Source organism: Suncus etruscus, chromosome 13 (genome assembly GCF_024139225.1).
Source record: "Suncus etruscus isolate mSunEtr1 chromosome 13, mSunEtr1.pri.cur, whole genome shotgun sequence".
Lineage (NCBI taxonomy): Eukaryota > Metazoa > Chordata > Mammalia > Eulipotyphla > Soricidae > Suncus > Suncus etruscus.
In genome coordinates, this window is record NC_064860.1 from 38,320,059 (window position 1) to 38,454,329 (window position 134,271).

The 134,271-nt window shown below is 39.4% G+C and overlaps 3 protein-coding genes and 1 non-coding gene across 4 annotated transcripts; 2 read left to right on the forward strand and 2 right to left on the reverse strand.

Moving 5' to 3' along the window:
• Positions 1–18,155: 18,155 nt before the first annotated feature.
• QTRT2 (queuine tRNA-ribosyltransferase accessory subunit 2) lies at positions 18,156–36,166 on the reverse strand. The gene is made up of 8 exons (XM_049785853.1): positions 35,952–36,166; positions 35,358–35,413; positions 32,721–32,797; positions 30,738–30,950; positions 25,219–25,418; positions 23,628–23,779; positions 21,013–21,130; positions 18,156–18,821 (listed from the first exon to the last, which is right to left on the reverse strand). Exons 1-8 carry the CDS (start codon positions 36,149–36,151, stop codon positions 18,590–18,592), a joined length of 1,248 nt encoding a protein of 415 aa, XP_049641810.1. The 5' UTR covers positions 36,152–36,166; the 3' UTR covers positions 18,156–18,589.
• A 2,200-nt stretch (positions 36,167–38,366) lies between these two features.
• CCDC191 (coiled-coil domain containing 191) lies at positions 38,367–117,476 on the forward strand. The gene is made up of 17 exons (XM_049785759.1): positions 38,367–38,484; positions 41,478–41,516; positions 45,563–45,704; positions 46,918–47,061; positions 50,571–50,749; positions 52,116–52,339; positions 57,308–57,461; positions 69,166–69,356; positions 83,479–83,728; positions 88,665–89,101; positions 90,430–90,542; positions 92,583–92,665; positions 95,416–95,517; positions 107,857–108,000; positions 109,895–110,047; positions 111,357–111,502; positions 116,904–117,476. Exons 1-17 carry the CDS (start codon positions 38,389–38,391, stop codon positions 117,046–117,048), a joined length of 2,742 nt encoding a protein of 913 aa, XP_049641716.1. The 5' UTR covers positions 38,367–38,388; the 3' UTR covers positions 117,049–117,476.
• On the forward strand, positions 79,655–79,758 carry LOC126026770 (U6 spliceosomal RNA). Its single transcript, XR_007501990.1, has one exon. It is a non-coding gene; the product is annotated as a U6 spliceosomal RNA (small nuclear RNA).
• Positions 117,477–123,045: 5,569 nt separating the features above from the next.
• ZDHHC23 (zinc finger DHHC-type palmitoyltransferase 23) lies at positions 123,046–132,823 on the reverse strand. The gene is made up of 5 exons (XM_049785782.1): positions 132,672–132,823; positions 131,973–132,166; positions 127,245–127,934; positions 124,428–124,595; positions 123,046–123,365 (listed from the first exon to the last, which is right to left on the reverse strand). Exons 2-5 carry the CDS (start codon positions 132,131–132,133, stop codon positions 123,098–123,100), a joined length of 1,287 nt encoding a protein of 428 aa, XP_049641739.1. The 5' UTR covers positions 132,134–132,166; positions 132,672–132,823; the 3' UTR covers positions 123,046–123,097.
• Positions 132,824–134,271: the final 1,448 nt, after the last annotated feature.

Sequence of the window (134,271 nt, forward strand, 5' to 3'; positions counted from 1 at the left end):
TTTCACCTAACAACTCCAGCTGCATTTTTAACCCCCAGTCCTGTGACTTCTGCAGAAAACGCCATCACTGCTGACCCCTGAAAACTGCCTGGAAACAGATGACGTCACACCCACAGCTGAACTTACGAACTCAAAAATTTAAGAACTGAACTTAAAAACTCTTCAACAAAATACCATCTTTTATTCTTCTAAGTATATGTTTCCTGTTTAGCCTACCTTCTTGAAAGCAGCAACAAAACTTTTATTATCATTGTAATTTGTAACAAAAAAAATTTTTGTATATGTGTTTATAATTTGCAAACCAGCAATTCCCCAACTATTTCCCAGCAAAAATTGTTTCATATATGCCATGTTATTACTATTGCTTAAATTGTCCTCTAATTTCCAACTTTTCTATGCTTCTTTATTTCTAACTTTTCTTAATAATGTAGTATTACTTAATCCTCCTTCTCCTTACTATTCTCTCACTTATAGTATCTTACTTACTTGTTTTTTATTCCTCAGTGCCAGTGCACATTCTCAATTTTTTTATTGTTATAGTAACCTGCCTATATTTTAATTTTCATAAAATAGTATATACTTTATACCCTATTTAGCTAAGTGTATCATACTCCTAATCCCACCTTTCAAAAAATACTTATAACTTTTGGCTCTTTTGGTACTGTCTCTATTCTTTCTAATTGAACTTATTACAAAAAATAGCATACGTAAGGCGTTTTGCCTCGCATGCAAAACAATAATTCGAACTCCTATTTGTGTGCAAAAGGCTATTCTGAGCTCACAGCCATAAAAGCCTAATATTGCCACCAGGTGCCCATGCAAAAAAAAAAAAAAAAAAAAGGGTGAAATGCCACATCTCACTCAGGAAGGACACACACCAATAAGTGTAGTGTTCTCCTGAAAAGGAATTATTTGCCAAAAAGGCCCGCTTAGAGCAGTCAAAATCACTTGACCCTTTGCGTGGATTGTTTGGACATAATTCCATATAGTGGCTATAACTATCTCTCTCTTTATTTTAAACCAATATTAGAAATCAGGCCTTAGTAATTTCTTCCTACAACAAAGGACAGCAATCAATCCAGCCAAAAGTCTCCCACTTAACAGCTCCCTGTAATTTTTGCTACCTTGGCGCCTAAATCAGGTTTTTCCATAACTTAGCTCAAAACAAAGTAATTTTCAGTTTTCCCCCCAAACTCTGAAACATTCCTCACATTCCAACTTCCCTGATAATTACCTTTTCCTTCTGTTTTACCCAAAACAAAGTGAACCCAAAAACAAGCTGCCTTTTCACCTTCAGTATCAGCTCTTTAAAATGCTAATTTAAGCCAAAGTCCTTCATTCTTCTCCCAGCCTCTTTGATGTCTAGAATTTGCACCCACTTTTCCCTGCCTCTACCTTTTAAAAGCTGCCAGCTTAAAAAATAAATTTGTCTTCGTTCTTTGAACGTAAGTCCCCATGCAATCTGCGTGGTTTCATTTCATTTCTACAATATATTTCCGTCATTCGCCATTCCGCGTGCCCACCTTTTCCCCGTGGAATTTTTCCCGAACTCCACGAAGGACCTGTTTGCAGGTGCTGAAGACTGCAAACAAAATTTAGCTCACAGCAATTTAATACCTCTAGCACTAGACACGTAAGTACTCTTAGAAAGATTCCCTGTTTTCTTCCTTTTTTATCTATATGGAACTTTCTCACTGCACTTTCTTTCAATGATGATGATCATATATCCAAATTGTATACCCTTCCTTGAGAGTGGATTCCATTTTCCCCAGGTTATCTAGGGATCCAATTTCTACATTTATTTATTTATTTATTTATTTATTTATTTATTTTTAGTTTTCTGGCTACAACTGGCAGCACTTAGAGCTTACTCCTGGCTCTACACTCAAAAATCACTTCTGGCAGGCTCAGGGGACCATATGGAATACCAGGATTCGAACCACTGTCCTTCTGCATGCAAGGCAAACGCTCTACCTCCATGCTATCTCTCCGGTCCCAGTTTCTATTTTATAAGAAATACATTCATGAAGCAATTAGTAGTGAACTTTTTTTTTGTTTGTTTTTGGGTTGATAAGGTCGGGAATTCCACACACACCATTCTAATGACTCCAAGAGGCAGAGACATGCAAAAGCAAGGGGTTTTATTATACAAGCATATGAAGGGACTCTCAACATGGCCTAACATAAGCCAGAGGATGAGAGCCACAAACCAGATTTAACAAGCCCTTTTATAACTTTTCAGTGGAAAATTACAGTAGGGTGGCCCATTTCAGGAAGTACCTGACACTTGATATTTGCTCAGTTACATTTTTGCAAGACCTAGATAACCACAAGTCATAAGGTTTGCAACAGTTAAAATGTCAAGGGCAAGTTCTTGGAATTTAGGAAAGGGTGGGGTCCTCGTGAAGCTCAACAGTTTTGGTCAAGGGCGAGTCCTCGGGAAGCTGCAAAGAAAATTTATTTTATTTCTTTTACCTTTCAGGGTCACACCCGGCAGCACTCAGGGGTGCTCTATGCTCAAAAATAGCTCCTGGCAGGCTTAGGGGACCCCATGGGATGCCGGGATTCGAACCAACGACCTTCTGCATACAAGTCAAATGCCTTACCCCCATGCTATCTCCCCGGCCCCAACAGTAAACTTTTTAGTGAAATTTACCACCAAGATGGTAGTAGTGTAAAGAAGAGATGTTGGGCATATCATCAGCTTCCTGACTTTAAGTCTTTTCTTTATTTTTTCTTACCTTCCTTCTTCCAAATTTGGCCTGAGAGCTCCATGTTTTATCTTTGATGCCCAAGCACTGGGAATTGTCATTTCTTGCCCAAATGGGTTAATATCAATATATTCCTTCCACAGCAGGTCATAAAGAGACATAACATTTTTGCTATCTTTTTCAACCTTTAAGAAGACTGCAGTAAAATAAACAATAGGAAAAAGTAAAAAACTTCTATGAACATTATACTACCTTATTTATTCAAAGCCTAAATTGCTCCATGTTTGTTCCTCTCTTTGCCTGAGCAAAGCATTTATAGTCATAGCTGCTTTTGGTACTTCTTTGTAAAGCTAGGTTTATTCCTGGCTTTATCTCCTTTATTCTGGCTTTGAAGGTTCCTGATAGTCTTTTGTGTTCAAGTTTATCTATAATCCCTTTTCTGTGTCTTTTGTTCAGTCCTTTTAAAACTCAGCTTTGCAGAGTGCGCCTGTACAACCTCCTCCTTCTTTAGATGTCTTCCCCTTTATCTGGATTATTTCTTATTATGCTATAATCGAGATTTTACTGTTTAAATCTCCTGCCTCTCCAAAGTCATATTCCTTTTCTAAAGTCTCACATCATAGAATCACACCTGTGGAAAACACTCTTTTGAAGTGAAGAGTTAATTTGTAATGCAAATAATTACCTCTTTATTTATCTCATTTTCAAGTAGGCTTTTTCATCTATCAGATTTTCATAAAGACAAGTCAGGGACAAATTATTTCACACCTTTTCCTTTTCCTGTCATTTTCTCACTCTCCTTCCTCTCCCTCTTTCTACTGTCCTTTCCTCCTCTGGTTATTGTCCTGATTCCTCCCAGATTCAAACTAAGCCTGGCTTCTTTTCCAAACTCGAAACTCTGCATTTGTTGAACTAAAATGATTTCTCTTCATGCTTTGGAATGAGACTTCACTGAAACAGGTAAATATACCCACTGCCTGCCTCAAGCAACTCTATGAATGGTTCCACTTATAAGGATTTTGTTTGCTGTATCTATAATTCCTGAGAACTAGGCATTTCCATTTCTTGTCTTTCCCATTGTTTACACCTTTGATTAAAGTCAGCCTTCTGAATAAGAGAGATGGTTCTACCAGTTGCTCACCTGCAAAATGAGAGAGACCCAGGTTTGATCTGTGGCATTGCATGGTTTCTGAACACCAAGGAGAGTAACCCCTCAGCACTGGCATTGTGACCCGCAAACAAGCAAACAGAAGGGGAAAAAAGGAGGACAAAAAAGGGAAAGAAAATGAGGGCAGCAGGAAGAGGATAGGGGGCAATTGAGAGGGCAGATGTTAAAGGTCTCAGGTAGACTGGTGATACAGAAGAGCTGTATATTCAAATTGCAGGTCTTCTACAGCTCTGATACTTAAGCCACAACAACCAAACTTTAGAATGTGTTTGTATGTCAGATATGAAGACATCCAGGACTCAATATTGCCCCCAAACCAAGCAAACAATAATGTCCCTGTCAAGGGACAGACTGGGAGGCAAGGTGGAGGATGGGAGGAAATATAGGGACTAGTGGTGGGAATTAACACTGGTGATGAGACTGGTGCTGGAGTATAGAAAAACTAGAACTCAACTATGAATAATTTTGTAAATTAGAGTCTTGTTAAATTTTGTAGCTGTGGAGAGAAAAAAAACCAACTGTATTATAAACAACCTTGTAACAAAAGTGTTTAAATAAAATAATTAAAAACAAACAGAAATTTTACGGTGAGTCCCATAATATGGCTCAGTGTTAGAGAAGCTGTCTTGCAAGTGTGAGGCCCTGGTTTCAATCCCTGGCTGACACTGAAAAAATAAAAGAATGAATGGACAAATGCCACCTTGTAAAACAAACTCTAAGGAGTCAACTTCTCTCTGTCCCAGCTTTCTTGATAATAAAATGAGGGCAAGGATCTCTATCCTGTTTATAGAGGGTTTATTTTTTAAAAAGCAACGTACAGGGGCCAAAGTGATAGCACAGTGGTAGGGTGTTTGCTTTGCACATGGCTGACCCAGGATGGACCTGTGTTCAATCCCCAGCATCCCATATGGTCCCCCAAGACAGGAGCAATTTCTGAGTGCATAGCTAGGATTGTAACCCCTGAACATCACTGGGTGTGGCCCAAAACAAAAACACACAAAGAGCAATGTATATAAGAAGATGAAAATTAGAATGCATATTCTATCTGATGTATATGAGGTCCCCAGGTGACTTAGTGGGGAGGAGAGAAGCAGCAGCCTCAATAACTTGTCCTTCTCTTTCTCCACATAGAACACTTGGGAATGGCTATGAGATTTAGAATTAATAACGTCTGTGATACACCTCTGCACAGCACAGACCTCAAGTCTCAGCAACCCTACTATGAGATTGTCAAGCTGCACCTAATGTCCATTTGGTCTGTCTAGCATGGGAATTGATCCATGCCATCCAACTTCCTGGGGAGCCATACACTCCAGCTAGAGCAATAAATTGCTCATTATAGGAAAGGAAAGAAAGTCCCTTTCCTATCTACCTGCTTGCTTCATATCTTGAAAAAGAAGAACTTACGCATCATTTGTAGGATATTTTAAAAACAGAAGATATCATGTTAAAAAATTATCTAGAGAAAGGGCCAGGAGGATCAGTCCAGGGCAGTTTGGATGAGAAGGAATCACTATGACAACGATAGTTAGAAATGATCACTCTGGAAAGAACAGGGTGCTGAAAGGAAATAAAGTGATGGGCATGATACCCCTTCACGAACAATATTGCAAACCACGGTATCTAAAAGGAATTAAAAATAAAAAATAAAAGAAAGAGAGAAACAGAGACACACGAGAGAAGAAAAATGCCTGTCCCAGAGGTAGGCAAATAGGGAGGACAGGAGGGAAACTGGGAACATTGGTGGCATTGATGCATTGGAAATGTGCATTGGTGAAGGGTGTTTTACATTGCATGACTGAACTCAATCATGAACTTCGTATTAACTCTGTGTTAACAAAAAACAGCTGTGGGGCCGGAGAGATAGCATGGAGGTAAAACATTTGCCTTGCATGCAGAAGGATGGTGGTTCAAATCCTGGCATCCCATATGATCCCCCGAGCCTACCAGGAGCAATTTCTGAGTGTAGAGCCAGGAGTAACCCGAGTGCTGCCGGGTATGACCCAAAAACCAAAACAAAAAAACAAAAACAAACAAATAAAAACTGTTTATGAACAACCTTGTAACCATGGTGTTTAAATAAAGTTATTTGGGAGGGGCACACCCAGTGATGCTCAGGGGTTACTCCTGGCTATGCGCTCAGAAATCTTTCCTGGTTTGGGGACCATATGGGATGCTAGGGATTGAACCAAGGTCCATCCTGAGTTAGCCACGTGCAAGGCAAATGACTTACCACTGCGCTATCGCTCTGGCCCCTAAAGTTTGGTGTTTTTTTTGTTTGTTTGTTTTAAAAAGATCTTAGTGATAGGTAGTTTTCCTGAAAGTACAGAGAATGAGTTATTTTTTTCCTGAGGGTTGAGGGCTTCCCAAGCCATGCTAAGCAACCCAGGACTCACTCCCAGACATATTTAACTAACCAGGCCAGTAATTCAGTGCTAAAGCCTGAGGACACAGTGTTGTAGGGGAAGCAGGCAGGTAAATAGGAAAAGACACCTACATGGCAATGAGTTCTTGGGATGTAATATAAGTTCTTAGAACATAATAAATCCAAGATGATGAGATTTGAAAGGGTATTCTTGTCACTAGTCCTAAGGCTACCAGCACCTACCTTCTTTGTAGTTATAGGAACTAAGGCCTGATAAGAGAAGCTCCTATTGGAACAAAGGCCTGGTCTCTTCAGCCCTTAAAATTTTAGTTTTTATGTTCTGATTGACTGGACTATATCCTACATACCATTCAGTACTCATGAAAGACAAGATTTCGGGGCTGGCGAGGTGGCGCTAGAGGCAAGGTGTCTGCCTTGCAAGCGCTAGCCAAGGAAAGGACCACGGTTCGATCCCCCGGCGTCCCATATGGTCCCCCCAAGCCAGGGGCAATTTCTGAGCGCTTAGCCAGAAATAACCCCTGAGCATCAAACGGGTGTGGCCTGAAAAACCAAAAAAAAAAAAAAAAAAAAAAAAAAAACGAAAGACAAGATTTCCTGATGAAGCTACAGTAGGTTTTAACTATTGCTCACTCCTGATACAAGCCAGGAATACTTAGAAAGCAATAGAATTCCATTATAATTATGAGAAAAATAGTAAGAAGAGAGGGAATGTCAATAATGATACCTTGGAAGGAGCTTGGTTTGTCTAGGTGCTCTTTTAGAAATGGACTTGAGATATCTTTACCAATTCCTATAATGCGCACAGCCATAATAAAGTCAGTGAAGTCACCTAAAAATGCATCTAGGAACAGAAAGAGCCTCAGATTCAAGATCCACTATGATCTTTGCTGCTGGGTGGCTATCACTATGCTAGAGTGGTTAAATAATGTCTTTTTTAAAATCTCTCAGGAAGTGAAACCAATCAGAAATGATAGACTATGATACAGATGATTGACAGAGAGATAGATAAGATATTTTGTTATAGGAAATTCCATATTCTGAACTGCCACCTACCATTTGCCATCTGGAGGCAGAGAAAAAGCAAAGGGGCTACTTTTAGGCCAACTTATATTCCTAAGACCTAACAGAATTATTTCCATAAGTTCCAAACTTAGATCTAAGCTCCCACAAGAGAGTAAATGTCTCCTTCCTTTGCCTCTTGTTTCATACATATCTTCAACCGATTGGATGATAACCCCCAAATTGAAGGCGGGGAGGGAATCTTTTCTTAGTCTACTGATTCAAATCTTAACCATATTTTCCAATAATACCCTTATACATGAATACAGAATTAATATTTTATTAGAATTTAGTTATCCAGTCATATGAACTAGATATGGATAGTCATATGAACCATTCTAGCTGACTAGCATGTGATGGGGAGCCCCTTTACAAGTATTGAGACAGTATTGATCAGAGATAGGACAAGAGCCTGGCCTCTCATTTCCTCTTGGGCTTTGGGTTAGTGACACTATGTACCTCTGTATTCAGCCTCTACAAAATGAGGTGGGTGGGAAGGTGAAATGTAACATTGCCTTGTAACTCTGAAATTATATTTCTTTTGTCACCTAAGAATGTTCTTTTTTGACAAGGAGAGAAGCTAAATTTTTTTCCTTTCTAAATTCAAATGTCCTTTTGATTTTCATTTATATGTAAATGTGTGAGCCTTGACCAAAAACAAAATTACCATCTCTAGGTCACTCCTCAGCCCTTGCATCATTAAAATGCAGCTGCAGATTGCAAGGACCAAAATATGAAGAGAAAGAATGACTAAATCATCTTGATTTATCCAGCCTAGAGTATCCTGGAATAATTGTGTGGGCCATCCATGGAGAGGGATTGGGAGGGGTTATCACACAAGGAAGTTTTGTTTTGCCAAGGTCTCCATCTACCTTGAGCCTTTGTCTTTGAAGGAAAGCAGTGCTCTGTCTTAGAAGAATAAAAGTTAGGGAGATCAGGGAGAGAAGGCGGGGGAAATCCCTAGCATCAGAGTCTTCATTGTCCAGTTCAAATTCTAGTTCTGCTTTTTAACCTTGAGCTGATCACTTTGCCTCTTGGAACTTCAGTTTTTCCTCTATTCATGGGAGAATACCAACTTCAGAGATTCACTATGCATAATAAAGAAGATGGTATAGAAAGTCAGGAAGTTTTGAGCAAATTATGTTGAAAATAGAAATGGACAAGGTATATGTTGAGAGAGGATCAGAGGATACCCTAGGCGTGTAGTAGGAAGAAACTGGTCATACTAGTCACAGTCTCCCTCTTTTATATTTCAGGGCATCTGTGGTGTGAACTTAGGCCAGAGTGGGAGGGCAGACAGGCAGGAAATTAAGGAATTCTCCTTCCCACATAGAACTAACAGTCTGGGTGGTGAGTAAGGTTTTCAGGGAATTCAATTTCTGGGAAATTGAATATCCTGAGCACTGGTTGTTGGTACCTTTATGAATAAGGGAAACTAGAGAGGAAGCCCCTTAGCTTTCAATCCTGAAAGTGGAACTTTCTAATAAAGCTAGCTTTTGTAGAAGATGTGATTTTGAAGAATGATGGTAGAACTAAGGCATAACTCCTGGAGGAAAAGTGGGAAAACCCAGGGCAATAGACTAGAATCAGATGTTCACGAACTGGGAAACACATGTATTTCATTAGTTTTCCTCTGAAAAGCACCAGGGAGCAATGAAAGATTTTAAGTCAGAGAGTATCTCAGTGAAGACAATATTTATGACAACTCAGCCTTGTAGCAATTAATGGCAAAACAGAAGGAAGATGAGATATTGGGATGAACAAGGATATGATGAAAACAGGGCCAGCAATAATCTGCCTTGAATCCTGCCTTATATGCATTTCTCTGTCATCACATTTTTATCTTCCCCGTTTCATACATAAGCCATCTAAATTGTATCACTCATCCTAGAATAATTCTTCTAGCTGGATTGACTAGAGAAAAGGTGCCATTGGCAAAAGCAAAGAAGTTGAAATAGAGAACTAGTTGAGTTGAAGAAAGTTAGATAATAAAATCTGGTTTTTGACACGTTGAATTTATAGTAAGACATAGTTGAATGTGTTAGTGGAAAAGTAAGCACTGACTTTTTCCACGATAGGAAGTGACTTTTCTATTAAAACAACATGGAATTGGAAAATCTAACCAAAATCAGATACAGAGTAAAAACACTTAAAAAGTGGGGCTATTCCACCATTCTCTTTTTGATGTGTAATTAACGATGTGGAAAACCCAGGGTATTTGCATAGTTTGTAGTTTCTTCACTGGCTTTATGGAGAACAATAAATATATTTGTTAAAACAAAGTGAAAATAAATGAACAGGAAATGGAAAATGTGGGCAAATATTTTCTTCTTTTTTTTTTTTTTTTGAGGTGGTATGATTGAAAAGCTCTTATGTCTATTATGTTCTTGAACTCTAGGAAAGGATGTGTATGCAAGAGGATACTGGCATAGTTCTAAAGAATATTTTAACTAAAGGAAAACAGATCTGCAGAGAGGAGATGGTCCCATTTACTCTTAAAAATCAGGAAACAAAAACCCAAAAACCTCAGCAGACTACTTATAACATCTAGTTATAAAGGCTGTTTACCTAACTGCTTTTTCAAAGGGCATCCTGAAGATGCTTGCTTGTTTCTCAATTACTGGAGTCTCCCCCCCATACACACACACACCCTACCTTTGGTTTCTCTCCCTTTATTTTTATCTCCTCCCTCTTGTGCCTCATTGACAGCAAGTAGACAGCGGTGGTTTCAAAGGGTTATGAAGCCCATTTGAAACAGAGATGATTATGTGGTTCAGGAGGAAAGGGAGAAAGACAAAATAAAAAAGAAGTGACTCTAAGCTGTTAAGAGGAGACCATTAATAGCAACATCTTGATTTTGTTAAGAGGCAAGCCAAAGCCATCTGAAACAGGCAGGGAACAAGGTGATAATAAGAGAAAATGTGTTTCACAGACAAAGGAGCAGACAGCAGGGGACAGCAGTTACTGAGGAAGGCACACATGCGGGAAAGTGTGCAGAGAGGACCTGCTAATCCCTGTGAATCACAGCGCCAGGAGCAGAGGCCTTTTGAACTCCTTGGCAACTTCTGCCTGCCCTCAAAGTAGATTGTAAAGCATAGGAACAAAAGAAAAGTTCACTCTGAGTTCCTCTTGTCAGAGCAGAGGAAATTGCTTTGAGACCAGCACTAGAAGATGATAATGGTAGAAAGCAGAACCAAGTAAAAGAACAAAATATTAAAAGTGTCAGGTCACAGGGAGCTTGCCTAACACAAAGTGCAGTAAAACCACCACAGACAAGACTTTCAGCCCAGATCCTACTGCTGTGCGGTTCGCTTCTACCAGCGCTCACCAATTGAAATAGGAAGATAATGCCTCAGTTACTCAGAATAATCCTTACTTGCCAAATGATGACTGAGTGCTGCAGTGCCAGGGACTATCGCTGTGACTGCTGGGAAGGGCAAAAGGAGCGTCTCTGTTCTTGTACTCAACTGGTTTTGTGAGGTCAGAAAGGCCCATTACAAAGTGAATCCTGGGAAGTGCTGTGGACCCTGGAAAAGCATAAGTAGGCCCTACACAAAATAAGTTAGATAAGAACCACTATAGGAACTGAAAGAAGTGAAGTGTCTTGTATTTTCAAGCCCTGACTTCTTATCTTTGTCCAAGCAGTGGGCATAGTGGTTCTGGGAGTTCTCTGGGAATCATGCCATGGAGTCTCATAACTGGAGACTCCAGTAATTGAGAAACAAGACAAGCATAGAAATCTCTTTTCTCCTCCTCCTCCTCCTCCTCCTCTTCTCCTCCTCCTCTTCTTCTTGTTCTTCTTCTTGTTCTTTTCTTCTTGTTCTTGTTCTTCATTATTTTAGTTTTTGGGCCACAACCAGTGATGCTTAGCAATTAATTCTGGCTCTGCACCTAGGGATCACTCCTGGTTGGCCTTCTAGGTCATGTACAAGGCAAACATCTTTCTCACTGTAATGTTGCTTTGGTCCACGGACATAGTATTCTCTTAATGCTCAGTCTAGAGCAGGAGCTAGAAACTACAGCTGCATTTGGTGTTCCTTTTGTTTAGAAATCAGGACATTTTTAAATGTTAATGATGGCACTAAAATCTCCATCCAGATTTTTTTTTTATTTGGGGCACATCCAGATGTATTCAGATATTCAGAGGTTACCTGGCTCTAGAGTTCTTGGATTACTCCTGGCAGTAGTTGTGGAGAGGTTAAACCCTGGGTGGCCAAATGAAAGGCAGGGACCTTGATCACTGTACTCTCTCCAGCCTCATGTCTTCAGATTCCAAACCAAAAGTTGCAAAAAAGGCATGGTAAGGTTTTATTTGATTGGAAATTTGTTTTATTGTTGGGCTGAAGGGGTAGTGGTAGAGAATTCTGATTCACTGGGTTGGAAGGTCAAAGCTAGGTACAATCCTGTGTTCCATGAATATCCTGGGATACCCTGGTGGTACTCTGTGGGCCTCTAGGACTGCAACTGGTGTTGCTCAATGTATGTAATACATAAACAAATGGGGGTTAACCATATGCAAGGCATGTTACTTAGCACCTCTATTATCTTTTGGCCCCTGGGTGAGTTTTTAATTGATACAGTATTTTTTTTAACTTTTTTTGTTTGTTTTGGGGCCACACCTGGTGACGCTCAGGGGTTACTCCTGGCTATGTGCTCAGAAATCGCTCCTGGTTTGGGAGACCATATGGGACACTGGGGATCAAACGGTGGTCCGTCCTAGGTTAGCATGTGCAAGGCAAATGCCCTACCACTTGTGCCACCACTCTGGCCCTCCCCCTTTTTTTTAACTTGATTGATTTATAGGTTTTTGGGCCAAGTCAGCTCAGGGGTTATTTCTGATTCTGCACTCAGAAATGCCCCTGAGAGACTGGGGGATCACATGGGATGCCAGGAATTGAACTGTGTCCCTCCCGAGTTGGCAGCATGCAGGGCAAATGCCCCATTGCTGTGCTATCTCTCCGGCCCCAGATACAGTATTTTTAAATTGCAAGATTCCCCCCTGAGAGTCCCTATTTTGGAGGTATCTAACAGCACTGCATCCACAGCAATTAGTAAGAGTAGGTTGTTGCAACTCCACTTGACTGGAGCTATCTAGTTTGACCATCCCTACCACTGACATTGGGATCTTCAATGACTTGTCCTAAGCTGGGCACCTTTGAGGGTCATTATTCCTGGACCACATATATAAAGGAGAATTGTGGGTAATGAAGGTTATCCTACTTCCTATTGCTTAGAAATTAACTAGACTTGCTTTATTCTTTTCTGTCCACAGTTTTGTGGAGGTTTTTTTTTTTTTTTTTTGGTTTTTGAGCCACATCCGGTGACACTCAGGGGTTACTCCTGGCTATGCACTCAGAAATTGCCCCTGGCTTGAGGGACCAACTGGAACACCAGGGGATGGAACCGCGGTCTGTCCTAGGTTAGCGTGTGCAAGACAAAGACCCTACCACTTGCACCACCACTCCGGCCCCCTCTGTCCACAGTTTATATGGATTATGGGATCATTTCATGAAGAAAAAGACAGAAATGTGTAAAATATGGCAAACAAAATCTGAAAAAAAAATATTTTGAAAATTAATGCCAATTACACCAAACCATCAGGTAAGGACAGAGTCTTGCTGATGGCTGGCTCAGCATGGAAGTTTGACCTTCCTGGCTCCCTGCCCTACACAGCACTGTCAGTTTTAATAGGCTGCAATCCCGTAGCTATGAGCGAGACTAATCAAACTGCAAAGAGCAGCCTGTTCTTAATCAGGAAATCACAGGATAATCATTTAACTCTGTTGTTTCTTAGTGAGCTCCAAGCTGTCTCAAAAATAAATAAAATAAAGTCTGAATAAGATAACTGCTTACAACGCCAATCTTGACTTTTTAATGGTCTTACTTTAAAAAAAATCTTTAATTACAGAATTGTTTTAAGAAAAGTTTCAGAAGTATCTCTTATTTTCAGAAAATAAAATATCTTTTCCTCAATTTTTATAGGAAACCTCAGACTACTGGGTATCAATTACCTTAGTCCCCTTGAACTGATCATAGATCCAAATTCTTCATGGTATGATTATAGTTCATAGGCTGCAGATAGAAATGGCAACTCACACTGAGCACACATAATGAGCTGCAGGTGCCAGCTCTTGGAGAGTGGAGGAATAATCAGAGCTGAGCTGCAAGAAAATTCCTGAAGCACCTATTTATTAGAGCCAGGAGTCCCTCTCTATTCAGCCCTTGCATCTAGTTTCTTTAACTCAGGAACAAGTTACAAGAAGCTGTTTAGAGCAATGGATAACTATTGAGCTTGTTGGTTTATTTTTGGGTCATATCTAGTAGTCCTGAGGCCTTACTCCTGGCACCTTGTTTAGGGATCAATCATGCAAGTAAGTGTTCAGGCACCATATGTGGTACTAAGAATCAAACCGGGATTTTGGCTATTTATAAGGCAAACACCTGAATCATTATAACTATCTCTGTCTCCAACGATTGAGTTCAATTAAATATAGTTAATATTTAATTAACTATAATTAATAGTTATATTAATTATAACTGTAGTTATATAGTAGTACAACTCCTCAACCTTCCAGAAATTGTTCCTGGTTGGCCCTTAGGCAGGCAAGTCTTCCTGGTTGGCCCTTAGGCAGGCAAGTCCATCATTCTGAAATTTAGTTCACCTCAACACATGAATAATATCAACACCTTCATCCATGCTTTCCAGAGCCATAATGGAATGTATAAGAGGCATTTACATAAGTTGTTTGGAACACTAAAAAAACTCTCCATAGATTGATATATTTAAATTTACTTAAAAGTCAGGTGTAACCATATATACCTTCTTGGATTATGCATGAGTGCTCTTAAAACAATAGTGTTGTGCTCATTTTGGCAACTTATATACTAAAATTGGAACAAAATCTTGAGTTTAGGATACTTTCCAGGTAGTCTGGTTATAGCTGATACTCCTATGGCATTTGCAGATTCCCCTTCTTCATAAAAGACAGCAGCCAAATGCCATCTCCTATGCCCTCCAACATTAAGGGCCCAACTCTGACAGAAATCAAATAATATGAGGAGCTAAATCGTCTCTGGTGAGATCCAACTACAGGGCGGAAAACACTGGATCTTTCCTTATGAAATGTGAATGGGCCAAGCCCCTTGCATCCATCTCACTACTGGAAAATCTAGCAGCCCCACCCACTGCCAACATCTTTCCAGTAAGATATAACCAGGCTCTTCCACCAAACTCCAAATGAAATTAATGGCTGCTGATACTTCCCAAGAAGTTCTATCCTGGCTTATACCTCTGTGAAATTCTCAAAAAGCAGGATGAGGGTAGATTCCCCTTTCTGCATAACTACAGCAATAAACCGCCACCCCCTACACACTCTGACAAAAACAGTCCTGTTCTAAGACTTAACCTTATCAAACTTCCAAGCCCACAAATTGTATCAGATCTGGACCACAGAGTTGTATGCAACAGCACAGCACCTCAGTATCTCATAGTAGTGTCAGCCCAGTAGTATCACAGGAAATCTAATGGGAAAGTTACATAGTAAACTACCCACCTCTGGGAGCCTAAAAATACATAAAGTTCAACTAGCACTAACCACATCCTAGGCCCTAGGATATCTGGAATGATGTAACACCATGGAGGGCCAGAGTGATAGCAGAGTGGCGAGGGTGCTTGTTTTGTAGGCAGTTGACCTGGGTTCCATCTGGCATCCCATATGATCCCGAGTCTACCAGGTGTAATTTGAGCCCAGAGCAAGGAGTAACTCCTGAGCAATGCCAGGTGTGGCCCAAACAAAAACTAAACAAAAAACACCATGGAGAGATGGAAATGATGCCAGTGGAGATCCCAGGTGACTGACTACTTTGCCTAGGTAGCTTTTCAGGTCAGTTGCCTTCCTTCACAGAAAAGAATTTCAGGGGGAGATGAGCAGTGAGGACAGGCTTTTATTGTAAATTCTGAGGAAGGGGAAGGATAAGAAGAGTAAAATTCTTAAGAGAGAGCACAGGCTTTTCCAAAGGTGGATAGAACCCCAGTACATATTCCAGCATGAATGTAGTTAAGTACACATCTCAAGAGGGGGAGTGTGGGCAACATGTACATGCTTGGATCATGTTCATCAGCCCAGGGAGCATATGTGTGTCTCCCTTGTCTCAAGTTGGCTTTTATAGGGCTTCTTCCAACCTGTCCCACGTGGGACTTTCTACCTTGTTTAGAGTCCTGTTGCGGTTGCCAGGGGAAGGGTTGGAATCAGATCTTTGACTTTCCTTTCCAGGCTTTTGTTCCTGCTGGAGCTTCTCTTAAGAGGAATTAGTTCAAGTACCTACAAAGTGTGTCCTGGTAGACTTAGGGCTAGGGATAAGAGTAACATCTTCAAATCCATCTCTTGGTTTTATTATATACCAAGAATTTGCTACATTCCAAAAATTCATTACCTTGTGGGGGGGAAGATAGGGGGGTTTCCCTGTCTATCTGCCTACTTCAGAACAATCATTTCAAAATGACTTGAGTTGATCTTTGCCTTTGTGCTGTAATCTTATTTATACTTATAACAGAAGCTAGTGGATATGATATTGGGAAGGTTATACTGGAGGTGGAATTGATGTTTGAATAGCAAATGCCTGAAATGACCGTATTATGAATAACTTGGTCAATCACAGTGTTATAATAAAAATTAGAAAAACAAACAAGAGGGGCCGGGAAGGTGGCGCTAGAGATAAGGTGTCTGCCTTGTAAGCGCTAGCCAAGGAACTGACCGCGGTTCGATCCCCCGGCGTCCCATATGGTTCCCCCAAGCCAGGGGCAATTTCTGAGCGCTTAGCCAGGAGTATCCCCTGAGCGTCAAACGGGTGTGGCCCAAAAACCAAAAAAAAAAAAAAAAAAAAAAAAAAAAAAAAAAAAAAAAAAAAGAAAAACAAACAAGAAAAATAATGAGTGCAAATAGAAATAAATGTAGAAAAGTTTTTAATGAAAAATTTTTGTACCATGAACACTTAATATTTTCTTTAACAAACTACCTACAGTTCCTTACTGGAAGCAAGACAGTATATATTTTTAATCAAAAATCTTTATTGCCTATTAATTTTAATAGGATGACATTAAAGAAAAAACTTAAATAATAGACAATGTTTGGGCAGAATCATCAGTGTTCTGAACATATTTTATAGATTCTGAAATATTTATTATATACCAAACAATGGGCTTGGCATTTAGTAAGAATATAAACATGTGAACAAGTTCAATTCAATATATTCTAAAACAGCCAGATCCTTAAGTACAGGAAATCTGTCTTTTGTAATTATTTCTTGCCATTCACTCAGGGAATTGTATAGGAATGTTCAAAAATTCCAAATTTCAAAACTGTTTCTAAATCACAAATAAAAGAAAGCTATAGAGCTGGGGCCGGAAAGATAGCATGGAGGTAAGGCGTTTGCCTTTCATGCAGAAGGTCATCAGTTCAAATCCGACTTCCCATATGGTTCCCGTGCCTGCCAGGAGCAATTTCTGAGCATGGAGCCAGGAGTTTCCCCTAAGCACTGCCGGGTGTGACCCCAAAACCACACACACACACACACACACAAAGAAAGCTATATAGCTGATCATCAAGATATTATAAACATGTAATAATTAAAAATAATGTACATTAATGCCAATTAATAAACAGCAAAACTGCACAAGAATGTAAATTAAATAACAAACAAAACAACAGTGATTTTTTTTTTTTTTTTTGTGACCACACCTGGCTGTGCTTTAGGGCTTGCTCCTGGCTCTTTTTAGGGATCACTCCCTCTGAGAGTGATCATCACTCTGGCCAAAGACAAATTTTTCTTATCTTAATTGTTTTACATAAACTATGCATGTGCACAAAGTGAGAGTTCTTGTAGAAAACCTGAAATACATAACAGAGAGAAATAATCATCAATACAAATGTCGCTTCTTTATTGAGTGTAGAAAAGAATTTATAGGACCAGAGATGATTCTTAAAGTCTTCCCATCGGCAGGATTTGCTGATGCTGATTTACCAGCTATTTCAAAATCCACACGCCAACCTAGAAGCTCAAATACCTCTACTGTTGCCTGACTCCTGGCATTGCTTTATTTTTCATAAGAATGAGAGAGCTCAATAAAAGTAAAAGAGTTTGTTCTTACAAAGAGTAAGACTACAGCCCTCCTAAAACTCTCTTCCCCAAATGCCAGACCTAAAAGCACATTTAGCCCTATTCACTCTGCTGTTCCCATTTAACCATCAGAAAATAGTCAAAGAGAGGCTAAGCAATTTGCTCAGGTTTCACAGCTAGAAACTGAAACCTGATCCTCTCATTGCTACCTAAGTGAACACTCAAAGTGAGCACTCATGGAATAAATCTCACTAAGGTTAATAGTCACAAAACCCACATAATAATGTTGTTGTCATTAGTATGCAGAATTTGTGATTATTATTAAGCCTGAAAAGCAGATCATAGTGGATCTGTAATACCTGATGAAAGCAGATAGAGAAATTTTTTGTTTCTGACTAGAAACTGAATTGGGACGAGAAAGTCAGATTAAGTAGACCAGGCTGCTGAATGAAGGAGTGTGCCCTAGACTAACTAGTCAAAGTAGCAATGTATAAACCCTATAATCCCTTAAGATCTAAATTTGGTTAAATCCCAAGAGCTATTTCTGATTTGACTATCAGGTAGGGACACATTGGAATGCATTAGTATACTAAAAAGGCCCCTAAGAGTATAAGGATAAAATTTTAAAAAACTACTGAATGATTCAGATTCCTTTTTTTGTCACCAGGTACTAATCCACAGAAGTTATGCTTTTCATGAACAAAAGTCTCCAATGCAAGTCAGAAAACTCTGAGAATCTTTTTTGCCCCTACTTCAAAGCAGTACCTTCACTTCTAAAGCTTTTGTCTTTGACTCAGTGATTCAGTAGAGATTAAATTGACCTTTGATCAATCTTCCATTCTGTACAGCCTCTCCCACGTCCAGTGGGATAGTGTCCTGAAGGCTCTGGCCTCTAAGCAATGTTGGGGTGACTTTGGTGACCCAAAGAATGCCTAAACAGAGTCATATTGACCCACTGGCCTTGGCTGGCCAGGTATTACCTGGATCATGCGGGCACTTTGGTTCGTTCAGAGACATTTTTTATTTAAACAGGCCTTACTCTCAAATAGAAATTATATAAACCAAGCTCATTTCTTGTTTCTTCTTTTGAGCCAAACTGCAACAGTGGTACAGGCTTTTTTGTGAAGAGTTGCCTTTGTTTGCCAGGTGTCAAGATGCTTGCCTACAGATGAGTTCTTTCAATTCTGCCAGTGTGTCACTTTTTAGTGCTTCCCTGATGGAGTGGAAAAACCCAAAGTAGTGTTCAAAGTTGTGCATCATAAGCAGGACTCCAGCCAATAGCTCATTGGTCACCAGCAGATGATGGATATATGCACGTGTATGATTCTTACAGCAGTAACAGGAACACCCTTTCACCACTGGGCTGAAGTCTTCCTGATACCTGAGAAATGAAGTTGTGGCACCATTTTAGTGAGAAGTCTATGGAATCTATTATCTAGGCAATCTATTCCGCTGGTGCAGAAACTAAGTTAATCACCTCATTGGCAAGCACAGTGTTGGGCCCCTGTGTTAACAAACAGAGGCCAGAACAATAGTAGGGCCTTGCATGCAAATGGCCCAAATTCAATCCCTGCAACACAGATAATCCCTTAAGCCTACTAGGATTGATCCCTGAGTTCAGAGCCAGGAGCACAGCTGGGTGTGGCCCAATATCAAACCCCAAAAAAAATTACAGGCAGCAATACCAGGATTTAAGTGACTTTCTTTAACAAGTGTAATGCATAGAGTAAGAGTTACAGAGTTGTCTCACAGTCACGCCTTCAACTTGGGCAGTTAGTCATTTCATGAAAGCATACTGTGTTACAAAAAGTGATTGACACCTCTCTCACCAACCGCCACCAGAGAATCAAATGTCACCTTGAACCTATATGGCTTCTTGCAGTTATAAACTACTTTTACATATGGGTTAGAGAGATAGCAGGTAAGCATTTCTCTTGCATTAAGCCAACCTGGTTTCAGTCCCTGGCACCACAAATGCTTCCTTAAACCCCATTATGAGTGATCCCTGACCAAAGAGCCAGGAAAAAAGACCTGAACAATGCTTGGTGTGGCCCTAATCCAAACACCAAAGTACTTTAATTTAGAGTGACTCTTTTAATCTCTGTAACAGCCCTTAGAGAGATGCTTTTATTGACTTCTTACTCATGAAGACCACTAAAGGTTAAGCAAGGGAACTTAAGTGTTCAGATGTCTGGGTTTGATTCCTGGCTGTGTGCTTCACTTGGGTATATCACTTATTCGCGTCTCTGTACCTTCATTTTCTCATCTGTAATGGTAACAGAGGTAACAACAATTTCTATCTTCTGAGTTACTGCAAAGTCACTATACAGTGAAGGATTTGAACACTGCTAAGCCATATGAAGCACCATAGATGTGTACCTGTTACCAGCAACTGAAAAGGAATTAAATGCCTTAATCAAGGTAATTGTTAGGAGCAGTGCTAGGATCTGATCTTCAAGGTCTCCAATCTTCAAATCTAGTGCAGAAAATAAGATATTCTAAAGGGAATTTAATAGTAACATTTATATTAGCCTCATATTTAAAAAACAAATAAAATGTTTCAAATAGTTATATATGGTAAACCTCACAATTCTTTATCTATAACCAGGCTCTTATAGGATATAGATAGGATGTAGGACTTTTATGTTCTTTCATATAAACTGTATTTAAAACCAAAGTAGTACCAAAGTACAGCAAACTCAAAGAAAACCCACTCCTTGGTTTACTGATTACTATTTGAATCAAATACAAATTTACAAGATACATTAGTTCATTCCTTCTAGAGGCAAATATTTTAAGAGCTGTAATCTGTATATAAAAAAAGAAAGCTTATCTTCTTAAAATTTTTGTTTGTTTTGTTTTGGGGGCACACCCGGTGATGTTCAGGGGTTACTCCTGGCTATGAGCTCAGAAATCACTCCTGCAAGCTCCGTGAACCATATGGGATGCCGGATTGAACCCAGGTCCATCCTGGGCAGCCGTGTGTGTGGAAAACAAATGTCCTACTGCTGTGCTATCACTTCAGCCCTTCTTAAGTTTCCTTAAGTTTAAAAAAATAAAGTGTTTTGGGGCCAGAGAGATAGAATGGAAGTAAGGCGTTTGCCTTGCATGCAGAAGGACAGTGGTTTGAATCCCGGCATCCCATATGGTCCCCCGAGCCTGCCAGGAGCGATTTCTGAGTGTAGAGCCGAGAGTAACCCCTGAGCAATGCCAGGTATGACCCAAAAGCAAAAAAAAAAAAAAAAAAAAAAAAGTGTTTTATCTTGAAATTCTTATTTTATACTGACATTATTTAAAATAATTAGAATAAAAGGTAACAATAAATTTGGTTATTCTTCTGAAAGCTTTTCTAAAACAACTGTTATCTAGCATTAATTGTTTGATAAAACAAAGTACATAAATTTATTGGTACTAAAAGAAGTTTTTCTGTAGCTGGATAAAAAGCCTCAAATAATACTCAACTATAAATATTTTATGAAATCCTAAACTAAAAGAGAACAGTTACATAAACATTTTTTAAGATTGAAATTTAAGAATCACAAATCAAAATCTAAATCGAAGAGAATTCTTACTTTTTTTCCTTCAGATTGATTTCAAATGATGTCATTTCTTGGTTGCAATTAGCTGTTTTAATTTTCTTTGTTTGAGCCACGTGTTCTATTTCTTTCTGTGTCCCATTTTGTTGTAATACTAAAGAATAAACCAACAAAAAAGTCTTAAAAGAAGACCAGATAAAGAGTAGCCATCAGCAAAACAAACAAAAAAACCCACTAAAATTTTGTTTTTTAACTGTTTCATGCCCTATGACCTTGTAATTCCACTCCTGAAATTTATTGTGAGGAAATGATACACGAAAAGAAAAATAACAATATGTACCAAATTGACCACCAGCCTATTGTTTATAATATCAAAACTTATAGATTCAACAGCATTGCAAATTGTGATTACATGTAAATAAATAATATGTAATCTTTAAGAAACACCTGTATATGTGTATATTCGTATACACATAAATATGTAGTGAGGAGGGAGAGGAAGACTAAGTGTGTGTAACTGTCTCATCATAAGGCTCATGCAAATTAAAAAGGCTTTTTAACTGCCTTATTCCAAATAAAGTAGAATGTGGTTTGAATTTATGTATTCCTTATGGAGACTGTTGCTTTAAGGAACACAGATTATACAGAATTAAGTGGGAATTCAAGTTGTTCCCAAGAATTTTTTGTTAGGAAAGAACAGATTTGGGGTTGCAAGAGAAATACTAGTTACTACGCAAGAGCTTTGAACTGGGACAAACAGATAAGAAATATCTCTGGAAAAGAGAAAAAGGTAGGTGGGGACAGGTGAGAGGGTAGAGAGAACAGGAAGAGGACTCAAGGGCAAGAAAATGGGCAGCAGAAAATGAACACTGGTGAAGGAATGAGTGTTGGAGCATTGTATGATTGTTGACTAACCACAACAATTTTTAAACTATACATCTCATGGTGATTTAATTAAATAAATAAGTAGATACATAACAAGCAAACATACAAAGTGTTTTTGGGGAAAGTGCCAATCTTAGGGTGGCCCACAGAAAACAAGCAATTTAATTTTGTCTAGGTAAAATGCCAAGGAAAGGGCTAAAACACGGTGAAGAGAGCATTTGCATTGAACGTGGCCGACCAGGGTTCAATCCTCGGCATCCCATGAGTCCCCTGAGCCCGTCAAGAGTGATTCCTGAACATAGAGCCAAAGCATTGCTGGGCGTGATCCAAAAACCAAAAAAAAAAAATAAAAAAGGAAAAGAAAGTGGCCAGAGTGCTTTATTATAACAGAGCTGTTATAATTTTGCTGCCATGAATTTGAATCCTGATATTGGGAACTATACAAAAGGCTCCACAAGAATTCCTTGTCACTAAAAAAAACTGCTGTCTATAATATCAGGCAACTTGTTCATTAGGAGTTTCTGCACTATAATTGACAAAGGACTTCAATTTGCCATATATGCACATATAAAATGAACTAATAGTAATTTAATAAAAATGTTCAAATGATTTCAGTTTTCCTAATCATGAAGAAATTTGGCTTTCTCTGGCCAAGGAGCACTTGTTTGCTCCAGTGAACACATGATTAGGTTCTTTGGAGTTTTGCATATTCATGCGACCAAATGCCTTACTTATGCTCTGGTGAAAAATTTATCTAGTAAATAAAGCTGTAAACATTTATAAAATGTTCGTGGCATGTCACCCCCAGAAACACTGTGTTTTATCAGTTCTATCTATAGGTCAGTAAAATTAACCTTCTATTTATAAGAATCTGATCAACCTGATTTTTTGTCTCCCAAAGAAATTCCATTGAGATTAATGGCTAAGTTGCTTTCCTAGAAGTATAATTATCTTCTGAGTAAATTTTAAATCACTTGTGGGGATAAAATGAAGTCTCTGGCCCTACTCAAATTTAAGGTTGGCACTGAGAGAGGCAGAGTGCAAAGGAAAGCTGGAAAAGAGAAAAAAAAGCACACGTAGGAAGGCCAAGAACACTGAGCATGAAGCATTCTGCAAAGCTGGAGGAGAAACTTCAAGGGAGCCCCAGTCTGTATCCCAGTTCCTTTCTGCTGCCTTTTAAATGTCAGAATCTGCAACTGATTTTCTTGACTTCTGAATAACTAAACAATAAAAGAAAATGGCAGCACTTCAAAGCAATAGTAGAAGAGGAAAACAGTTTTCACATCTCAGTGTGTTTAAAAAAAGAAAAAAAAACTCTGAAGAAAGCCAAAGTAACACTAGGATCAGAGGGGGTGAGACTCCCTGTATTTTAATAGCATAAGGTTTGCAAAAAGCAGACAAAAACTCCTTTGTGAAAAGCAAATTAACTTTTACCAAGCAGTTCAAAGGTTTTCATTTCTTAGATTTTCATCACATTCATTTGACTGTTCTTTTTTTTTCAGCTTGTTAATAGAAGAGGTTTTGTTTTTCTTGGTTCTGCTCAGTAGAAAAATCACTTCCTAATATTGATGAACTACACATATAGTACTCAGTACTGGGCTTTGTGTGCCAACATGCGGGGAGTACAGATAAGAAACAAAGATGTAGTTTCATAAAAGGTTGGCTTTATACTGTGCACATATTTCTGACTCATGACTCAAGCCAAAAATTAATAGAAAATAGAAAAAATTTAAGGATAACACAGAGATTAACTTCAAAAGACCTACATGTCTCCTCAGGATTTGGCTGGTAATGAAAGCTGAAAGTGAGGGCACATCCGCGCTCTGTCACTTGATAAGGAAAAAAACTCTCAAATAAGTCCACTCCTTTTTCAATACACTCCAGCACTTCATCTGGCTGACTGATACCACAGATGAGTCTGTGAAAAGAATAAGCAGAATAATGACATGAGAACGACGCTGGGAATGAAAAAAGGGAGCTTCTCCAGAGAACATTAAACCTAACAAGAATGACGACCACCAATCATGGTCAATGAGACAGGAAGCAGATTATGAGGTGTGGGGGAAGAACCACAGGGCCTTGGAGACAGAGGTGCAGATGCAATCCTGAGCTTGAATCCTACTTCTGCCCTTTATTTGTTGGCTTTGTTATTCTGGGAAGGGTTCCTAACCTCTCCAATTACAGTTTTCTCATTTTAAAAACAAGAGAAATAAGATATACTTCTTGTTGTGAGTATTAAAGACCTATCTGGACAGTGTTAATACTGACCCCAAAGGGAAATTCAATAAAGGTTTGTTTCCTTTCTTCTTCTTCTTCCCTTCTGGACAAACTCCTTAGTCTTATACTGAACACTGCAATACATCTATTCAAATGACAGATTGTCTAGGAAAGTAAACCTGTCTGCTTTATATCTCTTGGATACTTCCCACATCTTAAATGTATGTGTTCGGTCTATAAATCTTTATTATAATTCGTTCAAGAAAGATATCTCCATTTACTGTACTTTTCGTAGATTTATTTAGAAAGAATCACTTAATTCTCAGAATTTCAACTCAAGTGATAGGATCTAAGAATCTAGTTGGTCTTCTTCACATTTCTTTATATTTCCTCCATGAACTGAAAGTCTGCAATATGTAATTAAATGTCATTTTCTAAGGTAATGGCTAAGGTATTCTGAGAAGGTGAGCACTGAATTTTGTCACTATAACTCAACTGATAAGAAGATGTAGCAGATCCCGGATGGCTGGTATTTTATGTTTATATTTCTACCAGGACACTTCTTAAGGTAACAGAAGAGAAAAGCTTATAGATTCCCTAATTTCTAAAAGAAGTATCCAAAAAGGCTTTATTAATATAAAATAACCAGAGCCCTTAAATATATGCTGGATTTTCTGACCAGTTTTCTTCATAAAAAGTCATGTTTTGGGGCCCAGAGAGATAGCACAGCGGTGTTTGCCTTGCAAGTAGCTGATCCAGGACCAAAGGTGGTTGGTTTGAATCCCAATGTCCCATATGGTCCCCCGTGCCTGCCAGGAGCTATTTCTGAGCAGATAGCCAGGAGTAACCCCTGAGCAACACCGGATGTGGCCCAAAACTAAAAAAAAAAAAAAAAAAAAAAAAAAAAAAAAGTCATGTTTTATTATATTCATTTGATTTTGAGGCTATACCTGGTAGGGTTTAGAGCTTATTCCTAGCTCTGTTCTCAGGGATCACTCTTGGCAGTGGTATTCTGAAATTGTGGGCAGGGAAGGGCATAATCTAAACAATAAAAGATACGTTCCAGCAGAGGCTCATAATGCCCAGCATTTCTGCTCTGCAGCCCATGAGGCTTGGCCTGCATCCCAACTGCACACTAGCCTGGGCTTGTCCTCTGGCAACTCCGCAGTGACTGATGACAGCAAGTGCAGTCTGGTCTCCAGGGTCTCTGGGTTCCCTTGAAAGCCATCCAGAAGAAAGCCCCCTACAGGCCTCTTGGCTGTCTCTCGTGCCGACCTCAGCCTCTCCTCCATCACATCTCCTCCTTCAATGGCTCCAATGATGGTACTTTTCTGAAGAACCTAACACAAGAAAGGCTGAAATGTATCAAACCATTTCCAAAAACAAAGGCCTCTGCTTGAACGAATCTAACATTGAATCCTAAAGGATCAAGATGTGATCTCAGGGAAGCTGCTACAGTCAAAGAACCCCAAAACTAGGTCAGAAAGAGATAGCACAAGGCCAATTCCTATTTAACTCTGCATATCAGATTATCTTTAAGTACCACCAGGAGTGATTCCTAAACAACACTTTGAGTGGCCCTAAGTGGGAAAACTGACAACTCACTTAAATAGGGGGCCAGAGTGAAAACATGGTGGGTAGGGTATTTTGCCTTGCACACAGCTGACCTGGGTTTGATCCCAAGCACCCCACATAGTTCCTCGAGCCTGCCAGGAATGATTTTTGAGTATAGAGCCATAAATAACACCTGAGTGCTGCCAGGTGTGAGAAAAAAAAGAATGAAACAAAGAACGGGAGAAAAAAAGAAAAAGAAAGAAAGAAGAAAGAAAGACAAAGAAAAGAAAGAGAAAGAAAAAAGATGAAAGAAAAAGAAAGAAGGGGCCGGGCGGTGGCGCTAGAGGTAAGGTGCCTGCCTTGCCTGCGCTAGCCTTGGATGAACCGCGGTTCGCTCCCCCGGTGTCCCATATGGTCCCCCAAGTCAGGAGCAACTTCTGAGCGCATAGCCAGGAGTAATCCCTGAGCGTTACCGGGTGTGGCCCAAAAACCAAAAACCAAAAAAAAGAAAGAAAGAAAAAGAAAGAAGAAACCCAACAACAACAAAGATAAAATAAAACTGCTAATATACACCATCCTCAAAAGTAAGTTTCTGATAGTCCTAAAATCTGAATCAAAGGGCCAAACAGTATATCAAGTAAGATGCTTGCCTTGCAGGTGGCTGATCCAATGTAATCTGGCACCCCATATCATTCTCTCACTTTAGCACTGTCAAGAGTGATCCCTGAGTACAAAGCCAAGAGGCATTCCTGAGCATCACCAGGTAAAAGGTCCCAAAAACAAAATAAACAAAATCAAAATCTCTATCTCTCTTTCATTAGAAGATTATGAAGACGATATTGACTATTTGTATCATGTATACACTTGGGAGATTATAAGGACTTTCAAGCAACCTAAAGTTTACAAGAAAAGGTTAGCAATAATATTAACAAAGAGAATACTTCACTCTTTGGAAGAGTAGATAAATATTTGTATTAAAATATACAAATATATAAACTACATGTACAATATATACAAATATAAAAAAAGCCTATCAAAACACCTAAGAAATAAAAATCCCCTAGAAATCCAGGTAGATAAGTGAAATTGAACTACACAAAGGAATGTGGATGTTTTGTAAACATGTGAAATACTTTTTTGCCCATCACATTGATTAGAAAAAGTTAATAGATAATAACACAGTGGAGTTTAGAGTGTTAGAGAAATGGCACTTGCATACCTAATAACTTGAGAGTAAGACATAATTTAGCCTTTTGGGAGGGAATGATCAAAAAGTCAATGCTTTTATCTTTATTAGAATCTTCTGAGTATCTCTCCTGAAACATATTCATTCATATGTACCAAGGTGTACATTAACAAAAATTTTAGAATGGAAAATGAGAAACAACCTAAATACCCATCAATAAAGAATTAAATAAATTATGAAATATTCATAGCACAGCCTCCATTTTACCTGCTTTACAAAGAATTTAGATGAACAGAAAACTTAAATGGTAGAATAAAAGCCTAGCACGTGCAAAGTCCTGGGTTTAATCCCTGATATCCCAGGCCCTAGTAGAACAGAAGTACTACTATGTTCAAGTAGTGGTCAACAGAGAGTACTTACTCTTTGTCACTGGATGTGGCCCCTTTATATTTTTGAAAGAATGTAGTAGATGGAATAAGATATGCATGGACAAGGAAAGAATTTCAAGAACTTGTTTTAAAAAAGCAAATTTCTGTGAAAGCTGAAGCAATAGCACAGTGGGTATGGCGTTTGCCTTGCACATGGCTGACTCCGGATGGACCCAGGTTCTATCACCAAAATCGCACAAGGTCCCCTGAGCTTGCCAGCTGCAATTTCTGAGCACAGAGCTAGGAGTAACCCCTGAATGCTACTGAGTTGGCCAAAAATACAAAAAAAAAAAAAAAAAAAAAAAAAGTAGGAAAGGTCAGGGGAATGATGATAAGAGCAAATACAAGAAATCCAGAAACAGTGGGAAATGGGCCAGAGAGATGTAACAGGGATTAAGGAGATACCTTGCGTGGAACCACTTGCATTACCAGGAGTGAACTCTAAGCAGATCCAGAAGCATTCTGAGCACTACAGCGTGTGACCCCAAGACAATAAAATAAACAAAAAGTGGAGAGTTAGGCAAGATGATTGTTCTGTTTGCCAATCCTTAATTCAAGCGATTAGAAGGATATACAAATTGAGTCACAGAATATATGGGCCTTCAATTTATGGATGTCTTATGAATTTGATTTGACCAGGAAACACTGGTATTATTTTGGTATCCCTCTTAACTGCTTCCCTGGTAGACAAAGCTGACAGAATACACTCATCTAACTGTACCAGGACAGGGCTATGAATGCCTTGGGATGAAAAGCATTTGCCATCCCAGGCCTAGGGAATACATGAAGAACAGAAATTCAACTACGGAACTTGAGAAGCTTTGAAATATAAAATGAAAATTAAACAATGAATAGGGGGGAAAAAAACAATGAATAGGAGAAAAAGAAATCACAGAAAAAGGAAAAGAAATATAAAGCAGCTTTACTAAGACCTGCCCTTTGCAGGGTTGGCACAGTACTACCTGAGAAACTGCTTTTTCATGGGTTTAAGAAAGATGCTCATACTGTCTCCAGTGCGTGAAGAGGAAAACTATTTATAGAATCAAGACAACTCTATAAGCCTCAGGGGCTCTGGAAGGGGAGGGGCCTAGAATTAGACCAATACACAGAACTTATATAAAATAGTGTGATTGACTATAATACTGAGAGGGATTTTTGAGGCCCATCTGGCCCTCTAATCATCATGCTGCCATATTTCCTCTCTATTTTTCAATACATACAAACTTTACTTGTCCTACAAGGATAATTACGGGCTCAAAATAATTGCTAGTTGTGAAGGAACAACGAACAACATTAACAATTCAGACCCACAGCAATGTCCCCACACTACATTCCTATTGATTCTGAGTGCTCTATTTAGAATGACAGTAAAATTTCTTCTAATTATTTTATAGATATTAAACTCATTAGCCCAATTATATTTTTATTGGTAAACTCAAAATAACAGTGTTCATCAAACTCAATGTTCTTTGCTATAGTGGGACTTAATAATTGCTTAGGATTATTCCACATATCTGATCTCACAGTAAAATTTCTCCCCTTGATCACTATATTTTCTGTCTTCCTACCTCCTGTACTCTATTCTACTGTATGCTTCTTTTTCCTACTGTATTAGCTTGCTATGATGATCTCCTAATTACTTTAACAAATTTATTTCTCCCACAGCATCCTAAAGATTCACCCACCAGTAAGCTTATACTGAGGGCTGAGTATGTGCCAGACATTTAAGATACAAAAGTGACACAGAGAAAACAAAATAGTCAAAGTTAATAAAAATACATAAAGAACTCATTATTATACAAAATGATGGGGGCTGTAATATAGCTACAAGAAAATTAAAAGGGGAGGGAGGTAAAGGAAGAACAGAGCTTACTGAAAGGGCCAAAGACAGTTGCCAAGAAAGATGAAAATAATGAAATAATAAAATTAATAGGGTCTGGAGGCAAGAGAAGAAATGTGACTGGAGATAATAAAAAGTGGGGCCGGCGAGGTGGCGCAAAAAGATTAAGGGAAGAATTATTTAGGAGAAATTAGGAGAATTATTTAATTATTTAGAATTATTTTAGGGAGTGAGCAATAAGATCATATTTGTGCTTTGTGCAGCTCTCCCAAAAAACGTGTTGGGAACTGCAGAGATAGTATAGCAGGTAAGGCACTTGCCTTCCACAAAGACAGCCCAAATTCAATCTCCAGCACTACATATGGTCCCTCGAGCTCCACCAGGAGTGATCCCTGAGAACAGAGCCAGAAGTAAGCCCTGAGCACACCAAGTGTGGCCCAAAAAACAACAAAAAAATTTTTAAGAAAAAAAATTGAAATAAAGGTTTAAAAATGAATTGGATAGAAATGAGAATAAAGGGGCCAGAGAAATAGTACAACAGATAAGGTGCTTGTCTTGCATATAGCCAAGCCGGGTTCGATCCCTATGATCCCCTGAGCCTACCAGAAGTGATTCCTGAGTGCAGAGCCAGAACTAAACCCCAAGCACTGCCAGGGGTGGCATAAAAATAAACAAATAGAAAGAAATTAAAGAAGCAGAAAGAAAAATCTATAGGAGAGATTAAGTCATTTTTAAAAATTTATTCATTTATCTTGGTTTTTGGGCTACATCTGGTGGCGCTCAGGATTATTCCTGGCTCTGTGATTAGAAATTGCTCCTGGCAAGCTTGGGGGACCATATAGAATACCAGGGATTGAACTGGCGTCAGTCCCAGGTCAGCCACGTGCGTTTGCCTTATCACTGTGCAATTGCTCTGGCCCCTATTAGATCATTTTTGCCTAGATATATTTAGAAATAAACCTTTATATAATACATAAAATATATACCTATATATTAGCTATATAGAAATAAAATAAAATTTTATAGTTAGACCAGATACTAAAAGGAGTCTTGAGAGATTCAAATTTCTGGACTGATGAACATGGTGGTTGCCATAAGCTGGCAGAATGAGAGCTCTCAAAAAGGACAAAAAATTTGAGAAGATAACATTTGAGTTTGGTTACCTTAGTTTAAAGTGTCTATGAAGGATAGAATCGAGCTAAGGCTCAGTTTATATAAGTCTCAAGCTAAGCAGAGAGGTTTTCAATTTTAAATGCAAATTTTTTTTTTTTTTTTTTTTTGGTTTTTGGGCCACACCTGGCGGTGCTCAGGAGTTACTCCTGGATGTCTGCTCAGAAATAGCTCCTGGCAGGCACAGGGGACCATATGGGACGCTGGGATTCGAACCAAACACCTTAGGTCCTGGATCGGCTGCTTGCAAGGCAAACACCGCTGTGCTATCTCTCCGGGCCCTAAATGCAATTTTTTAATTAATCAGCAGTTAAACTAAGTAGAAGTTGCTTAAGGAGAAGTTATAGAAAGGAATAAAAGAGAGTAGTAATATGGAAGCTCAGAGAGTAGAACAGAAAGTGAGGAGCAGAGAAATGGGTGGGAGATGACATAACCTAGGCTGGGAGAGCTTCAGAGACAGGAGTACATGGTGAAGTCCTACCTCCGATTCTTCCTGTAGACGAAGACAATTATCCAGAAAGAGAAGTGATCGGTCTACAGACTTTCTGGCTCTTTTTAAGGATGGTGTCTCAGCGCATGATGCTTCTCCATCAGAGAGACACTGGAACCAGTCAGGCTGAAGGGATTCCTGAATTGCCATGAATTTTGAAGCAGTCATTTCCACTCGTCCTCCAACACCCCACACTGACACAGACTGCCATAGAAAAAGTTGATGAGGAATTGGTTAGAGTATGACACAAATGAAAAAAACGTAAGATGTTAATGGAATACTGAACTTAGGTCATGTTTAAATCTGGGAAGATGTTGGCAATTCATGTCCTAAACATGGTGAGGAAAATTTTCTTAGAAGTTTCTCTAGAGAACTTAGAGCTAATTAAGAACCTTCAATGTATAACTAAAACCCATCTATAGACATGTTTGTAATCATGGTGCTTAAATAAAGATATTAAAATAAAGAAATGAAATAAAATTAGGGGCTGGAGAGATAGGACAGTGGTAGGGCATCTGCCTTGTATGAGGCCAACCCAGGAAGGACAGTGGTTCAATTCCCAGCATCCTATATGGTTCCTGGAGCCTGAGAGGGCAATTTTTGAGCACAAAGCCAGGAGTAACCTGAGCACCACCAGTGTGGGACCCCCCCCCAAAAAAAAAAGAGCCTTCAATGTCTTCTATCCCAATTTCTGAGAGGGTTTCTAAGAATTCTTTATTGTACTTTTCTAATTCACTCTTTGAAATTTCCTCTATCTCACCAGTCCCAATCTGTTCCCTACTACATCATAATTAGAGTTTTTCTTTGATCACATCACTTCTTTCACATGAAAAGCCCCTCCCTTAAGTCTTACTCATCCTTCAAGCCAGTGATCATAGATCAACTTTAATGTTTTCCAAATGCTCCTGGGCATAATAAATGGTTCATTCTTTTAAGCTATTATGGTAAAATGCACTTATTTCTTTTCCAGATAGCTTTACCTTATCATTTTCTACTTGTCTGACTATACTATACCAATTCATGTTTGTGCCAAGTATATAGTCTCACATATTATTGATATTTAATAAAGGAGACTGTGTATCTTTTCCCTCTGGCCTAAAGACTACCATTTAAATAAATTTCCTCTCCTTTAGAAATGGGGTAGATAATGGAGGGAAAAGTATTTTGACTTCTGGTGCTGAGGAATCATAAGCCCTAAGCATACTCGGTCACCACCTCTAAGAAAAAAAGCAAACACACACACACACACACACACACACACACACACACACACACACACACACACACAAAACATACACACACACACACACACAGTCACCACCTCTAAGAAAAAAAGCAAACACACACACACACACACAACATCTGGTGTAGGTAAATAGATGATTTTGTAAGATAGCTTTATATACTAAAGCCTTGACAAATGCTATCCTTAGGAACAATTAAGGAAAAGCTGCCCATGTCATTTAAAGGTGAAAACTTCCAGCGAATTATTCTGATAATGTTCGTTAGTGGTTAAAAGCTATGGCTATGGAATCAATGTTTTCAAATTCGTTCTAAAAACTAGCAATGATACTGAAGTTCTACTATATATAGTGCTACATGTGATAACACTCATCAGCAACTTTGCCTACTCTTCCTGAAGTTGTTAAAACTGCAAATAAAGCAAGGCATCAAGACTTATTTTCTACCATCATAGCAATTTCTTTTTTGGGAAGGTATATGACCCTCTTTCACCTCCAACTCGTTTTCAGCAGTGAAAAAGCTGTGATAGATTTCTTGCTTTAACTTCATTCTCTCGCAGCCCTACTTTATCTCCCATAAAATAACAATTTGACTATATAAATAAAAACAGAAATATAAGAATCAAGCACAGGCCAGCATGGAATCCAGCAATGGAATCCAGCAGTTGGCTGAGAGTGCTGACAGGCTTTTGTGGAGCTCAGCTTCAGCTTCTGGGCCCATCTGAGACCATACCTTATTTGTTACATAACCAGCCGGACAGGGGCTAACTGGATCATGCAGCGAGCAGTATAACAGCATTTCTGGCATGCCTGGATGAATATAAAAAAGAACCCTTGGTAGCACTAATATTAATGATTACATTATATTATATAACAGAGTAGCTGCATAACTTGTACTGCTAGATAAAACAATTCTAAACACAGTAAGTTGATCATATCTGCTTATGAGTTATAAGAAGCCTGTCAAAAAGATTACTTTAAAACCCATTAATTTAAAAGAATAAATGCAAAGACATGCATAATGTGCCACTACAGGAGTTTGAAATATGAGATACAATGAATGAATTTAATGACATGTTGACTCTACTTGATTTGCTTAAAGAATTTAGTATCAAGCATACTTATTTTAGAGGAACTAGTTACTAGAAAGATAAAATCATAGGGTCAAATGTGATATCATTAATAATAAAACCTAATAATTTAATAGGTGCTACGAAGTAGAATATGATAAATGTATCTCATTTTTCAATAAGCTTCATAGATGCAAGATTACATTTGTCAGTCATGTAAAAAATTCACAAGGGGCTGGAAAGATGGCTTTGTATGCAGAAGATTCAGGTTCAATTACCAATACTGCATGATCCCCTGAGATTCCCCAGGAGAGACCCCTGAACAGAGCTTTGAGTGGCCCAAGAAGAGCCAGATGTGACTTAAAAATGAAACCAAATAAAGAAATAAAACAAATCCAAAAGCTATTTAGATAACATGTGTTTGAATTTTGTTACCCCGTATTTTCAAAAGAAAAATATTAAATTCCAAATAGACCAAAGAAATTGTTTATAAGGAAACCTCTACAGTTATCATTCTTATTTTCTATAATTACAATTTTTACAATTGTCTCTAGAAAGCTTTTATTAGCTGTTTTATTTATATTAACTATTATATGGTTGAATATATCAAAAGTGATTGAAATTGATATCACATAAAGAAAAATGGTATTATAAGATTCCTTGACTAAAACACCGGTCTTTGTGACAAGACAATATAGAGTTTCCTTCAGAAGCAAAAGACTTTACAAAACCAATGGATAAAGGATTTCCATCAGTTTAAGGAGTTCTAGATATTGGGGAAAAGCTAGAAGAAATTGGTCTATGGAATAAAAATTCCTTAGATGCCAGTGCTAAGCATTGCCTACATATAAATGTATACACACACACCTTAATAGGAAACTGATTTCTGGAGAAAGGATAATAACATACTGTACATTGTTTTCTATCAACTTATATATTCTACATTACAAATATGAGTAGACTGTTTGGATCTTGGGTTAATCAGAGGTCTCAAACTCATGGCCTGTGGGCTGCAAACGGCCCTCCGTACAACATTTTGTGGTCCTGCCCTAGAGAAATCTTTTTGTTTTGTTTTGTTTTAGTTGTTTGGGTCACACACCCCCCAATGTTCAAGGCTTACTACTGACTTTGCACTCAAGGATCACCCCAACTTTGCCTTCTGCAGCCCCAGGTAAATTGAGTTTGAGTTGAGACCCCTGGGCTAAGTTCTTTGTAGTACTGCACCTTTAAGTTTTTGCTGTGTTCTACCCATACTTGTCAATCATACCACTCTGTCCATCTTATGACAGACTTAGCTCCCACTTCTCATTAACTAAGATCAAATGTATCCCTTTTTCTCAAAAAATTCTTTCTTTAGGGGCTGGAGGGACAGTAACAGGTAAGGAGTTTGCTTTGAATGTAGGTGTCCCTAGCAACCCATTTGGTTCAGTGAGCACCACCAGGAGTGATCCATGAGCACAGAGTCAATAATGAAGCCCTGAGAACAGCCAGGTCTGGCACAATTTTTTTAATTCATTCTTGGGGCTAGAGTGATAACACAGTGGGTAGATCATAGACCTTACACATAGCTGACCCAGGTTTGATCCCTAGTATCCCAAGTGGTTCCCAGAGCACTACCAGAGCACTACAAAACAAAACAAAATATCCTTTCTCTATTTTGGCCTATTTTTGCATGTATAATAATACAAGTTATATGCTCTTTCATCTGGGCAGTCATGATACATATACACATTCCCTATCCTATCAATGCTGTCACCACACTAAATTTACTTATTCATCTTATTCCCAATTAGGCTCTAAGTCAGTGGTCCTCAAACTTTTTAAACAGGGGCCAGTTCACTGACCCTCAGACTGTTGGAGGCCCGGACTATAGTAAAATCAAAAACTATGAACAAATTCAGATGCACACTGTGTATATCTTATTTTGAAGTGAAGAAACAAAATGGGAACAAATACAATAAGTAGCCTGCAGGCCAGAGTTTGAGGACCACTGCTCTAAGTCTTCCATGAAGACAGCAATTATTTCTCATTCATCAATCTATTTTTGAGGGTGGCATTGCTGGTAGTGCTTGAGGGTGCTGAGTAATAAACCTGGGTCAGTTATGTGCAAGGCAAGTATCTTATCCACTGTACTATCTCTCAGCCTCTATTCATTTTTTGATCCCCAGTGCCTGCTTCTTAGATGCTTAAGAAATCCTTAATGAATGAATCAATCAATAACCCTCCACAAAAATCAAAGAATCAATGGTATCTCTCAAACCCAAATTCAATACGTCACACAAATAAGCGTTAACTTTTACCTATAAACTTTCCAACTCCTTCTTTATACTCTGCCAAGACTTCATGATGTTCTGCCCTATAAGTAAATACAGGAAAACAGATAGCATAATAAGAAATAATTCTACAGATACTGAAGTTCTCTTTCCTTTACCTAAATGAGTTACATGGCAGTCTCTGAACACAAAATACATCACTATTCAAAAATCACAAGCTACTGTGGTTAAGGCTGGGTTAAATAGCTTAAGTAAAGGTTTCAGTTTGTACATGGTTCTAAGAGAAGAAAAACTGATAAAGATCAACTACTTTAGTATATCTAGGTTTCTTTTGTCCTTGTCTCTTTAAAAGAAGTTATTAACATAATACTAGAGATACTTGATAGTACAGCAGGTTCTTCAATTAAGAACAGTCACACAAAGTAAGTCAAATTCATTAGTTCTGTTTTAATAAAACAGTACCAACTAATAACTAAAACTAATACATGCACAGAGAAAACAGAAATGTTGTCTATATAAGCAAAAATATTTTTTCTTTTTCTTCTTTCTGTAACTGCATCTTAGTAGGGCAAATAAGCTTCTGCCAGAGGTGATACTTGAGTGATTGGGTCTAGTACTTACAGTGACGACAATGTAAGCTGAGCCATGGCTGGGAGACCATGAATATTATGCAGAGTGTGATGGGTCAGGTGAGGAGCAGAACCAGTCTTGGTGTACAGAAGGCAGCCTGGAATGTCCATGGTGAGGTCCCCTTTCTTGCCAAGATTTTTAATTTTTCCTAGGCGACAGCCGTTAACTACTTTGGTAAGACTCAGCTTCATCTTAATAGATTCCTCTAGGTCCTAGTTAAAAGAAATTAATATACTCTTTGAAAGGTGAGATTATTTTCTAATTTGCTCTTAGATGGTCTAAGAGAAACAGTCCAGCATAAATATGCAATTCATAAGCTACTGAATATAATTATGAAGGGAAAAATATTTTATTTACTTATTTAAAAAATTATTTTTAAATAGAAAATAAATATAATTTTCTGACTTCCATAGATACATAAAACAAAAAAAATCAGAAAATATTATTGATTACTTTATTATTATTTATAAATCCTACATTCCTCTTCCTTTGCGGGAGTAAAAGGGGCTGGGGCCATATCCAGCGGCACTCTGGGCTTAGTTCTTACTCTAAGCTCAGGAACCATATATATGGTGCTGGAGACCAAACCTGAAATCAGCTGCATGAAAAGAGATACTCTCCACGTACTATTCTTCTGACCCCTACTTCCACTTCTTAAACTGCCTTACAAGCATAGATAACTAGGCATGGCATAAAGTTTACAAAATGAATATACAAGCATTTTATATTTCTCTACCTAAAACTTCAATATCCTCTAGAATTATTACCAATTAAATTCGGTCCATTTTTAGTAGTAAATTAGCATAGCTGTTTGAGACATTTCAACCTTATATCCTTTAAAAGTCCTTATATCGCTCTAAAAGTCCATCACTGTTAAAGATGTGCCAAATAAGCCTGATCTAAATTAGCTGAATTTCACTTAAAATGAGAAAGTTGCATGTTTGTATACTGTCTGAGAAATAATATAGCGGGTAGGCCCTTTGCCTTGCACCAGGTCGACCAGAGTTCGATCTCTGGCATCCTATATAGTACCCTGAGAAATACCAGGAATAATTCTTGAGCCAAGAGTATCTCCTGAGCACCTCGGGTGTGGTCCCCCAAAACATAAAGAAAATAATACATAAATATAATGACTTCTTGATAACCTATAATCTGAATAAGTGGATTTATCCAACCATCACCCTTCTGATAAGACTACAAATTACAATGGTGGTTCTATCATTTCTGAAATAAACTGAGGCACTAGCTTCCTTGATCTCATCTTTCCTACTTCGTGACAGCGATTAAAACATAGTGATTTGGTACTAAGATCTCCCTCTGCGGTGAGTCAAAATGCAGGATCCAGAAGTCAAACAAATATCGAAGTAAACTGTGGAAGGTCACACGGTCGCAAAAGCAGCTGGGTTCAAGTTCCCGCTCCAAAATTCTACTCTACCTGGAATACCCCGATGTATTCCAGAAACAGACTGACAGTCTCCGGGAATTTCCAGGTTCTGCTTTAATTTAATGAAGGTGTCTAAATTAATGTGTCAAAATTAAGGTGTCAGCAAGGGGATTTCTTTTGAGAATTCTGTTTATGGACGATGGTATTCCCACTGTAACTTCACCTTATCCTCTTCCTTTGCATCTTTGTCTTCATAAAATAAAAAATTAAAAAAAAAACTTAATTTAAGTATATAGATTTCTATTCAATTCGTGAGCTACTTTCAGGGTTTGGACAAAGTCTTGGCAAGGAGATTCTAGAAGACCTTTCCAACCCTCCTCAGGATTCTAAGCAGTCCAGGGAAACCTCTGGCAGAAAACTTAAGCTTTGGACAGAGGCCGATCTTTTTAGAACCTCAGAGATCTCCCAGAAATGTGGCCCAGCTCACAAAAAGGAGACTATAGGTCTAAGGGACGTAGGGGGGGAAACATACTGCAACAAACCCGGAAGTGTCGGAGCGCGCCCAGTATTCGGTCGCCATTAGCAATCTCCACGCCTGAGTAAAAGGGAACACTTACCGGCAAAATCTCCCAATTCTGGGGGACCTAGAGGTCCCTCAAACTTCTAGTTATTCAACCACCACGTGTTCAGCTTATACCATTGCCGGCAACCTAAACCAGCGCCTCCGGGACCGAGCCAATCAGGAAGGACTACGTCATAACTCAGAGCCACTAAACAGGAAGTAGCATACCCTGGCGCGCTCTGATGACCGAAATTTTCACGGGATGGGGGGAAGGAAAGTGTCGGTTGCCTATGGCAACCGAGCGAACGCGGTCAGCCCGCGCAAAGCCTCCTGGGAAAGAGCTGTTCGAGGCCACCTTCATCCGCCTGCCTGGAAGGGAGCAAGAACTACAACTCCCAAGAAGTGCCTGGATAAAAGAAAGGTTAAAGGTCATTGGAGATTCTCTCCCCCCCACCCTCCCCGTTCCGGCCTGAAGCTGGAAAATGCTCTTGGCAGCTCAGGAAGGTTCTTCCTCAAGGAAGAAAAGGATGGAGCTGAATCGCTGGAGGAGAAATTTTGCAAGGAAGCCAGATTCCAAGGTGATCCTTCCCAGGACCCCCACCTGCCCTTCCTCCCTTTTTTCTGAAGGAGCATCCATCCCTACCTGATCCACTGCTCCTAATCCCATTCATGACCCCTTGGGAGTCACAGCATCATCCAAAGTGCCAGGGCCCACCAACTTTGATGTTTGGGGAACCTTATGGCTTTAGTGGACAGTCTCTTGGAAAAACTATTAGTTACCCACGGATTTATTGCTCTTTTTTTTTTTTTTTTTTCAAACCCCAGAAAATTTGTTTAGTTCTCACCTAAGTTAATAGAATCTGCCAACTCCTCCCCACTTACTTACCATCGCTTCGATTTTAAAGAATTTCCGGCACATTCTTTCATTTTATGCCTAAGATTTTAATGTTTTTTGCAAACTAAAATGAATTTACGATTACTATTTGGAAGGGGAAGCACTTCAGTAAAGTATCTGATGTGATAGTATATAGATAGAGATAGATAGATAGATAGATAGATGATAGATGTGATAGTATATAGATAGATGATAGATAGATAGATAGATAGATAAGATAGATAGATAGATAGATAGATAGATAGATAGATAGATAGATAGATAGATAGATAGATACAGATATATATAGCTCTACTGACTGATTTGAACATTTTAATTTCTCCTGCTATCACAAGTGGAGCAGCCTCTGATTTGTTCTTTCCCATTAATACATTCAGTAACAGCCCAGGACATGGAAAAATGATTTACATAAACTTGACATATGTAAATGACATGTGCAAAAGCTTAAGTTATTTGTGTGCTTGCCAGAACCACTTCTTAATAAAATATTAATATTTGTACACTGTAAATTGTTTTTTTTTTAAAACATAAGTAGATTTTTCCCCCAAATCTTCTATCCAAAGTGATATCTAAATGAAGAGGCTTCTCAATTTTTGCTCCTGAATGATTTGCATCACGAGGATACACTTTCTTAAAAAAAAAAAAAATATCTAAAAGGGTTGGGGCTGGAGCGATAGTACAGTAGTTGAGACATCGCCTTGCATGAGGGCTTCAATCCCCGCATTTCAAATGGTCCCCCACGCTGCCAAGGAGTGATTTCTGGATGTAGAGCCCTGGATGCCACCAGATATGGCCCCTCCAAAAAAAAAAAAAAAAAAAACAAAAACAAAAAACAAATCTTATAGACATGTAACCTTTCTGAGGACCCTAGGCAATTGTGTCTGTATTTTGTTCTAAATATACCAGCTAACCCAAATACAGGGATTATTTACTGAAGCATTAGAGAAATTTAAAATAGAGTCTGATATTGTAATGAACCAGAACTATAATGAATTGAGACTAAAATAGGTTACAGGTATAGACTTAATGATATGGTAAAAATTTGGGACAGCCTTTTGGACCCCCCCCAAAAAAAGAGTTTTGCTGTTCGAGGCCATTGTAACTACATAGTTGTTAAACTAGTAGAAACATGAGCTCTTTGAAGTTCAGCTGTGTTTTAATTGGACCGGCTCTTTCTTTGTTCTGGTGATAAAATTATTCCACAGTAATGTTGCATTAATTCAGAGCCTGAAAGGGGCTTTGAAGGTGAAGAGTTATGTAAGTGAGATTGTTACACCTTTCCCTTTTCCAATTGTTCTTTTTTTGTTTGTTTGTTTTTTGGGCCACACCCGGTGACGCGCAGGGGTTACGCCTGGCTATGTGCTCTGAAATCTCTCCTGGCTTGGAGGACCATATAGGACACCGGGGGATTGAACCGCAGTCCGTCCTAGGCTAGCGTGGGCAAAGCAGACGCCTTACCTCTAGTGCCACCACACCAGTCACGTTCCATGTGTTCTTATGCCAGTTTAGATAACCCCTTATTTAAAAAGAAAAAGTACCTATTAACAATGCAACTACCTCTGTTTGTTAAATCGTAGAGAAATTCTGCAAGCTCAATGATATAGTGAAGCAGAAGGTGTTTTGCTGTACATATTTCTAATTTAGATTAATATATCACTATTAAAGAGATAGGTGGTTTCTATTTCATTTTTTGCTTTGTAAAATAGAAGCTTTGATAGATTTTCCTTTACCCATTCTCTAACTTGGGGAGGTGGAGCATCCAGCAGTGCTCAGAGTTTTCACCTGCTCTGTCTTGTGCTCAGGAATAACTCCTGGCAGTGCTCAGGAGATAATATGGTGTACCAGGAATGGAACCTGGATCAACCAAATGCAAGGCAAACCACTACCCACTGTACTACCTCTCTGATCCCCCCTAATTCTTAGAATTAGATTATTAGATTAAAAAAAAATCCTTGCTCTTACACCTCTTGCTACAGGCCTCTGGAGAAAAAGGGGACTTAAAGAGAGGGGCACACTTTTCTCCAAGTAGATTAACCTTCACGATATTTAAGTAGTCAGATGAGTAAGTGGGATTTTGGGGGAGGGTTGGTTTTAGGGTCACATCCAGCATTGCTCAGGAGTTACTCCTGGCTCTGCACTCAGGAATTATACTCCTTTTGGGGCTCAAAGAACCATATGGGATACGGGGGATCAAACCTGAATCAGCTGTAAACAAGGCAAGGCCCTACTCACTGTAATACCACTCTGGCCCAAAATCAGTGTCAATTTTAATTTACATAGTTATTTGTGTTTTGGTTTGCTTTAGCTCTGGGATCACTCTGGACTCATGGACTAATCTTGGCTCAGTACTAGGGAGTCTCTACAGTGAATGAGGTTGAACCTGGGCCTCCTACATGGAAAGCATGCACCAAACTGATTGAACTGTATCTCTAGTACATACTTGCATTTTTATTAAAGATAGAATGTCTAGCTCTTTTTGGCTTGAATTTTAATCATGGAGAGCTTTAAAATAAAATAAAATAATACTCTGGCCCATCCCTACCCCTTGTCAGTTAAACCAGAATTCTGAATAGGCCCAGGCAAGACAAAAAAAAAAGTTTTCTTTCACTCTGTGTACTTCTGTTGCATTTTGCTTATATTAATCTTACATTAATATTTGGTATGTATTACTTACAGCCTGCCTTTGATCCTGACAATGTGGAACATTGGATGAAGGTAAGAATAGTTCACAATTAAGGTAAAAGAGAATTGGGGCTGAAGCAATATTATTGTGGGTAGGGCTTTTGCCTTGTATGTGGCTATTCAAGATCAATCACTGGCATCCCATGTGGTTCCTATAGATTGCCAGCAGTAATTCCTGAGTGCAGAGCTAGGAGTAATCCCTGAGCATGCTGGAAGTGGCCCAAACAAACAAACAAACAAACAAAAGAATATAAGAATTAAGAGACACAATCAGATAAAAAAATTTTTTACATCTCTATTGTTATCTTTTTTGTTGTTGCTATTTTTATTCTCAATGCAATATATTTTACCTTTAGACTCTAGGCTTTTACTGTTTTTTTTTTTTTTAATTGCTTCTTACGAAAGTTTGAATGGGAAGAAAATAGATGTAGACATGGCCTTTCATGTGCCATGAAGGTTATGTGAAGAAGATTAAAGGAACAGGAAAGAAAAATATTAGAAGAGGATTTTGTGGCCTTCCTCAGATATTGCAAAGACAAAACTGTAGTTATATTAAGATATGAATGGTATCCTGTGCCCTATGTCCTACCAAGAGTGATTTCTGTGTTTAGAGCCAAGAGTAGCCCCTGAACACTGTTGGGTGTGACTCCCAAACAAATAATAAAATATGCATAACTAAAGCTATGCATGCCGAATTTTTTCTGTCCCCAACATGTTTAGAGCAGTGTGTAGGGCACTTACCTTGCACATGGCCAATCTGGATTCTATCCCCAGCATCCCATATTGTCCCTTAAGCCCACTAGGAGTGATTTCTCAGTGCAGAGCCAGGAGTAACCTATGAGGACTGCTAAGCTTTCTCTCTCCAAAATGGAATGGAGGTTCTCATAAAGAGATTTGTTTTCTATCACTTGAGTTATTCGAGTAGTTTCTAAATGATCACTTAATGTTAATCACTTATGGCTGATGAAAATTATGTCTGAACATTCAGTGGGATTGGGGACAGGTTGTGCTAGATACTCTGAGATTTTTCCTTGCTTTGAGATACATATTTTCTAGCTATAAGTTGTATATTTCTTAGCTCTAAGATGTATATTTTCAAGGACCATTTAAGATGGAAAGTTCATGCCATGAGATGCTGATTTGGAAACTTGCCAATTAATTTTGGGGCCACTTGTTTTAAAATCTTGCATCTTTTTCCTGGGATAATATTGTTTTGCCTGCTTATGTTTTGACTGGCAGGGTTTATGAGCATTAAAGCATAAAGATCTGGGGTCGGAGAGATAGCTTGAAGGTAAGGCATTTGCCTTTCATGTAGAAGGTCATCAGTTCGAATCCCAGCATCCCATATGGTCCCTCTAGCTGCGAGGAGCGATTTCTGAGCCTGAAGCCAGGAGTAACCCTTGAGCACTGCCCAGTGTGACCCCCCACACACACACACACAAAAAGCATAAAGATCTTGGGCTCATATAGTAGTGCCATTTTTTCTTTTTTTCTTTTTTTTTATTTTGATCATAGTGGCTTACATATCTTTCACATTAGTATTTTAGGTACATATTAACATTGAATCAGGGGAATACCCACCACCACATTTGTCCTCCCCCCTTCCCCATTCCCTTTCTGCAACCCATATCACCCACCATACCCCCCCCCCCCGGCTGCTAGAGTAGGTGGTCTCCTCTTTGTCTAGCTTACTATCAGTGATCATACACCTGTTTGGTCCTGGTGCCCTCCTTTGTTTCTCCCTCTATTTGAGAGGCTAACCTAGATAAATCTAGTTATGTGGTTTTGTTTGAGGGAAAGAAAGGCAATAGAATGGGGTAAAGATTAAGCAAAAAAAAATTAAAATAAATAAATAAATTTTAAAAATATGCTGAAAATGGGCAGAGTCCTTCTAGTGGCTATCAGCCTGAGTTTGAGAGAGGACAGTAGTGCCATTTTATTCATTTATTCACTTATTCATTCACATACCCATTTTATTCATCTACCCAGTATCTAATAAGTTCATACTGAGTACTGCATCATTACGTTGTTTCACTGTGCATAAAACAGTGAATGGATCTCATATGATTCTTGCAGAGTTTATAATTCCTTAGACAATTAAATCTTTGTTTAAAGGATAGGAAAAGTAATGGAATTGTGTTGTGGGGAGTGCTCACAAAAACTTGCCAAAGAAGACTAGCCAGCTGTTGCAAAAGTCCTGACTTAGAAGACAACTACATTTGGATCTGCACCATGGAGGCTATCTTTTCTTTGGTAACTCCCCTTCTAAACATCCACTAACCCCAGCTTTGATATCTGTTATTTATTTCTTGTATGGTGTAAAAAATTAAAAGTTGTGGACTGGGGTGCTAGCTCAAAAGACTGGTCTCAGGAGACCCAGATTCCATCCCCACTAATGCTAGGTCTCCATATAACATGGATATGTGGAGACAAAGCATTCTAGCAGAAAATAAAGCATGAAGGTCCTGAGATAGAGCATACTTGGGCTATTTGAAATAAACAGGTAAGTGAAAGAAGGAGAGCAGGCAAGAGGTGAAGATAAGGTAGTTGGAGGTCTCACTATGGCGAAGGTGCTCAAAATAGCAATTGTTTGTTTCTGTTTTGGGGCCACACTTTACAATACTCAAGAGTTACTTCTGACTGTGCATTTAGCAATTACTCCTAGAGGGGGGCCAGATGGGATACTAGAGATTGAATCTGAGTCAGCCACTTGCAAAGCAAGTGCCCTACCCACTATATAATCTCTTCAGTCCCTTAAAATAACATTCTTAAACATTTTTTAAACTTGCTAAACATTACTTGTACTGCATAAGCCAGTTCACAGATTGACAATTATAACAAGTGATTCTCAGTGTTCCTACACTTGCAGATCAGCTGTGTTCACCTTTTACTTTTGATTCTGTGCTCAGGGATCACTCCTAGCAGTGGTCATGGGTTCATATGTGGTGCCAGGGATCGAACCAGGGTTGGCTGTGTATAGGTAAGCACATTAACCCCTGTACTTTCTCTCTGGTTCCAGGAATTTGTTCTTCATTTTCTATGCAATAGGGAAGAGTTTCCATGTAATAGGGAAGAACTTTTATATGATAACACTTACATTTTCGAAGGATCTCTTGGCTGCCATGATGAGAGGCTATTATATAAAATCCGTCAGGCTAGGTGACAAGAAGGGGTCAGACTTTCTGTGTATTCTGAGTAGAGAGCCAACAGACTTGTTGATTGACTCTAAGAGAGAAAAACAGCTTTCAGAAGGTAGGTTTTTTGCTCTTAAAAACTAGAAAAAAATGGAACTTTCACTGCTTTGAGAGTGGGATAATAGCAGGCAGGGAAGGAGCAAGTTCTTTTATGATGTTTTTTTACTGTCCTCACAAATTCCTTCTCTAATCCTCTGAATTTGGCTATGTTATACCTACTCTCTTACCTTGAGCTAAACTATTACAGTTGACCACAGTTCGATGACTATTCCAATTTTACTGAACCTAGCATTTGCTTCATACATGCGTGGAAGTCCCATTCCAGGGTGATGATTTGGGAAAGTGTAGCTATTCTGCCTTTAATTCATACTCATCAAAGGCCTAATAGTGTAGAAACTAGTACAGTTCTGAATTTTATTATTTTAAATAAAATATCCATGTTTCAAGATCTGATAGTTAGTGTTCTAAACAAAAGTTATGTAGAACCTTTTTATTCAGATATAAACATTCTGAAAGCTTGTTGATAACCTGGTGAAATAGTGTAAATTTCATGTTGTGTATGAAATGAAAAGATGATTTATATCAGTGTTTAAACAAGAATTCCTTCTAAAATAGAAAACTGAATGTATTTTTATAGTTGGCAGAAAATAAGGTTTTTAAATAAAAGGAAATTTGGAATTCTGAAGCAATAGTATAGCATGTAAGGCATTTGCCTTGCACACAGTTGACATGATTCAATCCCTGGTATCCCATATGGTTCCTTGAGTATCACCGGGAGTAATTTATGAGCACAGAGATAGGAGTTACCCCTGAGTATCTCTAGGGGTGGCCCAAAATAAAAACAAAGTTTTTATATTAATGGATATTTTTTCTATTGTATTGAAGAAAGTGGAAAAAGCATCAGAATTTGCTGTTTCCCAAGTGTTTTCTCATGGAAATTCAGATTTATCCAGAAGATTGTTAGACCAAATTATAGATTTGAAAGCATCTGAACAAGTAGAGGACCATGATGAAGTCTATGCAGAAGGTGAGAGAAATTTTTTTTTTGTGATGTTAAATCTTTAAAGCAGAGCTTACTAAATCATAATTGACAATGCATTGCAAAGTGCATACCCTTATTTCTTAGTGAAACAGAATTGGGAGGGGCATGTTGTTGGGGTCACACCTTGCAGTGCTCACGATTTACTCCTCTTCTGCACTCAGGGATCACTCTTGCAGAGCAGAGGGAATTGAACCTGGTGGTTGCATGCAAGGCAAATGCTCTACCTGCTGTACTATCTCTCCAGTCCTGTGTGTGTGTGTGTGTGTATATATATATATATATATACATACTATAGCTTTTATCATTCATATATTGGACATTTGAATTATGGCCATTATAATTAACACAGTAGTGAACATAAGCATATATATATATTTTTTTCAAATTAATGTTTTGATTTCCTGGGGGTAGATGCCAAGATTTTGAATCACTGGCTCATATAGAATCTCTATTCTGGGTTACTTTTTGGACCATATCTGGCAGTACTCCAGGCTGACTCTTGATTCTGTGCTCAGGGATCACTCCTGGCAGAACTCAGGAAGCCATACTTTTCAGCATCTAATCCACAGACCAGTGATGGCATGCAGGTGTTAAAATAATGAAATCTCTCCTTAGACTTTCTTGCCACAGGGCCCTTGTATTTGCTTTTTTCCTGCATCGATTAAAATTCTTATCATAGCCATATGCTTCTTTTTGTCTCTTCTTTGCTCATATGCCCACTTAATAGTTTTTTTTGATAAATCAGTTTACCTAAAACTATATACATTCACCTGAATTTTATACACATTAAATTTCTTTTCTCTGTTTTTTTTTTTAATGTATTTATTGTCTCTCTTCCACAATTTGAGTATAAGCTTGTAGCAGTAGGTTTTCTTTTACCTATTGTTTTAGTTTATTTGTTGAGATATTTTTGGTCTGGGCCCAGTAGTGCTCAGGCTTACTCCTGGCTTTGTGCTCAGACTTATTCTTGGCAGGACTCAGGTGATCTTGTCAGGTCTGGGGATCAAATCCCAGACAACTACGTGCAAAATAAGCATCCTACCTCATGTATATCTCTATGAACTTTTCTCTGTTATTTATGGCTTATTTAATATTTGCCAAAGACATTAAAATAGTGAAGAAAATCTGAAGTAATTAAAAATTAGAGATGTTTCTATAACTAAAATATTAAAAATACGGTTTTGGTTTTTATTGATAGCTCAGGAGCTGGTCAATGACTGGCTAGACATCAAACTTAAACAAGAACTAGCAAGTGATGGAGAAGGTGATACTGAAGACACTGTGTCAAATATCCCTCCAGTACTAGAAACCTGTCCCCATTTGAAATATAACAAGTTTGACGGTAAGAATTTATATGTTTTAATTTCAAGTGTTTTCAAGAAGTCTGTTTTGAATAAGAAATGACTTTTAGCGTTTTACTTAATCTTATAATTGACTTTTCCATGATTCCACTTAAATTCTTATGTTACATTCATAATTTATTATTATTTAAAATTAGAATAGTCTATTATGTATAGTTATTTTAATGGTTGTAACAGTAATGAATGCAGTTTAAGAATACATCTCCCATGGGCCAAAGTGATAACACATGGGTTAATGTGCTTGCCTTGCACATGGCCAATCCCAGTTTGATTGCCAGTACCACATCTGGTTCCTGACACTGCTGGATGTGACCCAAAAACAAAAGATAAACAAAAAGAGTAACTCTTTCAAGTATTGTTGGATGACTACTACTTTAATGGATGATACTACATTTAAATATACATTTATCATTTTATATTTATAAAATATGCCATTATTTGTTTCAAAGCTGGTATACAAGTTAAGTTTTTATAAAGTGTGCTCAGAGAATTTGAAGTTTTTTTTTCTCTTAGAGGAGCATTTGATGTGGAGATGGTGGTGGCTGCTTCTCATGCATGACTCAAACACCCTTGCTCTCTTTTCACCTCTCAACACAGTTCTTTACAATTCTTCTTTACAGTTCTACAGAACTCCCAATTTGGGAACCACAATCTCATGAGCTCTTTAGAGAAATCCTACAAGATCGCAACCTTGGGGACAGCGTTATAGTACAGTGATTTGGACTTTGCCTTGCACAAAGCTGTCCAGGGTTCAGTCCCTGGCACCTGCTATGTTCCCCTGAGTACTTCCAGGAATAATCCTGAGAGCAAAGCCAAGCAACACCTGAACAACACCAGGTGTGGCCCAATCAAAAAAAAATTATCTTTATCTTCCCTTCCCCTCAGCCACTAAGGAATATTTCATCTACTGGGGCCCTAATCCCAAGGGGGAGTTTATTTCTGCTTACACAACTTCTAGGATAGGGACCCTGCTTTCTGGGAGGATCCTATTTAGCTGTTGTTAGACTCATATTCTTAGAATTTTTTTTTAAAATAATGAGATAAGAGAGAGAGAGAGAGAAAGAGAGACAGAGACAGACAGAGAGAGAGACAGAGAGAGAGAGAGAGAGAGAGAGAGAGAGAGAGAGAGAGAGAGAGAGAGAGAGAGAGAGAGAGAGAGAGAGAGAGAGCTCTCCCATATATGGGATAGAAGCATAGTATGGGAACAACATATGGTTAAACTCAAGATTTTATATACAGAAGATTTTGTATCCAGAACCTCACTTACATAGGAGAGGGAGGAGTGTAATTCTTGGTACACTGGCGGTAGGAAGCTCTATGCTGTTAGATGTAGTATTGGAATGATGTGTACATGAAAAGTATGATTAACAGTTTTGTAAATTCTTATACCTCTATAAAAATGGTTTGATTTTGGTTTTGTTTTTATTTTTGGTCACACCCAGCAGCATTCAGGGGTTACCCCTGACTCTGTGCTCAGAAATTGCACCTACAAGCAAGGGGGACCATATAGGATGCGGGATTCGAACCACCTTCCGTCCAGAGTCCGCTGCATGCAAGGCAAGCACCTTACTGCTGTGCTATCGCTCCAGCCTCTACATTTTTTTTTTTTTTAAATCTTAAACTGGAGCTGGAGTGATAGTGCAGCGGTAGGGCATGTTTGCCTTGTGCTCGGCTTACCCAGGATGGATCTCAGTTCGATCCCCAGGGTTCCATTTGGTCCCCCAAGCCAGGTGCGATTTCTGAGTACCTGGCCAGGAGTAACCCCTGAGTGTCACTGGGTGAGGCCCAAAAACCAAAAAAAAAAAAAAAAAAAAAAAAAAAGTTATAGGGGCTGGAGAGATAGCAAGCAGTAAGGCGCTTGCCTTGCACGCTGCTGATTTAGGAAGGACAGTGGTTTGAATCCCGGCATCTCATGGTCCCCCGTGCCTGCCAGGAGTGACCCCTGAGCACTGCCAGGTGACCCAAAAACCAAAAAAAAAAACAAAAAACAGTTAAATTATAGATACTGCAGCATGGATGAGTTTTAAAATAATTATATTAATGAAAGCATTTTAACCAAAGAAAGAATACATAGTATATGTTTGATTGATATAAAATTCATAGTATATGCTTTCCGGCAAGGTGGCGCTAGAGGTAAGGTATCTGCCTTGCACGCGCTAGCCAAGGAAGGACTGCGGTTCAATCCCCCGGTATCCTATATGGTCCCCCCAAGCCAGAGGCGATTTCTGAGCGCTTAGCCAGGAGTAACCTCTGAGCATCAAATGGGTGTGGCCCAAACCCCCCCCCAAAATTCATAGTATATGCTTTAATTGATATAAAATTCATATAGTATTTTAAAGGAGATCTGTGATTTTATGTGACAGAGCAAAGAATATGGCCTTGACAGACAGGGGGAAGAGACTAAATCAATGTGGGAACCCTCTTTGGTCTGATATATTGTTTCTGACCTTTATTTCTAATGCCTTTGTTTATTATTCTCATATTATGGTTGTTTGTTTTTTTAATGTCCTGTAATAAGTATAATTCTATGTCTGTTCCTCTCCTTCTAACTCATTTCACTCAGCATGACACTATGCCTAACCATCCCTGTATAAGCAAATTTCATGACTTCATTTTTTCCTAATGGCTATATAGTAGTCCATTGTATAGTTTAGGGGTCCTCAAATGGCATGTGGGCATCATGTGAACCGCCAAAAACATTTATGTGGCCCACCAGGTGTTTTTGCCACTACTGTCTGTCCTGCTTAGCAGCCTACTTGTCCCAAGCCCACAGTGCACACGTATAGAATGTGTTTTACACCCTCTACCTCCCCTCCTTCTCTCTATCTCTCAATTCCTCCTCTGAGTCTCAGGCATGTGTCCTCAAACTATGGCCTGCAGTTCATTATTATTCATAGTTTTATTTAAACAATAATCTGGCATTTCAATGGTCTGAGGGACAGTAAACTGGACTCCTGTTTAAAATATTTGAGGACCCATAGGGATGGCTATTGTGTTACAATGAACTATGTGCTATTAACTATATGGCTATATGTTGCAATGAAAAGAGGAGTGAAGATGCCTTTTCTTCATTGTGTTTATGGTACTTTAGGGTATATTCCCAGAAGTAGTATTGCTGGGATATATATAGAAGCTCAATTTCTGGGTTTTTAAAAAATGTTCATATTGTTTTACAAAAATTCTGGTCCAGTAGCCATTACCACCAGCAGTAAATGAGACCCTTTTTCTCTCCACATCCTCTCTAGCACTATTGTTCTTGTTCTTTTTTGAAGTGTACCAGTTGTCAATAGAGGTGTGTGTGTGTGTGTGTGATATACTGAAGGTGATAATTGCAGAGAACAATACGCATTCAAATTGGCACTTAAACTGGCACTTAAATTGTACACTCATAGCTTTGTTGTTTTTATTTCATTATACCAGTAGTATTTCTATAGATGTAGACATTAAAGTTAAATTTTAGAACATTTTGTTGTTATTCTGTTTCTCTGAGATTTATGTGACTATTTGGAGGAAGAAGAAGAAGGGGACGCTGTTAAAAAATTTATGGATCATTTACTCCAAAAAGATGTGATGGATTCTAGGATCTTGGATGATCTTCGAGTGAAGGAAAACCAAGAGAAGAAGCAGCAGAAGGATCCTCGTCTTACCATGGAGATGAGACATAAGCAGGTGGGAGGAAAAACAAAATTAAAATGGATAACAGGAAGCAATTTTTGTGTAACACATTTAATACACTTAAATAAAGACTTAGGCTTTATTATGAAAAAAGAATGCCATCTGTGATTTGGTTAGAAAGAACAAAAATAAAATATAAGAACTTCAGAAGAAAAATAATGTTCACAAACTGAGAATAAGAAACTATTTAAGCAAACTAAAAGAAACAATTAATTTTGACCAACAAAGTTGTAAGCTAGACATTAGTTTGGATGTGGAACTTCCTGTTATAAATATGTATATTTGTATTTGGTTTTTGAATTGTGACATCAATATATTAATATCATGATTATTCTGATGACTATTATAATAATTCTAGACAACTGAAAAAATAACTCATTTTGTGATTGTAATTTAAAAGGAAGGACAGATCTGAATTAAATCTAGTTCAGCTGTTTGAATTAGAAAGGCATATGGGAACTTTCTTTTCAAAAGGAATAGTAGGTTATAGGAAAAAGATGCAGTTTCAAGAAAGGAGAACACCCAAGTTTTGTCAGGTGTTCAGAATTAAGACTAAACAAGAACTGTACCTGTGTATGTGCTATCTTTTTGTAATATTGAATTTCTTATTACATTTAAAGTATTAAAAGGTGCTTAACCAGCACTGAGAATTTTAGAGAAATTGGTAGAAAAAATGATCCTGGTTTAGATTTATGAACAAAGGGAGAAAAGAACTAGAGATAGCATCATTGTTTGGAATTTTTATAATTGGGGAGTACAATAAAGGCAAGTTGAGAAAAGCAGTGAGTTATGGATCACTTAAGTTATAGCTAAATCAAGCCCCTTGAAGGTTTTGAGGAAAAATGGATTGAACTTACTTAGAAATATTTAAATTCATACTTTTGACTTCTATAAATGATCCTGAATCATACATAAATTTAGTTTTAAAAATGAATAAAGGGTTGTGTTGTTCCTTAAAGTAATAAATCACTATCCTAACTTTACAATGTTGCCTCAAAAAATAAAATCCTCAGATTATAGTTAGCATCAGACCCTAAGGACATAGCAACAGTGTACATTTTAGAAAATTGCTTTGGGTGGGAAATCATATTAAATTAAGACTCAAAACTTAACATCTGATTCATTAAATTCTCATTTCTAATGTATATTGTTCCCAAATTATTTCATAGAGATATTATCTGACTTTATCTAAAAATTTTCTATTTGCCCTTAGCTAGTAAACAATGAATTTGCCCTACTACACACATAAACTGGAGTTATAGGCCCAATGTTTCAAACTAAGTGTATTTGAAGAAAATTATTTTTAAAGTTTTGTGTATTCTTTTTATACTCGAAAGGCAGCATTTCACCTTTCTTTAAGGTAAAAGAAAATCGCTTACGACGTGAAAAAGAACTGGAGCGCCAGCGAATTGAAAAGAATCTGAAAAAATCGGTGTTTCTGGAGGCTCAGTACTTGGTACAAGAAGAGAAGAAAAGGAAGGCTCTGGAAGCCAAGAAAGAGGAAGAAGAACTTCAAAGGGAAATGGTAAAACTGCGGAGGGAGATCATTGAGAGGAGACTCACTGTTGAAGAAGCATGGAAATTGTAAGCCAGCATGACAAGCTATGTAGAATTTTTAAAAGAATTTTGCAAGTTTGTTAAAATTTTCTTTTGATACACAGCCATTTCAAAAACAAAACTAAAGAGAAAGTGGCCACCTTTTCTTAAATTATCTGTTTTCATCTTGTAATAAATATATATACATATATATGTATATATATTTATTACTATATATATGTTATTGTTGTTGTTTTGCATCTTGTGATGCACAGGTGCTACTTCTGGCTCTGTATTGAGAAATCACTTCTGGCAGTACTGGAGAGACCATTTGGGATGCCGGAGATCAAACCCAGATTGGCCATGTTGCCAAAATTCCCACCTGCTATACTATCATTCCAGCCCCTTGCCCTATTTTTTTCTGATTGTTGCCTTTTCTAAACCAATTGTAACTATAAAATACATTTAATCTATTGTTCTGCTTACTGTAATAACACATTACCTGAGATTCTCAGGTGTGTACATTATTCTCTTGAGTTCTTAAACCCTAATTCATGTAATGATCTATCCTCCCATACTAGTATTTTAGCCTTTTCAATTTTGGGGGATAGGGCATTTGGGGCTAATCTTGCAGGGCTCAGATCTTACTCTTAGGTGTGCACTCAGGGATCACACCTGGTGATACTTGGGACCATATCAAACCCAAGTAAGCCATGTGCATGTCAAGTGCCCTACCCTCGGTACTGTTTTTCCAATCCTATATTAAAATTTTCACTAATACTACACTAAGTATCCTTAAACAGGTAGCTTTTCCATTATTTAAGAATTATATTCTTGAGAGTATAATTGTAGAGTTAAATATTTAGCCTTTTTATTATTCTTGAAACATTGCCAAATTGCTTTCCAAATAGATTGTTAAACTGGCAATAGGCCAGTTTGCCACACTCTTGTCAGCATTGAGGAAGACCATCATTTTCGATACATTTGCACATTTGATAGGTATTATTTTTTTACTTTGCATTTCTATGGTTACCTGAACACTTTTAATGCTGGACATGTTCCCTTATGCATGTCATTAAATAGAATGAACATCTTATTTTCTTATATGAAAATGTCAGTGCCTTATTACCACTAGTGAAGAAAAAGTATATATGACATAATAGGAAAGTCAAAATAGTTATCACAGGATATGCAACTATTCTGTTTTCTTATTGCATAAAATGAGCTTCATGAAAGAAGTAACTGATGTATTTATTCTTTTTTTTTGAGGGGGGGGGTCACACCTGGCAGCACTCAGGGGTTACTCCTGGCTCTGTGCTCAGAAATCACTCTTGGCAGGCACAGGAACCATATGGGATGCCGAGATTCGAACCACCATCCATCCTGGATCGGCTGCATGCAAGGCAATGCCTTACCGCTGTGCTATTTCTCCAGCTCAGATGATGTATTTATTCTGAGAAAGAGTAATAATGTATAAATTGCAAAAGCCTTAGAACAATATTACTGAAGTGATGGAACACTCATATTGAGAGAGAAGAAAGACCTACTATCCTCATCAGACAATCACAAGTGTTTCAGTGAGTTTTTGGTTAAGGTCAACCTTGTTTTTTTTTTAGATTGCTCTCAGGTTGTGAGAAATCTAGGCTGACCTAACCTAACTGTAAAACCTAGTAACATTTGATGGTAGCAGGTAACATTTGCACTGTACACAGTGGGCATTCAACAAATGTTCACTGACAGTTCATTTATTTTGAAAGTTAAAATCTCCCTTTGAGGGGGGGGTTTGACCCACATCCGGTGATGCTCAGGGCTATGCGCTCAGAAATTGTTTCTGGCTTAGGGGACCATATGAGATGCCAGGGAATCGAACCCGTGGTCTGTCTTAGGTTAGCACCTACAAGGCAAATGCCCTACCGCTTCAGGCCAAAAGTTAAACTCTTATTCATTAGATATCAAGACAACTAATATGCTATTCTTACAGCTGATGAACTGATTTTTAAGTGTTGCAGAAAGCAATTTGGCAGTAAGTAAGAACCATAAAAGTAGCATTATCGATTGACCTACAAATTTGTATTCCAGGAAAACTAATTTAAGAGAATGATTATAAAATACGAAGATAATTAAAGTAATATTATTTGTAATCAGATGTTAATAAATATGTGGGCATTAATAAATAGTGTTTGTACAGTGAAATGTCACTAATAAAACAGCATTGTTAGTATCTTTTCTAGTTAGAAATACAGATGCATGTATATTGCAATTTTTTTAAAAAATGAACAGATAATAGTTTAGTAACCTATTTAATGTTTTTGTTTCTTTGTTTTGGGGTTTTTTGTTTTGTTTTTGGCCACATCTGGTGACACTCGGGTTACTCCTGGCTATGAGCTCAGAAATCAGTCCTGGCTACGGGGACCATATGGGACACTGGGGGATCGAATCACAGTCCCTCCTAGGTCAGCTGCATGCAAGGCAAATGCCATACTGCCATGCCACCATTCCAGCCCTCCTGTTTAATGTTTTTATAAATTGGGAGACAGATCAGTAGTATTGTGGGGAGATCACTTACCTTGCCTGGTTTAATCCCTGGCACCCCAATATGTTCCCAAGTCTGCCAGAAGTGATTCCTGAGTGCGAAGTAAGGAGTAAGCTATACTATAATCTACTTATCTCCATCAAATATAACATTATTATAGCATTTGTAAGTTTGAAAAAAATCAGTGCAATTTTATTGTTGGTAGGGACATTTTAACTTACTTATAAGTTACTGTAAATTTGATTTGCTGCAGTTTCAAAGTACCTCCTGTACAAGATTTATTAATTGCAAAGAGGAAAAATACCACTTTATAACTTGAGATATCCTCTTAGCCAAGTGATATTTAACAGCAGTAATAACATAGAGCACTTTGTTACCTCCCTGCTCCATGATATATATAAGAATTAATAAGAGAAGGTCTCTGAAGTGTTCTTGCAGTCCTCCTGCAACTCTATAAAGTGAGTATGAGAAATACTAGATGAGCTAACTGAATTTTTGCAGCTGTTGTTTGGACAGAAGTCATGAATCCTGGTACTGTTTCTACTATATCATTAATAGTATATATATATTATACTCATCAACTCTGTAATTTAATAGAGTCTTATAAAAAGATCATGGCTGGGCCAGAGGAAGTGGGTAGGGCATTTGCCTATAACCTATTTTAATGTTTTTTTTTTAATTGGGGGATAGAGCAATAGTATTGTTGGTAGAGTGTTTGCCTTGCACAGTCAACCCCAGTTAAATCATTGATACGCCATATAGTCTCCTGAATCTGACAGAATTTATCCCCGAGCACAGAGCCAAGAGTAAGCCCTTAGCATTGCCTGGTGTAGCCGAAAATAACCCTCAACCCCTCCCCGCTACACACACACACACACACACACAAAAAACCTGATTTAAAGAAAAGAAAAAGATATGGGCTGGAAATAATACTCTAGTGGGTAGGGCATTTGCCTTGCATGCACCCAACTCAGGTTCCATCCTCACAGAACCCTGGTACTCCATTTGGTCCCCTGAAAATCGACAGGAGTTATTCCTGAGCACATCAGCAGTAAGCCCTGAACACTGCATTGTGTAGCCAAAAAAGCAAAATATTTTAAAAAGTTAATGGCTGTAATCTTACTTGAATTGATGAGTGTAAAAGGATGACTTGGATAGGGAATAATAGCATGGGGAATGAGAAAGAGGAAGATGAGATGAGCAACTAAGTTATTGCTAAAAGAAACAACAAATGAGGCTTACATGAGGTTTTTTTTTTGTTTGTTTCTTTGTTTGTTTTTTTAGTTGTTGGAAATTTCTATAGTCCTTTCCCTCAAACCCTTTCATAATGTTCTCCAAAGTACTATAGAAATGCAAGGGTCTTTCATACCTAATCATGTAGGAGGCTTGCAGGGCCGTTGACTTACTGTCATTAAGGTCTATTTGTTTTATTATTATTTGTTTCCAAATTTGAGTTCATTTAAATTCCATTTCCCCTTACTCATTATTACTTAAGTCTTTTTATTTGTTTTGTTTTTGGACCACAACCAGTGGATCAGGGGTCATTTCTTGCTCTGTACTCAGGAATCACACCTATGGTACTCTGGGGACCATATGGAATCCTGGGGAATCAAATCCTGGTTGGCAACATCTTAGTCCCTGTTCCATCACTCTGGATCCCAGTATTGTTCAATGTTAAACTCAATGAAAATTACTAAAATATCTACAAGGATTTCTGCTTGTAAATGTACTTTATAATTTATTTTACTTAGTTTGCATTTTATAAAGAAATAAACCTCAAAAAATCATTTTTAGGTCCTGAGCGATGGCGCAGCAGTAGGGAGTTTGCCTTGCACAAGGCTGACCCAGGACAGACTGTGGTTTGACCCCCCCAGCATCCCATATGGTCCCCCAAGCCAGGAGCAATTTCTGAGCACATAGCGAGGAGTAACCACTGAGCATCACTGGTTGTGGTCCAAAATTTTTTTAAAAAATCATTTTTAAAGCTAGAATCATTCTGTCGCATGCAAATGCTCAATCCAGGTTTGATCTCCAGCACTCAGTTTGATCTCAGAGCCACCAGGAGTAATTAATTCCTTGAGTGCAGAGCCAAGGAATATCCCCTGAGGGCCACGAAGTGTGGCTCCAAACCAAAAAATCGTTTCATTACTTTATGTCATGTTATAACCAGATCTAAAAATCTATGGAAAGGGGCCCGAGCGATGGCACAGAGAGTAGAGCATTTGCCTTGCATCCAGCCGACCTGGGTTCCATTCCATTCTCAGCATTCCATACGGTCTTCCTAGCCTACCAGGAGTAACTTCTGAGTGCAAAACCAGGAGTAACAGCCTTGAGCACTGCCAGGTATAGCCCCAAAGCAAAACAACAACAACAACAGCAACAACAAAGTCTATAGAAAATGTATTGAAGCCAGTATGGTATTTTGTAATTACTTATTGTTAGCCTGTCATTTATATGTGTTATTTTTACATTATAACTAATAGAGAAAAGAAAAGGCAAGAAGAAAATTCTCCTAAAAATCCAGAAAAATGCTTTATTCAAAATGTTCAGACTAAGCCGAATGAAGAAAAAATGGCAAAAGAAAGAAAGAAGAAATTGAGAGACCTATTAGTTCAAACTTTCAAGGAAAATCATCAGGTAGGAGTTGCAATGTCTCTTTATTCAGAATTTTGTAGCATAATAAAAATAGTTTGATCTGAAATGGAACAAAATAACTCTAACCAAATTGAGCCTCAGAACATCATAAATCGTTGACACCATTGTTCTCTGCTGCTCAGATGACCTACTACTATACAGATTTCTGCTCAGAAGCTATTCTTATATACTGTATGATCCTAGAAAATTGTGGTATGAATTTGGCATATCATTCTAACTTACCCTTTTCAGAATGACATTTTAACTGCTAAAGTCGACTTGTGACAGTTTTGAAAGCTTGGCTTCCATTTTAAGAGTCATATGGACCATGGTGTTCTGGATCATTAAGAAGAATTATTCAGGAAATCACTTGCTTTTAGAGAGTTCAGATCCTAAAGCAATGATAAACTTAGATTTGTACATCTCCTTTTAATCTTCTATATTTTACATTCCCTGTTTTACATTTTCACTTTTCTTTTTTCTTTTTTTATATCAATATTATTTTATTATTTAAAATATTTATAACTGAATAAATTAGCAAAATGTAGAATTTTTTGTTTCTTTTAAAATCTTTTTAAAAAAACATTTTCACTTTTCTAAAAGCAACTGATCAATTTTCTTTTTGTGGGGAGGGGCACACCTGGCAGTGCTTGGGTTACTCCTTCCTGGCTCTACTTTCAGAAATTGCTCCTGGCAGGCTCTGGAGACCACATAGGATGCCAGGAATCAAATCCGGGTCAGCTGCATGCAAGGCAAATGTTCTACCTGCTATGCTATCACTCTGTCCCTAACTGATCTTTTTTTTTTTTTTTTTTTTTTTTTTATTAAGTAATGCTTAGAACCCCACAGGCAGAAATACAGGTTTACTTCAGTGAAGTAGGAATTGCTAACAATATCAATTTAAAAGTAATAACATTTAAAGTAAAAGGATTTATTTGGAAGTTTGATGGATAAGAAAATAAATAAATATGTATATTTATCTCTTCTATTACCCTTTTCAGGGCCAATTGTATTGCTGAAATTTAGTGAAAGTTGACGGAGTGAATGCATGAATAAATGAATTTAGCAAGAGAAAAAAGAACATTGGGAAAATGTTGAGAAAGCTTGATAAATGTGAATAGATAGACTTCTAAATGATGTGATAATAAAAAGCACAAATTTGAACATAATATGAATAATAATGATAAATTTTGTAAGATAGTCTGATTAATTTTTTGAAAGAAGCATTTGATGTTGACATTTTAGATTATGAGTAAGGTTTGGCCAGTTTTGGCTCTTGGATTAGAGAGGGATGGAAATTTTAAGATTTGGGGATTAACATTCAGTAAATGATTGGCAAAGATTATCTTTAACCCTAATACTAAGATTAATAAAGTAATTAATAATTAACAATGATTAATAAAATAATAAGATTTTACTTAGTCCTTCTTGAAACAGACGAGTTAAAAATAGTTTACCTCCTGTAGTAATAATTCTATAAATTGTAATTTTTTAAAAGAAAATAGTAAGAAAAAATAATATTTAGGATGATTTTCAAAAGGCCTTAGGAGGCAGCAAGCTATAGTATAGTAGGTAGTGCAGTTTTGTGTAGCCACCTGGGTTCCATCCACAGAAACCCATATAGTTCCCTGAGCCTGCCATAGTGATCCTTAAGTACTATATCAGAAATAAGCCCTGCACACCACTGGGCCCTAAATCAAAAAATAAACCAAAAATAAAGTCAAAGGAAAAATTTTCATGATATATTATCCAGCCAAAGAGAGATGAATAAATTTTTTTTCCAATAATATTAACCTTTGGGAGAAGGGGAGTTTCATTGTCTTTGGTTTGGGTTTGGAACCTCATCCATCAGCACTCTTGACTCTGCTCCAGGATCACTTCTGGCCTTGTTCATGGGCCTAATGAGATGCCAGGAATCAAATCAAAGTTGATCGCATTTAAGACAAGCATCTTAACTTCTGTGCTATCTCTCTGGTCCCCAAAAGATTGATTTTTATCAGTTATTGAAGCCTATTAAGGAAATGATACATGCTTAGATAGAAGTGCTACTTATGAATTTTAGACACACGTTAGGAATTTTACAAAACTAGTGGCCTCCTAAAACAAATTAATCAGTTTTAAAAGGACCAGAGGGTATGTTTTTAAAAATGAGATTATGAATAAATTATCTCCATTTCACCAAGTATTCTACTTAATTTGAACCTATATTTTTAAGCTTTTATTTTGAAATAATTTTACAGATATACTCTTACAAAATAATACACAAGAACATGCTATCTGTATTCCTTCTTTGTACCTTATCTCTGTATATGTGTGTATATGTATATGTATATGTGTTCATTATAATTTCAGCCCTGATTCAACACTGCAGATTTCATTGTAGCCTTGCTAATTTATAATTTCTTAGTCTAATAACAAAAACCTGAAGCTCTTTATCTAAAATATATTTACTTATCTAAGTCTAATGTAATATAAAAGTCGTTTCAATATATAATATAAAAGTAGTTTCCCATACTTCTGTGGAGGTAAACCTACTAACACAGTACATCATTTATACTGTGACTTTCTTTTTTGGACTTATTCAGCCAAGATATTATTATAGTTAGGACTATTTTCCTCCTTTCGTATAATTATGTTAGTCATTTTATTAGTGAACCTCTAATTTAGATTCCCTAATGTTTATTGGATATCACTGAGGTACTAGGGGGAAAAAAAAAAACCTACCAGGTTTTTATACTTTACTGAAGACCGGACAGTTCTCCACAGGAGTAACACGTCCTCTGGGCTCATTATCTTGGTCCTATTCCTTATTCTTAGCCTCATTCTAAAGGAGCCTCATGCTACCCTTGGGAAGAGAAAGTTGGATACTCAGCAACCTAAATATGACTATAGGATAAGAAGCCAGAGGAAATGTCATGATAGCAACTCGATAACAGGAAGCTAATGTCAGCACCCTTCAGATAGTTCACTGGCACAATCCAGAAGCCTTAAATAATGTGTTTCTGGATATTCCTTTCATTCAGGTTTAATTTTTCCAGTTCTCTGTGCTTTACCTCTGGATGGTATTTGTCACTCCCCACAATTTATTTATTTATTTATTTATTTATTTATTTATTTATTTATTTATTTATTTATTTATTTATTTTTTCTTTCTTTCTTTCTTTCTTCTTTCTTTTTCTCTTTCTCTCTTTCTTTTTCTTTCTCTCTTTCTCTTTCTCTCTTTCTTTCTTTCTTTCTTTCTCTCTTTTCTTTCTTTCTTTCTTTCTTCCTTCCTTCCTTCCTTTCTTTTCCTTCCTTCCTTTCTTCCTTCCTTCCCTCCCTCCTCCGTCCCTCCTCCATCCCTCCCTTCCTTCCTTCCCTCCCTTCCTTCCCTTCTTCCCTTCCTCCCTCCCTCTCTCCCTCCCTCCTTCCCTCCCTCCCTCCTTCCTTCCTTTCCTTCCTTCTTCTTTCTTTCTTTCTTTATTTTCTTTCTTTCTTTTCTTTCTTTCTTTCTTTCTTTCTTTCTTTCTTTCCTTCCTTCCTTCCTTCCTTCTTTCTTTCTTTTTCTTTCTCTCTTTCTCTTCTTTCTTTCTTTCTTTCTTTCTTTCTTTCTTTCTTTCTTTCTTTCTTTCTTTCTTTCTTTCTTTCTTTCTTTCTTTCTTTCTTTCTGTGTTTCTTTCTTTCTTTCTTTTCCTTCCTTCCTTCCTTCCTTCCTTCCTTCCTTCCTTTCTTTTCCTTCCTTCCTTCCTTCCTTCCTTTCTTTTCCTTCCTTCCTTCCTTCCTTCCTCCCTCCCTCCCTTCCTCCCTCCCTTTCTTCCTTCCTTCCTTCCTTCCTTCCTTCCTTCCTTCCTCCCTCCCTCCCTTCCTCCCTCCCTTTCTCCCTCCCTCTCTTCCTCTCTCCTTCCCTCTCTCCCTTCCTCCCTCCCTCTCTTCCTCCCTCCTTCTCTCTCTTCCTCCCTCTTTCCTTCCTTCCTTCCTTCCCTCCCTCTTTCCTTCCTTCCTTCCTTCCTTCCTCCCTCTCTTCCTCCCTCCTTCTCTCTCTCCCTCCCTCTTTCCTTCCTTCCTTCCTTCCTTCCCTCCCTCTTTCCTTCCTTCCTTCCTTCCCTTCTTTCTTCCTTCCTTCCTTCCTTCCTTCCTTCCTTCCTTCCTTCCTTCCTTCCTTCCTTCCTTCCCTCCGTCCCTCCCTCCCTCCCTCCGTCCCTCCCTCCTTCCTTCCTTCCTTCCTTCCTTCCTTCCTTCCTTCCTTCCTTCCTTCCTTCCTTCCTTCCTTCCTTCCTTCCTTCCTTCCTTCCTTCCTTCCTTCCTTCCTTCCTTCCTTTCTTCCTTCCATTACACCCAACAGCGCTCAGGGGTTACTCCTGGCTCTACGCTCAGAAATCGCTCCTGGCAGGCATGGGAAACCATGTGGGATGACGAGATTCAAACCACCATCCTTCTGCATGCCAGGCAAACGCCTTACCTCCATGCTATCTCTCCATTCCCATATCCACAATTTCTTTATATCCCATCTAGGCCATGTTATTTAATAATAAACATTCTGAAGGAAAACAGTGAGGCTCTCTCTTTTCAAACAAAACACAAGTTCAGTTGCAGTACCTATGCATATTCCCTTTTTTGCTTTATAAAACCATCTTTTTTTTTAATCGAAACTTTATGCTTTTATTCTATCCCACTTCTCTTTGATCTTGAAGTGAAATCTCTTGGGGAGATTCAGTAATCCACATGTCACTGCTAATTAGCAGAAACAACAGGATTAACAACAAAATTCTTGTACTATTTGGAAATTTCTCTTCTTAATTCTCACCCTGTTCTGAAATTGCATAAAATATGCATTTTGTTTTCTTCATAAGATTCATCCTGCTTGTGAAAATTGAAGAGGACAATAAAAGATGAGATGACATTAACCTAAAACCTTAATTCTGTGGGGAAAGACTTTGGTTTGCTTACTTGATTTTTCTATGAAGGGATGAAATAATAATAGCCAATAGCGTATTCCAAAAGTAAACAAAGGAATATAGTGTAATTAGAGGAATGGGGAAAACACGTGTTTTTTTCTTGACAAGATGATGAAAACTATAGTTAAGAACCCATTTACATTTCATGATTTTTTCCCCAAGGATCATAGGTTTAGCAAGGTCTGCTTACATAGCACTGAAGCAAAAACCACTTCTTTTTTGTTTGTTTGTTTGTTTTTGGGTCTCACTCAGCAGCACTCAGGGGTTACTCCTGTCTCTACACTCAGAAATTGCTCCTGGCAGGCACGGGGGACTATATGGGATGCCAGGATTCAAACCACCGACCTTCTGCATGCAAGGCAAAATGCCTTACCTCCATGCTATCTCTCCAGACCCGCAAAAACCACTTCTAATCTGAAAGCTAGCACCATCTCTTATCATTATTGTGTTATGTTTGTAAAAGAAAATGAACAAAAGGTCTTTTTGTAAATAAATCTACATAAAATGAAATGTTGAACACACACATGAAGTATATTGGTATTCATATAATCCTCCTCTCCAAGTCTATTGACAAGGACAGTACGTAGTCTATATTTTAGCAAAAGGCAAAGGATTTCTGCCATCTGAAAAGAAACCAAAATATATAATGTGATATCTATATTTTAAAATGAGTTTGAAGGGGCCAAAGTGATAGCACAATGGTAGGTCATTTGCCTGGCAAGCGGCTGACCCAGGATGGACACGGGTTCTATCCCCAGCATCCCTGAGCCAGGAGTGATTTCTGAGCGCAGAGTCAGGAGTAGTAACCCCTGAGCACTACTGGTGTGGCCCAAATAAACAAAAAAAGAGGTTTTTTAAAAATGAGTTTGAAGACTTATTAGATATTACTTTAACACACTAAGAAATTTATTTGCTTATTTTATTATATTCTTCCTGTTTCACCATATTACACAGGCTTTCTATTCTCAGAGAAGGGACAATAAAAGCCTTCTCCTTTTCTTAACAATTAAAAGTCTGGCATAAATGAAGCCCATTCTGCTATACAGAATAGAATATCTTTTACTCAAAATATTAGATATTTTAGGTGAATAGCTATCAGGATCCTGAGTACATAAATAACAGTGATATTAGAGCATGTTTTGTTGTCAAACCATACTAGAGAGCAGGTAGGAGCAATAGTACAGTGGGAAGGGCATTTGCTTTGAATGTATCTGACCCAGGAACCGTACCATCTTATGTTATACCCTTAGCACCAGCAGGAGTGTAGAGCTAGTAGTTAGGTCTGAGGACCACCAGGTGTGGCCCTTAAATTAAAAATAAAACAAAAACACAAACAAAAAGCATCATAAACACTAGAGATGAACCAACCATTTCCCAAATAAATTATGAGCTAAGCTCTACTTTTGGTGTAACTCATGTATGTGTGGCTGAGGAAGACAGATACACAATGAGGGGGATGGAGAGATAACACATTAGTAGGGCCTTGCATGTAGCTGACCCGGAATAGACCTGGGTTCAATCCCGGGCATCCTATATGGTCTTTGAGCCTGCCAGGAGCTATTTCTGAGTGCAGAGCCAGGAGTAACATGAGTGCTGCCAGGTGTGGCCCAAAAACATACAACCCCCCCGCAAAAAGACCGAAAAGACAGATACCAATGAGTTTCTACTGGTTGGTAGAAAAAGGAAAAGACCAGAGAAGTTAATGGAGAGCTATAGTTATTATCTCTGGGTATTATTACAATGCTTTCTTTTATTTTTCTTAAATCCCATAGATCAGTGAGTCTATTCTGTGTCTCTCTCTTCCTCTGACATATTTCATTCTATGTCATAGTTTCTATGTCTATCCATATATAGGAAAATTTCATGACTTCATTTTTCCTGACAGCTGCATAATATCCCATTGTGTATATGTACTATAGTTTCTTTTTTTTTTGTTTGTTTGTTTTTTGGGTCACACCCAGCAGCTCTCAGGGGCTACTCCTGGCTCTACACTCAGAAATCACGCCTGGCATGCTCAGGGGACCATATGGGATGCCAGGATTGGAACCACTATCCTTATGTATGCAAGGCAAATAAATGCCTTACCTCCATGCTATCTCTCCAGCCCCATATCACAGTTTCTGTAGACATTCATCTGTTAAGGCATTTGGTTGTTTTCAGAATCTGGCAATTGTAAATAGCATTGCAATGAATATAGGTGTGCAGATGGTATTTTTGTTTTGAGTTTTTGTGTTCCTAGGGTATATTCCTAGGATATAGGTATATGTAAGTATAGCTGGATCACATGGGAGCTCAATTATTTTTAATTTTTTGAGGAATCTCCGTATTGTTTTCCATTAAGGCTGAACTGTATGGCATTCCTACCAGCAGTGAATGTGAGTTCCTTTCTCCCCACATCCCTTCCAGCACTGATTTTTCTTGTTTTATGTGATGTGTGCCAGTCTCTGTGGCATGAGATGGTACCTCATTGTTTTGATTTGCATCTCCCTGATGACTAGTGATGTGGGCACTTTTTCATGTGCCTTTTGGCCATTACAAAATATCCTTAAGGGTATTAGGGACAGTGGTTGATCACATGCAAAATATGGGTTACTTCCCAGGTGCCCCCTCAATTCCTGTGTTCACAATACATATTGACATTTATGCTTGAAATTATCTAACTCTCTGTTGCCTGGTGTTTAAATACTAAAAGCATTGTATTTAAGTGTGTGGAGGATAATTGAAATAAAGTTAGCAAAATGTTGATAATGCCGCCCTTTGTCTTCCCTTTGTTGTTGTGAGTAAAGGTCACACACTTAATTGTAATGTCAATCTGGTTGCAGTACTTATAGTTTTGATTGTGGTGCTCGCTAGGGGTTGTTCTTTGAAATTGTGTTGCTCAGATATTTGATTGTAATGCACTGGAGGTAGAATTGTTATGGCACCAAGATCCCAAATAGCAGTGCCAGTAGGATTTCACTTGGCATGTGCTGTGGATTGAACTGATGCCCACATGTTTACAAGACTAGCATTCAACCACTGAACCATTCCTGAACCCCAAAATGTTGAAATTTTTTGAAGCCATGTGATAAATTTCTGTAATAAGGGTACTCCATTTTTTAGCTTTAAAAAATAAAGAGAAAAATATTGTATAAACAAATAAATTGATCATCAGATTGCCCACAATATAACAAATGGTTTCTCTGTAACCAGTGGTGGCATTTCAACACAGCAGTGGTTGTCAGGCCTCTGAGCTTCTCCATAGAACCCAATAACAAGTTCAGGACTTAGCAAACAATGTAATTTTCATAATATAGTTTGTTATAGTAATATATATGTTTTGGGGTAGTAAATTCAGTGATTGCCTCTATTTGCTTTGATGTGAAATTATGAAAATTGAAATGAGATAGGTATAGGCTGTTTCTCAGTGCTATTGCTTATGTTCATAATACCATGAGAAAGAACCTTCTCTTTACATTGTCTGAGACCTTTTGAGCCCCCCCCAAAAAAAACAAAGAAGTTGAGGATCAGCTTATTGTATGTTAAGAGCCCCTTCTATTGGAATAGCAAGAGTCACTTGGCACTCTGGAGGTAGTATAGCTTCATTCCTAACATTCAAATTGTGTCCAACTTCCCAAGACTACTAGTTGTACCACAGTTAGTTCCATTCAGCAAAAATAAATTGTAAACTTGTTGACATTTTGTCCTCTTTACAATTCATTGTTTATTTTTCCCTGACTGAGAATTTTGATGCAATTATCACTGAGCTTTCTGACAAAAGGGAAATAGCTGAGGAATTTTGATGAGTTACCCACTTCATTAATCAGAACAAGCATCTCTAGTGACAGGGTTAGAATTACAATGAAGATTAGATAGCAAATTGCTTTCCACCTAACGTCAATCATTCCCAGTGACAGCAGTGTGATTACACTTCAGGGAAGAGCTTTTCTTGCCAACAAAATGAGGGCAACTTCAGTACAGGTAATAAATTTAGCAGGGCGACCTGTCATGTCTTCTCTTGAGTGGAATCCTTAATGACCAAGTGATGCGTTGAGGAATATTTTGAGGGATAAAAGCATTTCACTTACAAACTCTCTCAATTTCACTTTGTAGTATTTTATATTTATTTTGTCAGAGTGTGCCAGCCCTCTCTGCTGGTAAGGGTCAGCTTCCTCCTCCCAGTGCATTCGGGGACTGAGGACTGAGGACATTCCCCTAGCTCATGAATGGGAAAGAATGGGTCCCAGGCTGATGATCAGAGACTATTTATTCCCTTACAACAGTGCTTATTTAAGATCAAAAGAGGAATTAGGATATCTGAAGGATAATAGAACTTAGGTATATGAGGAGCTGGGGAGAAACTGCATGTTTTAGAATGCATTTCAAACCATTTTCTTGAATTTTACTTGTCATGAAACTCTTCAAGTCCATCAAATTGTTCCAAACAGCAAACTTTCATACTTTTTAATTTAATTAGGTTTTTTTTTTTCTGTATCTGGTAGTGTTCAAAGCTTACTCTTAGTTCTGTGCTTAGGGATCATCTGTGGTACCAGGGATCAAACCTGGGTTCACCACATGCATGGCAAGTGCCTTGCCTACTGTCATATCTCTGACCCTCTATCTTTGACAAAAGTTGAATAATATTTCATTTTGTATGCTTTCTTATATATATTTGTCAGTGGCTACCTTAGGTTGTATGCAGTTTTTGATAATAATAATAATTACAAAAGTGTACACACATACTCAAAGTTTTAATTTTCCTTTTTTTTTTTTTTTTTTTTTTTTGTGTGTGTGAGTGGGAGAACTAAATAACCTGGAATTTAGGGTGTTTCAAACTTCACCGAGAAGAAATTTAGAAATTCAGAGATACAGTCAGTATTAATAGTGTTATTTTTGTCAAAGTAGATTTTTGTATACTGTTTCATCATGAGAAATATCCTAGGAATTAAATTAGAGATAACTATAGTTAGTATATTTCTCTCTCTCTCTTTTTTTCTGGGGGGGGTTGTTTTGGGGCCACACCCAGCAGTGCTCAGGTGTTGCTTCTGGCTCTGCATGCAGAAGTTACTTGACAGGCTCAGAGGACCATATAGGATGTCAGAGATCAAATCCATGTTGACCATGTGCAAGGCAAACATCCTACCTGCCGTGCTATTGCTCTAGCCCCCTAGATAGTATATTTTATCAAGTCACTTAAAAGGAAATCTTTTAAGTGAATCTAACCGACTCGGGATTTTTTTTTTTTTTTGGTTTTGGGGTCACACCCGGCAATGCTTAGGGGTTACTCCTGGTTCAGAAATCACTCCTGCAAGGCAAACGCCTTACTTCCATGCTATCTCTCCGGCCCCCCAACACAGGATTTTTTTGTTTGTTTGGTTTGGTTTTTGTGTCATACCCTGAAGTGTTCAGTCCTTCACCTCCATATTCAGGATCACTCCTGGCACGGCTCAGGAAACTATATATGATGTCAGGAATCAAACCTCTTATCAGGCACACATTCTGGGTAAGTGCACCTCCTACTGTATCATCTACCTGATCCCATGGGTGTTTTTTATTATGGCACTTAAGTCTGTATTAATACAAGGCTGTATTATGTGGAATAGATAAGCAAATAATACGTCAAAAATAATGTTCCTTACACTGACAACTTTGTGGCTTTCACCATTATGTCTATAGGCATCCATATATTCAGCTAATCTTCCTCTTTCCTTCCTTTCACCTTCCCTAACCTCTTTTCTTTTGTGGGATTCAGAGTGAAGGTGCCTTATTCCCATGAAAGAATAAAGGCTTTGGAAATTCTGTTGTGGTTTCTCCTGGTAAAAATTTATAGTAAAGAGAGCCAGGGATATGACTCAGTAGTAGAGTCATATGTAATACCTTGTATATGTAATGCCCTGAGTTTGATTCCTCATATCTTTACATATACACACAAATTATAATAAAGAATATTTTTTATTGAGAAGAGAATAATATCTGCTGATACTTCCCAGGTAGTCTGGTCTAGGCTGACAACACTGTGACCTCAGAAAGGAGAGGGCCAGATTCCCCTTTCTCCATGAACTACAGCTTTCCAACACCATCCCCTACACCCTCCAACAGGGCCCAACTTCATGACTTGTCTTTGTCAAATTTCTAAACTTCTTAATTTGTTTTAGATCTATAAATCTTGAACCATGTGGCCTCAAGAGGCCATGTGATACCTTACTGTCCTGTAGTGTCAGCCCAGTAGGTACTGGAGGAAATCTAAATGATTTGAACTTTTTTTAAAATGTTTTTCAATATTTATTGCTAAAGAAAAATGTAAACTAGCAACAATAACCTTAAAACTTTAAATAAAGTGCAGAAAACCATAGCTTAACAGGTTATCGAGCTAACTCACGAAGGTTAAAATCCTTCAAAACTGGATTCTTCCTCTTCATCTGTTGTCCAAGATTTGATTTTTTTTTGGGGGGGGACACATCTGTTTGATGCTCAGGGGTTACTCCTGGCTAAGTGCTCAGAAATTGCCCCTGGCTTGGGGGGACCATATGGGACACTGGGGAATCGAACCGTAGCCCTTTCTTGGCTAGCGCTTGCAAGGCAGACACCTTACCTCTAGTGCCACCTCACCGGCCCTGACATTTTTTATTATTAGAAATAATCAGTTATACTTTGTTGTTTCCTTTTCTTTCAAGGCAAAGTTCCTAGAGTTGTTAAAAAAAACAGATGAGGGAGGTGTTGAAAGCGAAGTCTCTTCATATTAGTATTAAAGACTGTTGCTGATCAGTGGTATTTTCAAAATGTTTCCATTGTAGTGTCAAAAAAGATATTTTACTGCCTGGCACAAGTTGATTCTTGATCATAGGATTCAGCTGGGCAAAGCTGGGACCCTATCCAACTGGAAGATCCAACTGAAGGTTTTGCGGGCCTGGAGAGATTATGCAAGATCCCAGAAGTTGAAGCGGGAGACTCAAGCCATGGAAAATGAACTCAGAGAAGAAAACAGGTGCTATTATTTGTTCTATTATATGCCTCCTGACACCAAAAAACTTTTCTTTTCATTTTTGGTTTGGGGGCCACACCTGGTGGCACTGAGAGGGTACTCCTGCTCTGTGCTCAGAAGTTACTCTTGGCAGACTAAAGGAACCATGTGGGATGTGGGGAATTGAAGCCAGCTTATCTGTGTGAAAGGCAAATACCCTATCTGCTATGCTATCTCTCTGCCACACCACATATTTTTTAAATGAAGTTATTTGGGTACATCACTCTAGGACTTTTTTTTTTCCTAAAGAGATTGAATGTAATAGAGAGTACAGCAAACAGATCTCTTGTCTTGCATTTGACCAAAATGGGTTTGATCTGCATTATTCCATGAGGTTCTCAAATCCCCACCAGGAGTGATTACTGAGTGCAAAACCAAGAATAACCCCTCAGCAATGCCAAGTGTGGTGCATAGATGGATGGATGGATGGATGGATGAATGGATGGATGGATGGATGGATGGATGGATGGATGGATGGATGGATGGATGGATGGATGGATGGATGAATGGATGGATGGATAGGTAGGTGGATAGATGGATGGATGGATGGATGGATGGATAGGTAGGTAGATAGGATAGACAGACACTAGACTAATCCTATGTACTTAGAAAATTTGTTAATCTCTATCTTTTCATGTTATATCTAAAACTGGAAAAATTACATAAAGTTTACAAGCACAAAAGTCTTATTGTCTTGGTTTGGAGGCTACACTGCTATGTTCAGGGCTTACTCCTTGCTCTGTGCTCAAGGATCAATCCTTAAAGTACTTATGGGACTATGTGCAGTGTATTTATTGAATTGGAATCTACTGTATGTAGGTCAAGCCTTAACCCCTATGCTATCTCTCCAGCCTCAATACAAAATTATTTTATAAAAAATACACTTTTTTTATGGGTTTTGGGCCTCAACTTGGAATATACAGAGGCTATTGCTTTCTCTGCTAAGGGGTTACTTTGATATTGCCCAGCATAACTTATACTATGCTGGGATTGAACCAGAATTGTCCATGTGCAAAGTAAATACTTTACCTCTTATATCATAGCTCCAGTCCTGTACGTGCTTTCTGTTGTAAAGGAAAATAATTGAAATCCACCATGGACCATCTTATAATTCTAAAAATGCAGTTTGGTTTATATGCTATTAGTTCTCATTGATAGAACTTGCAGTCTGCACATGAAATGCTTATTAGGAATATGGGAAAACACTCATAGATATGCCAAGACTCATTCCTCATACTCCTGACTTTTGTTAGACACCTGTTTTAGAGGTATTGAAATCCTTTAGACATGTTTGAGAATGGCACAGAGTTTATCTTCAAATAAGACTTTGAAGATAGTCAGTCACACCCAGCAGCTCTCAGGGGTTCTCCTGGCTCTGCACTTAGAAATCTCTCCTGGCATGCTCAGGGGACCATATGGGATGCCAGATTAGAAGCACCATCCATATTGGGTCAGCTGCATGCAAGGCAAACACCCTACCGCTGTGCTATCTCTCTGGCTCATCAAAGAAGACTTTTTTAAGTGAACTACTATAAGATACACAAATACAAACTTGTTCATGGTTGAGTATCAGTTATACAGTGATCCAATACCCATCCCTTCACCAGTATACATTAAAGAAAACTTTCTTGCTCCAACATCTTAAACACATTTCTTTCTTTTTGCTTCTAAGTCCCACTTTGCAAGCAAAATTATATATGTAGAAGGAACAATCTGTTGATTTGGGAGGGCACGTAGGCTCCTGTTCTTATATGTAATATTTTCCAGCAATTCTTGTTTTTCATTCAGAGTTAAAAATTGAATTATATGCAAAAGCATTAAGATAGAAGGATGTGTCCCACTGCTTTCTTTGGAGTTCTTCAACCCTGTAATGATATCTGACCCTTATGAAAATTCTTAGGAGATGGAAACATTTGCCTTTGTCCTCAAAGAACTCAGTTTTGTGAGGAAAACAAGACCTAGAAATAGTACAGGTGTTGAGTAGTGTTATAAACTGCAATACATCTGCTAAAAACTTAGCAGAAGGAGGTGTTGAGGTGATTGAGGATGCTTGTACAGAGTGCCAAAAAAAAGGATTTATTAAGAAGATGGGTCTTGGGGGAGCGGGCTACGGGGAAAAAAAAAAAAAGAAGATGGATCTTGGGACTGGAGTGATAGCACAGTGGGTATGACGTTTGTCTTGCACATGGCCAACCTGGATTCGATTACCGGCATCCCAAATGGTCCCTCATGTGTGCCAGGAGTGATTTCTGAGCACAGAGCCAGGAGTAACCCCTGAGTGCCATTGGGTGTAGCCCAGAAATCTGCCATCCCCAAATAGATGGATCTTGAAAAAGAGAACATGAAGAACTTGAAAAAGGACAACATGAAGTTCTAGAGCTGGAGTCTACATAGTAAGTCTATGATGAAGTGACGGCGTGAAGTGCAGCTAAGCATAGTATCTGGAGAACATCTATGCATGAATGTAGTTATCACTTTTATTCATTTGGGAAAGGCCATACATTCAGGGCAGGGAATTTCTTTTTGTTTAAAGAAAGAAAAGTGGGGCTGGAAAGGTAGTACAGAGTGGTAAGGTGCTTGCCTTGTATTCAGCCCACTCCAATTCTATTTCAGCATCCCATATATCCCCCCAAGCACCACCAGGAATAATTCCTGAGTGCTGAGCCAGAGTAACTCCCAACCATTGCTGGGTGCAGCCAAACCTCTCTACCTAGAAAAAAGGTGAATTCTTTGACTGTGTCTTAATTATAGGATGAAGTAGTCAGTTGCACTCCCTACAGAATATTCTGGGAAAAATCTTCGGTGGAAATAAAGGAGATCAGTGCAGCAAACACTTTTAAATTCATTTCTAAATTCTACAAATCTGATGACTAAAATAAGAAAGTAGATGATAGTTTACTCAACAGAGGAAAGCTGGTAGATTTAGATAAATGAGGGAAGCACCATTGTATGTGTGGTCCAAACCCTTTTCCACACATACACAAAAAAGGGAAATTAGGGGCTGGAGAGTTAGCATGGAGGTAGAGCGTTTTCCTTTAATGCAGAAGGTTGGTGGTTCGAATTCCGGAGTCCTATATAGTCCCTGAGCGCTGCCGGGTGTGACCTAAAAAAACAAAAAACAAAACAAAACAAAACAAAAAGGGAAATTAGAGATGTTGTAAATGAGAAACAACATGAAATTACGTATAGGAAGGAGAAACTGATGTTAAAGTTAAAAGATAAATATTTTAGGGGCCGGAGAGATAGCATGAAGGTAGGACATTTGCCTTGCATGTCGAAGGACAGTGGTTCGAATCCTGGCATCCCATATGGTCCTTCAGCCTGCCAGGAGCGATTTCTGAGTATAGAGCCAGGAGTCACCCATGAGCGCTGCTGGGTGTGACCCTCCCCACCCCCTAAAAAAAAATTAAGAGGATTAATGTGTTTTATATGTATAGGAAGAAATTTACAGAAGAAAATTCAGAATAACTTGAGTTTTTATTCTAAACTATTTAAAAATAAGTACAAACTGGGAGTAAAAGCAATAGTGCAGCAGATATAGCTTGCCTTTTACATGGCTGATCCCCAGCACCCATATGCCCCCTCCCAAACACCACTATAAAAATAGGACATGAATTCTTGAAAGTTTTTAAGAATAGGGTAATCTCTGAGCATAGAGCCAGATATGTCCAGCCTTGAGCACTATCAGGTATGGGCCCCCCAAAACAATGATAAATATTAAGTACAAAATTATGATTTCTTTTTTATAATAGCATGATGAACAATTATTTTTAAAGACCTCAGAACTTTTTGTTTTGTAGCTATAAATTTGGAGTGGTATTCATTTTACTTCTTTTTGTTTTGTTTTGTTTTTGTGTCACACCCAGCAGTGCTCAGGTGTTACTCCTGGCTCTATGCTCAGAAATTGCTCCTGGCAGGCTCAGGGAACCATATGGGATGCCGGGATTCGAACCACTGTCCTTCTGTATGCAAGGCAAATGCCCTACCTCCATGCTATCTCTCCGGCCCCTCATTTTTTAAATTTACTTATTTGCTTGCTCAGTACTAACTTTGGCTCTTTGCTCAGGTATCACTCCTGGTGAAGCTTGAAAGTACCATAAGTGTTGTCAAGGACTGGATTGGGTTGGCTGCATGCAGAGCCAGTACCCTACCTTTTGTACTGTCTCTATGATACTCTATAGGTATACGTTTTTAAATGCTCAGAATGAGTTTTATGGTTTTTGATTTCCAGAGTTAGAAAATATTTAACTTAAAGTACATTTTTACTATAAAACTTTAGAGCCAAAAAGGCACATCTCAAGGACCTCTGGTTTAAACCCCTCATTATAAAATTATGCACTTAAAAAAATTAATTCATAGGCAGGAGTGGTGGTGCAAGCAAGGGCTTTGCCTTGCACACACTAACCTATTATGGACCTTGGTTCGATCCCCTGGTGTCCCATATGGTCCCCAAGCCAGAGCAATTTATGAGCGCAGAGCCAGGAGTAACCCTTGAGTGTCACCAGGTATGGCCCAAAAACAAAACAAAAAATTAATTCTTGGTCCCGGAGAGATAACACAGCGGCGTTTGCCTTGCAAGCAGCCGATCCAGGACCAAAGGTGGTTGGTTCAAATCCCGGTGTCCCATATGGTCCCCCCGTGCCTGCCAGGAGCTATTTCTGAGCAGACAGCCAGGAGTAATCCCTGAGCAACGCCGGGTGTGGCCCAAAACCAAAACAAAACAAAAACAAAAAATTAATTCTTTTTAGATTTTTTTTGGGGGGAGACCACGTCTAGTGGTGCTCAGGGCTTACTCCTACCTCAACACTCAAGAATCACTCCTGATGAATTTAAGAGAACCATATATGGTATTGAGGATCAAAATTAAATCAACTATATGCAAGGTAATCATCCTACTCAGTGTACTATCTCTACTGTCACCACACCTTAAAATTTGGATTAGATTACTCTCTCAAGGTGGCAAAATAAAGAGTAGCAATTCCAGGATTAGAATTTGGCCTTTATATAAAGACAGTATATTTTATAGTTGCTCATAATACTTTTGTTCCAAGGTCAATCTTACCACCAATGTAAAAGTCCTTCCAACATTGTCATCCAGTTCCTACCCATTCCTAAGCCTATCCTTTTGGAAGGCAGGAAACATTATTTTATTTTGCTTGCTTACAGGTAAGTGGAAATGCAATTATTATTTTTAGTACAATAATAATAAAATTTATGAATATTAGTTTCTCCAGTGATGAGGTCATTAAGTTTTTGTCAGAAAGTTTGCAAAGTGATTGTTGATTTTACATTATTTGTTGTTGTTTTTTTTTCTAAACATTAGGTGGCTTTAAATACACACTGATACTAAATTGGTGTGTTCCTATTGGGGTGATGTATTAAAAAAATCATTGGAGCTGCCATGTGGCCACCTGTGGCTGCACAATCCAGGAATTCTAAGCCCTATGCCATATATAGTTTTTGCAGGGCATGGTTTCAGCTGCCAGGACTTCAAGAAACCCGAGAAGGGGTGGGAGAAGAAGGGTGCCAACACTCTCTCTAACAAAGTTTAGGTGATGTCAGCCCAAATACCAGCAGACCTGAAATTTTGGTCAATTTGGCATCTCTGCAGAGCTCTGTAGTTTATTTATGAAGTTGGGCCATTGGTGAAGTGACAGTTATAGGTGTGGGTGCACCTAGTGTGGCTTCAGCAGTGCAGGCACTTGGTCCCCCCACTTCTCCCGAGATTGTCCCTTTCAGCTGCAAGGCCAATGTACCCATGATTTTTTATGTCCTAGTTAACATCTCTTTTGAGAATAAAGTGAGTCTACAGAACTGGCCAAGTGCAGACTTGGCCACTGTATTCACAGGCCTGGTTGTTTTGATGATGTAAGAAATGACTCTTTTCTTTTTTTTTTTTTCTTTTGTTGTGGTTTTTGGGTCACACCTGGCAGTGCTCAGGGGTTATTTTTGGCTCCAGGCTCAGAAATTGCTCCTGGCAGGCACGGGGGACCATATGGGACGCCGGGATTCGAACCGATGACCTCCTGCATGAAAGGCAAACGCCTTACCTCCATGCAATCTCTCTGGCCCCAGAAATGACTTTTTTCTTTAGCTCTCTGTTTTTGTGTTCTGTAATATGTAGATGATTAATTACCTAAAATGGCTTTTCTTTTTTAAGTTAAATTGCAATTTACTTTAGATGTTTGCAAGTAAAAACAAGAGTGGTGATTAGCAAATAACTAGTAATGCTAGAAACATGAAAAGAAAAAATAAACTGTTAAAAAAGATATGTCCTATGTGTATTTTCTTGTAAATTTTGGCTCCCCATGTATGTGGTTTTTGTTCTGGAGATTGGTTTGGGATAAGTTCGGAGATTTTGTTTAAAGAAGTTTGGGCCATTATAGCAAAAGTTTAAAGTTTAAAGTTAGCTAATACACACAGAGACCAAGAAAAGTCAGTGGGATGAGCATTTCCTAGAAAACTAGGAGGGGGCTGGAGCAACAGCGGATAGGGCATTTGACTTTTACGCAGCTAATCTGAGCCTGCCAGGATTGATTTCTGAGCGAAGAACCAGGAGTAACCACAGAGTGCCACTGGTGTGCCCCAAAAACAAAACAAACAAACAAAAATCCTGCTTGGGATCCCCTTACTATATCCACTGAGATTTCTCCCCATACCTCAGTGTACACTAAATATGTAATTGTTGAATCATACAAGAATGAATGAATAAATGAAGAACTCAGTTTCTTCTAGAGAGCATTTTCAAGCATTTTTTAAAAGTGAACTTCAGGAATAGAGAGCCTACAAGTATATGTTACTATTATAGAAACTAACAAAACACAGGTAAGTCCTGTGACCTCTCTCTCTGCCTGGACATGGAAATCATTTACTATTCCATTCCTCAGATGTATATTATTTATTCTCTAGCTCTTAAATGCCAAATTTGTTTTTGCCAACAGGGCCTGTTCTCAGTCTATAGCATTACTTGCTTGTTTTTGCTTCTTTTCTTCCCTTTTTTCCTCCCATCTATGTTCATCTATCTTTTATTTAAAAAATCAGTTATTGGAATTGTATTACAAAATACCCAGTATTATAATACAGCTTCAACATAAATATTTTTAATTCTTATTTTTTATTGAGTTATCATGAATTATTCGTGATTGTTTTATAGGCATACAGTGTTCCAGTACAATCCCTTTATTAATGTCCACTTCTCTCCATCAGTGTACCCTGTTTCCCTCTCCTATCCCCTTCCTTCCTCTTTGGCAAGTGAATTTTTTTTTTACTTATTCTTTTGAGTATTGTGGTTTACAATACTGTTACTGATAGGATATCTTGCATTTCACTTTACCACCTTACTCCCTAATCTCCACTGTGGCCCATTTTCTTTATCATTGTCTTAGTGTTCCCTTTCAGTTTTTTGTTTGTTTGTTTGTTTGTTTGCCATTGTTTGATGTTCTTTGGAGGAGACCACAACTGGTAGTGCTCAGGGCTTACTTTTGGCATTGCTCTTAGGGATCACTCTTAACAGGTACAGGGTACCATATGGGATGTGGGGGATCAAACAGGGTCAAGGCAAACACCCTGTCCACAGTACTATAACTCCAGCCCCAGTATTTCCTTTCTTGTCCTTTCCCTAGCCCCATTTTACTGCACTGAAGCCCAGTCCTCATGTTCTCTGTTTCTGTTGCCTCTGAGAACAAAATATTTCTAAACCCTTAACTGAGAATTCATTTATTTTTGTTCCACAACTAAATTCTGAAATTTTTGACATGGGTCTTAGATTTTGAACAGTAGATCCAAAGAAATAACTCAAAGGACTGATCAGTGCTTTGCATGTGGGAGATCTGTGTTTGATCTGCAGCACCACATGTCCCCTAAGCACCTTTGGGAATGACCCCCAAACACAAACCCAGGAGTAACCACTGAGTACCACCAGGTGTGACTCAAAACATAAAGCAAATTTTAAAAGATTGAACTGAATTTGAATTTTGTTAGCATATTCACTGTTGAAAGTGGGCTCCAGCTATTTTATTTCTTTTTCATTTACACCCTAAATTTATACTGGCACAGACAAAACAAGAAATGGTTTGTTTTCATTATCCTCTACCAACCCTGCTGGGCCACATTTCACTGATGTATCTGTGCTTACCTGGGAAGCACCTCTTTCCTTCTCTGTAATATCCACAAATACCTTCTTTAGCCCTGTCCTTTGTTGTACCACTGCTCTGAACCTTTTTTTTTTTTTTTTTGTAGATCATGATTTTAGCACCATTCTCCTTTATCCAAGAAATGCCTCTTACTTTGGTATTGTGACCTTCAATTGATATTTTAATCACCACCCCCTACACACACAGGAAACTTGTCCTTTAAAGGTTGTCTGGAAACAGTGCCCAAAATGAAAATGAGTGATCTTAGAGGACTGTGATATGCCTGTGGGAGAAAACTGGCCATTTTATATTGAACAAACTGGATTTGTTCATTCACTCATTCATTCTGTTTGATATTCATTCAATTTTTCAGCTTTACTGAAGCTACTAGAGCAGTGCTTTGTTAGTTTTTTGCTTTTTGGGCCATTCTTTTTGGTGCTCAGGGGTTACTCCAGGCTCTGCATTTAGGAATTCCTCCTAACAGTTTATGGGGGACCATATGGGGTACTCAGGATCAAACCTGATAAGTTTCATACAAGGGAAGTACCCAGCCACTGTACTACATAGCTCCAGCCCCTAGAGCAGTGGTTTCCTTTGTTTGTTTGTTTTTGGCTTTTGGACCACACCTGGTGGCACTCGGAGCTCTGGGGTTACTCCTGGCTCTGTGCTTAGAAATTACTCTTGGCAGGTTCAGGGCACCTTTGGAATCCCAGGAATCAAACCTGGGTTGGCCACATTCAAGACAAATATTTGCCCTACTCACTGTCCTATCACTCCAGCCCCACTAGAGCAGTGATTTTTCACACTTTTTGAACTTTCTTTTACACTTGAAGACCAGAGCCAGTTTGTAGATTGACAGTTAAAAACCACTGTCCTTTATAACTTTTTTTGTAGACTGGCCTGAAATTTCACTAAGACTAACTACACTAGTAGGATACTAATCTAACTGTGCTAGGACCAGTGGCTACTAGGCATGGAACTCTTTCCTTCTAGGACTTAGCTTTCTTTTTTTGTTTTTGTTTTTGGATCACACCCGGCAGCGCTCAGGGGCTACTCCTGGCTCTTTGCTCAGAAATTGCCCCCGGCAGGCGGAGGTTCATATGGGATGCCGTGATTCGAACCACTTTCCTTCTGCATTCAAGGCAAACGCCTTACCGCTATGGTATCTCTCTGGCCCCGGACTTAGCTTTCTAAGAGAAATTATGTCCAAATACTAAACGCAATTGCAATAGAAGCACTATATTAACATAATTCTGTGGGGCTGGAAAGGTATTACCTTGGGTAGGGCACTTGCCTTGCAAACACTGACCAGACTTAAATATCTGGCACCCTGTATGGTCCTCGGAGCATCAGCTAGGAGAGATCCTAGAGCAGAGCCAAGAGTAATCTCTGACTACCACCAGACATGGCCTAAAAGCCAAAAACAAACAAACAAAAAAGATAAATATTTTGGAATGCCTATGAAGTAGTTTAGTAAAGGTCTTCTAAAAAGATACCTATCTTAAGTTCCCATTTATTTTATGTGTATTTTATTATCTTTCTATATAATTTTGAATTCATAGTTGATTCAAATTCTTTTATCTACTTCTGTCCTTTTAAGTAATTGTGTCAGAATATTTAATATACAATTTACTTTTTCCCCAAAATGTGGCACTAGTCTTCTGCTTGTCCCACCACAGGATTAACTAACCTATATAAAGAAGAAGCTTTCCTCCTGAAGCAGCTCAGAAATAAACTATAAGAATCAGAGTGATAGTATAGTGGGTAGGGCATTTGCCTTGCATGCAACTGACCCAAGTAAGATCCCTGGCATCCCATAAGGTGTTCTCTGAGCACAAAGCTAAAGTGCAAGTCCTAATCATAGCCACCATGTGGCCAAACAAACAAAAAGCTAAAATAAAAAAGAAATATATGGGGCCGGAGAGATAGTATGGAGGTAAGGCATTTGCCTTGCATGCAGGAGGACGGTGGTTCGAATCCTAGCATCCCATATGGTTCCCCGAGCCTGACAGGAGCGAATTCTGAGTGTAGAGCCAGGAGTAACCCCTGAGCACTACCAGGTATGACCCCCCCCAAAAAAAAAAACAAAGCAAACAAACAAACAAAAAGATATTAAAATTATCCTCTGGGGTGCTCACTTCGGCAGCACATATACTAAAATTGGAACGATACAGAGTTTAGCATGGCCCCTGCGCAAGGATGACATGCAAATTTGTGAAGCGTTCCATATTTAAAAAGAAAATTATCCTCTGGGAATTTGATAGGTCTCTCTCTAAGTCTCCCCTGATTCATCTGATCAGTGTACTGTTTCTCAGTAAACTACCTGAACTGCCTTGCTCCTGGGTAGAGTAATAATACAGTGGGTAGGGTGCTAGCCTTGCATGTGGCTACCCAAGTTCAAGCTCTAGCATCTTTTATGACCCTCTGAACCCCACCATAATTGATCTCTGAGTGCAGAGCCAGGAATAAATCCCGAGTACTAACTGTATGTGTCCTTCCCCCCTAATAAAATTTTAAACAAATAATCTCTTACTCCTGCTAAATTCTTTTACTACGTTATAGCAAGAACCCAGAGGGATCTGGATTCCAGCACCTTCTCGAAACCCTTCACCATGAACTTGGCTCTCATGCATTACAACCCCCCCTAGGAGTAAAACTCTGGGTCAGTGAGATACTACAGTGGGTAAGGCACTCGCCTTGCACACAGCTGACCCAAATTCAGTACCTGCCATACCATAAAGTCCCCTGAACAACACCAAGAGGGATGGATTTCTAAGTGCAGAGCCATGAGTAAATCTTGATTACTGCCATGTTTGGTCCAGACACACACACACACACACACACACACACACATACACACACAGACACACACACACACACAAATAGGAATCATGTAAATCCATTTATAGGTATCTTATGTGGAAACAGCCTGGAGTAAGTCCACTGAATTGTCTAGATGAGGAGGCAGAACTGAAAATTCTTCAGAGCTCCATTTCCAGTACTGGCTTCTGTATAGTTGTGGGCAGTCATTAAGTTGAACACCTCTGCTAATGTGCCTTCTCACCATGCTCACCTGACTATCCAGGTGCGAGCCCAGAATCAGCATAGCATTTAAACAGCAAAAGCCACGGAAACATGCCAGAGAGGCAGAGGACTAGAGCTGCAGCAGTGCCTGGCTTACTTCAGAACATAATTCTATTAGCTTCCACTCCCTGGTGTATACTTGAATGCATTAACCTACTCAATTCTATTCCTGCTAAACCTGCTCATCTCAAATTATCTATTCAAATTTATCTTCTGCATTTTATTTTAGTGCTCAATAATATCATTAGTGTGTGGTTATTTATCATTTCTCATAGCTTTCAAATTTTTTAAATCCTTTTTAGATATATGGCAGCCTTGTCCCAAGATAGTAGTAAAATACCATATATTGAAATTTCTTTTTTTATTTTTAAGGGTTTTTTTTTATTATTATTAGCTCTTTGATAAAAGAATTCCTATAGAGGTCAGAGCAATAGTACATTAAATAGGGTGCTTTCCTTGTGCACACAGTCAACCCTGGTTCTATACTCCATATTTTTTTGAAGTAATCTCTTGGGACACCAGTGCCTTCAAGAATAAGTTTTATAGTAGGGAAATTTATTTTTGGTTTTTGGGTCACACATGGCGATGCTCAGGGATTACTCCTGGCTTTGTGTGTAGAAATCGGTCCTGGCAGGCTCGGGGACCATATGGGATGTTGGGAACCGAACTGGGGTCTGTCCTGGTTCGGCCGCAAACAAGGCAAACGCCCTACCACCATTCTATTGCTCTGGCCCCTATAGTGGAGAATTTTATAAAATGATTTCATTTAGCCTAAATCAAACAGTAAATGGAATATTTCTAGGACTCCTTTCTATTTACATGTAATTTTGTTTTGTTTTGGGGGTTGGGCTACACCAAGTGGTACTCGGGTTACTCCTGGCTTTGCACCTAGGAATCATTTCTGGTGGTGCTTGTGGAGGCCATATGGGATGCTGGATATTCATAGCTCCAGCTGCACTATTTACACATCCTTTTGTATTGTTAACAAACTAGTTATAAATGACATACTTTTTCTTATTTCTAAAATTTTTTATTGAGGTGGTTTTGATTTTTGATTTATAAAACCATAACTACTTATATATTTTAAGTGTATAATGCTCTATCACACTCCCCATCAGTGTCAATATCTCTCTATCATAGTCTATTGAACCCTTTCAGTTACCCTTGGTAACCCCAGTACTGTGGTCAGAGTGTAAGGGTTTGTTTTACTGAACGTTGTATTCTCTTGCTTTGTTTCTTTATGTTCTATATGAGTTATATCATTCAGTATTTAAATGTCTTTCTCTTTTTGACTTATTTTACTTTGCATAGTCCCCTCTAGTTTCATTCATGTTGTAGCAAAAGACATGATTTTAGGGCCGGAGAGATAGCACAGCAGTAGGGCATTTGCCTTGCACACAGCCGATCCAGGACAGATGGTGGTTCAGATCCCAGCACCCATATGGTCTCCTCTGCCTGCCAGGAGCTATTTTTAAGCACAGAGCCAGGAGTAACCCCTGAGTGCCGCTGGGTGTAACCCAAAAATAAAACAAAACAGGAAAAAAAAAAGATAAATCAAAGACATGATCTTATCTAGTTGTTTTTTATAACTGAATAGTATTCCATTGTGTATATGCACCACATCTTTTTGCACCCATTTAAATTTTTTTTTTTTTGGTTTTTGGGTCACACCCGGCAGCGCTCAGGGGTTACTCCTGGCTCTATGGCTCAGAAATCGCTCCTGGCAGGCTTGGAGACCATATGGGATGCCGGGATTCGAACCACAGTCCTTCTGTGTCTAAGGCAAACGCCCTACCGCTGTGCTATCTCTCCAGCCCCATAAAATGATTTTTTAAATATTTTTTGGGGGGGGTCACACCCGGCAGCACTCAGGGGTTACTCCTGGCTCTACGCTCAGAAATCGCTCCTGGCAGCTCGAGGGACCGTATGGGATGCCAGGATTTGAACCACTGTTTTTCAGCATCTAAGGCAAATGCCCTACCACTATGCTATCTCTCCGCCCCCCCCCATTTGAATATTTTACTTGAGTCTTTTTTTTGGGGGGGGGGCCACACTCAGCAGTGCTCAGGGGTTATTCCTGGCCGTCTGCTCAGAAATAGCTCCTGGTAGGCACGGGGGACCATATGGGACACAGGAATTCGAACCAACCACCTTTGATCCTGGATCGGCTGCTTGCAAGGCAAACGCCGCTATGCTATCTCTCCGGGCCCTTGAGTCTTTTTTTTTTTTTAAGGCACTATGATTGATAGTTATCAAACTATAAATTGAGTTGAATTTCAGGCATTCAGTGTTCCAACATCAATCCTACCATCAGTCTCAGTTTCACTCTACCAATGTCCCAAATCTCTCTCCCAGCCCCACACAGTCTCCTTGACAGGCACATTTTATTTTATTTTATTTGGGGAGGGGTTTGGGGTCACACCCGGTAGTGCTCAGGGGTTACTCCTGGCTCTATGCTCAAAAATCGCCCCTGGCAGGCACAGGGGACTATATGGGATGCCGATTCCAACTGCTGTCCTGCATGAAAGGCAAACGCCTTACCTCCATGCTATCTCTCTGGCCCCGACAGGCACATTTTAATTATTATTAATTTTATTTGGTTTGGTTTGGTTTTGGCAATGCAAGTAAGCCAGGACTTACTCCTGGCTTTGAGCTCAGGGATCACTCCTGGCAGGTTCAGGGATCATATGTAGAGCCAGGGATTGAACCCAGATTGGGCTGCATGTAAGACTAGTTCCCTACCCACTGTATTGCTACTGTACTATTGCTTTGGTCTGAACAAGCATTTTTTATAATTGGGATTTTATGTTTTCAGCTTTGTTTGTTCTGCGGTTTTGATATACCAATAAATACTTTTCTTTGTTGCTTAGAAAACAACAAGTGGCCACTGAGTATAACAGGAAACAAGTTCTCCAACACCACTTCACAGAATGGCAACATTGGCTTCGAGCAGAGATCCTAAAGAAAGAGCTGACTGTAACAAAGGCAGAAACTAGAATGAAAATCAATGAGCTATTGAAGGCAGCATCACAAGGGAAACTCTGTGCAGATCGGTCATCAGCCATCAGTCCACTTCAGGATGCAACACCCATGATAAATCCACCAGAAAGAAATGGAGAGGTAAACTGGTTTTCTTTTGCTGGTATTCCTACATATTATATACTTAGATTTTGGCCTTCTACTTGTATTACCAGTGTTAGACTGCCTTGATAGATGATCTAAATAATGAAAACTACTTTCTATTAAGCTTTTTTTATTATCTTGAAAATATTAGTATAATTGAAGCTTCATAGGGACAGAATATAAAGAGGGATTTCAGAGCAATCAATAGAAATAGATGTAAACCATTCTTTACAACTAACTCCTGAACTTCTCTATTTGGCAGTTTCTTTCTACTTTTGTGTGTGTGTGTGTGTGTGTGTGTGTGTGTGTGTGTGTGTGTGTGTGTGTGTGTGTGTGTGACACCCAGCAGTGCTCTGGGGTTACTGCTGGCTCTACACTCAGAAATCACTCCTGGCAGGCTTGGGGGTCCATATGGGATGACGAGATTCGAACCACCATCCTTCTGCATGCAAGGCAATGGCCTACCTCCATCTCTCCAGCCCCTTTCTACTTTTGTGACTTTTAAAGGGACGTTTAAATTTTATTTTTCTAGTGAGGAAAAATCATATGTATTGATCTGAGCAACTGGTAGGGAAAAAGATTGAGGAAAAGAAAACTATTTTTATTTTTATTATTTTTTAGGGGATGGGCCAAACCCAGCAGCACTCGGGTTACTCATGGCTCTGTGCTCAGAAATCACTATTGGCAGGCTCAGGGACCATATGGGATGCCAGGGATCGAATCCGGGTCAGCCGCAAGCAGGTCAAATACCCTACCCATTGTGCTATTATTCTGGCCCCAAGAAAACAATTCTAATACTGGTAATTAAATCCTGGTGGTCTGGGGCCGGAGCAATGGTGCAGTGGTAGGGCATTTGCCTTGCACACGGCTGACCCAGGACAGACCTCAGTTTGATCCCTGATGTCCCATATGGTCCCCCCCAGGAGCAATTTCTGAGTTCATAGCCAGGAGTAACCCCTGAGTGTGACCAGATGTGGCCCCAAAATAAAAATAATTAAAATAAATAAATAAATCCTGGTGGTCATCTGGTAATAACCTCCAATAGTATATTGAAGTATTTGTACCTTGTTCTTTATCTAATATTCAGATATATGCAAACTTTTAATACTTAGCATTTATTTATGGGCCCTCTCAAGTGGTGCTAAGGACATACAATTCTGTATCAACCACACTACACTTAGCTGTGCTCAAAACTTACTCCTGGCTCTGTCCTCAGGGATCACTCTTCATTGGCTCTAGTGACCATATGAGGTGCTGAGGATGGAACCTATGGTGTTTGAAATATATTTTAGAAAAGATTATATAGTCCTTCATCTCTCCCCTAACCCTTCACCCTTCCACATAATACTGTTAAGTCCATAATTCAGACCTGTGACATTACATCACATACTACTGGGCTTCCAGCTTTGCTTTTCCCTGATTGTTGCTAGTAAGTGGATTGGTTTTAGTTTTATTCTCTCAGCAAGAAGGATCATGAGGACATTGGGACTTTGATAACATTTTTATCTCTTCCTCTAGGCAATTTATGTATCTTTATATCATTTAGATGATTTTATTTCCATTGAGACAAGAGAGAGACCTCAATTTTAGCAAATAACTATGTGAGACCTTTTACTTTTACAGAATTCTGTTACATTTAAATAGAAAAAATAATAAAGTACTTTTTAACCTGCATTAAATAGAAAAGCAACTATATTTAAACCAAAGGGAAAATCCTTTTAATTACTAAAATCAAGAGCATAAGATTATATCAAGAAAGGCCAAATATATACAAAAATATCAAATTTAAATTAAGGACTGTAATAGACCATAGATAATTAAATAAACTTTTTTCCAGAATATTAGTTTAGCATGAGCAAATGAAAAATATAAAATCTTTAGAAGTTAGTTGTATATTAATTATATAATTATATGAACTCAGGTACCACCAACACATTTATTATTCCTTGAATTTTTTAGTTAGCTAGCAAGTGATTTTCTTTGTTTAGGCCAGAATGGTCATTCATGTTCTATAAGTACAGTCTGTATCTTGCAGCTTTTCTTTACTTCCTTATTTTTCCCTCTACAAGGAACCATGATCCAAAAGAAATATTGTTGCTGTACTTGAGGCTTTTATAGTCTTGCTGAGTTAATGTATCACCACCCTAGAGTTTTTAAAAGGGCCTCAAACATATATCCTGCTTGATGCTAAATTACTTAAGCAGGTGTTCTCGTGAATAAATGTTCACTGACATTTCTAAAATACAAGAGTTATTTTTAAAAGTATTTAACTTGTCAGAGTTTCTATGTATTACATCTTGTACTTAAGTTGCATCCATAGAAAATATTTTCATCATGAAAAATATTTTTGAGTACCTGAGCAGTTTCTAAAACTAGACGTTTCTAAAATACAAGCTATTTCTTTATATTTCTTTATTATGCCACCATCAGATGACACCATCAGACACTGATGAGACCTTATAGCCTACCTTTTTGTAACTATAACTGAAGGTGGTAGTCCTAAAACTATTTGAAAACAGGCCAGAGTGATAGCACAGCAGGTAAGGTGTTTGCCTTGCATGTGAACAAGCTGGGTTCAATCCCCAGCATCCCATATGGTCCCCGAAGCACCACCAAGAATGACCCTGAGCTCAAAACCAGGAGTAACTCCTGAGTTCTGAGTGCTGAGTCTGATCAAAACAACAACAACAACAACAACAACAACAAAAAAAACCCGAAACTATTTCAAATCAAATGCATCCCAAATTCTAGTTGTTCCTGGCAGCTTACCAGTGTTGTCTTTCTCAGGTAAAAAAGGGCAGCCCGTATGGTCCCCTGAGTAATTTCTGAGTGTAGAGCCAGGAGTAGCTCCTGAATGCTGCCAGGTGTGGCCGCAAAAAAACAAAATAAACAACAATGAAATAAGAATTCTACACCTCTCTTTGTAAAGCTGCCTGAATTGATTTTACCTGCTGCTTCCTTTCAGAAAAAAATTACTCAACAACACTCCTCCTTTCCAGGAAGTCTACTCTAAGCCAACAAACAGAAAGTTCCCCAAATTAGATGAGAGCAGCTGCCAGCTCCTGGAGTATTCGGGTGCAGGGTGGGCAGCATCACCTTCTTTAGGAAAAACTGGGATGAGACTTTAGTTGAAGATGATTTTTCAATCTGTTAAATGAGATTTGTACGATTTTACTTAGAAAACTATTAATCCTATGTTAATGTAAAATAGTAAGCCATAGAATTCTTATCGATATTTGCCCAGTAATACTGTACTTACAGATATTTCCCCACATTTATTGTTTGGGGATAGCTGGAACTTGTAAAGGAGAATGCAGACTTTGATCCTGAAATAGTACCCTCTGATGAACTTACTACTGGCAAGAGACATTGAAAAACACAACTTTTTGTTGCATTTGGGGATACCAGGTGTTAACCTTATGACTTAGAATAACTGTATAAGCCACTGAGCCATCTTGTAGGCCCTTTCTAAAGTTATTCCTTTGTTTTCATTTCTAAAAAAAATCTTGGGGGCTGGAGCGATAGCACAGTGGTGGGGTGTTTGCCTTGCACGTGGCCAACCCAGGATAAACCCTTGTTTGATTCCCGGCATCTCATATGGCCCCCCCGAGCCTGCCAGGAGTGATTTCTGAGTGCAGAGCCAGGAGTAACCCGAGTGCTGCTGGTTGTGACCCAAACTCCCCAAAACAAAAAATAAAGTAAAGTAAAATAATTTTTTTAAAAAAATTATCCTTTGCCACTAATTTCTCAATTTTCAGAAAAATTCAGTCATTTTATGAAGACTAAAGTTTTTATAACATAGGGCTAAACATATATCTTGAAGGGCTATGTGCTTTGCATATGCATGCTTTGTATGTGAGAGACCCAAATTTGATCATCAGCATTATATGGTCCCCTGCACACCACCAAGAGCAACCCCCAAGGCAACTCGCTATGTGTAGCCCCTAAATATCACCAAGTTTGTCCCAAAATAAATTAATGAAATTTCTGTAATGTTTATCTAGAATAATTATGTTTTTGGGTTTTTTTGTTTGTTTGTTTTTGTTTGTTTGTTTGTTTTTGGTTTTGGTTTTTTGTTTGTTTGTTTTTCTGGCCACACCCATTTGATGTTCAGGGGTTACTCCTGGCTAAGCACTCAGAAATTGCCCCTGGCTTGGGGGAACCATATGGGACGCCGGGGGATTGAACCGCGGTCCTTCCTTGGCTAGCGCTTGCAAGGCAGACACCTTACCTCTAGCACCACCTCACCGGCCCCGAATAATTATGTTTTATAAACGAAGTATCCAAACTGTGAGAACACATTTTTCTTTTTTTAGTTTTTAGTTTTGGGGTAGGGCACAGCTGGTAGTGCTCAGGGTCTACTCCTGGCTTTGTGCTTAGGAATCATTCCTGGTGGTGCTCGGGAGACCATATGAGACAATGGGTACTAACCTAGGTCGACCACATGAAAGGCAAATGCCCTATCTGCTGTGTTATCCCTCCAGCACCCAAAACACATTTTTCTTATCGTCTATCCATCCCATAGCTATGGCCACACTCACCAGATTTCCAGTGTGAGCCACAGAGTAGATTCTCAAAGAGGTTCACAGAGCTATAACTACTACATCCATGCCAAAGAGCACAGGGCAGCTCTGGCAAGGTGCAGGGCACTTGTGCCCTTGAACAGAATATTGACTAAATGAAGTCAGATCTTATCAGTACATTACTTTAAATATATATATAAAATCTATTCCTGAGACCAGAGATATGATATGATGGGTAAGGTGTTAAATCTGGATGGGCCTTGCATTCAGCCTATCCAGGTTCAATCTCCAGCACCCCATATGCTTCCACGAATCTCCAGGAAGGATCCTAGAATTTAGAGCCATGTGTAAGCCCTGAGCCCTTCTAGGAGTGACCCAATAACTAAAAGAAAAAAATCTGTCTTCTTTAGGTGAGCCTTGTACCCTCTTTGTGGGAAGAATCTCCATCAGGAAGAAGTAATTATGTGCCCAGTCCTCCTCTGGAAAGACCAACAAAGAGCAACTTGCAGGTTCCCTGCCAGAATGTCCTTGTGAATACATCTAACAATGTGCAGCACCAGCTCTTGGATGATGGCAGCAGACAGAAGCTCACAATCAGTAGCCAAAAAGAAGAACCCATCTGTGTAGGTCGTTTTTATAACCGCCATGTCTTCCAACAACAATTGATTGAGAAGCAAAAGAAAAAACTGCAGGAGCAGAAGAAAATAATTCTGAATCTGAAGGAAAAGCAGCGACTGACAGAGGCACGGTGGGCAGCAGAGCTTGCCACAGCAATGACCAGCACACAGTGCCGCCTCCTTTCAAATCCTAAAGAAGAGTCGAAAAGAAGTTGCCAAGGGCTTCCAAAGTATGTCCATTGTTATATAATTCTCTGACTCATTGGGGGAGGCGGGAGGCACTTTTGGTAGAGGGGATTGGGAACTTTTTTTGCCCAGCTTCTGGACTGCATGATCTCGCTTATTTTTCATTCAAAATAGTGAATGTTAAATGACAGGTACATATAAGTACTAATTCCAATGGCTACCTAGAAAGATTCAGTGAGACTTAGCATTTGTATTGTGCTTGCCTTTGTCAGCAAAGTCATGTTACTGTACCAGAAAATCAGAAAAATGTTTATGTACCCTTACTAGATTTCTCGGTTTCTTTTTGTTTGTTTTTTTGGGCCACACCCAGCAGTACTCAGGCGTTACTACTGGCTCTGCGCTCAGAAATCACTCCTGGCAGGCTCAGGGGACCATATGGGATGCTGGGGATCGAACCCTGGTCTGTCCCCGATTGTCTACATGCAAGGCAAATGCCTTACCACTGTGTGATCTCTCCAACCCCAGTTTCTGGGTTTCTGATTGTGTTTAGTACTGAGTATCAAGTAAGACAATTAATTCCAAATAGAGCAGCTTCTGGGCTGGTCATTTCCCTGTTTAAATTTGTAGTTGTGGGCTTTTTGGATATTGTTTTGTTTTGTTTTTGGACAACATCCAGTGACACTCAGGTGTTACTCCTAGCTCTGTGTTCAGAAATCACTTCTGACAGACTCAGGGGACCATATTGGGCGCTGGGGGTTGAACCCTACACACTATGCTATCACTCCAGTCCTAAATGTGTAGTTGTTTTGAGTAAAAGTATCAAAGTATCATTTAGCTTGGGATCAAAGCCATAGCACAGCAGTAGTGCGTTTGTTTTACACGTGGCCAACCTGGGACAGACCAGATTGGATTCCCAGCATCCCATATGGTCCCCCGAGCCTGCCAGGAGTGATTTCTTAGTGTAGAGCCAAGAGTAACTCCTGAGTACCACCAGATTTGGCCCAAAAACAAAACAAAAAAAAGTGTCACATAGCTAGAATGAGTCCACATTTCTCAAAAGCCATTTAAGAATTGCCCGAGACATAATCAATGTATATAATAAATAGCAGGATAAGGAAAGGTGTCATCTATTGATTTGAAACCCTGGGATGGAAGTCAGTCATGCTATGCTGTTGGCTCACATTGTATCTGCTTTGGCTAGTCCCTCAATCTCTTCATGCCTCACTATGTTACTCATTGAGTGGATACACTAATCCATAGTTATCTCAAGTAAGGATTAATTAAAATTAATGAAAAGCTTTGAGTTCTCTAGTTAAAATACTTTGAAGAAAATTATTGATCTGAAATTTTTTTTCCTATTTTCTCCCCATAGTCTGCCTGTGGCTTCCCCTGGGACTGAAGATAGTCAAAGTGATTTCCGAAATTCTCTTTTCAAATCCAAAAGGAGTCCAAGGCAGAAGATGACACCTCATCCCATACTGAAAGGCAGGATTGTTGTGGGGGTAGTCTTGATACTGGTTTTCTTCACTTCTGAAGTAGATGTGGAGATGGAAACCTGGCAACTCTTGGGTTTTGAAACTTGGCTATTCTAAGATGGGTAGTTATATGAGAAACAGAATACACAAGAGAGTTCCAAGACTTTTTCCTGCCCCTTCTGCCAAACTTTTTTTGGCCTTGCCCACCAATATTTAAAAAAAAGAAGATAATGAGAGTCACAAGGGTTTCTGTAATTTTGAGATTTGGATTATGAGAATGGTGAAGGGCAAATGGGACAGTTACACAAATAAAATTCTGAGTTTCTAAGGATATAAACTTGGATAAGATAATTTCTTATTGTCCTTGCTTTGTTAACATTAAAATTCCATCTAGAGAAATTTTGGGTAAAATAACATCATCTTATAATGAGTTTGCCTTGGTGGCAGGCTTTAGTAATGAAATCTGTAACCAAACAAAATAATATTTTTGATGCACCCTAGAAGTTTATTTAAGCCAAACAATATGAGAAAAGAAAGATCCTGAGAATCCACCTAGCATGTCTGCCAGCTGTTGTTACCATATGTACAGTCACACACTATACAAATGTTTGTAGATGGTGGTAGATACGTGGGCGATTATATTGTGGCTTAGAAATCTGCTTTTTCACCTATGAGATTACTGTCCTAATAAAAAGTGATATCATTTGAAAGGCACTATGCCTCAAATTAATTACTATAATGAGGAAATTAATAGTCCTTATATTAATTTCTTCCAGGATATGAACCATTTTGTACAGCCACCCTCCCGACCCCCCCCCCCATTCTAGGCTAATTGGGTCAGGCACTACCCAATTTAAAATATTATTTAGTCAAGGGGTTAACATATATTCAAACTCCAATATACATTTTGTTTATTTAGAGGGGAGGAAATTTGTTTTTCAGGCCACGTTTCCTGTACTTAGGGTTCATTCCTGGCACTGTGCTCAGGATTCCTGATGTGGGGGTAGGGGATTATATGTGATACTTGGGATTGAACCCAGGGCAGCTATATGCAAGGGAAATGTCTTAGCTATTGTACTCTCTCTTCAGCCCTCCAGACTATTTCTCAGGAAGTCTTTAATGATTAGAAAAGATAAAGAGCATATTACCAGAAATGCTGCATCTCAGGACTCTCTTTAGTTAATCCTCAAGTCTACTTATTCCTCCTTAAAGATGGCCTCTGTCCCACCATCTGTGACATATCTGGTGTTCTTTTTTCCTGCACAACACTTAAATCTGTAAGAAATAGCCTGAAGAGTTCCATGCTTATTAATTCTTGAAAATTAAACTTAAATTTTATTCTTTATAGCATGGCACAAGGAATCAAAAGTAATTATTGGCTGACTTAGATAAGTGAGCAGAATTTGACACTCCTCCCACCCATGCCTCTCCCTACGAAAGCCCTGACTGATCATAGAGTCATATTAGTAGACCATCTTGTACATTTGCTTCTTTTTGGATCGATATTTAATAGACTGTTAAGAACAGGAGTCAGACACTCAAATTTGCTCAGATGCCAGTTCTCCAAATGCCTAGTACAATTCCATTTCCTGCCCATCTGGATATAAAAGCCTTAAAACTAGATTAAAATATATTCATTGTGACCTCAAACTTTCATTTGTTTGTTATTGTTGTTCCATATACAGACATATGTATAGCGACTTAGGAAAAATTAGCAGACTTAACGGGATTTGAGGAGTAACTCCAATCTCAAAATATTTGTTAGATGTAATTAAAGTTTTCTACATTCATGAAAGGAATATAAATTAAATTTCTGGTTTCAGGTTTCAGAAACTAAATGTATAATCAAGGTAAATTATCTTATTTATGTATTTTACATAAATTATATATGTAAATTTTATATCTACCTATATATTCATATATATTTCTGAATGTGAACATTCAGCTTACAAAAAAACCTATAAATTACAATGAATTTTGCTATAGTATTGAGATATTTATTTTGCAGTGTGCCTTATAATTTTGATATTAGAATTTTTATATTTTCTAGCCATGGAAGAGAGAGCAGTTCAGCGAACAGAACGCAGACGAATCTTGGCAGAAAAGAAGAAGGAAAAAGAAGAAGAAAAATTGGTAATAAATTAAGAATACAAATTGAATCAAGGAAAAGGACTTGTATAGGTCTTTATTAAAAAACTAATCTTTGGATTGGAGAAATAGTACAGTGGGTAGGATGCTTTCCTTGCATGTAGCTGACCAGAATTCAAGCCTTGGCAACCTATATTTCCCAAGCATCGCCAACAATAATTCCTAAATGAAAAGTCAGGAGTCATCCCTGTACATTACTAGGTGTGGCCCCCTAAAAATAAAAAAAAAAAAAAACACAACAACTTTGAACTGGAGAGATAACTCAGTGGGCTGGATGGAGCATATGCTTTGCATACAGGAAGTCCAGGTTGAATCCTTGACACCACTTGGTTAGCTTAGCATTGCCAGGAACCACATGTAGTAAGCTGGGAGTAACCCCTGAATACCACTGGGTATGGCTCAGAAACAAATAAATAAAATAAACTTTAGGCTAATGAAGTAAGTTAAAGGACTAGAATATATGCTTTGCATGCTGGAATCCTAGATTTGATTCTTGGCACCTCATGTTCTTTCAATCAACACTAGAAACAACTCCCTCACACTTAGGAATAATTCTAAGTACTGCCAATGTGTCTCCCCTTCCTTCCCCATTATTTTAAGTAGGGGGTGTGAGGGGGACCATACTTAGCAATGCTGGGGACTAACTCCTGGTTCTACATTCAGATCACTCCTGGTGGGTTCTGGGGATCATATCAGGTACCAGGGATCAAACTCAAGTTAGACACATGCAAAACATGTGCTCTAACCACTGTATTATCTCTCTGGACCTCCCGCATTTTTTTTTAAACTTGCTTGTTTAAGTCTCTTGAATAGATGAAGTAGACCATTGTCTAGCTTTTAGCATGCTGACTTGAACTCTGACAATTTTAGAAAAATGAAAAGAGAAAACACAAACATCATTAGTGTAGGGGAGGAAAACTGAAATTTACTGAAATTGAGAGGAGCCAGTATCAAGGTTTAACTAAGACTAAGGTGTTAAAAGTTCATTTCAGGGGGCCGGAGAGATAGCATGGAGGTAAGGCGTTTGCCTTTCATGCAGGAGGTCATCGGTTCGAATCCCGGCGCCCCATATGGTCCCCTGTGCCTGCCAGGAGCAATTTCTGAGCCTGGAGCCAGGAATAACCCCTGAGCACTGCCAGGTGTGACCCAATAACCAAAAAAAAAAAAAAAAAAAAAAGTTCATTTCAATTTGATGAGTTTACAATTATAAATAATCCTCATCTAAAAAAATAATAATCCTTATCTTCTGAAGTTTTGATCTAGACTTTCAGAAAAAATATTTTTATTGTTAAGAAAAATTAACAGGAGCCAAAGTGATAGCACAGAGGTAGAGCATTTGCTTTGCACGTGGCTAACACTGGACGGACTCCAATTTGATTCCCAGCATCCCATATGGTCTCCAAAGCCTGCCAGGAGCAATTCTTTTTTTTTTTTTTTTTTTTTTTTTTTTTTGGTTTTTGGGTCACACCCGGCAGTGCTCAGGGGCCACTCCTGGCTCCATGCTCAGAAATTGCTCCTGGCAGGCACGGGGGACCATATGGGACGCCGGGATTCGAACCGATGACCTTCTGCATGAAAGGCAAACGCCTTACCTCCATGCTATCTCTCCGGCCCCTGGAGCAATTCTGAGCTCAGAGCCAGGAGTAACCCCTGAGCGCCACCGTGAGTGACCCACCCCCCCCCAAAGAAAATGAAAGAAAAAGAAAAGAAAAAAAAATTTTTTAATTATGAGAACAAAGATGCAAAGAAAGAGGACAAGGTAAAGTTACAGTGGAAGGACAATCACCCATAAACAGAATTCTCAGTAGTCCTATTGCTGATATCTTAACTTTGAACTTTCAGCCAAAGAACATTAAGAAAAATAAAACAGAACCTATGTACAATTGCTTTGTCCCTCAAGTCCCCAGATTGTAGTACATAATATAAGAAAAGAAAATTTAACAGATCAGATAAATCATGAGTATTTTCTTAGTGAAATGAAAATTTTCCCCATACTATATATAGTTTGGACTCAGTAATTCACAGGTGAAAATAATTAAAAGCAGTGTTGAGAAGACAGCTCGTACAACTGAAGTACACACCTTGCATGTGGGGAGGCCTGGATTTCATCCCCTCTCATGGTCCCTTAATCACCTCCAACAGTGACCCTCTAGGCACTGTGCTAGCTGGAATAGCCACTGAGCACTGCCTGATGTGGCACATAAGCTTAAATAAATAAATCAGGAAAAGAAAAGGAAAAGATCATCTTGTGATGAAAAATTAGATTATTTTCTTATTTAGCCTCCCATTTCCAAGTAGAAAAGTGTTAATATTATAACTAATGATTAGGTTTCTACATTTATCACTAAATTCTAGACTTTGGGGACCAGAGCAATAGTATAACAGGTAGGTTGCTTGCTTTGCATGCACGTGACCTGGCCTCAGTCTTCAGCACCATATGGTCCCACACACAACACAGGAGTGATCCCCGAGTGCAGAGCCAGAAACAAGCCCTGAGCACCATTCAGTGTGGCCCCCAAACATGCACTCTCTAGCTTTAGAATATTCTCAGTAATGATGGCTTTGACTGTTTATTCTTCATAAAGGTTTTCTTCCTGAGCCTTTAGAGCCTCAATGATTTTCATGTTGTTTCTGTTGAATTTATCCCAAAGTAGTTTTCGAAAGATACAGTGGCACTTTCCTCATATTATTGTGAAAAGTACTTTCTGATTTTTACAAATTCTAATTTTTATTAGGCCCAACTAAAGGCCCAAGAGGAGGAGCGGCAGAAGAGGGTGGCAGAAGAAAAGGAAGCCCAGCTTAAGAAAAAAAGAGAAGAGAAGAGACTGAATAAGATGGTTAGTAGTATCTGTTCTCTCCTGGAGCCTAATGTTTGCAGTCTTGTGGCCTTGTATGCCTCTCCAATTATAAAACTGAAGTCTAGAAAGTGTAAGGCTCGGTAGTCCAGATGCTGCTCCGATGCAGAGAAATGAAGAGACAGTCACTCAGGCAAAAGTTCAAGTGGGTTCTTTATTCTGGCCAGCCAGGGTCCAGTGTCCGTTCAGAATGGAACAGAGACAAAAGAACCACGTGGCTCTCTTTGTTCATCCTTATATACCATAAGAAGGGGAGAGGGGGGAGGGGGAGGGATGATTTCCTTATAAAGGCATAACATCCGCTAAGGTAGTACAAGTTCCTTATAAGGGCATAACATCCACTGAGGTAGTACAAGTTATCACATGAGCTTAGGGTTGATATAAACGTCCTTTTTAGGACAAAAAAGGTTAGATACAAAAAGCAGGTATAAGCATAGAAAATTATAGAATTCTGGTTACAAAACCTGACCTTTAAGTTCCATGAGCTACAGCAGTAGGGGCTGGTGTAACTAGTTGTTGACTTCCCTTTTCAAAAGCTCTTTTTTACCTTTTCCTTCTTTCCTTACCTTTGTTACTAAAAATCTTCTCCAGATGTTAGCAAAACGTGTAACTTCTGAGTTAACCTTCTTGAACCTGGCCCTATTCTCTTCACTCAAGATAGTTAGGTCCCCCATTTTGACTCTAAACTGTATTTCCTTCAAAGCATCATTGGAGCTTATCCTATATATCTTTTGTGGTTTGTTTTGTGTTGGATTTCAAAGAAAGGCTGAAGCCCTTTCCCTTTTAAACCTTTTTAACAAAGGTAGGTTGCTGAGTATTTCTACTATGTTCCAAGAATAGGGGCCGTTAAAAACTGAAGAGGCTCAGATGATTATCTTCTGGTGTCCTGATTCATCAGGGACTAGATAATCTAAAAAGGCCTCAGTCAACAGATTATACTACCTAGTTGCATACCAACTTTTTCACTTGCCTCCTTTTTTCCCTTCTCCTGATATTTGTACTTCTGTTACATTTCCTGACGTTGACCCACAGCTCTTATTTGATCTTGCTGATTTCAGTAGTCTATCTCTTTCTATGGTTCATCATTGTGACTAGGATGTGCCTGGGTTGTTGGTTTTTATTTGGGGATCTTTTAGCTGGTACTCTTCCAGTATCCAGGATGGGGCTGCATGTACTCTCTAGCTTTGGAAACTTCTCAGTAATGATGTCTTTGACTGTTTATTCTTCATAAAGGTTTTCTTCCTGAGCCTCTAGGGCCTCAATGACTCTCATGTTGCTTCTGTTGAATTTATCCCGAAGTTCTATTCTTGTCCGCTTATTTTGAGGATTTTTTCCAGTTAAGGCTCTTTTCCAACTTCTGTTATATGGAGGTCTTATGAAGCTCATCTTCCAGCTCACTGATTCTATCCTCAGCAGCTGTTACTTTGCTGGTCAGATCTTCAGTGAGTTTTTCATTTTGCATATCAAGTTTTTTAGTTCTGTCATTTCTGCTTGAAGTTTTCTCATTTTCACTCTTGTATCCTCTTAAGCTTATGGGCTGTCAGTTTTATGTTGAGGAGTTCCTTGTACATCCTCAACATTTCTCTCTTAAGTCCTTATCAGAGGGGCTATGTAGGTGACTGCTACTAGTTGGTCTTCAGAACTACCATGGTGGGGTTCTGCATTGCTTTCCCATTGTGACCTTTGCAGAGTATTGGTGGTTTTTTATGTGTTGTGGTGGATCTTTGATGTTATTGTAGTTTTCACTTCTTTTCCTTTTACCTTAGTTTCTATTCTGTTACCTCAGGTTCAAGTACTTTCTTCTTGGGTGTGTCAAGTTTAGCGGTGAATCCACTGTTAACTGTCATTTCTGTTAATGTGTATTTTCTATAATTTTCATTCAAATTTAAAATAGTTTCCAAGTGTTTGCTAAAATTACCTATCTGATTTTGAATGATCATGACCTTTTCCATTAGAATACTTAATGTTATTATAATTTAAAATTCCCTAATAGTTCAGCTTTTTCTGTCTAATATCAATCTGATTATAGCTTTATCTTTTCCGATTGTTTATTTCTTGTCTTTACAAAGTCTTATATTTTGTGTTGTTGAAAACCAAATACTTGGTTCAGGGCAACAGAAAATAAGTTGTACAGCGCAATAGAAACTAAGATAAGTAGCCTCTAGTATGGAGATTTATGTTAATCTAGCATGGAGTTTGGCTGTGTTTGAGTATGCTGTTGCTATGGTTACCACTGTTGAGGATTATTGTTGCCATGGGTACAACAGACTTCAGTTTCCTCTAGTCACTTTGTTTTTGTCTCTGCTTTTGGCTTTAGGTTTTCCCTTTGTGCTGTTCTTCTGATTTTCTCTCTTGCAGCTCTCCCAGCTGTACTGCACTGTTATTGCTGGAGATTTTTTAGCTGATTGGAGTATGGATGGGTGGGGACAGGGAGGGTTTCCTAAATTGCTGGTTAAGTTTTCAATTCATTCACAAGGGTTTCTGCTGCTACTCTAGGGATCTAGTTTTTTCCTGCTTCTCTGTCTCCCCCCCCCCCGCCCCCCCAACACACACCTGTATTATCACTGGCTCAGTCTGTCACCTTGAAACCTTTGCCTGTGAGGCTTCCTCTGCACCTAGGTGAGATCAGGGGGGCAGAGTTCCCTTCCCCACAAGTATTGTATTCCACTAGTGCCCTCAGGTGGTGGCTGCTTGAAGCTGAAACCTTTTGTTTCCTAAAAGAGAATGCCCTGGGCAGGTTTTATTTACTGTGACTGTCTTTCACTTTCTCTCAGAATTATGGGTGGGGACTTTATTAAGATACTCCCTGATCCACTCTGTGAAAGCCTCTGGAAACAAACAAACAACGACAAAAACAAAACAAAACAAAAACATGTTTACCCCAGTGGGACTGTTATCTGGAACTTCATTCTTCTCTGATGGCCTCTTCCCCTTAGCCTCACAGGGATCTCAAACTCAATTTACCTGGGGGCCGCAGGAGGCAAAGTCAGGGTGATCCTTGAGTGCAAAGTCAGTAGTAAGCCTTGAACATTGGGGGGGGGGGGGTGTGTGTGACCCAAACAACTAAAACAAAACAAAACAAAAAAAGATTCCTCTAGGGCAGGGCCACAAAATGTTGTATGGAGGGCTCTTTGCAGCCTGCGAGTTTGTGACCCCTTCTAGCAGTTGGGAAACTTTCTTGTGTTATAGTCTTCCTTGATTGCTATCTGGTCCCTTTGTTCTTAGAAAAACAAATGCTTGGGTACCTTGCCTTGGGAAGGCTTGTTCTCAAAAAGGTAACTTATTGTCTGTGACCATCCCCACCTCCTTTACTGGAAACTGCCTAGGAAAAGCAAGTAGAATGAGAAATATATTACCAGCTATTAGATTGTTTACTTACACTATGCCAAATCCATCCCTTATCTTTAAAGAAAGGTGAAATTGGGGTTCAAAAAGAGTAGTACCAGGGTTAATGCTCTTGCTTTGCATGTAGTCAATCCCAGTTCAATTTCTGACACCACATATAATATCTCCAGCACTTAAAGGAAAGACCCCAGAACACTATCTGATCCAGCCAAAATCAGCCCCATGTACCCCCCAAAAGAGGTAAAATATAATTTTAGTTAAAACCAAACCACACCAAAAAGTTTTTTTGGGTGGGGAGGTCACACCCAGCAGTGCTCAGGGGTTACTCCATGCTCTATGCTCAGAAATCGCTCCTGGCAGGCTTGGGGGATCATATGGGATGCCGGGATTCAAACCAACGTCCTTCTGCATGCAAGGCAAACACCCTATCTCCATGCTGTCTCTCCAGCTTTCAAAAAGATTTTTTGATGTAGACTGTATTTTATATAATCAGATCTTTGTAGATGTTTTGTTTGAAATTGATGCATTCAAGGTACTTGAACCTTTGTGGTTGCTTTGGTTTGGTTTGGTTTTGGTTTTTGGGCCTTACCCAGTGGCTCAGGGGTTACTTCTGGCTCTGCACTCAGAAATCACTCCTAGCAGGCTCAGAGGACAATATGGGATGCTGGGGATCGAATCTGGATCTGCTACATGCAAGGCAAATGCCCTACCTACTTTGATATCACTCCTACTCCAGTGTTCAGCTTCAAATCTAAAATCAGCTTAATATAATACAGGAATTAAGGTGCTAGTCTTGCATGCAATGCAGACCTTGGTTCAGCCTTTTGCATTAGCATGTTATCCTCTTACACCAGTAAGTAGCCCTTGAGCACAGAGCAAGGAGTAACACTTTAGTATAGCCGAAGTATGGCTCAAACCCCTCCCCCCCAGAGTAGTACCCCCCTCAAGTAAAATGTGGTTGGTCATTGTATCCTTTAAGTTTTTTTCTCCCCTCCCCTCTGTATCCTTTAATTTATGAAAAAAATATATATTTGGCACATTGCATTTATCTTCACTTTATCCCTGTTATCTATTTTTCTAATAATATCTTTATTTAAGCACCATGGTTACAAACATGTTTATAGATGGGTTTCAGTATTAAAAAATACACCCCTTATGACTGAAACCCAGCTTCAAACATGCTTATGACTAAAACCCAACTTCAAACATGTTTGTAATCATGGTGCCTAAATAAAGATATTATTAAAACAAAAAAAAAGGGGGCCAGAGAGATAGCACAGTGGTATTTGCCTTGCACGCTGCTGATCCAGAACTGATGGTGGTTCGAATCCTGGCATTCCATATGGTCCCCCATGCCTGCCAGGAGCGATTTTTGAGTGCAGAGCCAGGAGTAACTCCTGCGTGCCACCAGGTGTGACCCAAAAACCAAAAAGAAAAGAAAAAAAAGGACATACCACATCACTTGTTATCTTTTTTTTTTTAATTTATTTAAACACCTTAATTACATACATGATTGTGTTTGGGTTTCAGTCATGTAAAGAACACCACCCATCACCAGTGCAACATTCCCACCACCAATGTCCCAAGTCTCTCTTCGCCCCACCCGACCCCCGCCTGTACTCTAGACAGGCTCTCCATTTTCCTCATACATTCTCATTATTAGGACAGTTCAAAATGTAGTTATTTCCCTAACTAAACTCATCACTCTTTGTGGTGAGCTTCCTGAGGTGAGCTGGAACTTCCAGCTCTTTTCTCTTTTGTGTCTGAAAATTATTATTACAAGAGTGTCTTTCATTTTTCTTAAAACCCATAGATGAGTGAGACCATTCTGCGTTTTTCTCTCTCTCTCTCTGACTTATTTCACTCAGCATAATAGATTCCGTGTACATCCATGTATAGGAAAATTTCATGACTTCATCTCTCCTGACAGCTGCATAATATTCCATTGTGTATATGTACCACAGTTTCTTTAGCCATTCGTCTGTTGAAGGGCCTCTTGGTTGTTTCCAGAGTCTTGCTATGGTAAATAGTGCTGCAATGAATATAGGTGTAAGGAAGGGGTTTTTGTATTGTATTTTTGTGTTCCTAGGGTATATTCCTAGGAGTGGTATAGCTGGATCGTATGGGAGCTCGATTTCCAGTTTTTGGAGGAATCTCCATATCGCTTTCCATAAAGGTTGAACTAGACGGCATTCCCACCAGCAGTGGATAAGAGTTCCTTTCTCTCCACATCCCCGCCAACACTGTTTGTTCTCGTTCTTTGTGATGTGTGCCATTCTCTGGGGTGTGAGGTGGTATCTCAACAGACACTTTGACAAAGAAGAAATACACATGGCCAAAAGACACATGAAAAAATGTTCCACATCACTAATCATTAGGGAGATGCAAATCACTTGTTATCTTTTATTTTTACCTCCTTGCAGACTTGATATTGACAAGTCCAGAAACAACCTCTAAGTCATAGCAGTGCTATTCTTATAGTCATCAAATATCTCAGTGACTTTCCATGTTTTACATTTGTGGGGAGCACTGGGCACAGTTTCAAACCACTGAAATAGATACTAATACTTAAAGACTAATAATACCTGCTCTGACTTCTCCAGATCAGATTAAACCCTGGATGTGTTTGATGGAAACTTCTCTCACTTCTATAGCTGAGCACTATTTTTCTCTCTAAGTTTTATCAGCAAATTGTCTGACACATATATTCACATGAAAATTCAGCCTTACTGCTGAGTAAAGGTCTCTGGGATAAACATGTGTGTTTCTTTAAATAGAAAAAATACAAAAGAAGATGATTCAATACAAGGAAATAGGAAATTCTCCTTTTTGTTTTGTTTTGTTGTCTGTTGTTTGTTTGGTGGCCACACCCAGCAATGATCAGTATTCTGATTCTCCTCCCAGGAATTAATCCTGGTGGGTTCAGGAACCACTGGTAATAATGAGAATTGAACCTGGGTGGGCTGCAGGCAAGACAGGCAGACTACCCACTGTACTATCGCTTTGGCCCTTTACTGTCTTGAATATGGTCCCACAACATGAATTTGAACAACCTGAATTATTTTTTGAGACAAAATCATGATCTATATCTATAAACAGTCACAGTTGAAATAAATGAGATTGGAATAGTAAAAAATAATATAAAGGAAGTTTTGTGATACCAATTTAAGGATGAAGGAACTGAAGAATTCCTCAGTGATAAGCCCATGACAATTTTTTTTCTCCATATAAGGAGAAAGAGGCAGGGGGCAAGATATGGCTGTTTGTGAGAAAGAACCTTATATCCTCTAGTGAGAGTAGAAAGTGCTACATGGCACAGCCTTATTGTAGGTGATGTACATGAAGTAGGAAGAAGAGACGTGGCATCCTTGAAAAGAAGTATACTGCTTCCCCCTTTACTGCAGTCACCTAGGAATTGTCTAGAAAAATCTAGGACTGATTAGAGTTTGTTTGAGCCCCTGCACAGTATAGACCACATCTCTCACTAGCCCCACAATGCAGCTGTTAAGCTGCACCTGAAGTCCATTTGTTTTGCCAGGTGTGGAAGTTTTGAGGGAAACTGCTACCCAATTTCTTGGGGAGTCATGAACTAAAGCCAGAGTGAGGAATTGCTCTTGCAGGAAAGGAAAGTCAGTCCCCAGTTCTACTCAGGCTTTTCAGGTCTTTCATCTTCCCTCACAGAAAAGAACTTCAGGAAAAGATGAATAGTGAAGTAAAATAGTTTTATTTAAGAGTCTGAGAAAAACAAGAGAGAATAAAATATTCAAGAGAGAGTTAGGAATTCTCCAGAGGCAGAGAGAGCCTAAAGTACACATCTCAGGTAGAGAGAGATGCAGGCCATTCTCAGAATGGTGAAGTTCCCCACTTTCCTTTGTAGACTTGATTTTATAGATTCTCTCTCAAGTTGTCCCACCTGGGTCTTTCTACCTAGATAAGAGCATTGGTGCGAGGTGTTGTCAAGGAGAAAAGTTAAAAATTTGGGGGCCGGAGAGATAGTATGGAGGTAAGACGTTTGCCTTGCATGCAGAAGGACAGTGGTTCAAATCTCGGCATCCCATGTGGTCTCTCAAGCCTGCCAGGAGTGATTTCTGAGCGTAGAGCCTGGAGTAATCCCTGAGTGCCAAAAAATAACAAAGACATAACAAAAAGATTTTAATTTGGCAACAAGGAGATTATTTATGACCTAATCAAGAATGTTTTCAATGGAATGCTGAAAAGGGAGTTCCATTTCCATGAATTAAGGGAATGTAGGAGGTAAGGAACCAGAAACATAATCAGATAAAGATTAGGATCAAAAAAGAATTTTTTGGGTTGATGGTAACATTTGGGTATTTTATTTTATTTTGCTTATTAAAGATGGGAGAGACAAGGTTTTATTTGCATATTGGTAGGAGTGATCTAGTAATGAGAGAAATTCATGATGCACAGCAGAGGGTGTAATTATAGAACTGTAAGTCAGAATATGTTCCAGAGCACAAAATTGTGTGGCTTATAATGGTTCATAGAAACTGGAGAGTTTATAGAGTTTTCTTAATTCTTTTTGTAATTTTTGGCTTTTCAAAGCAGTCATGGCTAATACTGATATACATGCAAATGAATTTGAGCTTTTTTTTAAATGTGTTCATTTTTTAAATAACAAATCAGAAACAAACCCAGTTTTGTATATGTTTAGCCTGAGTTATGTTTCTTAAAACCCTAACCATATAGATTCATCCTCATTATAAATGCTGCTTCAAAGCAGATAGCATCGTATCTTGTAAGTCTTGCAAGGGTAATACATTTCATAAAGAACTGTTCTGTTCTTCAACATCATCTCCCTGGGGAAGTGCCTGTGGGGCGGGGAGGACTGGTAAAAATCTGCCACTTACAAAGCCAGCTTAACCTGAGGTTAACTGTTTCACTTGATCTACACAACATGGGACCTGATTCCCACTACTGAGTTTTTGGGGCCCTCGCCTCAGGCTGTCATGAGAACTTCTCTTTGTAGAAAAAAGAAAGTTAGTCCCTTTACTCAGGGTTCCCAGTTTGTTGTTTACCATCACAGAAAAGAGTTTTAGAAGGAGATGAGTAGTAAAGTAAAAATAGTCTTATTTAGGAAATAGGAAAGAGGGGAGAAGGGAGAAAGGAAAAGGGGGGGGGGAGAAAGATGGGGGAGAGGGAGAGAGAGAGGGAGAAGGTACCCCATAAAGTAAAATAATGTAATTATTCAGGCCAACTTGGGTTGTGGGCATTTCCAAAATGGGATTGTGTACTACTTATTTTTATAAAGTTTGTTTTATAGTACTTTCTCAAAATGCACCTCTTTAGCCTTTCTAAAATTTAGATAAGACTATTGCTAGAATACTGATATTGTCAGGGAAAAAAGAACTTTGAATTTATAATGGTTTTCTTTCAACTTATTTTATTTTCTTTCTGATTTTATAATACCATGATTTAACAACTTGTTCATAATACAGTTGTCTCAGGCAACTGTGCTCAGGGGTCACATAGGACAGCCTTGCAGGCTGGAGATACAGCACAGTAGTAGGGCATTTGCCTTGCATGCAGCGGACCCAGTACAGACGGTGGTTCAAATCCTGGCGTCTCATATGGTCCCCCATGCCTGCCAGGAAGCGATTTCTGAATGCAGAGCCAGGAGTAACCCCTAAGCGCTGCCGGGTGTGACCCCCCTCAAAGAAAGTCTTTTTGCATTGTATTCTTGATACCAGTGAGCATCATATAATGGCCACTATTTTATTTATTTATTTTGTTTTTTGGGTCACATCCGGCAGTGCTCAGGGGTTACTCCTGGCTCTCTGCTCAGAAATCACCCCCCGCAGCCTCGGGGGACCATATGGGATGCCCGGATTCAAACCACCATCCTTCTGCATGAAAGGCAAACACCTTACCTCCAATGCTATCTCTCTGGCCCCCACTATTTTATTATTTTTTTATTTATTTGGGGTTTTTTTGTTTGTTTTTTGTTTTTTGTTTTGGGCCACACCCGGTGATGTTAGGGGTTACTCCTGGCTGTCTGCTCAGAAATAGCTTCTGGCAGGCACGGGGGACCATATGGGACACCGGGATTCGAACCAACCACCTTAGGTCCTGGATCGGCTGCTTGCAAGGCAAACACCGCTGTGCTATCTCTCCGGCCCCTATTTTATTTTTATCATTTTCTGGGTAAATCATTCAAATGGGCTGAGATTTATGTCAAGCTTTTATTTTTCTAATTTTTATTATAGTACCGTGATTTCCCAAGTTATTCATTATACCATTGTCTTAGACATTAAATATTCAAGCACCAATCCCACCACCAATGTGACCTTCCCTTTACCCACCATCTTCTTCCCACCACTATAGCCTGCCTCCATGCAGCATAAATTTACTTCTTACTGCTTGATAACACAAAAGCAAATGGAGTTTCCAAAACTTACATCAACAGAATTGAAATGGTTATCTCTCTCCATGATGTTACTAAAGTCAGTGTCTAAGGATTTAATGGACTATGGTTGTTGCTAGTTGAACCTTCTGTGTTACTTTTTAGGCTCACTAAAGTGAGTAGATTACTATGTAGCTTTCTCCTCAGATTTCCTGTGATACTATTGGGTTGACACTACTATAAAATATTAAGGTGTCATGTGGCCATGCACCAGGGTTTATAGATCTAAAATTTGGTGGCTTGGAATTTTTTAAGGCTCAGTCTCTGAACTGGACTGTTTTTATTGGAGAGTGTAGGGGGTGGTGTTTGGCTGATGTGGTTCATTAAGAAAGGGCAATCTCAGGGCCGGAGCAATAGCGCAGTGGTAGGGCATTTGCCTTGCACACAGCTGACCCAGGATAGACCTCAGTTTGATCTCTGGCGTCCCATATGGTCTCCCAAACCAGGAGCGATTTCTGAGTGTATAGCCAAGAGTAACCCTCGGCATCACCAGGTGTGCCGCGCCCCCCCAAAAAAATTAAAGGGGAATTTCAACCCTTCTCCCCAGAGGGGGCCACAGAAATATAAGCTAGTACAATACTACCTGGGAATTATTAGCAGCCATTATTTTCTTATGAAACTTGGTGGAGGAGCCTTGTCATTTTTGCTGGGAAGAAAGCAGTAGTGGGCAAGGGCTGCTATGTTTTCCAGTGCGGGAGTTGTGGGAGGCTTGACCCAACCCTATTTTACAAAGAAAGGCCTGGTGTTTTCAGCCCTGTAGTTCATCTCACCTGAGACTTAGCTGCTCATATTATTTGATTTCAGTTGATGGAGCTGGGCCATTTTTGTCAGAAGATATATGGGGTGGCATTGAAATGCTAAGCATTTGTTTGGAACATATTCTGTTCCTTCTTTTCCCTTGACACTGTGCTGGTTTCTGTGCATTAGATAAACAGCCACCCACCACCATTCCCACAACCCCTATAGTCCCTGTTCTGGTGTAGGAGTTAAACCTCTTTATTCAGTCTGGCTCAAGATCTTAATCTCTCAGTCGTCTGTGATGCTACCACCTATTGTCATCTTTCAGACCCAGCAGTGTTCTAAAGGAAAGGCACATTGTCAGTCCCTATGCATAGGGTGACCTGAAACTGGTTTTGCAAGCAGCCTCTGGAGAGTAGCAGTTGAACTGATCTCTGCTAAGCCCAGGTGTATTGCCCCTGGGCCAGGTATTCCTGCATCTCTCAAAAAACTGCTTCTTATTTATTATGCCTTTTTTAGGATTTGTGAATACTTTCAGCTCTTAGAGGCAGGCAATCTGAGGGCCTGTCTCTTAGGTGAAAGCCACAAAAGTTGGGCATCAGACATGTAAAGAAGCTCCATCCAGTGGAGTGCTGGTAAATGGGTCCTTTTGTTAGAGAAACCAGAGTAAGGGCAAGTGCTCAGGGACTCCCTAGGCTCTGTGAAGGATCACAGTCAACTCTGAGATTTGTACTAAATGGAAGTCACTGACCGATACATGAAGACCCCTCACAGGGACAGAGTAGGTGATGGAGATTCTTGGCATCTTAGTGAGATAATTATTGCTATGTTAACACACCCATTAATTAGTGTTTTTGGGCCCCACAAGTGCTCCCTGTGCCTATGTATTGATGTTGCAAACATGTGTTACCCTTCCATGCACATGGTACCCACATTTCCCCTCTTGAGATACGGACTTTCAGACTTTGTTACTTTCACATTGGAATGTGTACTAGGGCTTGCTAGCTCTCTCTCTCTCTCTCTCTCTCTCTCTCTCTCTCTCTCTCTCTCTCTCTCTCTCTCTTTCTCTCCTTTCCTCCCCCCTCTCCTCCATCCTCCTCCTTTTGGAGAAGCCCATGTTCTTTTGATCACATTATTCTCTCTCTCATTCTAGTCCTCTCCCTTCCCTTCCCTTAAATTTCCAAATAAACCCTGTTTGTTTTAAAGTATTTATTTGGGCTAGGATTGTAGCTCAATGGTAGAATGTAGAACACCTGCCTTGAATGTGTGAGGCCCTGGGTTTGAAGGCTAGCAGCATGCATGCATGCGCACGCGCACGCACACACAGACACACACACAGACACAGAGACACACACACACACACACACACACACACACGAAAATATGAACTATTCCTTTGTTTGCTACAATGTATGTTTCATGAACCCAAACCTTACTAGCTTTCAGAGGTAGGTGTTTGGTGAGGATGGAGGTGAGGGGAACCAATCCCTTTGATATTTCTCTTAAAAATAGATGTATGTGGTATAATCCAAGCTCTTGAGACCTCAAAGAAGCTGAAAGTTGGGATTTACCTCTTTCATGTTAAGAGGCTTGTGAAATGATTTCTCAGTCTTTTCTACCTGGTGCAATGTGAGAATTTTTCCTTTTACTCAGTAGCAGGAGTTACTCCATTGGTTACTGGGTTTACAAGGAACAGTTCCTTGTCTAACTGTTCAGTGAGTTCAGTGCCTCTGAGAGAGGAGGAACTTTTAGAAGATACCTGTGTTACCTACCATCTTGTTCCCTCCTCAGCATTTTTACTTAATGTTATTTTCCAGAAAGAACTAGAGAAACAGAGGAGAATTAAGAGGAACAAGCAGTTGGAAGCAGTAGCTAAAGAACATTATGAAAAGGTCTTGCTGAGGAAAAAAGGTCTGGAACCTTGGAAGAACCTGAGAATGCAAAGCAAGCTAAACCTACAGGTATAGTGACCCGCTCTTAAACCTCACCCCAAAGTCAGCAATAAACGAACTTTTCATATGGGATAAATACCAGATTAGGACTATACAATTGTTGGGTACTTTCAAAGCTAGAAAGTTTGGGATAAGACTTTAGATTTGGTCTTCTCTCATTAGCTCTGTATTGCTCCTTATTTTGGCTGTGAAATCAAGAAGAGTATAAAATATAGAAACAAAATAAAATTTATGGGTGAATAACCAAACTAATTATTTTAAGTGTATTTTTAAGAATGTAAAAATAGGAATAAAAGTTTTAGATCAAAATAACAATAATAGGTTATAAATATAGAAAAACCCAGTTAAGTAAAAACAGAAAACAGAGATGTGAAACCAGCATTTCCCAAACCTGCCTTTTTATAAAACCACCTGGAGAACTTAGCAAATGGCACATTCTGACATTGGTGGCTGGGTGTCAGAAGTGTGGCATTGGGTGGGGGGTGTCCGAGAATCTGCATTTTTGAAACATATCTTCAATGGGATTCTGATGTAGACTGTCTAACTGTATGTTAAGAATTGCTTCTCTAGGTCGTTAAAGGCATTTTTCTTGTTGCTGTTTCTTGTCACCTATTATAACGGATTGTTCCAAACTTGTGGCATAATACAAATTATCTTAAAAATCCTGGAGGTCAGAGATCCACAGTCAAATTTACTGGGCTAAGATCAAATCACTGAGCCAGAAGTAATTCCCAAGCACTTCAGGGTATTTCCTTCTCATACATCAAAGCCCAAGCTCCAGTTAAACAGTTCTTGGAGTGTTAGTGACACTTTTCAAATTAGTTACTGAGAATCTTCCCAAAACTCATTCCCTTAAATTTACTTTCCTTCTTCCAAGAAACATTTCAAAACTGGTAATATTATCTTCCAGAGGCTGAAGGAAAGGGAAATGGAGGGGCAAGTGTATTTTCCTGACTCTCCTCGTACTTTAGTTCCCACACTAGAATGAGTCAGTACTGGCAGAGACCTCAGATGCCACAGAGCCATGATAATCAATTTGGCCACTCTCTGTGACTGCCAGGATTCTAATCTGGTCCATCACATTCACAGATCTGGGTGGCTAAACAAGGCTTAGAAAAATACATCATTGGTAAAAAGTGCTCCCTGGGTCCATGAACAAGGTCCTCATGTGCACATATATTGCCCCATCACCCCTCTTGAGATGTATACTTTCCTTCCCCTGCCCCAATACCTTCAAATAAAGCCTGTTTGTACTTCAAATAAGAAAAATACAATATTGTCTAGAGAATATCAAGAGGGCTTCTGCATAAACCAAGCTGAGCATTTATTTTGATAGAATGATACATTGAGCCTTTGAACTTGGTAAGACATTAAATTATTCATTATGTTAGCTTTCTATCAGGTGGTCTTATGGTTTATGGGTAATGTCTACATTTTAGTGCTTGTCACAGCCCATTCTGCAAAACTAATTGAAAGTATTGGCATTTCCTCAACTATAGAGAGGTTAAATACATAATAAAGAGAGATTTGTGATGGAGTTGTGTCTGTGCTCGAGGAGAACAAACTAAAAATGCTGCCAGCCACCTATTTCAAAACTCAATCCTGTGAAATCCTGGATATAGGGATTGTTTTAGCACCATAATGGCTGTAGATTGTGGTCTTCTGGGACACTGTCAGTGTTGAAAGGCCATGCATGACCTGAATCTAAAACACCTCATATAAAGGGTCCACTTTTTACTTTTGAAAAGACAGTTTTCCGGTAGAGGTGGCTAAGTATTCTTATCATCATCCTCTATTGTAACTACCTAATTGTGAGGGACAGTACTGTTTGCTAGAGCAATATAGGTTTGACAAAGTAACTTGAGATATTAGGAATAATTTCCTTTTTTAAACTCTTGTCCAGGTGGCCAGTGAACATTACTGTCTGGCCCTACAGAAGAAATGCCTGCTCACCTGGTTCCAATGTAGTCGGGAAAACCTGGCAACAAGGAAGGCCTTAACTGATAGGTTTTATTCGCAAATGCTGCTTAGAAGAACCATCAGGAGCTGGGCACAGGTAGGGTACAGTGAAGAAAGCCTTTAGTACATGTTTCTGCTCAATACTACAGAAGAAAACTAGGTATCATCCTTAATATCTAGTCAGGGGCCAAAGTGGTGGTGCAAGCCATACAGCCTCTGTCTGCCTTGGGCGCACTAGCGTAGGACTGCGGTTTGATCCTCCAGAGTTCCATATGGTCCCCCAAGCCAGGAGCTATTTCTGAGCACATAGCCAGGAGTAACCCCTGGACATCACCAGGTATGGCCGAAGAAACAAAACAAACAAACAAACAAAAAAATCTAGTTAATTCCTTCAAGAATATTGAGGATCCAGAAAGAGAGTACGGGTAAGGCTCCTAATTCTGCTGACCCAAGTTTGATTTCCAGCACTCCATGTGATTTGTGCCATGTTAGGAATGACCCCTGAGTGCAGAACTTGGAGTAAGCCCTTAACATTGCTCAATGTGGCCCCCAAACAAACAAAACAAAAAGAACAGTATGGACCAGTCAGTTCAATTCACTGGTCTGAGGTAGATTTGAAAATGTCTTTTTTTTTTTTTTTGTTAGTACCCAATCTTTTGTTTTGTTTTGGGGGCTACATCCATCAATGCTAAAGAGTTACTCCTGGCAATATTCAGCGACCATATGGGATGCTGGGGATTAAATCCATTTGCCAAGTGCAAGGCTCATTAGTACCAAATTCTATTTATTTATTTATTTTTGTTTTTTGGGGCCACACCTGGTGACACTCAGGGGTTACTCCTGGCGATGCGCTCAGAAATCGCTCCTGGATTGGGGGACCATATGGGATATTGGGCATAGAAATGAAGTTCGTCCTGGGTCAGCCAGGTGCAAAGCAAACTACCTCTCTGTGCTATTGCTCCAGCCCTAGTAACAATTTTTTTTTTGGTTTTTGGGTCATGTCCAGCAGCGCTCAGGGGTTATTCCTGGCTCCATGCTCAGAAAATCGCCCCTAGCTGGCACAGGGGACCATATGGGATGCCGGGATTCAAACCACCGTCCTTCTTCATGAAAGGCAAACTCCTTACCATTATGCTATCTCTCCGGCCCTCCTAGTAACAAATTTTAAAGTAAATTTCCTCTCAAACATATGTAATATATAAATATATCGGCCTTTTTTTAAGTACTTTTCTCGTCTATTTTTGCAATACATTACATAGGGTATTTTCCTGGCTTTCATGTTACCATTTTTCCCTGTCCTTTGTGGCTTTGTTTTGTTGACTACCTCTCCTTTGTACTCTTCTTTTGCTCTTGTTTTTTTTTGTCAATGATGTCATTTGCAGCACTTTTTCTTTCTTCATTTCCAGTACTTGACTGATAAGAAGGAAGAAGTACAGAAAATGAGTGAGCTTTTTCTTCAGAAGAAGATTTTCAGGGCTTGGTTTAACATAGTCCAGGAGGCCAAGATCCAGTCTCAGAGGAATCATGAGATTGCAGTGGAGCATAATATCAGGTGAGATTTTTATCTCTGAGAAAGGAAACTCAGCAACTTCTCTGCAGTATAGACTGTGTCTGGTATGTGTCTGAAAAGATGATGTGAAAATGTGGCAGCCAGACACTAGGTGATAACAGGCTCACCACTGATTCCAGGCATAAAGGTAGTTTAAGTTTTCCTCCCCCCTCCAACTCCTGGACTCATTCTTTCATATGAAGGTGGGGAACAGATGCTTTATTTTCTTCCTTCTTCCTTTCCTTCTTCTTCCTCCCCCTCCCTCGTTCTCTCATAAAACCATGGGAATGACATACTACATACTTAAGCAAAAGCACTTTATGGGGTCTTTCTTGCTTTGTCTTGTTTGTTCTGGTCCTGGGACTCACACCCAGGGCCCCATGCATACATGCAATACAAGTGCTCTCCCACTGTATTCTTTGTCATATGGTTTGAGTTTAAGCTCTTTTCTGAAAAACATTTACTATGAAGTACAAAACAATACAGGAAAGTGTTTCAAGAATCCAAATACTGGGGGCCGGAGACATAGCATGGAGGTAAGGCATTTGCCTTGCATGCAGATGGTCGGTGGTTCAAATTCTGGCATTCCATATGGTCTCCCAAGCCTGCCAGGAGCGATTTCTGAGCATAGAGCCAGGAGGAACCACTGAGCGCTGCCGGGTGTGACCCAAAAACAAAAACAAAACAAAAGAATCCAAATACTGCTTAATGGATTACTGTCACGTGGACACCCATTACCACCACTTAGGTTGCTGCTGCTTGCAGTCCCCAGAGACTCCTTCCCAGAGTGTTTTGTTTACATGTTTATGGTCTGACCCACCCAACAGAAGGGCCACATTTTGCTCCTATGTTCTCATGCAGAGAAGTGCCTGGTTGGTTCTCAGTGTGTAGCAGATACCTGATACTGAATGAATGGATGGGTTATACTATGGAAATAACATAATTAAAGTCATGGGTCTTTTGAAGAAATTTTAAGAATTAAAACCAGATATCCAGGGCCAGGATGCTCTAATCTAGTGTGTGCTTCTGCAAACAGGAAAGCTAGGAGCAATCCAGCATTTTGTGGTCACCTTCATGTCTAGGATCAATCCCAAGTAGAAGTAACTGAGTACCACTGTATATGATCCTTGCAAGTGGCCGACCCAGGATCAGCGTTGGTTCGAATCCCGACATCCCATATGGTCCCCCACGCCTGACAGAAGAGATTTCTGAGCAGAGCCAGGAGTAACCCCTAAGGGCTGCCGGGTGTAGCCCCCCAAAAAGTGAAGACATCTATTATTCTGATGCCTAATCTCTGCATTGCAGAACTATGATTCTTTTTTTGGTTTTTGGGCCACACCCGGTGACTCTTGGGTTACTCCTGGCTATGCATTCAGAAATCACTCCTGGCTTGGGGGACCATATGGGACGCTGGGGATCAAACCAAGGTCCGTCCTGGATCAGCCGCATGCAAGGCAAATGCCCTACTACTGCGCTATCACTCCGGTCCTATTTATTTATTTGGTTTTTGGGTCACCTGGAAGCACTCAGGTGTTACTCCTGGCTTTATGCTCAGAAATTGCTCCTGACAGGCTTGGGGGACCATATGGGATGCTGGGATTTGAACCATCATCCTTCTGCATGCAAGGCAAACACCCCACCTCCGTGCTATCTCTCCAGCCCCTATTTATTCTTTTTTTTTTTAAAAAAAAATTATTACTGGGACCGGAGCAATAGCATAGTGGTAGAGTGTTTGCCTTGCAAGCATCCGATCTGATCCAGGACAGACCCCAGTTCGATTTCGAGCATCCCATATGGTCCTCTGAGCCTGCCAGGAGCAATTTCTGATCACAGAGCTCAGGAGTAACCCTGAGCACCATAGGGTGTGGCCCAAAAACAAACAAAAATTATTACTTTACCCCCATGGTTTACGTAATTGCTCATAATGTTTTTGTTTCTGAGATTTCATGTTCCAATACCAATAATACCTTCGTAGTATCATTTTTCCTGGATTCCCAGCCACCCCACAAGCCTGCCCCATTGGCTGGCACAAAATAATTTACTTCACATTGCTTGTGTACAACTAAGTGGTAATGGAATTACCAGAGAAACTTCAGCGAAAGAAAATTTGTGAAAATGGTTATATCTCACAGTGGGGTCATTAAGTCATTGTCTGAAGGTTAAACAAGTTTATTACTAGTTGATCATTCTGTATGTTTGTTTGTTTTGTTTGTTAACATTAGGTGACTTCTATGCTACTCTGACATCTGAATTGGTGTGTTCCTATGTCAGTATTGAAAAATTTGGAGTGTCATATGGCTGCATAAGTGATCACATAATCCAGGAATTCCATGTTATGTGCTGACATGGCAGTAGCTCTAGGACTTCTCTGTGGCTTGATTCAGGACTTCCTGAAATACATACAGAGAAGGGTGGGAGCAGGGAGGAGCCTGCTCATATTTACTCCAAGAAGACTTTACAGTTCTCAGCTCAAATTCAGGCATGCTTGGAGTTTTGGTGAGTTAGGTGTCTGCAGAGATCACTGGGATAAAGCAGTAAAGTGGGGTCATTGACATGGCCACAGTTGTGAATTGTTGAAACAGGGATTTGGCTTGCCCCTCCTCTCAGAGGAATGCCACAGTTTCAGATGCAAATTCAGCAAGCCCAGGATAGGCACTTGCCTTGCACACAGGAAGACCCAGGTTTGATCTCCAGCATCCTAGGCACCCAAAAACCCAACACAGAGCTGGGAGCAAGCCCTAAGCACAGCCAAGTGTTGCCCCAAATAAAAAAATTTTTAAAGTCTATAGTCTTTTTTTGTTTTGTTTTGTTTTTTTGGGGGGGTCACACCCGGAGGCGCTCAGGGGTTCCTCCTGGCTCTATGCTCAGAAATTGCTCCTGGCAGGCTCGGGGGACCATATGGGATGCCAGGATTCGAACCACCGTCCTTCTGCATGAAAGGCAAACGCCTTACCTCCGTGCTCTCTCTCTAGCTCCAAGTCTATAGTCTTATAAACTATAGTTACTTTAAAAAATAATTAAGGGTTTGGGGATGTGGTTCAGTAGTACTGTACCTATCTTGCTAGTCTGAGGACCCAGGTTCAAAGCCTGGCACACAAAAAGAAAACAAAATGAGGCTTAATTTTATATATCCCTATAATTACAGATTATAGAATTTTTCATATTTTAGCAATTCATAATTATGTAATTCTGGTATTTTACTCACGGCAGGCATTATTTCTAATGTTCTTTTTCATAATTATTCTGTAGTTCTGCAACAGAGCCCAGCTATACACTTGTTCATCTCTTTTTAGTGGACACTTCTCGAATTTGACAGTGCTTTTGGGTAGTTCTCAACCATTTGGAAGACTTAGACCACCTTGACAAGTTTTGTTTTTGCTTTTTGGGCCACACTCAGTAGAGGTTAGTGCTTACTCTTAGCTCTGTGCTTCAGGGATCATTCCCGGCAAGGTTGGAGGTCTTATCAGATGCTGGAAATCACATGCAGGTTGGCTATTTCAGTTGTACTATTGTTCCAGCTACCACTTTGACAGTTTTGAGGACAGACTTGTGCCTTAGAAAAACACACACATGTACATCTGACACCAAATGGACCTCAGGTTAAGAATGCTTAAATCAGGGCCCGGAGAGATAGCATGGAGGTAAGGCATTTGCCTTGCTTGCAGAAGGATGGTGGTTCTAATCCCATATGGTCCCCTGAGCCTGCCAGGAGCAATTTCTGAGCCGTGAGCCAGGAGTAACCCCTGAGCGCTGCCAGGTGTGACCCAGAAACCAAAAAAAGAAAAAAAAGAAAAAGAAAAGAATGCTTTTTTTCATACCTGCTACATAATACAACTACATGTAATTTATCAAGAATTACAATACATAATCAAGAATTGTATATGTATGTATTCCATACATATTCCATACATGAATAAGAATATGTATTGAATACAACACATATCAAGAATACAATACATAATACAAAACATACCTGCTACATAATACAACTACATGTAATTTATCAAGAATTATTTGCCAAGCAAAAACAAAAATCAAGCCTAAGCCTAATGACAAGTTTCTGACTCAGAATTTAGTATGAAATGTGATAGACTAGAGAGAAAAGACTATAAATAAATGCCAAACTTGTGGTTGTGACTGAGCTTTAAGGAATCCAGGGAAAGGAAAGATAAATGCAGGCCAAGATTATCTAGAAAGATATCCCCCACAGGCAGAGCATTTCAGGTAGGATAAAAACACTGGAACAATGTAAAAGTCAGAAAAAGTATAGTCAGGAAAAAGACACAAACAGCTGGTGAAAGCTGGGTGAAAAGGTTCAATGCTGGAGTAGCTCCACTCATTAATACATTTTTTTTTTACTTGCTAGCAATACAATTAGCATCGGAAACATATATGAGTCCAAGAGAGATTCCAGAGTTTCCAAACAGGGGGATGAAGCCAGAAGAAATCTCATCAATGTTTCTATTTATGAAAATATAAATTTAGTTTCTCTGGACTTTTGTTTCACTCTTAGACCTCCTTACAGATATATTGCTCTTCTTGCCTCTTGGCCTTTTTATCCCGTTCTAGGAAAGTTTTATTTTATCATAGAAATCAGTTCACACATTGCTCTTTTCAAAAACTTGTGTTTCAGGCCATACTTGGCAATATTTAAGGAGTTATTCCCAGTTTATTATTGGGGTCACCAAGGTTGTATTCAGGTAACTGCAAACTTTGGGCAATTCACCTTTGAGCCCTTTGCCTGGGACTCCACAATTCTAATGCTCCTCATCAAACCAGAGAGCAGATTGTGCTAACCTCAAGCTTAGCTCCCACTGCATCTAAGTGATGTACTCACCAGCTAACTCCCTCCCTAAACAGACAGACCCCCCAGCTTACCTTCATTTCACTAGTGCTCAATGCTGTAGGCTTCCCGCTATAACAGTAGACAGCCTTGTCTCACTGTGAGTCTCCAGAATATCCTCATGGCTTGATGGTACAAGATTCTTTTTTCAACTGAAAATCAAGATTTTTTTATTGCTGAGGGAAGATTAAACACAACAGACTTTTGAAACAGGATGTGTCTAAGCACCTCTTCCTTGAGGTCTGTGGTTGATCCTGTCTTAGAGCTCCCAGTAGGTTGTAAATATCTCAAGTCTGAATTATTTGAAGCAAGGGGTTAAATGCTAGTTTTCCACAGGGTTTCCCAGACCACTGATAGAAATAAAATGGTCCTGCTACTCCCATCCTTTCATTGCTTTGTATCCTTCACAGCATTTCTCAGTCTGTGTTTCCATTGTGAATTGCATTCCATAGCTTTTATTCCAGCAGCATGATTTTTTGTAGCATTTTAAAATGTGTTTCAGATGGGTCATCAGATTTTCCTTACTATTTCACTTTCCCCCCTCCTTTTCTTGTACTATAGGAAGACTGCCTGGCTTGCATTTCAGACATGGAAGTCATTTACAAGACTTATGAAAGAGGAAAGAGTGAAAGAAGAAAGGAGAAAGCAACTCCGTAGGAAGGTGGCTGAAATCCTTCCAGACTTTCAAGTGCCACTCCCACCCTGACTCTCACTCATACCAGCAGGAGATTTGTGGCCCTGGTACAAGAAAATTTCTTGCCGTGCTGGTAAACAGCCTGATCTAGTGCTTCGAATGAGTCTCTTTATTGGTCCATGTGTCTGTTACCACATAGATTCCTGCATCTACATGGCTTATGTTCTGGCAAATACTTCTTGAATCAGAGGATTTGGGGGACCTATACTTTCTTCTTTGATGTCTCTTAAATCCATGTTCCAAAGCATTTATCACAGTGGGAACACCCAAAGAATATTCTAGAGCTCTATTTATTCAAATATATTCCATATATTTTTAGTATTGTAAACTTTTAAAAAGCCAAGTATTTGCTGAATTGAGCCTGTGAAGAGAAATGTATCCTTATAGCTCAGAATGAGTTGCTGACAAATGTAACTTGAAATAAAAATTAAGCATAGTAATTGGGGACAAGGATTTAACTTAGTGCTAGAGTACATGTTCTCCTCACATTTATGAAGCCCTATGTTCTATAGCTGACATACTGCACAGCAAACCAACCATACTGAGTAACTAAGTAGTATGATAGTGGTCAGTCTTTGAGAACTAATAGCATTAGTAGTTCACCAACAGATTCTGGGAAACCCTGTCCCCTTTGCCCACTCATCAGAAACCATGTACCAAAAGCCTTCCATACACAGCTGCTGCAAAGAGCATACCGATTTCAGAGCAAGTAGAGTTCTAAAGACTCCTCTTTTCAGTGCCCCTTGATACACATGAAGTTCCAAAAGCTAGTTCCTATCAAAAGCAATGCAGCAATTCATTAAAGTATTTGGCCATGTTTCTAGTTACACTTTCTAAACAAATGTACTCTTAGTCTCTGTTCCAAAGTTCAGTTGAGTTTGATCTATATTATCTATATTACGTTGAGACTGAGAATACACTTCCTTCTGTGAATTGTCTAGAGAACTGCCTGCAACTAAAAAGTTTTTCATTACAAAACACATACATGCTAATTACAGTAAATTAGTCAGTTAATACAGTAAAATAAATTCCCTAAAGCCCTGAGGACCTATTTAGTAAGGGAAAAATAAAATTGTGTTATTTTATCTCACTTCCTAGAAAAAGTTTCTGGCTCATGAATATCTCAGCTGAGGACATAACATCCTATATTGACCTTTAGTTTTAGTTTCTAGTCTTTATGACTTAATGTGATTTGACATGGCAAATGACTTTACAGTGTTTTATACAGTATTTTACTGTATAATAGTTTTAGGCCACACCTTTTTGCTGTTGTGCCACACCTCTTGATTCTCAAGGCGCTAATTCTTGGCTTTGCACTCAGGGATCACTCCTGGTAGGATGGGACTGAGGAGACCATATGTGGTGCCAGAGATCTAACTTTGGCCAGCTGTGTGCAAAGCAAACACCTTGCCCACTATATTGTCTCTAGCCCCTACAAATTCTTTTTAAGAATTAATGGCCACTAAAGAAAATGTGACTGAAAGTAACTCATTTAAATTTTCCACTTACCAGTTTATAGTTTATATTTAACAATAGTTTATGGTTGACACTGGTGGTGGGATTGGCCCTGATTCATTGTATGTGTGCAATACAACTATGAAGGACTTTGTAAATCACAATGGTTTCAATAAAATAAAATTTAAAAAAGAAAAACATTAGTTTGTTATAGAATATTAACTGATATTAGCATCCAGAAACTAAAAGAATTTTATTCTAGTGCTAGTAGATAAAAGATAGTAAGCCAACCAATGGTTTTTATTGAAAGCACTTTATTTTCCATTTAAACAACTTGGTCACAATATACTTTTTACATAAATGGCAGTAATTTTTAAGGTTTCATTTAAAAGGCCTTGTGTCAAAGTCTGAGGTGAGAAGAGGCTATAAATACAAGTACAAAAACAGTGCAAAATGTTTAGCCCCTCAGCCTCCAGAGTTCAGAAACCCCTTTAATGTTGCTATACCACTTACAATTAAATACTAAATTCAGTATAGGATTCCAGGTTTCCTTCAGTCTAACATCAGACCCAGAAATGCAATCAAGTAAAAACAGCCAGGAATCACAAGTTGGCCTACAGTATCTATACATTGCATCTTGTCAGTGAAGAAGTGCATCTGAAGAAATACAGAGCTTTAGTTGCATCAATAACTAGAACAGACTAGTTCTGCTTTATATGAGCTTTGTCTATAAAGAACAAATGTTTGAGAAATGAAAGGTTCCAGTGGAAAGGTTGTCTTAAGTCCCAAGCCCAATTCAGAAACAGTCATAACTTCTGAGAAATTGGTCTCCACTAGTGGTGCAGTTGGTGACCAGCTGCTGACATCACAGTGAAACACTCAGTGCAACTGAGGTGAATTAACAGTCCACGAGCAACAAGGTTAAATTTAGTAATTCTGCAAGAAGTTTCTTTTCATAGCAGCAAATAACCCCAAATATTGAATTTTATTCAGTAATAAGGTATGCAAAGCTCTATTTACCCCTTGCAGATCTCTGCAGTTTTTAATATACACTAACGCACTGGTATGTTACTTAGGAAGCCAGGTTCTAACCAAGTGCTCAAGAAAACTGGTGTCTCTAACATGCCTATTGAAGAGACTTCTCCTTTTTAACATGCAGGTGCCAAAATCTGGCTCAAGTGAAGTAAAGTCCTATAAACCTACATCTATAGTTTAGAGAAACTGTTAAACCCCACTATTATTTGTTAAGACTGTGCTTCTAGATGTCATTTTTGCTTATTAATTGAACTATATAATAAAAACCTGATAAAAAGATATAGATGCTATTACACAGATGATCAGTATTATGGAGAACCTTACTGGCATCATGTTTTCTGGCAGTAGAAGATTCTAGTATAGAAAATTATGACTTGATAAAAATATTAGGAGTATCAGGACTCTAGTATGAGTGAAAGTTTGTAGCAGTTTTTCTGTTCAGCAGACTCTACAGTGGAAACAATTACTTCCTTCATCAAAAGAGACAACCATTTGAATAGCAAAATTCACAGTATCTTAAATGCAGACACTATGTGGCTGAGGTAAGAGCAGCACAGCTTCCCTGAAACATACTTAAGGCTTGATGAGCAGCATTAGAGAAACTATTCAAAGAAGCATTATTAATGATCAGTTCATTTTAGGTGGGCCAAACTATAACCACAAAATACTCTTTGGCTATCTTCAGAAACATTTAAAATATTGACCCTTTTATCCCTTCATGCATTCTGGATCCTTGACTATTTCTCCTGTAACCATTGCAAATGGACTCTTTTCCCTTCCACAGGAAGAGAATACAAATGCACGATAATAATCTAGTTGGTCCCCATATAGGAGCTCACTAATAAAGCTCTACATCCAGCCTCTATTAGCAATGGGAAATGAGAGCTGGAGAGACAGGATCCACTATCTGGAATTACATTGGGAGAGTCTTACTGACTGGCTCCTCCTGCCCAGAAACTTGCTGTAGAGGTTGACAGGACAGTTCCCTACTACTGTCATCACAAAATGTTTCTCTGGGGTTGATTTCATTAGAGATACCTTGTTCTTTACAAGACAAACCTCTCAAATCATTCTATCCCATAAACTTGCTTTAAACAAATATTTCCTGCGAGCACTGACCAAGGATGTTCCTGAGCCTTCTCTGAGAAACTTGGCTCACAGGAACAGTGCAGTGTCTTGTTCCTTTTGATCAGCCAGTATGCTTTTATCTCACAAAACCACTTAGCTTTTCAATGGTTTCAGCTTTTCCTGAAGTTCAAAAGAAAAAAACCAAACACCTTTTTTTTTCCCCAGTAATTCAGAAGAATCTACATGGAGTCTATCCAGGTAAAGGAAAGAACCCTAGCAGAGGGGCCTTATGAAGAAGTGCTCATTCCTAATTCCCTGGAATGTCTTGGTTCTTTGGGAGTATTCTCAGATAACATACACTCAATGCTTTGCTACAGATTTGGCACACCACAAAGTACTGATCATACTAACATTTCTATGAATTGTATTACCAACTTCTAGATAGCTAGAATTGGCTGTATATATGGCATTAAGGGGACTTGATAATTAGAGATTTCTGGCTACAAGCTGCCCTTGACATCATCTTCTCTGAGTTCAAACCTATACAGAAAGAAATTAGCTACTCTGAATAGTAAAATTATTATATACAGGTGCTTTTAATTAGAAGAGGGGATAAATTAAATGTTCAAATAAGCAAGGCTAATGCAATTACTTTAGTCAAATAAATTGACCTCTGAGCTCCTTAGCAGCTCTAGCAGCCAGGATAAGAGAAAAAGTATATTTCTGAATAAAGCATATCACATATAATTTTTTTAAAAAAGACAAAAAAATCAGTGAGATCAGATTTAATATTAATTTTAAGTAAATGTTCAAGTCTGGCCAAGGAGAGGGCATCACTGTGGAAACCAGAGTCTCTGCTAACATCCCCAGGCATGTTCTACGGCTCATCCCAGTTTATCCCAGTGGAATAAAGAGTCTGTCGTTGGTTAAACAATCAATCTCTAGGGAGAGCAAGAATGAGCCTGAATAAAAAAGTGGTGACTGTGTCAAGAACAACCCCAATTAACAGCAGGCTTCAGGATGGTACGAGCTGCAGGAAGTGGCAACATTTCTCAACCTTTATAAACCTCATGCTAAAGCAGCAAGCACAGAAAGACAAAGCTGGCGGTTTTTTCCATTATTAAGTTGTGAGCTAAGGTAAATTTAAGGGCACATGATTTCTCTTTGGGATTTCAGAAGCAGTACACATACACCAAGACTTTCAAGTACTTTTTGCATCCAAAAGTCTCTCGTTGTAATAAATATATTGTCTATAGAGAATAGACACATTCTATAATAATATTTAATCTATCCTACATTAAAGTTCTGAGATAAGAGTGAAGAAACAGTTGCCATTTTAAAAAGAGCTAAGGAAACTGAAACCCCTTCATGGATTCTCACTGACCCTGATTTTTGTTTCCCATGAAATACTTGTGTTAGCAAAAAGTGAATGAAAAGTAATGTGTCAGTTACATAGGAAGCTCTGTGAACTCCACATAGGGCCGTCCTGCCAGAATGATGTGAATGTAAACTGTGTTTTACAACTTAGTGCTGTAAATAATGGCTTCAGAAATACTTATTAGAGCAACCACCCCAAAAATCAAGCTCATGATCATAATCAGTCATGTCACACAGGTAAGAGTAAAGTAGTTTCCCATAGTAATATCTATTCTAGCCAAGACATCTTAAGTGTGGTTGCTCCTTACCAGGTAAAATATGGAAAGGGGGAAAACATTAATGCTACTGGAGCTGCAGTGAATCCAAACTGTATGAATATGTAAAATATAAGAACTCATCACTGAAACTCATGACTACTGTACATTATACTAGCTATAATAATTATAGTTATTTAATCAACAGTCCTTTCAAGACCAGGTAATATGATAAATCCATCTGACCATTTGAGTAGTCAATGTCTAATACTTGGGAAAATGAAATTCCCTTACTGTACAAGATGGAACTTAGGATTCATTTGCACTTTGAAATTCTGAAAGCTGACTCATAATCATAAGTTTTAAACTGACTTAAGATTTTCCTGCTCTTTCTTACCTCTCCGCTTTACCTCTCTGTATTTCACATTGCTCATCCATCATGTGACCCTTACAATAGCTGTGGGGTGAGGCAGCCAAGGAAGGCTCAGTGCTCCACTTTATGGATAAACCTGAGACTCAGAAAGTGACTCCACAAAGGGCCACATGGCTATAGGAATTGAAAGAGAAACTAGACTCTCCCAATCCAAAACTCTCATGCCTGTCCTAACAGATGGGAATTGCTACTCTCAGTTTGTACAGTGGCAATCACATCCTTTTCCACTTCTGTTCACAGGCTTACTTAGGTGACTGGGAAGGAATGGCTCTACTTTTAAGTTGTAAAGTCAGAGAAATAAACTCCCAGCCTGATCTCTTAAATGCTTTTAAGAAACGGGGGAGCAAAACAAAGAGCCTGTTGTAGACACAAAAAAGGTACAATGGAAGGAAGCAGAGGCGGAACCATTTCCCCCTGAAAGCCAAACAAAGAAGGCACTTTAAACAATGTTCTCAGCAGGGTGGTGAAATGGGTGAGTACCCAGGGTGGAAAACTGGTGCCAGTTCCGCAGGAAGCCCCGATTATACTGGCCTGTGTCCACAATGAGCCCACAGAGAAGCCGACGCCCCGTCTTCTGTCGGAGGGCCTGCTGGACTTCTCTCTCGGTCACGTTGTAACTGATGTTGATCAGCTGGATGAGGAAGATGTAGGCCATGCCCGCAGTGATGATCACAGAGTACCACACACAGGTGAAGGACAGAGCAGAGCTGGGATGGGGAAAGGGTCAGTCAGTAGTGTGGGGTTTTGGCATTCCCAAAGCCGGCACCATTCTACCATTTTACACAACCAAAAGATGACTAAGGACTTCATAATCTAACTGGAAAATTCTCTTGAATATTCAAACTGCAATGCCCTGCTTACCTGATGACTATTGACATGGTCATTTTAGGGGACTGGAGTAATAGTACAGTGGGTAGGGCACTCACCTTGCGAGTGGCCAACCCGGGTTCTATCTATTGTATCCCAAATAGTCTCCCTTAAGACCTACCAGCAGCAATCCTTGAGCATATAGCCAGGAGTAAGCCCTGAGCACTGCTCGGTGTGTCACCACCCCTACTCTTCCCCCTACAAAAAACTAAAAAAATTTTTATTTTAATGGTCAGTTCACTACATTTTAGCTTTCATGTTCCAAGTAAGAACTGCTTTTTTTTTTTTTTTTTTTGTCTTCCCCACACAGCCAATACAATGCCTGGCATAAAACATTCAAAATGTTTGCTGAATATAATTTTTAAATTGTTCTTCATGATGTTTAAGAAAATCCTGGCCTAAATATAACAGTCCTCATGAGTGGTGATTAAAAAAAAAGAAGAAGAACAGAAAGACCAGGGGAAGTCACTGAGAGAAGACAGGTCAGAAAATTGAGTTCTTCAAACACAGTAAGTTAAGATTGAACTAGAAAGCTCAGAGTGATATGAACAGACATAGCATTCCCAATATTTAAGACAAGCATATAAACATGCCACCCTAGGACTGTTAGCCCACTGTTTCACTGTTGCTTCTCTGTGCAGATAAGTGATTATCTGATTCTGGAATTACCTGATAAAGGTATGCTTACCTGTGGAGTACTAGGTCTCTCACTTTGGAAGGGCCAATGATTCTTTTACCATTGGCCTAAAAAAAAGGCACCTGCATAGTTTTTCTAGCAGTTTCTGGAATATCCTGTATCCTCTTGGGTTGAGAATTCTTCCCACCCATAAATCATAGACTTCCACACCAATGACAAAAGCAATCCCTTTTCTGTGGGCCTTTCTGTGATGGCCACATCTCACCTGTAATTCGCATACACTCCAGGACAGTAGAAGAGAGCAGTGAAGACACTTCTATCTCTACAAATGGTGTCCAAGGTCAACGTTATCCCATACACCGAGGTAAGCAAGAAGATCGAAAGGGCAAGTATAAATGCTTGATGATTTGATTCTCCAACACAGCTATTTATCCTCAAAACAGCATGGGGAAAGGGGGGAAAGCAAACATGTTTTCAAAAGTTCTCTATACAGATCATATCACAAACAAGAAAACTTCAAGCAGGAACAGTGTGAATTTCAATTACTAAAAAGTCAGTTCTCTTATTTTTCCTTTTTAAAAAAATAAAAACTTCACTCTGCAGGCAGATGTGATTCTTGGTACTTTGGAATGTAAAATCCTACCACTAGTTTCAAAGTACAAGACTGCAAAAATGCAAAACAGGGTTAATAAATATTCCTGCATATTAATAAGCTAAGTCCATTATTAATTTCAATTAATATCCTATTTATCATAAGAAGGAGTGATAAAGTTATAAATACTTAAAAATGCTACATCAGAAGCATTGTATGATGAGAAAACATATTAAGCATATACATAATAAAAAAAAGAGTCCAGGATGTTAAATCCCTGATGTGAAGTAGAGAACAATTTGGTACTATTTGGCATTGCTGTTAGGAGCAGCAGGTCACTGAGAGTCCAGGGGCACTCAGAGGTCTTTCAGAAGCTATCAAGTCCCCTGCAAATCTGTACTTATAAATGAGCCCCACACATGCACACAAACAAAAAGACAAGTTGAAAAATCTACACATGAAAATCTCTGTTTACTACTAATGAAATGATAAAGCCCCAGAAAAAAACTCGACCCACAGTCACTCCATCCCACCCTTCTAATCCCTCATCCTCTCCTAGGCCCCTTCCTAGGGGAAGCTATGCTACATGACTGGAATTTGAACCACTGGAAAAAAAATTAAAAAAACAGTTGGACCAGGAAGAGAGTATATGGATTAGAACACCTGGCCCTAATCCAGTCTCTGCCACTACATGACGCCCCAGCATTGCCAAGTGTGGCTCTAGTGGTCCCCAGCACACAGGGCTTGTTGCACAACCATGGGCCCCAGCATTCAGCAGTCCAGTCAGGTAGGCTCAGAATCACTCTCAGTGGCTCTCAGGTTCCCTGAAGACTGCTTGGGATCCTCTCAGCCATAAACCTTTAAATAGAAATATTTACTGACCCAGAAACAATGTTACTTAGGGCATTTATGTCAGAATCATTTCCTTCTAGATTTAGTTGATGTGGTTTCAATATCATCTTTAAAAGTTGTGTCAGAGGGGTCGGAGCAATAACACAGTAGTAGGGCATTTGCCTTGTAAGTAGCTGATTTAGGAGGGACCTTGGTTTGATCCCCTGGTGTCCTATATGGTCCCCCAAGCCAGGAGTGATTTCTCAGCACATAGCCAGAAGTAACCCCTGAGCATCACAGGGTATGGCCCAAAAAGCAAAAAAAAAAGTTGTATCTGATAGGTCATATATGTCATCTTGTCACTGACCAGACATCAGGTAGCCAATTAAGTCAATCTCTTTGAAAATAACCAAGTAAGGAGCTACAAAAAGAAGAAATCATTTGCAGCATCAAAATGATTAAGGATGCATGAGATGAGAGAATAAGACTCAACTGAGGGGCCGGGAAGGTGGCGCTAGAGATAAGGTGTCTGCCTTGTAAGCTCTACCAAGGAATGGACCACGGTTCGATCCCCCTGCGTCCCATATGGTCCCCCCAAGCCAGGGGCGATTTCTGAGCACATAGCCAGGAGTAACCCCTGAGCGTCAAATGGGTGTGGCCCAAAAACCAAAAAAAAAAAAAAGACTCAACTGAATGCTTTTTGTTTTCTTTTACAGGGTGTACTTTCTTCTTTTTTTTTTTTGTTTTTGGTTTTTGGGTCACACCCAGCAGCACTCAGGGGTTACTCCTGGCTCGGGACCATTTGGGATGCCAGAATTTGAACCAATGACCTTCTGCATGAAAGGCAAATGCCTTACTTTCGTGCTCTCTCTCTGGACCCAGGTTGTACTTTCTTTTTTAGGGGGAGTCTTGGGGGGGGGGTCACACCCAGCAGTGCTCAGGGGTTACTCCTGGCTCTATGCTCAGAAATTGTCCTGGCAGGCTCGGGGAACCATATGGGATGCCAGGATTCGAACCACTGACCTTCTGCATGCAAGGCAAACACCTTACCGCTATGCTAAGAAGGTACACCTTCTTAAACTCTGTTTTCAAACAGAAGGAAATACACCTAGCTAAATACTGATAAAAGTTTTTCAAGGGGCCGGGAGGGATAGCATGGAGGTAAGGCTGGGTATGACCCCCCAAAAAAATAAAAATTAAAAAAATTAAAACTTTTTCAAAATCATTCAGCTATGGATTGTTCTCTTTTAAAAAAGACATAGGAGAAGAGAAGTCAGTCAAAAAACAAAACAAACACAACAAAAAACCAGGAGAGACTGGAAAGAGGCCTAGCACCATATGCTCCCCTACAAACCACTAAGAGTTGTCCCCCCAAGTACCAAGCTGAGAGAAGCCCATGAGCATCAGTTGGTGTGGTCTCCCCAACAAAAACTAGCACTATGGAAAAAGAAAAAGAAAGAACCTTCAGGATATGACTGAAGAACCTAAATTTGTGAAACTCGAAAAACGGATGACTAAGTGGGAACATCATAACAATCCACAAATATCTTTAAGGTGTAAAGCTGGGAAAAGAATTTAGGATTGTATAAAGGAAGAGCAAACACAGCTAGTGTCTCACGTGAATTTACACTTCCCCAGTTCCAGACTTTTCCAACATACCAGACACAATGATGATCCATTCTCCTCACACAGATGCCACATATCCGGCAGTGCCATGCCCGGGCTGGTCGCACCAGCTGGCACTTCGCACACCAGTCTTCCTTGCCCCTACCAGGAGAGCCTGGGGGGTCTTCCTTCAGAGTTCGATTGCTGAGACTTCCCGACAGATCTGGACTGGGGGAGCCTTTGGGCTTCTCTTGCCCTTTTCTGTTCGGGCATTCTACTTGTCTGTGGCTTGGGAATGTGTCATTGCTTGCTGGATGTCTGAGGTAGCCTGGATTCTTCTTGGCTCTATACAAGGCTAAAAGTATCAAAAATAATCCGAAGGTAAGGAGAGCCAGCTGAAGGGGCCCAACACGCCCTTTGGGGACCACTTCCTGCAGGAACACATAGTACATGTAGCCCAGAGAAAATAATCCAAGGCTGAGGAAAAACAGAGTTTGTTCTTTCCTTCTGTGAGTGAGGTAGTAGTACCACAGGGCCAGCACAGGGAGGGAGGTCAAAATCACCACCCCCAGGAGGAAATGCCAGGAAGCCACACGGAGGAAGATGGGCAGGAGGACGAGCGGGGGGATGATGCTGATGTTGACCTTTCTGGCTCCCCTAAGCCAGGGAATTCGAAGGCGATCCGAGATTGTATCCATGATCCTCTCACAGGTCTCTGGCTGCACAGATTTACAAGAAATCCATCTATTGCAGAAAGAGCAGAAAGAGAAGGCACTTCATATGGTTGGCTGGAATAAGAATCACCAGCTCTGTAGGTCAAACAGCAGGATAAATGGCAAAAAGAGATCAAATATTCTACTCCCTTATCACTGAACACAACCTGCTCAGATTCATCTTTTTTTAAAAAAGTAAACAGGATTTTTTTTTTTTAGAAATGGAACAATAATTTTTCAAACAAACAGAGAGAATACAATTAAGTCCTATCCAGACTGGGTAAGGGTACAGATAATCTCAAATACTTCATGATCTAACTGTGAAGACAATATAAGAATTTAAGAAATACTGGATCACTGAGAAAAGCAAAAATCACCCGTAGTGGATCACTGACAAAGCAAAAATCACCCAAGGAACTATTATAGTCAAACACTCTTAAGATGATGTATTCAGAGGAAAATGAATTTTTGAGGGAGAAACCATCAGAGGGGTCTTTGCAAAATAGGTAGGTTTTGTATGTTACCTCACATAGGCAAACATGAATACCCTATATTCAAGGAGGGGAGTGGATGGGGGCTTCCAGGAAATCATGCATAGCAATAAACCTGTCCTGGATTCAGGAGAAAAATGATACACATAAACAGGGAAGAAGACATAAAGCAACTTCTTCAACTGCAACCTACAGATGAAGATGGGTTGAAAGCCACTGGTCCATGCTGGCATGGATGCAGGGATAAAAGAATTCCCATGTACTGCTGGTAAGAATGCCAATTGTTCCAGCCTTTGGGAAAATATGGACTCTCCTCAAAACACTAGGAACTGACTTTCCATATGATCCAGCAATTCTACTTCTTGAAACCTAATGCCCTTCCTCTATCCTCACCCCCAAAAGGGCTCAAAAACACAAAACAGAAAAGACATCTGCTCCCCTTCTTCACTGCCACACTATTTACAAAAGTCCAAATCTGCAAATAGCCAAATATGCAAGAACAGAGTGGATCAAGAAAGTGATACACATATACATATATAGATGATTGATGTGGCCATAAGATGAAATCACGCAATTTGCTTTTACATGAACAGATCTGGAAAAATATGCTGAGTGAAGTTAAAAGGAAGAGGGACAGACAGAATGACCTCTCTCTTTTTAGTGATATTAAGAAACAGTAGGGGAATAATAAATTTCCCCAAATAACAAAAAACACAGGAACTGCTCTTCAGTAGGAGGCATCACATTGGCGAATGGGGGGAGGGGGGGCAGGACAAGGAGAAGGATATTAAGGCAATGGCAAAGAGAGGTGGTTTCTAGAGGGTGGCTGCTAGAAGGTGGCAAAGCTTTATGCATGAAACCAAAGCAGCAGCAATATAGTAAACCACAGTGTCTAAAGGAGGAAAACAGTTTCCTGCCAGAGAGGTGGGGAGTATGGAGAGAAACTGGGTACACTGGTGGGATGAAATGAACACTAATGAAGTGATTGGTACTAAAACATATGCTTAAACTTCAATTATGAATAGCTTTGTAAGTCAAAATGCTGCAATAATAAAAATATAAAAATATGTCACATAAGCTGAGAACTGGTCAAAAGAATCACATGTTTAGGTAACACATGCTACTTTCTTTATACTTTCTCATCTATTGCAAAGAGAATGAGTGAGGCAACTTTAAAACATTAAAAAGAAAACACCAGTTCATTTCCTACTTATAATTGCCGGTGCCTGCACAAGTACATACAGGTCAGGTGCCAGTGATAGGTGTGAAAAGTTGATATACATTAGCCTAAAGACAGAGCTCAAACCAATATGCAGGAAATAACTGGGTAAATGTTTACTTTTTAACTGGCAAAGAAAAGAACAGTTTAAGAAATGCTAAACTGGGGCCGGAGAGATAGCATGGAGGTAAACATTTGCCTTGCATGCAGAAGGTTGGTTCGAATACTGGCATCCCAGGTCCCCCGAGTCTGCCAGGAGTGATTTCTGAGCATAGAGCCAGGAGTAACCCCTGAACACTGCCGGGTATGACCCCAAAAACAAACAATTAAACAAAAAAGAAATGCTAAACTATTTGATTTTTAGACAGAATAAAGTACGACTAGACGTGGGAGTGAACGGGAGTCACACAGCAGCTGGAGAGTGGGAATCCTGGGGACCTATCTACAGAGAAAGATTAGAAGAGAGCAGAGATGAGAAGTAGGAACAGGCAGGTCCCAAAGCTAGGAAGAAGGAAGAGCTAGAAGGCTCCACTCACAGCTGCACCACTCCATTCACTAATGCAAAGTGCTCCATTTATCACTATGAAAGCTTAAAGAATTTCTTTAAATATATGTTTGTTTGTTGTTTGTTTAAAAAAAAGACTAATGTCAAAGAATTAGAGACCTGGGGTGGTCTTTAAATGTCAGGAATGATACTAGAGGATAGACGTGCTGGAGGAATGCTTCCCATAGTGAGATTAATGAATCATGTTACACATCAGCAATTTGCCATTGAATGACTAGCAGTAATTTTTCTTGGTTTTGGGCCATAGCCAATGGTGCTCAGGACTTATGTTGGCTATGTGCTCAGGCATGACTCCTGGAGGGGTTCAGGGAACCATCTGTGGTGCCATGAATTGAACCCAAATCAACCATATGCAAGGCAAGCACCTTACCCACTGTACTATAACCCATGATGCTCAGGTGCTATTTCCAGCTCGCTGATGAGCAGAGAAGCATTATGGTACTCAGAGGACACTACACAGTACTAGGAATTTAATCAGTCTCTGCTGCATGCAAGGCAAACATCTCAACTCCTACATCATCTTTTGTGCTCCTTAACCAAGTAATGATTTTTTTTCTTCTCCATTTTGATTTCTGGGTCACACCCAACTGTGCATAGGGCTGACTCCTGGCTTTGTGCTCAGGGATCACTCCTGATGGTGGTTGGGGGAATCATATGTGGTACTGGAGATCCTAAGCAGAACACGTGCAAATAAAACTCTACTATCTCTCCAGTCCCCCAAGAGTAATTCCTAATTACCAGTAATTACTAGGAAAACATTTCCAACATATTTATTCTACCCATGTTATGCTTTCTATGTGAATATATATATTTTACTCCTTTTATTCCAAAGAATTATATATAAATATATAATATATTAATATACAATTGATATATAACATATTAATATATAATTATTTGGAATAAATATATAATAATTTGGAATATTATATATAATAATATATATAATTATTTGGAATAAAAGGGAAAAAGATCCAGGATATGCTATTTGGTACAATTTTCCAATCATGTTAAAATTTTTCATTTCTGAGGGTTGGAGAAATAGTTTGCCTGGCATGTGGCCAACCTGACTTTGATATCCAGCATCCCCTAAGGTCCTCCAAGCCCCTCCAGGAGTAATTCTTGAATGCAGAACCAGGAGTAAGCACTGAGCATCATCCAGTGTGACATTTAAAAAAATCATATTTCTGGTTAGCAAAGTTCAACCAACAGTGTTTTGCTGATCACACTGAAAGCAGCAAGTCTGGGGGAGGAACCTGCTGCTGCCTGGCTGGATTTCCTCCATAGAATTGGGGGACAGATACAATTCCCACAGCAAAAAAAATAAATAAAAAAAAATAATAATAATCTTCCATCCTCTCCTAGGCCCATTGTGGCCAGCTGTCAAGTAGTTAATCTATAAGTGCTAAGTACACTGACAATGTAAAAATGCCTGGAATGAATGTGTTGTTTTAATTTACAGATTATTCAGGCCTTTGGGAGGTGGAGGTGGGACATATTTTACTTGCCTTTAGCTGCCAATTTTTTCCAATACCAACTCCGTTTAAAAAAAAATAAACACCAAACAGACCTGTTAAATAATTGCTCACATCCCAGTAAAACATCGGTATAGTTATAAAATTTATAAAACTGGTGAAATTTCCAGATTTGACATAAAGGACATCTCCATTTTAGATTCTTTGGGAATAGAAGGAGCAAATTCTATAACGGATGGCAATGGTCAAAACACGTCTGAGAGGTCTCAGAATGGCCAACTGAGGGGCAAGCTAGCCTCAATCAAGGTCAGCCTCTTACCTGTCGCAACCCTCATCTAGATCCTGGCAGTCGCACAAGCAGGCGGCCACGTGGTTCTTCTCCCCTTGCCCATCTATGTACTCGCAGCAGCACAGGGGTTCCAATTCGGGTTCTTCCGAGTTCTTCTTCCTCGCCGGCTTCATCCTGCCCTGGGGTGCCATGACTCGCACCTGTCACCATGAGGATCCGAAGCCCTGGGTGGATGGAGAACTAGGGTGAGAGCGCAACTCACAGCTTGGAAACACACCCATGCCTTGCTTGCAGAGCTCTGCCACCGAGCCAGAGAGATCCAAATGGGGAGCAGGGAGAATAGAAAGGGGGAATCCAGCTTTCAATACGCTTCTGTGGCCCCACTTGACCAGAAAGGGCTTCAGAACTGCCAGGCAGGGACTCCGCCTCCAGGGCCCCCTCGCCAGTGGGAGCTGGGGGGGCTCCCGTTCCCATAGCGACAGCCGAGCGCGCGGCCCGGGACAGCCGGCGCGCGGGCGGCGGTGCTCACCTGCCGGTGCGGGGCGGAGAAAGGAAGGGAAGGAAGCACCGAGCGCCCTTGGAGACTCATTTTGGGGGGTGCCACGAAGAAGGGGAAGCAGGGAGAGTGGTCGCCACTAGCCTCCGGGGGGTCAGACCCCTTTGATCGCCTGGGAGTCCAGCCCCGCTGCAGCCCGAAGGCTGCGTGCATGACCTTGTCCGGGAAGTTACCTGCGCGCGCGCGGGGTCCGAGGCGCGGCGGGCGCTGGATGGAGCCAGACCTGAAGGAGTCTCTGCGGCCCCGTGGACGCGTTTGGGGGAGCTTCCCGGCTCCGGAGCGAGAAGAGAAGCGTGGGGCCGGACTCAGCTCTACACCGCCCACCTGTGCCCTAGGGCTAGCACCCTAGGCCCGCCCGCACGCCCTGCCCCCGGCCCTGGCGCCTCCTTCTCCAATGCTGTCCGCCTAGCTGGTCCCGGGAGGCGTGGGCGCCGCTCTGGCTCCGCACCTCCGCCCCGCCCCCGAGCGGCCACCTGGTCCTGTAGGAGATGCAGGGAAGCTCGGGAGCCCCAGTTGCTTCCCAGGTGGGCGAGGGCCAGGGTCCGACCAGTCTGAAATCGAACTCTCCGGGCAACAGGCATTCCAGGGCGAAGCTCTAGGAACCGCCTTCCCCGCCAATTCACCCCGATTGCCCCTTAAAGGCCCTTGACTGTCGTGGATCTATCTCCCCAAGTTTCTCCATTCCGTGCCCTTAGGCTCCACATTGAAGCAGGATTTTTGGTGCCAAGAGTGTTGTCCGCATGTCTACTTCAAACTGCTGCCATAACATGCGAATAAATCCGCTTTTTGGGGGGTGGTGGGGATTCTTTTTTGCACGATATTTTAGAGTACACCGTTTCTCTACAGCGGTTTTTCTAGTTTGTTGGTGTTGAACAGAAGGAAAACTCCCAAGTCCTTTTTGGATTTTATTAAAACGTAAGTGACATAAATACAGTTATGGAATGCAACAGACAGCTTATGTTCAGCCTTCATTCGAAACCAGTGTTGGTTTTCTTTGAGGTATGTTGTGAAGTACAACTTTTAAAGAAACGTTAGACGGTCAATTGTTGTTCGTCATTTTTGAGACTTTCTTTATACATAGCAGAGTTTCAGGTTTATAATTCAGTTACTCTGTTCACAGCCATACTCCCTCAAAATATCCCAGGCTGGTATTCTGGTCTCTCGAGGGAAGCTTGTAGAGATTTACCCAGAGAAAACCATTTCCCTCCCTGTGAGTCAATACTTCCATTCTCTGAAGTCATCTCAAAAATGACTTTGGCATTCCCAGGTGAGTTTAGTGTGTGAGAGAAAAAAAATTTTTTTTAACCAAGAATAATATCCACGAAATTTTCTGCACTGACTTGTTGCAGGGACATCACTTAACACTTGTCCCAAACATTTTACCATGACCAAAAGCTAGCATCTGATTTATGATTTAAGTGCACTTGTTTTGGGAAATAACGCACCCTAAAGTTTTTATTAAGAAGGTTTTGTCCCTAGCTTGTCACTAAACAACTAAAACCACACATTTAAAACGCCACCCGTGGCTATGGGAAAGGAATTCACTATTGATGTTGAACTTGATTGTCTCACTTCTACCACAAAAGATGGCTAAAGTGAAACTAAGCCTTAGCTCAAGTATTCAATTTGATCTGCCACTAAATACCCATATTTTAACATAATTTGCTTTTATTTTAAAACTCAACATAGATCTTGATTTTGAATCTTAGTATCCTACGTGGGGATTATGTTATGGAAATTTATTTTCTGCCTTATGAAGAGGTTATCTGTCTC

Bases quoted from the DNA above. Each gene is read 5' to 3' on its own strand.
- QTRT2 (XM_049785853.1), bottom strand. From the start codon at position 36,151: ATGAAGCTGAGTCTTACCAAAGTAGTTAACGGCTGTCGCCTAGGAAAA. The intron at 32,798-35,357 runs GTAAAAGTTAAC...ATATTCATCCAG, and splicing joins AGGAGTTGGAAAGTTTATAG to GCATGCCAGAAATGCTGTTA. The intron at 23,780-25,218 runs GCTAGTGTGCAG...TTCTTTTCACAG, and splicing joins TTGCCAGAGGACAAGCCCAG to ACTCATCTGTGGTATCAGTC.
- CCDC191 (XM_049785759.1), top strand. From the start codon at position 38,389: ATGCTCTTGGCAGCTCAGGAAGGTTCTTCCTCAAGGAAGAAAAGGATG. The intron at 69,357-83,478 runs GTGCTATTATTT...TTTGTTGCTTAG, and splicing joins GAACTCAGAGAAGAAAACAG to AAAACAACAAGTGGCCACTG. The intron at 111,503-116,903 runs GTGAGATTTTTA...CTTGTACTATAG, and splicing joins GCAGTGGAGCATAATATCAG to GAAGACTGCCTGGCTTGCAT.
- ZDHHC23 (XM_049785782.1), bottom strand. From the start codon at position 132,133: ATGGCACCCCAGGGCAGGATGAAGCCGGCGAGGAAGAAGAACTCGGAA. The intron at 127,935-131,972 runs GTAAGAGGCTGA...TTTCTGCAATAG, and splicing joins CTAGATGAGGGTTGCGACAG to ATGGATTTCTTGTAAATCTG. The intron at 123,366-124,427 runs GTGAGATGTGGC...TCCCCATCCCAG, and splicing joins GGAGTGTATGCGAATTACAG to CTCTGCTCTGTCCTTCACCT.